This window comes from Argiope bruennichi, chromosome 10 (genome assembly GCF_947563725.1).
Source record: "Argiope bruennichi chromosome 10, qqArgBrue1.1, whole genome shotgun sequence".
Classification (NCBI taxonomy): domain Eukaryota; kingdom Metazoa; phylum Arthropoda; class Arachnida; order Araneae; family Araneidae; genus Argiope; species Argiope bruennichi.
The window spans coordinates 75,041,852-75,186,030 of record NC_079160.1 but is presented as its reverse complement, the minus strand read 5'-3'; positions in this window follow the sequence as shown (position 1 = coordinate 75,186,030).

The window sequence follows — 144,179 nt, the reverse complement described above, 5'->3', positions numbered from 1 at the left end:
CTTTTGGAAATTCGTACACTTTTTTTGCATGCAAAATTGGCCGAACTAGATTGCAAGATTTAGCCTTTCAGAAAGTAATCTCACTTAAATGCATTATAGATATTTGACTTTTAAAGGTACTTTTTGAATTTGGAAATAATTCTTTCAGGTTAGAATTAGATTTCAAGAGATAATCTTACGTAAATTCATTTCGGATGTTTGATTTTTAAAGATTATTTTTGAATTCTGAAATATTTTTTTTTTTTTTTTTTTTTCAGATTAGAATTAGATTGCAAGAATTTAGCCTTTCGAGAGATAATCTCATCTAATTTCATTACCGATATTTGGTTTTTAAAGATTATTGTTCTATTTTATGGTTATTGTAATGAGGGATCTATTATTATCTCATTTCAGATATTATCTGATATCGAACAATTATATTTTGTAATTCTTTAATGAGTCTTTCAAGTCAAAAATAGCCACTACTGAAGCTGTAAAGTTGATCCAGTAAGACATTTTCTTAGCGAGGAATCTGTCATAAAGTCACAACCTTTTATTTTTGAATTCTTCAGTCATTCTTTCCGATCAGAATTCGACAAACTTGGTATTTACAAAAATTTAATCTCGGCAAGCTGGAAGGCGAAGGTAGATTCCTTTACATCTAAGTTACAACCTGGCAACATAAATTGTTGATGTTAGAAACAGTCAAAATTTGGGTTTGAAAATCACTTTTCATCCCTTAACTTCTAAGATATTGCAATTATCGAAAAAATTTTAATACAAAAGCTGTTCTTCTTAATGAGGCACTGATTTGGCTAATTGCATTTACTTTTCTATCTTCAAGATTCTAAAGACCATGATTGGTAAAGAACTGAAGAATTTTTCTCGAAATCTTGTCATGAGAAGCATTGCAGTAGGTAGTCTTCCTATAGTAATCTATCTAATAATTGCTAATCTCCATGGCCTGACTTAGTCAGACCAAATCCAAAAATCCGTTGACAAGAAGAAAGTCAAAAACGAGGAAGGGAGAAGAATAAATTTCTCCCCAAAGAAGTCCTAAACTTTCTAGAATATGTTCAGCAGAGGCCCGATGTTGGCGGCATTTCTGGCAAAGAGGGTAAGATTTTTCACCCTGAGAAAAGAAAAGACATTTAAGGTGGCGGCCACTGCCAAGGCGCGATAGGCAAGTGTTGGTTTTTCTATCACAAGGAAGAATTAAGGTTTGGACCAGCTTATTGGCCCTAAACCAATCATGAGTGTGAGATACCATCCAATTCTTCTTATTTAGGAATTTCGCCTGTGAGTTCAGCAGAAGATGAAGTCGCGAGGCTGCTTCCATCTAAATAATAATAGATTAGAATAACTCTATTTATTCTGTTCACAAGATAACACTGGCAAAGCGCGTTGTACGTATATATATATATATATATGTGTGTGTGTGTGTGTGTGTGTGTGTGTGTGTATTTATGAGTCAATATTTTTCCATCGAATAACCAAGAGTAGCTGATATTTCGAATATAACCGTATTTTGGTGACTCTTTGTAGTCGAAACTCGGCATTCTTGATATCTACAACTACCAATGCCTTCTCGTTCTGCGATTATATTAAGACAACACTTAAAACTAGGAAAGAGATATTTTAATTGCTCGTAACTTTCGAAACCCTGGGACTAAATTCCGAGGCCACGTCATAAACCATTCGAACCTTCTCCCGTTTCGCATTCCCACTGCGAGACAATGAAGGCCGACGACAGCAAGACAGAGTGACGGACAAGCGACGTTCTTCACTTCCCCGGTCCCTTGTAGCACCCCTCTGACTGACTGGAATTTCGGCCGGGGGAAGACAGGATCTAGATCTCTGCAGACGATAAGGGAGATGAAGTCGGAGAATCAGGGTCCTCCAAAACAAAGAATGGGGGCCTCTTGGATGATGGCAGAAGAGATTGCGCGCTGCTACAGTTTGATGCATGGGAGGGCTTGGTGTCAACTGGAAGTGATCGTTTTTTGAATTTTTTTTTTTATAGCTTCAATTCCGGGTAACCTCTTTCTCCATTCGTTCTGTCTATATCGTTCCGAATGTGATTTTAATGTACAAGGTATCAGCGATAAAATTTTTAAATGTAATAGTTTTTAATGATTAAAATATTCATGATTAGTTAGTCATAAGTTTTGGTTGTATTTAAGAAAGCAAATCATCTACGGTTAGTTGAATTTGATATCGTTTTAGTCATCTTTACCAAACATAAGATAAGTTTGATTTTAGCCATCTTTACCAATTTTAGCCATCTTTTACAAATATAAATTAGGTTTGATTTTAGTCAACTTTACAAACATAAGGCAAGTTTGATTTTAGCCAACTTTACCAATCTTAGCCATCTTTAGCAAACATAAGACAAGCTGGATTTTAGCCAACTTTACCCAACTTAAAATAAGTTTGATTTGAACTATTTTTACTAATTTTAGCCATCTTTACCAAATATAAGGTACGTTTGATTTTAGCCAACCTTACCAATTCTAGCTATCTTTACCAAGCATGCGGTAAATCCTCAGATTTCAGTGCAGAAGTATTGGAGGGCAGTTAAGTGCATAGAGATGTCCACGTGCTAATTAACTTTTCACTTTTCAGGTACATCTATGGTATCAAGTACCTCAGGGATAATGTCTATAGCATTTGTGACGTTATTTAAATAACGTGCTTCCAACACCCTGGTGGATTTGGGCATTTTATATCACTGGGAAATGCTCATTTTGAAGCTATTCTTTTTATAAGGTGATCAATTTAGATCCACATTTTAGGATATTTTAATACATTTATTTATTAATTTTATTAACTTTTTGAGCATGTATATTTTATTTATCTATTATGATTACATACTATATGGCATCCATGTTTGTACACAATATTATTGAATCAGATGCTCGGCTTTATAAATTTCATAACTAAGTGAAAAAGATGAAATGCAAAATTACCTGACCAATTACACTTGATAAAGTATTAATACTATCCGAATATTTAATAGTTCATAGAATTTGTATTTTTTACAAACTCATTTGACAACTCGGAAAACAAATTTTTTTAAACAGCTGCTTGGTCTGCCTAGTGGGAAATCTGCCTTTGTTCAGATATGCATGTCTAACAGCATTTGTGGTGTGTAAATCAGTTGTTTAAAAAATGAGTGCCTGAGCATTGATAATAGCATATATGTGATGTTATTATCAGTGATATACTGTTTGATTTAATGAAATAATAAACTTTTTACTAGTGCACAATTATTGAACATTTTTGTCGCAAGCGAAAATGTTCATAAAAAGGTAGCAGGTATCGAAATGCATATCTATAAATGATATATATTCGTAGATGCAAATGCAAATTTCAAAGATCACCATTTGAATTAATAATATTGGCATCGCTTACTGCAATTCTTTGAATTATTCGATTATTCCAGCTTTAACTTCTTGATTAACGATCATTTTCTCTTAAAAATTTCTGCATAGCGTATAAGAAAATTGTTCGGCAGACATAAGATATCATATGACATTTGTCTTATTATATGACATTGACAGATATGACAATACAAATGTTGTAATCCCAGTTTAATTTAGTCGGATTAACTCTGAGTGCTGAAATATTATGTAAAAAATTTTGGGACATGGTCATGACTAGGAAGTTGCAAGAACTGGTGTTCCATTCTCCACACATTCGCTCCACCCCAATACGAGAACGCTTGAATGAGCAGAAATATAAACCATTTACTTTCGGAAAGTATAAGTTTTCTTTTAAAATGTTAACGTGATTGAAAGTGACTTTTTCTATTTATGGTAAGATACGGTTTTAACGGCGACCAAAAAGCACCAAGAAAAAAATTTAGCCAACTTATAAAAATATACTGAAGCGCACGGTACACGTTAGTTGTAATGGTGACCAAAAAGAAAAAAAAATTTCTCCAATTTTGCGATTTCAATCGTCAAACTATATAGCATGTCATATATATGCATTTGAGTATGCTTTTATAATTTGGCGAAATTTTTCTTTGTGCTTTTAGGTCACTGTAAAAATGTATCTATTTGTACTCTAAATGTGCTCTTTTTAACTCGTTTATTCCTGTATCTTGAACTTATTTTAACAAGTGACATAAAACTACAACATTTTCTTTCTTTTTTTCAATCTCATCTGAATTTCGAATTGCTTGTTAAAACGCACAGAAATCTTTAAACGCACAGAAGATAAAAAGAAACTAACTTTTCCACATTATTTTACCAAATGAGCTAAAATTGCAAAATTTTCTTTCACTTCACAAGAATTTCAGATCTTATTCAAACATATAGAAAATTTCTCTCTCTCTCTCTCTTTTTGTTTTTTGTTTTGACATCGCTAATCCGAAAAGCAGAAGCCGCTAAGACAAATCCAAGATCTATAGAACCCTATAAATATTATGGTTAAGATAAAAAGAAAACTATAAAGATAAGATGCTATAAATAATAAAAGCAATAAAGATAAGGCATGACTCACTTAGAGAGACCCATGGGCGAGGGCTTGTTCCTTATCAGGCTTCCGGCTGCGCCAGCTTGAGGAGCCATTTTTCATTTCTTCACGATGAGCTCTTTTTATTCATTAGAGAATTTTCGAACGTTATCCAGGTCAAATCAAGGTCAATATGTTCCAGGATAAGGCATTTTTCTCTTTCCACATGTCTTGTTCCTTCCAAATGGGGTCTTGTTTTATAGGGGAAGTAATGCTGCAGTTTTGGTATAAAGTTTGAAAAAATAAGGTCACGTTCTTTATTGAAAATGTATTGAAATTTGAAGTCACCGGACCCCATGCATTTCATTAATTCAGCCTGAATTTTTCATTCTTTGTTTAGGTTTGAAGATATATCCAAATTTTTCGTCAAATGTTCTGTTTTGTCTTGATTGGGTACACTTTTATTTAACATAATTTATTTCGTCATCAAATTTTGTTTCCTGATTTTTCATTCATTTACTATGTAAAAGTTTTCAATTTTTAAAATTTTTACAATTTCGACAATGCAATCCCTACTAATAATAAAGATGAATGTATATGTATATCTATCTTTGTGGGTGTGTTGGACAGGTTAGATCGTATGAATTATAGCTACCAAATGCGGCACACGTATATCTAGAATTAATTAATTACAGCCAATCACCCTCTTACCACAGAATTAGGAAGGATTATTGTGGCTAGCTGATAGGCTCATTAACATTCCAAATTTTTGCATAAGAAAACAACGGCCAACAAAAGTTCAAAGAATCTTTAAACTGTTGGTAAAAGGCTAGAAATCTTTTCCATCATTTCTTTAAATATTTTTAAATTTCCAGGGTATTGTAATATTGTGCTAAAATTACTATCCATAATGAGTCTTCCCCTACTTTCTTCGAGTTCAACACATTCTATTAAGTTGCGTTGAAGTGGAACTACTTCCCCACATATACAACCCCACGGGGGGCACCTCGAAATGAGGATGAGATGCTTCCGGCATGGTGGTTGGATCTCGCCACCCTGGAGGGTACACTAATAGGTGGGAGATCTGACTCCTCCCATCGATGACGGGACGTACTTCCTTCGGGGAGGGTTGTACCGTGGCCGGTGACGTCCCTTAGGACTCAACCACAGTTCCTGCCAGTGTTGCTGTTGCGGCGGTCCGGTCATTCAGTTTTTATGGTTTAAATCCGTGTGCCTTCGTGGCGGGTCGGAGAGTTAGATGGTTGACTCCCCATATATACATGTGTTGTCTTGTATCCTTCCGAATCTGTAGAAGTATTCAGGAAATATTCTATATACCGATATAATTGAATGGCGAAAATGTGCATCTCGGAAAAAGTTTTTTTTTTTTTTTTAAATTTTAATTTAAAAAAATCAAGTTGAATGCCGACCTTTCTCCTCCATAATTTTTGATAATATTATTACACAAAAATGAATTTTTCATCGTGTGAAAATTTAAAAAAATTGACTATGGAATGATGTAAACTTAATAGCAGAGCAAATTTATTCTAAATGTTGGCATTTTTAAAAATTTTTTTTGCCTATCTTCCAATGATACAGAGCACTGATGTAGTTGAATTTCATTCTTTCATTAATTATTAATTCACGTGACTTTTTCCATTGTCGAAAATTTAAAAAGAAGGATTCTGTTTAATATCTGCGAAATTTACGGGAAGTTTAGTTTAGTTATATTAACGTCCCGTTTTAAAGCAACACTAGGGCTATTTTGGGACGGACCTCATCATTTTGAACCGTGGTCAGATAACGACACCTGATCTGACACCCCCTCTCCAAACTTCCACACCACACAAGTGAGAGGACGTTTGGCCCCAATGTATTTAACGTGCACGAGACCCGCTTACACGGCGGTTTTTCGGTGGAATCGGGTTTCGAACATTAAGGTGTATATACACACTTGAAACTCCGAAAATCGTTCAAAGTAACGAATATTTTTTTTATTGCTTAATAATGTTCTCTGATCCTTTAGCTTTCAAACGATACCAAGATGTTGTCGATATTCGAAATATTTCTCGAGGTATAATTATTTTTCTTGAGGTGCTTTCATTAAAAACTCTAGTAACGGTGTTTTTAAAACTCATTTTATGAAGAATGATATTTTTCCACTATGTTGCTTCATTCAAACAATCATAACTCAACAAGAAATGAAACAAATACAGTTATTTCTATATCAAAATAATCTGTATGAAATAGCGGATGTTTTGTGCCTCAAACCAAGCTATATTTATAAAAATAAATTTTTAATAGCTGTTTAAATGTTAAAATTACAGAAAAAATCTTGCTTTTTCTATTCATCGTTGATGAAAAAATTGTTTAAAAAAAGCTATACATTTTTATAACTTTTTTGAGGCAGACAACATGAAGACTAATATTAGGCATCATTTCCAACTAGAGTTGTGTGTCTGTACAAATTAGAATTTAAGATATCATGTTTCAAAAAATAGGCTAATTAGCTCATTAAATATTATTTAAATAATTCATAATTAGTGTAATATGGTTTTTTCTCACTGAAATGAGTTTAAACATATATTAATAACCTACTGTGAAAAAACTGGATTTTTAAAGTTAAAATTAAAAAAAAAAAATCTAGTGTGTACGTACACCGTAAATCCTCCGGTTCCGAAGACGAGACCCTACCACCAGGCCACCGCACCCTAAAATTTATGAGAAAGGGATGAAATGAAGTTACAATACCATAAAAATTAGAAAATTATGAACCACATATTTACGTTTTTAATAGTGTTATGATGTAATGGGACTTATCTCCATTACAAAGGTTCATGAATACAATAAACAGAACAGAAGCCAGACAATTAAAATAAAGCGGTTTTAAGCCAGACAATTTGGCGGAACCTTAAACTTGCTCATAACTAAACGATCTCTCTGAAATCAAATATAACCAATATTTCTGGCGAACCAGTTGATCGCTTGAGGCGACTAATATTTTGATACTACAATTTAACTAACAAGAAATAGGTTTATTTTTATTTTTTATAGTTAAATGCCATTTGGTTGTTAAATTTGAGGGAAAAAAATTACTCCAAGATGGTTAGAGTAATGAATTGGGCAATGTACTTTACGAAAAAGCTAAAAATTATTATGAATAAGAACTTTTAAGAAAACAACCTTTTGCATATGTTTAAAAAAAGTTAAAAAACAACTTTTTAAAAAAATCAGGTGGTCCAATTAAAGTCGATAAAGCTGAAAACAACGTTATTAGGAAATTAAGCCACAGTGATTCTCATCAGAAAGGAAATTCCTAAACATTCATTAAAAACTAAAATATATTCTGTATATGATTAAAACTGCAATTTACTCTGAATATTTCTTTTTTCTTTTCCAGCGATCAAGATTAGAGTTAAGATTCGTATGAAAAACGAGTAAGTTATTTCTTATTCTGTGGATTTAATAAAAATAAATATTTCTGTTGTTTATTCTCTTTCTTCTGTTTCCACTGGAAATGGAACAACACATCATTAAAAAGTACGCACTGAACGAAAATGACTAATAGTGTCCTTTTAAGAAGTGTAATCGTTATTTAATCAGTAGTGGAACGTTCTGACCTGGGTGGTGATGTTTTCATTGGGGGAGGGAACACAGTGGTGAGAGTAAGGATTACAATACATTTTTCTTTTCATTTAAAATACATATTTATCTAGATATCGAAATCGTGAAATAGTAAATTGTTGATAATGAAACTGTGCAAATTTTGCGGTTATTATTTTAATTTTATTTTTGAATAATTATCTTTGGTGATTAACTGGCATGTCGGTAATATTTGCTATATATAATTCCAGTAAAGTCGTTAGCTATATTTTCATGTTTATGATTTAAATTGTCCGGCATTATAGCCGTGTTATTGTAATAGTTTTTCATATGTTTTTTTTTTTTATTGTGTATGTCAATCTTTCTAATGGGATCTAGCCTCATGACATCATAGCGCTATTAAAAAAGTAAATTCGGGGTTCTTCTATCTGCTAAATTTCGCGTTGTTGTACTTTTACTTGTTTTTATTTACCTTGTAACCTACACAAGTATTAAGCAAAACTCTTCTTACTTAGCTTTTTTTAATGGGATTTGAGCTGAAGTTATAACTGAAAGATATTCAATTTTCTAACCTCCATTTCATTTGAAGAGTCTTGGTAACTTTTGGTCAGTTGATTTGATTCTTCTAGAAGTATTCCGAATTTCGTTTGAATCTGTCAAAGGGTATGGAGTTGTTGTTGTTTCTTATGGCACTTGCCATGGACAAGTCCGCTGTTCGAAGACAGCCGATTTAAGCCCGAGGGGGGGAGCGCCTCTTGTTTCTATAGTAGCGCCATCTAGGGCCAAGAGAACGACTTAGCTACACAAACGTCACAACTCTTTTTACGGAGCGGACTTCATTCACGCAGTACATTCACTCAACCACAGATCGTAATTTAGACCTGAATCAGAGAACGATCACCCCTGATACAGTACCCCCAGTGGTATTACTCACGACATGGAGGACTTTGTGACCACGACAGATTTAACGCGCGTCAGCCACCAAGCACGCGGGGAATCTTCGGCCGGTGGGGTTCGAACTCGGAACCTAAGGGACTGAATCCGACGCTCTACCAACCAGGCTATCCTGGCCTATTGGAGTTGTATAAGGTTCAAACAAACAAATTAGCATTCGACTTTATATACCGTGTGTCCACCGTTATCTTGGACCAATAGCTATTTTTTTAAATCGTTAAAGATTTACGCATAGTTCCATCTGAAAAATATATTTCAAATAATGGTAAGAATTATATTTTATGTTGTTCGAGTGAATAAATGAATGTTTCAAAAAGTAAACGAAATTAATACTTAATAATTAATAGATTTTAAAAAACTGAAACAGATTACAAAAAAGAAAGGAAAAAAGATTAAAAGTTTCCCATTTCTATCAATTATATTTAATAAAATATTTTTGGCTACTGCAACATTAAAAAAAAAAAAAATTTTTTTCCACTCTTCTACGATTAAAATCGTTCGACTTTTAGGCGGATTTTATAGATAAATTTGATCCTTTATTTAGATTTTATGGAATCGTTTGCGAATTGAAACTATTCATTGCTGTGTTGTTTCTTAAAATAAAATTGCAGACGACTTCTACTTTGGTTAAACAGTTATAATTCGGTCAATTTTAGTCATAAAACTAAGCTACTACTACTAAGCTACTTACTACTACTACTACTTTCATCGCACATTTTAGTGTATCAACAATATTTCCTGAATACAACTGATAGGACTGAGAGATCGTAAAAAAAGTTAAAATTCGTAATTTTTTCAGAAATGTATTTATTGGCACACAACATAAAATATAAATCTTCCCTTCGTTTTAAACATCTCCCTAACAATAATTATATGCCTATTAGTTGTGATTTGGCCATGATAAGCGTGAAAATTCTAAATACAGAATTGTATGGATCCTCTTCTGTTAGGTTTTTCTGTATAATAGAAAGAAATGAATTTGTATTTTCGAGCAGCATGTCTCTCCATTGACCTATATGTAATAAAATCAATCATGTTTCGTTCCCCATCAACAGATAAGTAATCATTCCACAGAATTTTCTGACGATTACAATACCTAATTGTGTACACTTCGAATATGAGAAATTAAAAATGAAGAATATAGAGAAAGTAATATGTACTACAAACATAACGGGAAAATATCAAATATGATCTGTCAGAAAAATACAAGATATCAAGTCTTGCTTCAACAGCCTGCTTCCGAAACATGGAAATGAATGGCAAAATCTTGATTACTCTATCAAAAGGTAACGAAATAAAAGAAAAACTACGTCGAGCGGTACCGTTTGATTTTCTTCAACATCTTGCACCATTTCTTTTTGATTCTATCGCAGTTTTTTCCTCACATCCAAAAACATCTGACAGCACCATGTTCTGCGTCTGCGTATATCCAAGAAACGCCCCACTAACTGACGTTTTTGTGTTAAGAAATCTGTCGTCGATGATGTAGACATCCCCGTTAGACGAGAGGTGGAAATCATGAGCACGAAAAAAAATTTAATAAATAAATAAAGATTTTTTTCCAAAGAAATAGTCCGAAGAATTGTCAATCCAGGGGGAATAAGAGGGAAAAGGAATGACAACAGAAATTAGCCGGCGGAAATTTTGATTGACGCTTCTCTTGGGTGTTCTTCTTCCAGTAACATCTCAGTCAGAAAAGGTGAGAAATATCAGTCGGATCTTTTTAGTCAGCGACCAAAAAAGGGCGGCAATTTACATCTGAGTTACTATCTGGCAACATAAATTGTTGATGTTAGGAATAGTCAAAATTAGGGTGTGAAAATCACTTTTCAGCCCCTAACTTCTAAGATATTGCAGTAATCGATGAACTTGAAATACAAAAGTTGTTTGTCTTAATGGACCGTTCCTCTTAATTTGGCTAATTGGATTTATTTTTCTATCTTCAATATTAAGAAAGTTATAGCGAAATGAAAATTTCAACCCCCACATTTTCACCTCCTTTCTGCTAGATGGAACGAAGTCATCTGAGATTTTTACATTTAACTTTTTAAACTTTATTAGAACTTTTAAACGAAGGGTAGTTTTCATGATTGATGAAGAAATTTTCTGAAATCTTGTCATGAGAGCCATTGTAATAGGTAGTTTTCTTACAGGAATCTACCTAAAAAAAATCTTTCAGTCAGAAATTTCAATCGATATAGATTCTGAATTTGTAAATGTAAAATTTTGATGTACGATTTATTTTCCAACAGGAATTAAAACTGGGGTATGAACTATTTTGATTCTGTTATACTAGTTCTTTTTGATCTGCAAATGCTAGCTGATATTTATACGCCTTGTTTTCATAAATTTGCACCTAGTTTTCATAGCTGGAAAAAGAACGAGAAGAATAAAATGTGTAAATTCCATGAAAATCTGCTGAAATCATTATATGCTGAATTATTACGTCTAGACTTTGAAGACTTGCAGGTAGAATAAACTGGTAAATGCAACAAAGATTCTGTTGCGAAATTTGAAAATATGTTTACTACTAGCTGAAGTTTTTGCAACTGGTTTTCACAACTAGGTTCTGCAGCTGGATTGGAAACAGAAATTTTGAATGATTCTTCTCTCAGAGGACAAATATGAGAAAAACAGACCACTTTTCTTAGTCGATAAATTAGAATAGGTGGAAAATAAATTTAGAAAGGGGAGTTGAAGAAACCTTCAAAACTGATATACATTGGTGCTGAAACTGACAGTCGAAAAATTTTTGAGCAAGATACTTTATAAATCTAAAAACAACACCTGAAATTTTCGCAGCTGTTATTTATAAATTTATAGATGATTTTTTAATAGTTGATATAAAAAAAGATGTATAGAATTTAAATTCCGTTATAAAACACGTGAATGTGTAAATATTAACTGAAATTTTCATTTCTATGTATTGTATATATAGGCTGCAAAAATTTTTTTCTTGGCGTTTTTCTTCGATGTCCTTTTTTCAGAAACATTTTAATGTGGTAAAATAGCTTAAAAAGTTGAATACTATTATTCAGCAACAACAGATAAGGTAATCTTCATACTTGAGTAATTTACAAGATTTCTAGCAACTAGATTTTGTTAAGAATTTTTAAATATAGATAATTTTTTTTATCTCTTCATTATTCACTTTAAAATTATTATCAAATCAACACATCGTTTTTATTACTCCATTAAATTTAACAGAAATATATATATATATATATATATATATATATATATATATATATATATATATATATATATATATATATATATATATATATATATATATATATATATATATATATATATATATATATATATATATATATATATATATATATATATATATATATATATATATATATATATATATATATATATATATATATATATGATTTATATATATGTATATGTATATATATCAGTACAAATATAATAATTAAAATATATTTAAGAATCTGCTAAAAAAAAAGAACACGAGAGAGAAATTTTATAATTTTTTTCTCCTGTTTTCGAACTGTACATTAGGAAAGTATGGTATAGTTATAATAAATTTATTATATTATTCTGTCCTGAATTTATACCATTTTTGGCAGAGATTTGTTTGGAAAAAAAAAAAAAAAAAGAACCTTCAGCTGACATCTGTTTGCCTCAGAAAAAAAAAGAAGATTCACTCTTCTCAAAAGCTGGGGAGTAGAAATATGTCCCTAAATGTTCATGATAAAAAAAAAAAAAAAAAAAAAAAAAAAAAAAACTGACAACTGTGCATACTTGACCCCTTAAACAAAGGGGGGGGGGAGTCAATAGTTCCTCAATATTGCTCACAGTCCTGAGCTAATTAAGCTTTCTTATAACGCTTTCTTTTACACCCTCGAAACGACTAAAAAGAGTGACAGGGGGTCTTTCATTTTTTGCCAAAAGATTCTGCTACGCGCAGGTGGTATTGGTGTAGGGGTTAACGGGCCCACCCACAATGCAGCTCAAAGATCTCCTGGTGTCTCAACTCTTTGTCTGCACAAACAGAAAAAAAAAAAAAAAAAAAAAAAAACACAAAAAACTACAAGATATTTGTCGGTTACTATAATCATTTAGTTTTAGATCTTTACGATTGGAAGTGAATATTTGGCTGTCTCAGATAGTTACTATAGAATAATTTTTTGGATCGAAAAATATGGAAATAAATGTGAGTCATTTAATAGTGCATAACGTTTTAGTCATTAATATTATTATTTGTAACGGCAGTGCAATTTCTGCATATTTCTGCTCAAAATGTTACTAAAGACATATTCACCACTTTACATGCATAATAAATTCTGCTTATCTGTTATTTTAATAACAATATTTCTTTCGTGCTTTCTGAGTTATCAAGAAATGCAAGGTTTTTAATATGATAAAATTTATATTCTGGAACAATTAGGGCGTTTTATTCAATGCGCTAATGAGGCTATAATCCTGGCGCATCTTCGATCCGATAGTGTCTAATAATTTATTGCATCGATTTTATTTCACTTTTGCGTTAAAAAAAATCTTTAATTATAATGTTAAAAATCTTAAAATGTCTTTAATTATAATGTTAACAGTAATGACTCGGTAAGAGATTTAAATAGCCGGCCATCGATTTTATAACCAACATTTCATTAACAAGTATATTAGTTTTGCATGCTTTCTAGAAAATTACCCGTTTTCTTAAGCTTCAAACTATAGCTTGCAGAGCATCTTAAATTCTTAAAACTAAAATAATACTCCAAGTGTTTTAGAATTCCATCGGCTTGTTTATTCTTTCAACTTAACAGTGTATCTTACAAACATTGCCAGATTCCAGAAGGTTTACAATTGATCATCAGTTATTTTATAAAATACTAGCCGCCTTTGGCGACCAGCCGGTTCGCCAATCTTAATGTTCGTTAAAAGTGTAATAATTAAATATTTTATGCAATTCCAACTTTAATAGATTCTTCCGCAAAATATTTTAAAACTTCAAATTTTGATAGTCATATAATTCACTCATAATATTATAAAGGCCTTCAGTCATAACGTGATATGTATCTCTCTAATTTTCTGTAACCCCTCGTAGGATTTATGCTTTAAATTAAAGTGTAAAGGATTAATCTGCAATTAATATAATAATATTTTTTTACTGAAACAAAGCATTTTTTTTAATGATATGATTACTGATAATAGAGTCACTGAGCGTTTAAACTTTATGGGCACTAAAGAATATCTTTCTTAATTTATGTAATATCTCAAGAATTTGTCAACAAAATTTTCTCAGATTCATCATGAACGGATCGATTCATTAACAATGTTTCATTTTAAATGCATCAAACACTAAGAAAATAAAATGAATCGTTTAAAATAATCGGTCGAAAACAGTTTTAAAAAAACTACTTAAAAAACGATGTACTTAAAACTATAAGCATATATAAAAAAATATATAACTAACATAAATACAATTTAATTACAAAAGCATGCAACTAACCTAAAAATTATTTAAATCATTGAAAACAGGTTAAAAAAAACTACTTAAAAAACGATGTACTTAAAACTATAAGCATATACAAAAAATATATAACTAACATAAATACAATTTACTTACAAAAGCATGCAACTAACCTAAAAGTAATTTAAATCGTCCGTTGATAATGGTTGCCATGCCAACAATCAGAACACAGTGCGCATGCTTGAATTTTCTTCGCCTTTTACGGTAACGCAAATGCGTGAATTTTTCTAACCCAGTTGGGGTAACGCTATGCAGATTAGAAATTTTTAATTTCCTTTATTCTGTGTTATTTTAATTCAAAAGTACTTCAGAATGAATCTGAAACATGGATTAATTAACAATGTTTAATTTTAAATGCATAAAACATTAAGAAAATAAACAGAATCGTTTGAAATAATCCGCCGTAAAATGTTAACCCTAGCCTTATTACTGTTGGGAGAAAAAAAAAAAGTAAAGCCTTACTCATTTGGCGGTGGGGAAAATGGATGATTTTTTTGGCGGGAAAGTTAGTTTTTAATAATTAAAATTTCAAAAAAAGGGACCCCAGGTGCACATTCCCGACCTCTAAGTTATACATGTACCAAATTTGGTAGCTTTATGTCAAATGACCTGGCCTGTAGAGCGCCAACACACACACACACACACACACACACACACACACACACACACACACACACACACACACACACACACACACACACACACACACATTGAGCTTTATTATAAGTATATAGATAAACGAAATAATATTAACAAAATATGTTTATCAAAGAAAAAATCGTTTGCTTTTACTTTTTAATAATATTTTAACAAAATAAAAATGATAGCAGTTATAAAATGTCTGAAAAGGAATCGTCTGCCAAATGTCTATTAACAGTTTCAGATTATGATATTTACCGAACAATCAGTTTACAAATAATCATACGGGGATAATCAGTGAATCTACTTTATGGTCTACATTATCATCTACAAAGAAGTGTTATTGTGGTATTACAAAAAGGAATATTGTAATTAATGATTTTCACTGGTTTACAGACAAACAAATTTTTAGTTACAATTCTGATAGGGCAACCAAATTACTTTAGCCCAGGGCATTTAAATTTGTCAAGATGGCTCTGGCTGTGTTATCTATAAATACGTACATGCATAATATAACCAGTGGAAGTAGTTTCCCCAAAACTTTTTCGCATACTCTCTAATAAAGGTGTCCCAGAGAACGCCTTGAATGGCATTGGCGTTCTGCAGTTAGGAAATAACAACCTTAAGCGTGAATTTAGCATTTTTACTGAATCTGTCCTTGGCGAGTTATTGACCTCCATCGAGAGGCGAGTTAATGCCTGGCATGTCTTTAATAATATCAGAAAATTGAATTTGTGCTTTAGACACGTTTTTCACAAACAATTAAAACAAAAATTTGACTCAAAACTGCACTTGTAGTCAATCACAAAATCCCATAACAAATTTGATATACATAAGTCATTACATTTTTGAACTGTAGCGTTTACATGTTTCTGAAAGTACACACCGACAGACAATTAATCCTTTGTTGGATTTGGCTCAAAATTTGACCAGTATCTATGCTATAAATGTCAAATCTGTGTACCAAATCTTATCTATCTAGTTCCTTTTATTTTGTAGTTATCATGTTAGCTAATATTCGAACTGTCAAGCAGACAGAGTTCCTCCAAATGGATTTTGCGCAAAATTTTATTGAAATCTATAATTTTGATGTAAAGACCGTATACCAAATTTCATCTGTCTAGTTCAAAGTGTTTTTGAGTTATCTTTATCACAGACAGATAGATAGACATTTTTTTTAAAGGATTTTTTGGATTCAGTGAGGTCTAAAACGTGGAGATTCGTCAAAATCTCGAGTCGGAATTTTTTGACTATCACTACACTTTCTTTATACTACGTAAGCGAGAAAATAAAAATCGTTTAAAACATTTTATATGGCACGCCGCTGGACTTAGAGTTTTCCAAATTTGACAACTTGGCGACAAACTTCGCTAAGAAGCCAAAATACTTTCATTTCAAAGAATTTTCAACAGTATCTAAGTCCCATTTTTGATTTATATTGGCTCTATTGCCATTTTTGTTTTCCAGCTTGTAACGAAACGATAAGATATTTCTGAAGAAAATGACTTTACAAAACATTTTCGAGCTTTGAAGAAAATATAAGGGGTTGTAGTTTGGAGAGCTGTTAATAGATTTCACTTATTTCAATCATATTTCATTGAAATAAAAATTTTATTCAGTATTTTCAATAAATAAAATAAGAAATTTTCTATTGAATAGGGAAAATTTTCAGACGGAATTGCGGAGGATTTTGATTAATTCTATAATTAATTCAAATTTATTGGTAATTTGGATCTTTCTCTCTGATACCTTGTTTTTTCTATTAATATAATGTTAATTGTCAACAAGGCGAGTTTATTTTAATTTATTTGAAGCCAAGATAAAAAAATTATAAAAATTTGTTTTTATTTCTGAAAAACTGTTTTTGCTTGTTCAATGCATCAGCAATTTTTGTCCTTAGTGATATAGATGAATTACTTTTTAAGACCCTTGATTAAGTCAGAGATTTTTCTTTCAAGAAGTACTTTTCTTTCAAAAAAAAAGAGGTCCGTGATGGCCTGGTGGTAAGGTCTCGGTTTGTGAGCCGTAGGGTTTCAGGTTCGATACCCGATTCCACTGAAGAACCGTCGTGTAAGGGGGTCTGTTGCACGTTAAATCCGCCATACCAAACGTCCTCCCGCTGGTGTGGTGTGGATAGAGAGGTGCCAGCTCAGGTGTCGTCCTCCTCATCTGACTGTGGTTCAAAATTGTGAGATCCGTCCCAAAATAGTCCTAGTGTTGCTTTACAACGGGACGTTAATATAACTAAAATAAACTCAATCAAAAAAAATAATTTGCGAATTTTAGGGGGAAAAAACAAAGAAACACTGCGAACTTTTTAGATGTGAATTATTCAATAATATTTGTTTCAATACTTGATAACTGTTATATTACGTATACTAATAATTTTCAATGATATTTCATATAATCAAAGCTCTATATAATGTTTATTTATTGACACTAATTATTATTTAAATTATAAAATACAAAATTAGTAATAAATTTTAATTATTTTTATTTTTATTCTTAAAAAATTCTTATCGTTTACATAATAAATAAACATTGGCTTAAAATAATCTTTATAGCTATTTTTAGGTTTACAAGCATTTTTCTTTTACTTTACCCATTTTTAAAGCCAAATTTTCTTAATTTATAGGTTTCGATAAATAAAATTTTTGTTAAGATATGTCAACTTGGATTTAACTATTTCTACTGAATTATAATTTATTTTTGTTTTTCTTCAAGACTTTTTGTGATAGATATTAAAATTTATTTATACCGGAAGAAAAATTTGATAGAAAGATATTTACTATGTTTCAGCTCGTATGGATTTAGTTAAAGAACATTTATTCAAAATGAACGTGCTTGCTACCCCCTTTTTGTTTTTGAAATCTTTTTAACGAATAGCGAATGTAGTTTACCATACGTGCAATAAATAACTGTGCCTTGAAGCCTAAATGGAACTGGCAACCATACATTTGCCGACTTTGATGTGAAAATTTGCTATATTTGGCTAAGTTCTGCTTATTTTATCTCCCGATTTGCGAATGGAAAAGCCATATTTCTCGCCATCGTTTTAACTTGGCGACGACTACAACCATTCTGTCAGAAAAATGCCATTCTTAAGGAAGCTCTGTCTAATATTTTTTATAGTGAAATGAATATATCAGTATTCTTAATCAGGCTGAGATTCTACCGAAAGACGTTGCAATAACTATGCCTGAAATCTAAGTTGACGATCAGAGTAATTTATTTGCATGTTACCCATTACAGCTAAATTAGATCGTTTATTATAGAATTAAGAGATTTTAAGAGAAGTTAAAACTTATTTCTGAGGGAAATGAATGGGAGAGAGGAATCATTGTAATTATTTTTTCCTCTAAATCTTTTTACAATGTTCTATGTCCTCTACTAGCGACAAAGCTAATTTCACATGACTATTGCAGCATTTAAATGAAAAAAAATTGGCTATTCTATCAATTGAAGCAAGCTGTGCTTGGTTTCCCCCCCCCCCTCCTTTTTATTACATTGTTATGCTTGAACTGCTTAGGTTGTTATTTTGTAGTGAAAAATAATGTGTTTTAGAGTTAATATAATATTTATTTATATTGATATTGTTATTATTAAAATAAACAAATGCTATATTGCATTATATTTTGGACTAGAATATATTTTTTTGATAAATAATAGATATTTTCAAAATAGGTATAATTTTCTTCTGAATCTTTTTACTATGTTCTATGTCTTCTACAAGCCACAAGGCTAAGCTCTCTTGAGTACTGCAACATTTAAATGAAGAAAAATTGGCCATTTTTTTTTTTTTTTCATTATAAAAGCTGGGCTTTTTTTTTTCTTCTTTTCTGTTTGTTATTTTGTATGCCAGAACTGTTCTGGTTATTATTTTGTCATTTATTAAGATAGGTTTTATAATTAATGTTATGTAATAAATGTAAATATAAATAAATATATATAAAATAAATATGAATAAATATATATAAAAGAAATGTAAATAAATAATTATTAATGTTATTAAAATAAAAAAAATTCTATTGCGTTATATTTTTTTGATTAAATTAAATTTCTCTGATAAATAATACATAATTTCAAAATATTATGTATGTGAATGAAAAGACAATATAATAGATTCTATTTATAAAACGCTAAAAAAGTGACATATTGTACTAAATCAAATATAAAAATTAGAATTTTGATTAGAATTCAAACATGCACATTTGAATATTGTTGTATTTCAAAGCATATTGCAAACGATTTTTTTTCCCTTTGATTTTGTAGGAAATATATTTTTGTTACAAATAGTAAAGTTAAGATCTTAACAAAAATTGAAAAAAGAAAGAACTTAATGATATAACTTTCATTATGTTTAATAGAGCAAATAAAATTATACAACCCTTTTAAAACGTTACAGTTTGTATATATGGCTTTTCAGGTAAATATTAAATAGTAAGAATATATATTCATAATTATCTGAATGTGGGGATTCAATTTAAGAAAACATATGAAAATAATTTTGAAATAAAAAAATGAAACTTTTATTTTTGAAAAAATAAATTCTTAAATAAAGGAGGCTTCCAATTCTTCGTGCTCGATTAAACATTTGAAAAACCTAACCCATTAAGATAATATACGTAAGGAAAGAAAATGATTTAATAGATCTGTGGATATCTAAAAGTTCTATAAAAATATATCTTTGATGAATAATTTTCACCTACAAATGAAATACCGATGCCACAAAATTTTTTCTGAACATTTATATATACATATATATAGAAAATTGCCTTTGTTCGCTTTGTACTTGTAAATTCAGCCAATTATTGTTTTGCTGTTCCCTAATTACGAAAATACATTCGAAACGATATTGATCATTTTAACACTGAACGTATACTAATTAATAGTAAATGTAAAATAAATTTCGTAGGAAAACTAATATTTCGTATTAGTGTAGAATATATAATTTACTTCAGTTTCAATGTGGTCATTTTTATTTAAGATTTTCTAAATTTTTAAAAAAAAAACGGGTCTAAGTTTGTCAACTTGAATTTCTGAACTAGATAGTTTCACCCGTTATTGTAAATAAACTCTCATTGATTTAAGCAAAAAAAAAAAAAAAAAAAAAAAAAAATGCTATATTGATTTTATTTTTATTTTGAACTGAAAATAATTTATTTAGGATTTATTTTTTTAAAGTTTTAAAAATAAAAATATGATTAGCGCCTATAAACTAAGTAATCATTATTCTGAAATCTTAACCAAAAAATTAACATACTTAAAACGTAACCATAAAATTAATCATTTCTATGATTAGGAATGATGGGAACTCGCTTACAAAACCTTATTTTGAAATAAAAAAAAAAAAAAAGGCAGCTGGAGTGCTGTTCCCAAAACGCTTAGAAACTTTTCATGTCAGAGAACGTCTTACATGGCACTGGAGTACAATGTTACGAAATATTAACTTTTGGCGTGAATTTAGCATTTTTACTGAATCTGTCATGATATCCTTGGCGAGTTTTTTGGCGATTAATCCCTGCCATGCAGTTAATAATATCTGAAAATCGAATATGTGTTTTAGACACGTCCTTCTGAATCGATTGAAACAAAAAATTGTTAAAAAGCTACACTTGTAGTAGCAAAACACCATACCAAATTTGATATATTTAATTCATTGCGTTTTTCCGCTATCGCATTTACATGTTTCTGAAAATATAGACTAACAGACGGTGAAATGATCTCATTATTTGTGGCTCAAAATTTGATAAAAGTCTATTATACAGACATTAAATAAGTGTACCAAATTATTTTTGTCTAGTTTTATCCTTTTTGTAATTACTGTGCTAACTTATATTCGAACTGCAGTATGGATAGATTTCCTCTGAACAGATTTGACTCAAAATTTGATAGAAATCTACAAATTTGGTGTCAAGACCGTATAACAAATTTTTCATTAGTCTATCTCAAATTGTTGCTGAGTTATCTTTGTCACGCACAGACAAACGGACATTTTCGAAAAATGTGTTTTTCGAACTCAGGTAGGTCTATAACGGGGAAATTCGTCAAAATCTCGAGTTCGAATTTTTTGACGCTTACTATATATACGAGAAAGTTACAAGCTGATTTTGTTTGTTTGTTTTTATTTATTTTGCTCTTTATTTGTTTTATTAAGTAGATATTTCGTTCGATCTAAACTTTAGTTGATGATGTCGTGTCCACGTTAGTGCTGAAAGGGGGTGCAGTAACTTCTGGGGGTAAAGACCCCTGAGTACCCGACGGCAGAAGTCTGACTTCTAGCTCATATGAAGACGAAACTCACACATTCGCTTGCACAACCCCGTTTTACAGGGGGGCACATTCACACACCTCACAGATAGAACACAGATAAAGAACAGCCATGCCCGAACCGGGATTCGAACCCGGGACGCCCAGATCACGGGGAGAATGCGCTACCCCTATGCAAGGACATTGGCTAATTTTTAGTTACGATTTTTATTTACTTAGTCGAATTATTTTGATCCAAAGTGCTCATACTGTGGCATTGTCTATAATTGCACTAATATTCTTGTCCTATACTTTCTTGTTTTTTTAAAAAGAAATGTTAATGATTTCACCTTTAGAAGAAAATTATTTTTATACGAGTTTTAATAAACATCATCTATCTCTTAGGCAGCTTTAGAAGCTAAAAAAGTTTTTCAGAAAATAAAGTTCCTGACGGACAAAGGGGCTATTGAAATTATTCGAATGTTTCCAGTTCTTTCGGCAATTCTCTCTCACTTTTTAAAAAACTAAAAAATTTTTAAATATTGTTTTCAGGTATGATGACTAAATATCTATCTATAAAGGAAGAAATTTCCTGATTTAAACAGCTTTAGCACAATAATTTTCATTCTTAAGTCGATAGTAGAATGCCTTTAAATCTTTATTTAAAATACATTAAATAAGTAAATAAAAATAAAAAGCATTTAAAAAATGTCACCATCATTTAAAACTGTTTTTGTTATAATATTTCAATTGTAAATTCAAACTCTCTTGTACTGCTTTGTCAATAGATAATGGGCACTTAAGCAGATATGAACACATTTTAAATAATACATTGTTTTAGAAAAATTTTTCAAAATTTTTAATTTTTAATTACGTTGACTGTAATATCAATAATAATTAAATTGGAAATTTAGTCTACACAGCATGTATTCATGTTAAATAGAAATATTTCGTTTCACATTCAAAATATAATTTTCCTCAGGACATACATGTAATAAAATTTGGAACACTTACTCTTCAAGGCAAAACAATGTTCACTCTCAACATCTCAAAGCTAAGCAGTTAATTAAATTTAAAATTAAACAAATTTTTGTTATTTTATGGCTATAATTTTGTGATCAAAATGATTTTTAAACTATCTTAAAATTCGTTACGGTTTTAGTGGCACAATTTCATTTTTGCCCGTTTTTCGAATTTTAATAACTTTGTTAATTTGATGTACCGTCTGCAACAATGCTTTTTGTATAATAAAATTCAAACTAATTTCATTTTTCCATCAAAATTACCAATCGCGGGCTTCTGCCGGTGTTAAAATTAAGATTGAAAAAATTCCTTTCTTTAGTACTTTTACTTCGTATTGTATATACGTTTTTATTTTCACGCTAAGCAATTTGTAGGTGACTGTTAAAAAGTATATTTTTTTTAGAATTTTTTTTATTTAATATTCTTAATGTTTGAACAGGTTTCTTTATAAAATCGGTAGCAATTTTCTCAGATTCATGATGAACAGATCGATTCATTAACAATGTTCAGTTTTAAATGCATCAAACACTAAGAAAATAAACAGAATCGTTTGAAATAATCTGTCGAAAACATGTTAAGCCTTCAAAACGAAGTCCGTATCCGTTGAAAATAGTTGTCAACAATCAGAACACAATGCGCATGCCTGAATTTTCAACGTCAATTATAGTAACGCAAATACGCAAATTTTCTACGCCAGTTGGGGTAACTCTATACAGATTAGAAATATTTAATTTCCTTTATTCTGTTTTATTTTAATTCAAAAGTATTTCAGATTTATTATAAAAGTATTTAAAATTATTTTTTCAGAACTTACACTGATTCTTATATTTCCATTTACATATGTTTTAATGCTATTAAAATCTTTAGATGACATTTTCTCAAATTTTTGTCTTTGATAGAATTTTCTTACAAACAACCTCATAAATTAAAATCTTATAGATGTATTTTGTTCAAATTTGGTGAAATTGTTTCTCAATATGTTTTGCAGTTCCTGAACTAGAGAATAAGTTATAAATTCATGCTATTGAAAATTTCATGTTTTTCTATGTTCAAACTCCAATATTTAAAAAATGAATAGAAATACAACATATTTTTTAGTTCAGGAGCTAGATTCTATATTTCTTAATCTATCTGTAAAATGTTAAGCAAATCATTTGATAAACCTCTAAACTGGGAAATTTTTGCTTTATTTCTTGTTTTAGACAAAAACTATATATTTCTTTTTCAATTTTTAAAAACTTTCTGCCACTTAATTGGTATAATTTGCTTTCATAGATGTTTTTTCAATATTTTTTACGCGAATATTAAAAAATATAACTATTTTCGAAAGTTTTTCAAAAAATTCATCCAAAACGTTGTCACATACCTTAAATTCATACTTTTCAATCTTATTAAACTACATTGCGAAAATTTAAATTCATATTAAAAGCTTAACATTCCATTTTCATAGTTTAACAGGAAAAAAATATTCTGGATTAACAAGCTGGTTATCAAAGACGGCTAATCTACTATAAAACTAGAAATAAGCACTGTTTATAAAGACCATCGCAAGATATTTAGTATAATAGTGGCATACTTTGTGTTTAGGGAGAAAATGTATTTGGCTTGCAACTTTATCAATAACACCAGCAATAGTTCTATATTTGCCTAAAATATATCTTCCCTTCTTAACATGCGCGGCAAAGTAGTCGAAATTAATCGATGATGATGCCATTATCATTCATTGCTGCTAGATATGAATCGTTTGGTCATTACTCAGAAAGAAATGTTTCCCGATACCATATACTGTATATGAATCCAGATATAAATCGCTGAGTCATTATTTAGAATGAAATATATCCAAATATTGTATGTATTGTTGATTATTCCTATTAATAAAATAATGATGCAGTTGAATATTTCAGATTATGAAAATATATCGCAATACATTTAAATGATAACAGCTGTTGTAGTCATTCAATGTAGGCATTATAAAAGTATCCAAGAATTCCAGGAAAAGCAGCATGTAGTGCGCGATCTAGATTTAGCACGTCTAGCACGGGCCCAGATCCAGGAGTGTGCATCTTGTGTCACAACACAGAGAACAGAGCAGGTAATGGTATTTAATTCTGAATATTCCATAAATAATTATAACCCGTAAAAAGTAACATGAATTTCACCGATTATTTTACAATGAATTAGCAATCTTCATACCCCTATGATCTTATGAATTTAAATGACATGAAACAAAAGTATGCTACTACCATTTTCAATCTCCCATAAAATATTTTATCTTTTACTGCTTCTTAAGTAAACATTATATCGAAAAAATACTTGTGTGCTCCGAGCATTGAGAAATATGCGATATATACAAAAGAGGAGGTTAGCAACCGCAATAATTTTGCAAAAGGTGCCGAATACTCTAAAGCCGGCCCTGCTTCACCCAAATGCAGGGAATGTCGGAAAATGAATACATTCCGTCACAAACACATCAACGAACAATATCCGGCGAAACACGAAGGAGCACATTTTTCGGCGCTATTTAATATTCGAACTGGTAGTATTCTTGACTTCGCCAATTACCAATGGGACTGCATGCACAAAACATTGCTCTTAAAGTAACCTCAAAACAAATAAAACGTCCTACTGGAATCATTCGAAATGATAATTAAAAATTAAAATGCCTGGGGCCCATTTTAAAAGGTTCGCATTGCTTCAGATAACATAACTTCAAAAAAAAAAAAAAAATAACAATACTTTTAAACCTATCCTCACGAACAGAAATTCAACGAATACAAGAAAAGAAAAGAAGTCTTAACAAAAACACTAACAAATACTAGATAGATGTTCTAAAAGAGTTGTTTGAAATAAGAACAAGAAAGATCATACATGCACACAGTTACAGTTACAGTAGGGTATCATTGACGTGACGGATGATTATTTTTTAAATCATGAACAATGATTTTGTAATAATAATTTTTCATTTTTTTACAACTTAATCATGTTTAGTTTATATCAAAATGACCATTTACGAAATGATTAGAAAACAACATGTGTATCTAATAGTTGTACCTCAATTTACATAATAGAATACGATATGATAAATCGATTCTTACACATGTATCGATTTATCGTATCACAACATGGATTGTATGACTTTTGCGCAAAGAAACATCTGCTTACATGTTATAAACTACCAATCAACTGTCTTTTGACATCCACTTGTATGACTTATAGGAACAAGTTTTGGAAGAGGTTGCAACAATTTAAACATTGATTATAATCATGAAATTTGGTGAAATATTATTTCTTTTTAATAAAATTTGAATCGATTCGGATAATTTCCACATTGTGTTTTGGGAATATAAATTTTTCGTCAATGAATTTAGATAAAATGTATGAAATAAATCTAGAAGAAATGACAGTTCTTTTCATATAAATAATATACTAACATTAAAACAAATAAAAGAAATTCTATCTATAACTAGTTTTTGAACTGTTAGTTCATTATTTCACCGGAATTTGATGATTTGAATATTTTTATACTTATACATATTTTAATATATTTGTATGCGTAAAAAAAAATGCATATTTGTATTCATTTACTTGTATATATTTTTTTATATATTTAATAGTGTATCTTTAAAAGAAGATAGGACATTTACCAATTTTTGGAATAAGAGCAGTTACAGCAATTATTCATTAATGCACTATAATTAGCGAAATTTCAATTTGTTAACTTTAAAAAAAATTTTATTATAAGCAAAACTTTTGATGCATTTTCATTGTTTCATAAATATCAAACTTTATTTCTTATGAATTTTTTTTGACACTGAACAACTGTCAGTCACATTGAACTAATTTATTAATTTAGTACATTTTCACAAAAGTTAGTAAAAGTTATTCGTAATGAAAAGTTACCAATAACTTTATGCAATATTACTAATAATTTTAAGAGCATTTTCATTATGCATATCAAAATTTAGCTCAAATATCAATGCATTCTATCGTCAAATATTGTTGCCAACAATTGTTACATTTAACAAGCCTGCAGTGATCACTGACTTCTTTTGTTAATAAACTATGGATGATTGATTAGACGTCAATAATCTGTATGTTGCTTCTGTACGCAATAGACCTGATATCGCGATATGAAAAAATTGTTCTGTCGAATCGGTCACAATAGACATTTTGTCAAATCTTTACTAATGTGAACATGTGAAACAAAACCATATAAGGCAGCATTATCGAAAAGATTATCTTTTGAATTAAGGATTCTATTTCAAATAATGTTGCTGATATTGCCGTTAAGATATGATAGTCAGTTGCCGATACTGCCCCGAGGTAGAAGAACAATATTTATTATTTATAGTATACAATGCTTCATTAATTTTTGCTCTGATGTACAGTATAGTACTTTAGCGATAACAGGCAAAAGGAAATAAATATTTCAATGTTAGTTTAAGAGGTAAAAGGAGACAAAATACAGGGTGGTTATAATTAAAGTTCCACTTTGAAATGGTCATAAAAGGAAAACTACGGGATCAAATGTTATCAGACTTGGTAATAGTTTAAAGAAGGTCATGGCAATTTCTTTTCTGCCAAAAAAATAATAAAAAAAAAAAGGTTAAAAACTTACCACCAAGGGGGTTTGGCGCTGAATGCCATATTGTTAAGCAAAATAGGACAAAAAGTGTTTAATCGTTTCTGAAACGTGTTACAAAGCATCTTCAACGTGTGTTATCTCAAAAAGCACTGTTTATGGTGATAATATAAACAATTTGGCGGAACTGAAAGATGCTGTACACCGACATGTGTGTAACATTACTCTTGATATGCTAAGAGCTACTGTTGAGAATGCAGTAATGCGATTTAACTTGCTTTCAGAAAATGGTGGATGCCACATTGAACATGCTTTGTAACATGTTTCAGAAACGATTAAACACGTTTTGCCCTATTTTGCTTAACAATATTGCATTCAGCGCCAATCCCCCCTGGTGGTGAGTTTTTCAACTTTTTTTTTTAGTGGAAAAGAAATGCCTCGGACCTACTTTAAGCTATTACCAAATTTGATAGCATTTGGTCCAGTAGTTTTTCTTTTATGATCATTTCAAAGTGGAACTTTAATTATAACCACACGGTATTTAAGCTTTTATACTTCTCTTAAACATATTTGTGATTAAAGGTACGATGGACGTTGGAACCAAAATTTCTCAGTTAAGTTTGACAAGTTTGAGTTAAATGTTTGTAGTTTTCACGGTAATTTTGTTATATCAGTCTAATATTGCAAACAAATTGTCATTAAATTTCATTGGTATTTTTTTGATATTTCGGTAAAAAAGATGTATTAAAACACTTTATTTTTTCAAATTTTTTAGACAAATACCTTTATTCTACACAAAATTTTTCATACTTAACTTTATTGACAATACAATTTTTGCTTCAAAATCTGAATTATTTGACACGTTTTGTAATTTTTTTAAAAATATTACTGTAGTAATATTGCTTGAAGTCTTTAATAAAAAATTTTAATATTCGTAAATTGTCTGTTCATGCAAAATTACATCCTTATATGCTTATACAGCATAACGGAGAAGTTTCAGTATTATAAGTAAAACGTTGATGCGCTTGGAGTTTTTTAAAACTTTATTACTTGGAGAAAACGAAACTGTTTCATATTAGAGCTGTCTAAATGTAAAAAAGTGGAAAACTTATCCTAATATCAATAAAAAAAAAAAAATCCCTAATATTGAGGAAACGAATAAAGATATCAAAATTATTCTTTTTGAAAACGATTACTTGCAATTTAACTATTCATAAAAAATCAAAATGAAAAAAAAAATCGCAGTTTTAGTTGATTTTTCACTTTTTCATCGCCTTTTGTACTCTTAAAAATCGAAAAAAATAATAATAAGATCACAGTCCAGTATTATTTACCCTAATTAGGTTACTGTTGACGACTGGGGGTAGACAAGTCATTTTATGATTGGAATTTCTCATCTTTTAGTATAATCAAAAGGACAAGTTAATTTAATTATTTTTTTTAAACCTCTTGCCTTGTTTTTCTTCTTCTCTTTTTTACTTAATATGTGTAAACAACTTGACCACAACAGCATTCAAACAAAATTCGTAGGTCGTATTCTTTGATTTTTCGTTGTAATTTTTTTAATCGTTATTTATTCTTAATCAAATGTATAAATAATTATTTTTTGGAAAAGTTTGAGGATAATTTTTTGTCGGTTTCCCAAATTAGCTGTAAAATCGAACTCTTAATAAGATATTAGATCAAGAATATATAATAATCAAAGATTCTTAAATTTCAATTTAGATTGTTCGATTTTTTAAAAATTTAGTTCATTTTAATTCAAGTATTGTATAATTATTTTAAAGATAGGCTAAAAATGTCTGCCTTTCAGCTACTAAAAATCAGCATACATTCCAAATAATTTGTCAAATGCTTATATTTTAAAAAAGTAATTCAGTTAAGTGGACATGCGCAGTAATTCAGTCGTTTCTGTCTTGTCCTTTTTTCAAATAACTTCTTTTAAGTACTTAAATAAAAACTCATTAATGTCGTTTCCAAACCAATTAGAAAACGGAGGGCGTTACCACATCTGCTGACGTCACTCATAGCCAATGAGATGGAAGAATGGCGATTACAAATGGCGATCAACTGACTTCTGAAACAAGGAAAACGGAGCACAAAAACACGACGTAAATAAATTTCTGTCAGATTTTATAAGTAAATCAACGCTATATTTTTTCCAACGCATCGCACAAGTCAGATAAATAACGCCTCATGGAAAATATTAAGATTCCGCGGAAGTATTATCTGCCATTTTTTTTTTCCTTCTGTATTTCTTCTGTTATTTTTCTTTTATAAATTAAGAACGTGAGGTTTGTCTCTTAAGCTAATGAATGATTATTTTTTTTTCTTTGTTCTGTTAAAAAGGAAACCCTAATTGGCTGCTTCAATACTGAAACGAACCCCCCGCTGTTTGAAAAAGAATAAATATCTTTGGATGTGAGGTTTTTTTTTTCAGGTTCAGTGCCCACAATTCGGATTTAGCGTGGCGAAGGTCATCTTCGAAACGGCGACAAAACTGTGAGAAATACATTTCGTTAATTGTTGATGACAAATGATGGTAAAATGTTGTCGTTTCCCACCTCCATCCCCCTTTCTTTCAACTTTTGAATGCCATATTCAAAAGAACTTGATTAATAGTCAAATCGTACACTTGCTGTTGCGCTCATGGTAACACTTGACTGAAAAATGGAATTTAGATTCTGAAAATTGACTTTTTTCCCGCTTTTTTTTATTAATTTTTCCCCTTTCCTTTTGTACAGTTTCATTTGTGGAATGCATAACGTCATACCTTTCTCGCGAAGAGTTGACTAAACAGGTTCAAAGCTACTTTGAGGAAACAAGTTGCAAAAATGTAATATGTAAAAAGGAAAATGATTTATTATATTCTGGGGTGAAAAAAAGGATTTTTAAAAGAGCTTCTTTTTATTAAACGCTTTCTGGTACACTTTGAAAATTATTTAACCGCTTCACTTCCTTTTAGCGTAATTAATATATGATAGAAAAGTTTTCGTGACAAATTTCGCTAAGACGTGCATAAGTTTAAAAAAGAAGAAGAAGAAGGGAAAAAAAAAATCATGTATTTTTAGACTAAATCTACTTTGAAACTCCTTCTTGCTTATAGAAGGGAAATCAAATCAAAATTATATTACCATAAATTGTTTCTTTTAATAAAAACTACTGAAATTTCGTTTTGTAGGTTTCGAAATATTGAATGCTTCATTTTATTTCGAAACATTATCAAAAAAATATATATATATAAACAAATTTAAAAGTATATTCTTTAAAGAAAATGGAAAATATTTTTCAATTGAAAAGAAGGATATTTTTTTTTATTCAAAAATCTGGAAACCGAATCAAAATTTCAAAACTAGTGAGCCATTTTTAAATTGTAATTTTGATTTCATTTATAATTTAAAAAAATTTAATACATGTATATGAATTTTCCTTTTTTATTATTTTTACTATCGTTTTAATTCATTTAATTTCCATATAAATTTTAATTGTGATTTCATTTATAATACTTTTTAAAAAATTTAATGCATGTTTAGGAATTTTCTTTTTTAAGATTTTTACTGTTGTCTTATTTAATTTAATTTCCATAGAGTTGTTTTCAACTTTGTATTCCTTCATGGCTTTAACTTTGAATACCAGAATTATTTATAAAAATAATTTTAATTTCTAATGTACTAATGAAAGCATGTTTTTAAAATATTTGTACTAATAATTACTTTTAGGCTTTTTTTTTCCATCTGATAAATTTTATGGAGGAAAATTTATTGGGCGAATTAACTTTTCTTTTTCTCAAATTCATTATCAGATAACTGTTATTTATATGGAAGCAATATGGCAAAATTTTAAATCCTTTCGTCCTAAGAAAAAAGACACCTGAACATAGCCTGATTTTTCTCGCCTCTTTCGTTATATTCCATTAAAAAAGTATTCCAGTTTTGTCCATTTCGCCATGTTTGACTGTAGAAATGGAATCTAGCGTCCTAATGTATTTCGTCGTGGCATCCTACCATTTAAAATTAATACTTAGGATATCTACTTCACTTTATCGCAACATTTTGTAATACAATTCCATGAAGTGTCAAAACCAATGTTGTAAGAAATTACGTTCAGTACGCCACTGGATTCGATGTAAAGAACTAATGATATAGGAAGGATATATGACGTCCGGGAACAAGAAATCAGAGCCTTAATAAGGATAAATATTAAATAAGAAAACGATAGTGGGCTCACCGAAACTTTCTCGCATACATTCTAATAAAGGCTTTATTCCATATAATAGCTTGTTTAACATTGGCGTACAAGAGTGACGAAATATTAACAACTGACGTGAATTTAGCATTTTTAATGAATCTTTTGTGTGACCCTTGGCCAATTTTGTATAACATTGGCGTGCAAGAGTGACGAAATATTAACAATTGGCGTGAATTTAGCATTTTTAATGAATCTTTTGTGTGACCCTTGGCCAATTTTGTATAACATTGGCGAGCAAGAGTGACGAAATATTAACAATTGTCGTGAATTTAGCATTTTTAATGAATCTTTTGTGTGACCCTTGGCCAATTTTGTATAACATTGGCGTACAAAAGTGACGAAATATTAACAATTGGCGTGAATTTAGCATTTTTAATGAATCTTTTGTGTGACCCTTGGCCAATTTTGTATAACATTGGCGTGCAAGAGTGACGAAATATTAACAATTGGCGTGAATTTAGCATTTTTAATGAATCTTTTGTGTGACCCTTGGCCAATTTCGTATAACATTGGCGTGCAAGAGTGACGAAATATTAACAATTGTCGTGAATTTAGCATTTTTAATGAATCTTTTGTGTGACCCTTGGCCAATTTTTTCGCGATTAATCTCTGATATGCGATTAATAATATCCTAAAAAGAAATTTGTGTTTTTGGTGCATTTCTACCAAATGATTGAAACAAAAATTCGACGCAGAACTAAATTATAGACACAAAATCACATATTAAATTTGATTTACTTAATTCATGGCGCTTTTGAGTAATGACGTTTATATATTTCTGAAACTACAGACCGACAAACAGTCAACGACTGTTTGGATTTGACTAAAACTTTGACAGGTGTGTACACTGTAGATGCTATCTCACCTAATATCCGAATTTTAATTTAATTAATACGGTCAATTTAAAACAGAAGAGATTAATACACAAATTTGTTGATGAGTCGAAACATATTTTTTATTTTCTTATATACGTAGTATAAAGAGCGTAGAATAATCATAAAAAAATTCGAACTTGGAATTTTGTCGAATCGTTTCAGCTCTCCCTGAGTTGGATAAGCACATTTTTGGAAAATGTCTGTCTGTGACACAGATAACTCAAAAACGCTTTGAGATAAATGGTTGAAATTTGGTATACGGTCTTTACACCAGATTTACAGATTTTAATCAAATTTTGAACAAAATCAGTACAAAGGAAATCTGTTCGTCCGGCTGCTCGAATATAAGTCCGTTTGCTCGAATATAACACGTTAACTAATAAACGTGGGGAGCTGGTTGGATAAGATCTGGTGCACAGATTTTACACATACGATATACACACGTCGAAATTTCGAATACGAATTTTTTGACGATTACAATATTTTCTTTATATTACGTATACGAGAAAGTAAAAAATCTCTTGATGTAATAAAAATAAATGACGTCTGGGCAAAATGTAATATATTTAAGAATTTTGGAACACAAATTGGAACAAATGCTGTATAATACTTTTTCATGGCACTCCTCTTCCCCAGTTTGATATTCAGAATATCTGCCCCCCCCCGCCCCTCCTTGCATCTCAAAATTATTCCATAAATACCATAAAATCCCATTATCCATAATTTAAAAAATTATATTATATATGAAAGCAGTTTCTATCTAAAAAATCAGTACATCTAAGCAACGCAAATAAACAAACAAACAAACAAAATCCTAATGGCTTAGAAGAGATAAACAAATGACGAAAACTGCAACGTAACAAGGAGGAATTTCTTCTTAGCAGATTATTATATTTGCAACCGTTTTGCCACATTTGATAAACAAAATATACTAATATATTTTCCGTGGCATTTGATAAAAACTGGTGCACTATATATCTCTAATTCTCTTGTACTTCAAAACTTTACAATACTTTTAAGTGCCTTGCTTCACAGTTTAAGAAACTCGGTTCTGGTTAGGTCTTGAAAGACCCATTATTCCACTTCTAAGCCAGCAGCTGTTCGCACGGCAGAACCCCAGCGCTTTTGAATTGCTATACATTTTTGAATCATACGGTTAATCGAACAGCTCGTTGAAGCTCAATTCTTCGATTTCATCGGATTTCACACCAGTTGCTCCCTTCTGAATGAAACTACCCCGCCTGATAATATATGGGTGATTAAATTTTAACATAGAATATGCTTTATAGACGAGTGGAAAAACTGAAAACGAGAGGGGAAAAAATAGACTAACCGGATTTCTGAATTGTAGACCATATAGGAAAACTCGACTGAGTTGAGTGTGCTCGAAAGAGGAGGTATTTGACGACACCCAATAAATAAATTAAATAAAAAATATAAAAAGTAAAAAAAAAAAAAAACTATAAAGATCAAAATTATTTTTTAAAGTTTTAAAAGAATTACGGCATGTTTTGTGTCTGTTCCATTATTTTACTACAAGCCACTTCTGGCAAACAGTTGACTCCTTGAAATTAATCGTCTTTAAAATTTTCAAAAACCTATATTATGTAATTCAATGGCTTCTCAGCGAAAGTTTTTTTATTTATTGTTATTAATTTTTTTAAAGTTTCAAATTCTGATAGACATATAATACTCACTATTTTAGAAATCTCACGTCGTTTTGTTCGTTGCGTTATGCATCTTTCTAATTTTCTGATATCTCGCCTGATATCCCAGTTTTAATTTAATTAACCCAATTAATTTGAAATGGGAAAGATTAATACAAATATTTATTGATGAGCCGAAATATATTTATTATTTTCTCGTATACATAGTATAGAGAAAGTATAGTAATCAGCAAAAAATTCAAACACCAGATTTTGACGAATCTCCACATTTTAGACCTAGCTGAATTCGAAAAACACAATTTTAGGAAATGTCCGTCCGTCTGTCTGTGACAAAGATAATTCAAAAAAGGTTTGAGATAAACAGTTTGAATTTGATATACCGTCTTTACACCAAATTTGTAGATTTCGATCAAATTTCTAATAAAATCTGTTCAGAGGAAGTCCGTCTGTCTGGCTGTTCGAATATAAGTTGACGCGATAACTGCAAAACGAAGAGAGCTAGATTCAATACACAGATTTAATATCTATAGCGTAGATACCTGTCAAATTTTGAATCAAATACTACTACGAGTCCGGCTGATTATAAACAGCTTTTTAAACATTGAAATGAGGTCGGGAAGCCTGGTTGGTAGGGCGTTGGATTCGCGTCCCTTGGTATGCGCATACGAATATCGCTGGCCGCAGACTCTCCTTGTGTGTGGTGACTGGCGCACGTATAAATCTGTCGTGGTCACAAAGTCCTCCATGTTGAGAGTAATACCATTGGGGGTCCTGGATCAGGGGGGATCGTTCTCTGATTCAGGTCTAAATTACCATCTGTGGATGAGTGAAGGAAATCCATGAATGAAATCCGCCCCGTAAAAAAGGTTGTGATGTGTATGTAGCTAAGTCGTACTGTTGGACCTAGATGGCGCTACTGAAAAACAAGAAACGCATCCTTAGCTTAAAATCACTGACTTCTAAATTCTAAAGTCAATGACCTAGTCTATGACAAATGCCATTAGAAACAACAACAAACATTGAAATGAGTAGTCGCGCCTGTGCAAATTGATGCACTAATGAGCATCATATCTTCTAAGAAATATCTTCCCTTTCAGAAATTTTAGGCCTTACGAGATGTAACGAGTGTTCAGATTTTAATTTTTGAGTTCTGTAAATGAGCATTTTGTACTTCAAGTGTAAAAAAAAAAAAAAAAAAAAAAAAAACAAGTATGAAATTTTAACACTTATTTTTGACCGATTAAATTCAAAATTTGAGAAAGAACTACAGTTTAAGTAATAGGTTCACTTAGGAAATTCTATTTTTCTGTGAGGTTATGTATATTTTAGCTATCATGTTTACATCCATGCGAATATACAAACCGACAGATGATCAAACACATTAATGGATTCATTTTAAAATTTGATTTGTATGGAATTTGATGCTAAAAGTATTTATTGAATTTTATACTTCTAACTATTTATGTTTTGTAAATACCGTGCTCACTTGCATTCCCTCAGATCCACAAATCTGGAATAACTATAGAACACATTTCTTCCCTCCAGCTCAAAGCGTTTTTGAATTACCATGACACAGACAAACAGAATTTCAAAAATATATTTTTCGTACTTGATGAGGTCTGAAACGTGCAGATTGGTCCAAATCGCGGTTTAGAATTTGGTGACAATTACAAATGCCATACAAATGCCATTCTTTTTATACTTTGTACATAAGAAAATAATAAGTAAAAATTAAAAAAAAATTAAAATGAAATCTGCAGTCGCAAATTTCAAGTTATCATGTGAGAACATTATTATTTTTATGTCATTATTTGTCTTAATTAATTTGTCATTAACTAGTTTAATCCGGTTTGAATCAATCACGAGACTTCTCTATCGGTCTCTATCCCTCTCTCTCTCTATATATATATAAAGATAATTTTTTTAAACTTTCATTATCAATTTTTCTAGCTGGCAAGCAAAGTTTTGGACCTTTGAGATGAAATAACAGCTATGGTGTCATAGTTCTACGTCAACCATTTAAAAATACATCTGCTGTCAAAGAAGCATACATAATAATAATGTAATACTGGTAAAAGCAGGTAAAAAAATATATGCGATTAAAAGATGATGATGAAAATTGCCGTTTATGCTTTATTCATTACCTACGCGATTTCGAGCTTCGGTATTTATTGCCTATTCGATGTCGAGCTTCAAAACCCTTTAATCAAAACAGCATCATGTTCTCACATGATAATAATTAATCACAAAGAAAATATTCACCTATAACATAGCAAATTAAATATTCATATAGAAATAAAAGCGCAACCTAATTACTTATGAATTTAAAAAATGAAAACATATATTTTATTTTTACACTATTAAAAATGTATTGAAAATATAGAAACCTTCAAAGAATTTAATAAAAAGCTTAGAAAAAGAAATATTAACCAAAACAATTTTAAATAGTTTCTGTCTCCCGGAATCTTAACAGCGTACCACAAAAAGAATACAGTTGAGTTTAAGTTTTTTTTATGGCACAAAAGCCATCTTTGACTAAGCTGCACCACATTCATGAAATTAAAATATTTGTATCAACTTATAATATAATCAAAACATGGAATGTTTACAAAATCCAAATGTCTAAAAGTGTAAAAATGTGAGTCATGAAAGAGTGCAACAATGATGTAAAGTATAGTACTGCACTAAAAAGCGCGGCTAATATTAATATATGATTATAAAAACCAATATTCTGTAAGAAAACTATAAAGATTAACATACGGAGTTTTGGAAAAGCAACTCGCCCAAAACAGGGTAAAATTTCTGAAAAAAAAAAAAAAAAAAAGAAAGAAAGTAAAACGCTGTAAAGAAAAACGTGGTCATTCTACAAGAATGTGTAAAACAGACATAGGACTGTTACAATTATGAGCAAAATGATGTTGGGTCCCCTATCAACAAATGTCGGTGGGGGAATTGGAGAATACAGTTGAATTTTGAAGGCAATCAATCGCTTTATTAAAGATTTTATCGATACATATCACACCATAAATATCTTTGTGGTATTTCAAACTATAAATATTTTAAACTTTACAAAGGTAAGCAAAAGACATATCCTAAAAAAAAAAAAAAAAAAAAAAAAAACAAGTCCATTAAAATAAATGACGTTTAATTTTTAAAAAATTCTTGTTTAAGAATTTTATAACTATTTTTATATCAAAATCTCAAACAAGAGAACAACTTTCAAGATATGAGAGGACAATTCTAAAATGCAATATTTTAAAAGGTTTTCATAAAAAAGCTAATAATTTTACGGTTAAATAAATTGCTAATAAAATTTTTAAGATTAAAACAGAAGAATGGCAGACAAAAAAAAAAAAAAATGTAACATTGTGAGCTGATTAATCTATAAAAAAGCTATCTTATAGTGACCTTTCCACAACCTTTTTATTTAAAGAGAAAAAAAAAAAAAGCTTTTACATCCTGAGCAATCGTCTAAAAATTCCCACAATCTCTGAGTTAAGGAAGATTTTAATCCCTCTCTATAAGATCTTCCTGCTAGATAGGCAGATTCTATTTCGATTTCAGGGGAGGGATAAAGAAATAGTGGAGAGGGGTGGATGAGATACAAAGTAATAAAGAACATATTTCGGGATTGCCCCTGGATTTACTTCACTGGAAAAGCGCGGTGATGTTTCAGTCTTCTATGGTCCTTGTCACGTGAAGCGAACGAGTCCGTCTCAACGAATCTCTGTAACGGGTTCCATTGTTGGCGTAAATTGCTCTTTGGTGTGGTTAGAGGACCATTCCATTGTCACGGTTCTCCGAGAATAATGCGACACGGAGATTATGGCTTTGTGTGGGGTGAGAGATTAGGCCCGCTCAAAGGGCAAGGGCCTCTATCACTTTATTTTTTTACTTCAAGTGTGGAGGTGATTCCGATCAGTATTTGGAGTGTTTGTGGTGCTTCGGTTCTTCCCAATCCTGTTAGCACGCTAGAGAAGATCTTTAAGATTTGTGTTCTGCTTCAGTGTGCTTTTAAGTTTGTAGATTCAAATGTTGGATTGGGACTGAAAAAAAAAAGCCCCAGAAAGTTTGGTGTATAATGTTATTGATCCAGCTATGCATCTATCCTTTTATGAATGGCCGAGGAGGTATAGGTAAAGAAAGAACCGGAAAGTACAGGAAAGGTATCCAATATTTTAAAAAAAGGTTTTTTTTTTAAAATTTTTTTTATTTTTATTACTGATCTGTTTTGGTTTCTTAGTTAAAATAAATAAAAAAAATAAAAAAAAAAAAAACCGAAGGAACAGCAACATAAAAAATACTCACTTTGTAAATTTCAATGCAGTCTTTGGGGTCAAATTTGGAGAGAAAATAAATAAAATCCTGACTCAAAAATATTTTACTAGGGGTATAGCTGCCACTGGATCAGCCGGAGCAGTTCTCCAGGGCTGTAAGGGTAGGCAGGAATATTCGGAGGGAGGGAAAAAAAAGTGTAAATGGCTTCAATATATATATAAACCCTCTTGGTTTCAGTAAACATTTGGAGAGTTTAACAAAATTAATTCAGAATTGGAAAAGACAAAAAAATTTCACATTAGTAAAATCACATTTTATCACCTTAATAACTCTTCGAATTCTTTAGGTAAGCCCCTTTTAATGGGCTAAAGAAGTAATGTAGTCAAATTTTCTGGGAAAGTTCAGCAAAATTTCATTAAAAGCTTTCGAAAACTTTATATATATATAAGCATTTATGTGAAATGGCATGTTTGAGAAGAAAAAAGCTGTGCCTATTGTATTCCCATTATGTAGTCATCTCCACAAACACTAAAAGCGAACGTATGCATGTATCGCCTCTCTGTTTGTTGGTGATATTGTGGGGGGTAATTATTGTAATTACTGTGGGGGTTGTTATTGTAACTCTTCCATTTAAATATATTCAGAGACTTAATATATTCAAGAAACGCAACGACTATTTTAACAAGAACAAGAGTAGATTCATTTTATACAAAAAGAACAAAACATAAAAAGATTAACAGAAGAAGTTGAAGTAACTCTTTCGAGCTGTGAAAGAAATATTAAGTTCTTGCCAAACAGATTACATAGTGGGTAGTGAAACAGCAGTATCAACAATATAAAATAAACTATCTGACTTAAAAAAGTTACTGAATGGGAAATTTGGAATTTCTTTGGAAGATAGAAATGATTATTTCGAAGCTTTAATTAATTAAAAATTAAAATTCCGAAGAAATCATTTTTTCCCGAACTTCAGGTTATAATTATCGAAATTTCATTGGATCTTTCGTTGGTTGATAATTTCTGAAAATATTATCCCTCAAGAATAATTTTACATCAATATAAAATTCCAAAAGTTATCTTTTTAAAGATATAAATTCAATAGCTGTGTAATATTTCAGAGATTTGAACACATTTCAAAAATATTGATAAATATGATCTGCAATAATAATTCTTATTGTTGAGCTTTAAGTCAATATATTTCATCATTTCAGGAAATCCGTGAATCCTTGTTTTCGTTTTGTTGGGATCCCTTGGGGGGGGGGCATCTCGAAAAGAGGATAAGAAACTTCCGGCATAGTGGTTGGTTCTCACCACTCTGGAAGGTACACGAAAAGGTGGGAGTCTGGCTCCTCCCATCGATGACGGGACGTACTTTCTTAGGGAAGGGTTGTACTATCGCCGGTGATGGTCCTTAGGACTCAACCACAATTCCTGCCAGTGTTGCTGGAGCGGCGCACCCGTCATTCACTTATTTTATCCGTGTGCCTTCGGACGGGTTGGAGAGTCGATGATATGACTTTCCTTTTGTTGGAAAAATGACATTATATCTCAGATAACTTTTTAATTCGAGAATTTGACTTTACTTTTAAACTATAAAAACGTAGTAGTGATTTCATAAATTAAAAATAATATTATATTTTCTTTCTGCCTAATCTTTAAACATTTTTTTTCAGGTAATCGAATCGTGGATCTAGGCATTTTGCTGCCTGGGAAATATACCTTTATGAGGTTCCTCTTTTAACAATTGTTCAGTTTAACTTCATATTTTGCTATATTTTTAATAGAAGTTACATGTAAATAATTTATTTTAGTTTAATATTTTTAGCAGTTAGATAAAAATATGATTTTATTCATATATTGTTCATAAATTCCTTCCTTGACTTCTTCATTGCTTAGACAATAAAGCGTGTTCTGCGTTTTGCTGCAAAATATAATTTTGAAAAAATTAAGATTTCTTCCCTCGTATAATTCATTGCATAATTTGAGAGAATTTTGAAGATAATCGATAATTTATTTTGTATCCTTTATCTTTTGACGATTGATTCTAAAATTGGACACAGAGATACAATTTTGCATAACAAATTTCGTTTATAATATTTTGAATTATCTTGTTCACAAACTGTCATTCAAATAGACAAAGGATTGTTTTATTTTTTGGAAAGCCAAAAGTTTGATGAGAAATGAAATTCTAATGTAAAGACCTTATAACAATATTTCTTTATTCTGATATACCATATAGACATGAGTACTGATCAGCAGGTGAGCGGGAGGCATGAACAGACAACACGTGTTCGATTCTGTACAGAATCCGAGCTGCAAATATGCCACTCCTTTAAACCATTAATGGAACGGGTTAGGTTCATTTGTGGACAGCAGGAGAAAAGCAATGACCAGCTCACCGAAAGATAGAACACTTGTTTGTCCTGTTGAGTTATAACTGTCGATTCTTTGTTTTGATCGCATCGGTTAAATTGCCTGTTTTAAAGACATGCTGGTGATTGTTATGCGTGGGGCCAGACGCCTTAATTAAGTACAACGAGTAGCTATAAATATGAGAGTGCAGTTTGCTAATACCGATCCCGACAGATCTACGAATTTGATCTTTCCGAAATTGGAAGCGATTCAGCGAGTCAGCTTTGTTATTTTTTATACGATCAAGTGCAAATCGTTATTGTTCCGCCATGTGATTTTTAATATGATCCAGTGCAAATCGCTATTATTCAGCCGTGTGATTTTTAATTTGATCCAGCGATCATTAATGTTACCTTGCCCTGTGATTTTCCATTCGATCCAGCGAAAATCGCTGCTATTCACTCTTGAGTTTTTTATATTCGATTTAATGAAACTCATTGTCAATCAGCTTTGTGATTTTTGATAAAGGGCAAATCGCTTTTTCTCAGTTATGAGATTTTTAAGTAGATTCAGCGCAAATCACTGTTACTCAGCCATGAGATTTTTAATTCAACTGGGTGATAATTGTGATTTTTATTTCAATCTAGCAAAACTCATTGTTAATCAGTCTTTTGATATTTATTCCAATCTAGAAAACTCATTGTTACTCATCTTTGTGATTTTTGATCCGGGGTAAATTTCTTTTGATCAGCTATGAGATTTTTAAGTTGATTCAGCGAAAATAGCTGTTTTTAGCCAAGAAATTTTTAATTCGATCCAGTGATAATTAATATTACTCAGGCTTGTGAATTTCTATTCGATTGAGCGAAAATCGCTGTTACTCAGCCATGAAATTTTTTATTCGATCCAGTGATAATTAATATTACTGAGGCTTGTGAATTTCTATTCGATTGAGCGAAAATCGCTGTTACTCAGCCATGAAATTTTTTATTCGATCCAGTGATAATTAATATTACTGAGGCTTGTGAATTTCTATTCGATTGAGCGAAAATCGCTGTTACTCAGCCATGAAATTTTTTATTCGATCCAGTGATAATTAATGTTACTCAGGCTTGTGAATGTCTACTCGATTCAGTGAAAATTTCTCTATTAACTGCTGTGGTTTTTTTAATTCGATTTAATGAAATTCACTGTTGCGCAGCTTTGTGATTCTTGATCCAGGCAAATCACTTTTACTCAGCTATGTGATTTCTAATTCTATCTAGTGCAAATCACTGCTATTGAGCCATGTGATTTTTAACTCGATCCAGCAATAATTATTGTTGCTTAGCTTGTGATTTTCAATTTGATCCAGCGAAAATAGCTGTTATTCACTCTTGCAATTTTTAATTTAATTTTTTTGCGATTTTTTGTGAAACTGATTGTTAGCTATCTTTATGATTTTTTTTCTTTTTTATCCAGGGCAAATCGCTTTTACTCAGCTATGAGATGTTAATTCTTTCCAGCGCAAATTAGCATTACTCAGCCTTGCGATTTTTATTTCAATCTTGTAAAACTTATTGTTAATCAGCCTTGGGATTTTTGATCAAGAGCAAATCGCTTTTGCTAAGCTATGAGATTTTTAATTTGATACAGCACAAATCCCTGTTATTCTACCTTATGATTTTTAACTTGAACCGGCGATAATTGCTATTACTCAGTCGTGGGATTTTTAACTTGATTTTTAGATAGAGTCAACATCTTAATGAAAAGTGTATAAAACTTTTATGTATAAAATGTAAATAAAATATTTATTATAGATTTATTAGTAGTGGTATTTGCATAACGGATATCCCGCATTTAGTACCTCATTTTAGCTTTTTGCAATTCTGTGCTGTTGTATTCTCATAGATAATTTAATAAATTATGTATTTCTCTTTCATAAATAAGACATGAAAATTCATGAAAATGTTGTCGTCGATGGTGCAATAATTCCTTTTCATCTAATTTTTGTGCGACAAGGTAAAAGAACAAATTCTTAAGAACAGTATTTTTTTAAATGCTTTATCTCGCAGATCTAAAAACAGCAGGTAGTATCGAAAGAGTTTCTTACGATACACTCATAAATCCTCTTTACGAGAACGTTACTTTCGAAGAAATTAAACTTCTTACACACAATACCACAAATTCGATCTTGAGAAATAAAGTTTGGAATGTCGCCGGATCCATAATTTGTGTTCATTGCTCAAAAAAAAAAAAAAAAAGTCTTTATTCTTAAATATGTGCCATCGTATCCATTTATTCGCAGACAAAAGCATCGTCTGCTCTGGATTACTGTTGCCACAAAACCATTCCATAATCTCTGCCCATATCAACGCTCATTTCATATGACGTAATCCGAACCATTTCTTTCAGTGGAAAAAATCATCCTCAGCGGTACGTGATCTCGGATCTTAATATCAAAATCAGGCGACATCTGTATCACGCGGGGTGTCCCGTAACCTTGATTACACGAATTATGTCCAGATTAAGGTCTTTAAGAATGGAGTGAGTTACTGGACAGTCGTTGTCGTTTGTTACCACCGAAATCGGGCTTCTCTTCTGTTAAGTCGAATTGTAATGTCTAATTCAGTACTCTGGGAGCAAATCATCCGCTGAGTTAACAGTCCAGACACTAATGTTACTCAAGCAACGAAGAAGCATTCGTTTTCGTGCCATTAGTATCAAACGAAAAAGCCTTATGCAAATGCTCGTGTTGGTTTTGGGTTGTTTTTACAAGTTTCGATTGGGCATTCTTTCACAGAAAGGGCAGTTATGCAGACCATAAAGCAGTTAACTGTCGTGGAGTTTATTAAAAATGAATCCACGGAACAAATTATTTGTAATCCAAACATAGTAATTCTATGTTTTATTTTGATACTTTCATGTTCTAATGTTTTGAATTATTGTTGGATGATATATCTTTCTTGCAATTTTAAATAGAGTTATATTCTCATTAAGCATAAGATGATGTTTTTTTTTTTCTCATTCAGAAATTCGTTTTTGGTAGATATATTAAGTACATAAGTATCATTTTAATGTGAATCTTTTCTTTCTATTATACGAAATGTAGCGAAAGTATTACAAACGTCAACTCGAGGTTTTGATGTATCTCCACCATTTGGATCCCCCTGAGTTCGAAAAACACATTTTCGGAAAATTTCTATTTGTCTGTGACAAGGATAATTCAAAAACACTTTAAGCTAGATAGATGAAATTTGATATATGATCTTCATGCCAAATTTGTTGATTTCTATCAAATTTTCAGCAAACTCCGTCGAGAAGTCTGTCTGTTCGGCTGTTTGAATATAAGTTAACATGATAACTACAAAAAAAAAAAAAAGAAGAGGGCTAGATAGATGAAACTCGGTACACAGATTTAACAGCTATAGATTAAACATCTGTCAAATCTTGAGCCAAATCCAATGAGGGGTTGATTATTTATCGATTTGTATTTTCAGAAATATGTAAACGCGATAAATTAAAAACAAGAAAACTTAAAATATATCAAATTTGGTATGGAATTTTGTGACTACAAAACTCTGGTAAAGACTTGACTGCTCTATACCAAATTTTTTGTTTTAATCGAATAGGAAAAACGAGTCTAAAACAGAAATTCGATTTTCGGATACTATAGACGCATGCTAGGGATTAATCGCCAAAAAAATCGCCAAGAATCATACAGTAGATTAAGTAAAAATATTAAATTCACGTCAAAGGTTAATATTTCGTATCTGTTGTACACCCATGCCATACAAGTTGTTTTTTGGGATAATATCTTTATTAGAGAATAAGCTAGAAAGTTTTTGGGAGACCACTTCCACTACATAAAACAATAGCATAAAAACGCTAGAATACGTCTTTAAGGGGCTGCTCTAATGTAAAACCGTGAAGGAATGTGTGTTCATAAAATAATGGTTGGAATCTAAATTAATAATTGCATATAATATGAACATGTTGAATTTTGTCTCTATTGAGCAGATAAGTGGAAAAATAATTTATTTTTATTTTTTAAAAAGTGTTTCCTAAAATGAATAAGAGTAAACGCAAACGATATTTTTTTAACATCTGAAATCACCACTGGACATACTTCATTTGCAAAGGAATTCCATTCCTATCACGTCATAATAATAATAAAGAACTGTACATAAGGTGTTTCGATACTTTATATCAAATTCAGAATGTCAAGTTGAGATTCTTTTCAATCTATTGTATTTGTAGGAAGAATTAGAAGATCTCACACATTCGCTCTGAAGAACCACAAAACCACTGACATCCCTCCTCTGCCGCCTCCAACAAGTACAGCCACTTCCCATCCAGCTGTCATACTGTTCGATCTGCAGATGATTTGAAGACTTTTTTTTTTCTCCAAGGCACACACCTCTTCCATATATCCTCCTGTGTTGACACAAGGCGCTCAGTTTGCGTAACTCCCGCAAACAGACACGTCTTCAGTTCAGAAATTAGCCGCCATCTTTTCTCCAACATGTCAAAAAAGGAACGTTTTGATCTCTCCCTCCCTCCGTTCCTTTTGTTTGATCTCTCTCCTCCCAGGGTGTGCAACCACACCCGCAGTTAAACGCAGTCGTGTGATTCGTGCAGCAAAATAGTAATCATAAATTTGTTTTTTGTTGGAATAAAAAAGAAAAAGGAAATGGAAGATTCTGTGAGTAAGTTCTTCCTTTAGTCCACAAAAGCTCGTCCAAAAACTGCGTCCATGCCAAGGTTCCAATAACATTGCGTCTCTACGTCAACATTTTTTTTTCAAACCTTTGATTGATTGATTAATCAGATTTTACTGGTGGCTTAGTACATTGGTGATGGCTTGATTTAATACTGCGATGTGACTCTATTATTGATATAGCAAGAATACAAAGGAAATAAAAAGAAAGGTTATAAGAAGTTAAGCAATGTGTGGATAGGTCAACATAAAACAAGGCATTTGAGATTTAAATGTAAAAATAAGCGATTGGAAATGAAATTATTTCTATCAAACATTTTATTTAATCTATTTCTTTATGCTGATTCTATAGCTGCAGCAGTTATGGAATCATTACATACAGGGTGTCCCAAAAAAATGTATACACACTTTGAATAATTGTAAATTTGGGGTTTATTATAATTCGAATAATTTTCAACATGTAAAAGATTCTACAAATATCATTCTATTGTCTTGTTATCGCATGTTCTCAAACTGATGTCCGTTCTGCTCCAGACACTGCTGACAACGCGAAGCGATGGAAAACCACACATGATGGAACAATTCCCTTGGGATATTCGTACATTCATGTTCAATGGTTGCCCTCAATTGAACAACTGTTGCAGGTTTATGGACGTCCTGAACAGTTCCATCAGCTTCAAACTTATCTCTAATTCGAGTGATGGTAACTCGTGTAGGTGGTTCTTTGTTAAACTCCCACTTAAATTGTCTTTGCACTTCTACTGCATTTTCATACTTCCAGTAGCATTTTAGAATAAATTTCCTTTCTTCAAATTCAACTCTGTCTGCCATCACTCGGTTCAATGGGTCCAGTCAGTAAAGAAAGAAGAAATAACTTAGTTATCAGCTGCTAAAATGTGTATACATTTTTTTTGGGACACCCTGTAGTTAAAGTTGCTGAAGTTTTAACTCTTTATAGTTCTCTAATATATATTCCTATTACTTGCAAAAGATTTTTTATGAGGACTCAAAAAATATTATAAATTTATAAATAGGATAAACAGATACGTAAATTTCGACTGAGCTAGCTTAATAGCTCTAAAATGCATTAAGTCTATAGTTAAATAACATTTAAATTCAAAAGTGGTAAATATGGTTACCACCGCCCGTTTACGATGTAAGTGTTTTCGTAGCGACATTAAGTTCCAGCGTTTGTCATTAAATTTTAACTCCTGAAAACGTTTTCAGACATGAAACACCACTGTGTTGCTTTCCTTATGTCTAAGATGTTATTATATTTAACTATCATTATTTATTATTGAATTTATTTAGTTTAAATTCAACACTCATTTTTCAAAATGAATAAAAACTGTTCATACAATTAGAATTTCTTAAAATTCGGAATCTTCCTGTTCATGATTTTATGCATTGATTATTTGAATACAGTAGTTTACATCATTTTAGTTTATTTCTTAAAGCAAAACGCGACTAAGATGTTACTAACAAAATTGCATCAGATTGATACAGTTTTATTTTTATGCAATGTTGCAATCCGCGCAGCCAGCCTAATAAAAGCAAAATGAGCTTTCAACTTTAATGCAAGATATTACTGAATTTGAATTCCATGATTTCTAGCTAAAAAAACCCCTATATAATTTTGTTTTAACTTACCTGAAATTGAGTGGTAAGTATGCTTACCAATGAAGATTTGATGATATTTTCAATCTTAACACTCAGTGGTAAGTATGCTTATCACCTTCAGTTTTCCTTGAATGATCTCTGATAAGTATATTTACCACCCCTTATTTTATAAATTAAATGGAAAATCAACGAACTTTTCATGTATTTATATAATCAGTTTATCATAATATAACGTCGGCATCCTTTCGTGGGGGTAACGCATCTTCCCCGTGATTTGGGCTTCCCGGGTTCGAATCCCGGTTCGGACACGGTTATTCTTCATCTGTGTTCTTTCTGAGAGGTGTGTGAATGTACCTCCCTGTAAAAAGGGGTTGTGCAAGCGAATATGTGAGTTTCATCTTCATATGAGCTAGAAGTCAGACTTCTGCCCTCGGGTGCTTAGGGGTCTTCACCCTCAGAAGCTACTGCACCCCCTTTCCGTGGTAACGCGGACCCATCATCATCATGATATAACCCTAAAAAATTTTATTTGTCAATGCCCCCGAATTATGCCCTATAAAGTGTTAATATTCGAATAATTTGTTGAAACAATACACTAAAAGAAGTAAAGTAAGTTTTGAACGCTGAAGTAACACAGGTTAACTAGTATTCTAGATCTATTTTCGCACTTACACGTTATTAGCGATTTTATAAGTGGAAAGGTGACCAGATAATAACGTTTTCTCCCTATTGCAACAATGTTTTGTCCTTCCAGGTCTTATTATATAATTTAAAATCCATAGATCAACTCCCAGCCCTAGCTTAAATAGATGATGTAAGAATTGTTATTTACTATCTTTAAATGTGCAATAAAATTTGTAATAGAAATCCCCGAAATCGAATTTCTTTATTAAACAATTACACTTACAGATTTTCTTTCAAAAGTTTTACATATATTTGTTATTAATAATAAAAGCAAGCACAATTAAGGCAATAAATTTGATTTATTTAGATTCATCAAACTAACACGTTCAATGCCACGATTCACGCTTGATATTCGGGCCATCTATCTAATAAGATGACCCCTTCTTTGCTATCTTTTAACTGTAGTAGAGAAGATGTTATTTAATAATTTAATAACATAGAGGGTTTGGTACAATTACATATTATCTGTAACGCACAGATAATATGTAAGTCAATGTATTAAAGACTTTTTATTATTTATAGATTTTTATGAAATTTTGAGGGAAATCCACTAAGTGGAAATGTGCATGTCCAGCTGTTCAAATATAATTTAATACACAAAACTTAAAAAGTAACATTCAAACCTATAACACTAAACATAAAAAATTAAATGGACAAAATTAGGCACACAAGTTTAGAATCTATTATGTAAATATAGTATCAAATTTTAAATCAAATTTGACAAGTAGTTGACCGCCTGTCGGTCTGTTTTTTCCCAAGCTTGTAAACGCTATAGGTCAAAAACGCAAGGAATAAATATACAACATTCGATATGCAATCTTGTTACCACATTCGCAGTTCTATACCAAATTTTGATTTCCATTCATTTAAAAGAAAAGGTATCCAAAGTACATTAGATCTTTTTTATACTTGTTTATTAACCATAACCCTGCGATTTATCGTCGAAAATCGGGTACTAACAAGCTATTTTGTAACTGTTGCCAGTAGCCTGCGATTAATATTGCGCAAGTACTTTGTTAGAGCGTATGCGAGTAAGCTTCAGGGAAACCACACCTGCTCGTTTGCATTTTGTCTTTAATCAATAATCTACTATAAGTATAATAAATTCTCCTTTTTAAAAAAATTAAACCTTAATATTCAGCAGTTTTGAAAGAGCACCAGCTTGGACAAACCTCAGCACTGCAAATCCACCCACACCCCCTCTCATGCACAGCAAAGGTAGATTTCTTTATTATTTTGTTTCGTCTTGTGGGAGAACAAACTTTAAAATCTTTTTTATCCCCCATTTCTTTTCTTTTTCCATTCGAATTAACTATTATCAAGGACCATTTTAAGCATTTATAATCTAAACGCAAAACAAACAAATCCTTCTGTGTTCCAAAGGCGTAGGTGAACTCCACAAAGAACCGGAGAAAATGTAAGAGATATCATCTTCCAGACGGAATACAAAAGCCAGTTCTCGTGGAAAGGTCGTGTTGATTCGGATATGGAGATTCAGTCTGCTCTTGGACTACACCCCATTCAGTTTGCCAGTTTCCACCTTGAGTTAACAGTCTTCTTGGTTCTCATCCCCCCCCCCCCATCCATTTCGACCACCTGGTTCGTAATATTTGTGTACAGACGGTATGGCATAATTGCTGGCCACTACCAGAACAAAAATCATATCTTCCCTGCCTTCTTTTTTGCCACAAATGAATAAAATGGTAATCAGTGGTTCATAGTTATGGTTTGGAGCAAATTGTTGTTGAGTCATTCTGAATATTTGCGCCTTTGTATTAACTATTTCAAATATATCTTGCAACTCGAGTTTGTAATAATAAAATTTGTATTAAAGTATCAATTCACGAACTTAATTAATTCAAATATGAAGTTCCTTAACCCCCGATCGATTTATAAAAGAAGTATTTAAAATAAAACAGCTGTTTAATGTCTCTGAATATTTGGTCTTTAGGTTAAACTATTTCAAATACATTTTAAGCTCAATTTTTTAATTGAAAAAACAATTCACATAACCCTTTAGCTGACGCGTTATTCTATCATATTATTAATTTTGCTGAGTTTTGCTTATTATTATTTGCGTTTCTTTGGAAATGCAGGTAGTTGTTTAAGGACTCCGAATATTTGTCCTTACTCTTGACTATTGCAAATGCATTTTTCAATTTGTAAAGTCTAACTTTACTAATAATAAAGATTTTGTGTGTGTGCTGGCGCTCTATAGGACAGATTTGGCACATATATACTTTGGTGGGTTAAAATATGCTTCTTTTAAATATTTGTGCGACTTTTTAAAATTTTAATTAATTGGAAATTAATTAAGGTACTAATATTTTACTTCTAGGATTTGCTTCAAGGTACTACTTCGATAATTCTGTTCTTGAATGTTCGGAAATTCTATTCTTTTATATTCGAGAATTCTAAAGATAGAATTCTCGAATATATTTTAATTTTGTAATACCAATTTTTACACCATTTTAAAATTTGTTTTTGTAATGAAGTCACTTTAACTGCCGTACAAAATTTTCCTGGATTTTTATAATTTCTTTAAAATTATTTCATGCATAATTTCCATTAATAGATTACACTCTTGGCCTGAAATTCAAACCGCTTTCATTGAACCATCAGATATTTAATCGCATCGTTTTCTTCATTATTAAAATAATAATAAAAAAAAGATCCTGTTTAATAGTTGTGTAGTTTATAAGACGAATAAAACAATGGTTGATATCTCGAAAATCAGAAGATAAATGAATCAGACATTTACATTTTTAATAGCACTGTGATTTTATGGGACCTGAGTACTAAGTTGATTCGTATGTAAAATGAAAGGACCATATATAAGACTATTAAATGATAATAATGATATATTGTTCAAAAATTTTATCTTGTGGAAATTACGGACATCCAATTTTGCATAAGAGATATTATTAAAAATAAACTAACCAGCATTCTCGGCGATCCAGATGGTCGCTAAAGGCGGCTAGTAACAAAATATATTGAGACAAAATATACTTCCTTTGAATGGATTTTGTTCACAGTTTGGTAGAAATCTGCAAATTTGGTCGTAATACCATATACCATATTTTCTTTAAATGTTATTTAATGACGTAGTTAAATCTTGGGAGAAACTCAAAATCGAATTTATGAAGATTACGATAAATGAGCTAAACTGATTCACTAAAACATCATGCATACGTAAGATTGTCTTATTTTTATTTTATGGACTAATTATTAAAACAACTGTAGATATTATACAGGGTATCCATTTAATCCTGGCTTAATAGCTATTTTCTAAACTTTTAAAGATAGATAGATATTTTCATTTGAAATTTCTTCTTTTAAATAACTCGAGGAATATTATTATATTATTTGAATCAATACATCTGAAAATTTTATGATGTCAAAATCTTTATGAAATCTTCCAATTCTATGCATCAGATTGTAAAATATTCTCTATTCTATAAAATAATAATAATAATAATAATAAAGCATTTTTCAAGGACTAAAACTGATGAAGTTACTAAGCTTTACAAATTATTATTTTAATCCAATCATCGACACTTCGAGGAAGTGCAGCGCATTTTTTCACGAAGTGGCATTTGAGATGGTTTAAAAGAGTCTAAAATAGAGCTATTTAAAGTTTTATAATTCGGTTAGGATTTTCGCTGAAGAATAGAATTTTCATTTTACTTAAAATGTTATTGTCTCGAGAATATTAAATATGACCAGTATGACATGGATATACAAATTTGGACTTCGTTATTTTTTCAGACATTTTGAGTCAAACACTTTAAAACATAATACTTTACCTCGCTTAGACGATTTTTTCCAATATATCTATCTCTAATTGTTTATATCTGGAGGAATACGCCTATTTCTAATTCTGTATAAATTAGCTGACTGCCCATGATTAGATTAAACGAGCTTGTAAATACAAATTTTGTGGGATTCGTTAATATTAATTTTCCCCTTAGAAACACGACGTCAGTCTTTATTTTTATTGTTGTAACTGGGGGTGTAAAAGGGAAAGATTTTATAAAATGCCATTAACTTTGACATGTAGCCCTGCTAGCTCCTTAGTTCCGGCAATGGATCAATTTCTTTCCTTATCGCCAGTCATTCTAATGCCAGGGTCTATCAGAAGGATCTAACTACTCTGATCTCTCCATCTGACCTCTGCATGACTTCCAACATCCTCCAATATGTCACGGTAGGGAAGTCCCAGCCGATGCTTGAGGGATGAGCTGTGGGGTGGGTGGATGTCCCCTTTGACTGACCTTTAACAATGGAGCCTGACTTTTGGATGTTATCTTATCCGAAGCCCCATTACATTGGGACTTTTGTTCTGTTACAGTATTGCAAAATACAGGGCCAGGTATGAAATACTTGGTTGCTTTACGTACTTGAAATATTTTGGTACTCACGAATAAATTTAATTTAAAGTATAAACCATAAAATGAAATATTCGTATCGAAATCAAACGAAACTTAAAATAAGATGGAAAATAATGCTTATTTTTGCGCACTTCCACTTTATAAATGAAGTATTACCTCGCTTTTACGTTCTCGTCTTTAACGTTGACTCTTCCTTTATAACATTTTTTGTTGGTTCCTTCAGGTTTCTGTTATTGATAATGCATTAAAATCCTCAAGTTAACATTCATGAGATCTTATGCATCTCGCCAGTTACGTTATTCCTGGCAGTCATAGAGAGGATAAAAACTAACGACATTGGCGACATAACGAGTTTTTTTGGCGATTAATCAATGGCGTTCTTGATTATTAGTGTCAATATTATACGAAAATTATTGTTCATAGTTGGAAATAATTACCAATACTGCCTCTGAAATAACATTATAAAATTGAGTATGAGTGACAATTGTTTTTGCATTTATCGTTATACTGGATTTATAGCCCATATATGATTGAAACTGTTGAGCTGAAATTCGGTTTAAAATGTGATGTAACATTCCCTGTTTCCCAGTACTGGTAAGACATTTACAGCCAGTTGTGTCGATGCTGTTAAATACTAAACTCCTCGAGATAGCCAGATGATGGATCTTTTCACCTGGGTGGTCTCGCATCTGTTCATTAGCGACTACAATGAAAGACCACATGTGGAATTCCTCGTCCAAGAGGTATTGATCGTACCTTCAAAGAGAAAGGGGTGTCCAAACATCTGGATGCTTAATGTTTCTCTTTGTGAAAGGACCTTCCCACGACCCACTGGCGCCGCTGATAGAGCATATGGCTGAACCCCGATTGGCCGAAAGAGAGCTTAAATGACCAATGTAAATTAAGAGGCGGAGATTGTCGCCGAAATAAAGTGCGGAGATTTTTTTTAGGGAGGAGAGAAGAAACAAATTGCAGGCGGACTGTTGGACTACGCCCCTGAGTTCGGAGTCCGAGAACCAACTGAGTTTCAAGAAAGCCTTCGACTTTGACTGTTGTATCTCCTACTACAGGTGTAAATAACTATTTATTTAACCAAGATTAGAACAAGTTGTTCTTTGTATATATAGGGTTGTAAAATAAAGAATTGTCTGGAAATTCTGCTTCGTCATTTGATCAGTCTAGATCAAGACATTACAGTGATGTCTAAAATATTAGAGTAAACTCAAAGAAATTTTTTCCCCATATATCTCATTTTGTTTTTCAGTTATCATGTATACATCACATCGAAATATAATCCTCCTGTAAATTTGGTCAGAATTTGATGTAGAATTTAGAAGATTTAAGTAAGGACTACATGCTAGATTTTATAATTTAATCCATCTAACTTGCTGAATTATTAAGGTCACGATCTTAAAACAAGCAGACTTAGCTCTTATGCTTAATGCTGGTTCTAATGCTCTTCGCTAAAACTTAATTTTAATGCTCTAAGACAAAATGCTTATATGTTGGAATTCAGAAGCATTTCATAGTCAACAATCAAAATATTTTCTCTTTATATGAAATTTTGTTCTTGTTGTTGTTGTTTCTTATGGCACTTGCCATGGACAAGCCCGCTGTTACGAAGACAGCGATTTAAGCCGGTGGAGCAGCATCTCTTGTTTTTATAATAGCGCAACTAGGTCCAAGAGTACGACTTAGCTACTCACGCATCACTCATTCGCTTGCACAACCCTTTTTTACAGGAGGGCACATTCACACATCTCACAGATAGAACAACCATACCCAAACCGGGGCTCGAACCCAAGACGTCCAGATCACGGGGAAGACGCCTACCCCTATGCCAGGACGCCGGCTGAAAGTTTGCAAGTGTTTGAAACGTCGCAGACAATCAGAATTTGTCATGCAGCATTTGCTAGCTATAAGGGCTATTGAAAAACGACGCAAATAGTGGCGATATCTTTTGGTTTACTGGCGCAAGACCCTCAAATTCTTCCCCTGGGCACTTTGAGTCAAGGGATGCATTTAAGACCATGCATCTTGGAAGGATATCTGCATAGACCATCTTCTGTTGGTGTTCACGGCTTGTATATGTTACAAACAAACTGGAAAAGCCACCTCTTAATGTTATAAATAAAGATACCTCGTCACCAATTCTTAAAATTAATTATTAAAATATGTCAACTTGAACCATTAGGTCCTAAACTTTGTAGCTCGACCAGTTTTGAGTGCTTCTAAAAACATCTGAGGACCGCCTCTGCGATCAATGCTTTTAGTACCACCTTGCAAAAACTTTGTATTTGAAATACAATGTAGCAATTGTCTCGTAAATAGACAGGAGGTAAATCTTTTCTGTATTTGCCTTCTTCATTTGGGCAACTTTTATTAACTGCTCTTCTTTTCTCTGCACGGGCGAGAAGAATGGGCTTTCTTTGGATGGCAGAATTTACAGCCGAGATAACCCCAAAAGGGACAACTTACATAAAAGCTCAGAAGTATCAGAAGCACAGTATGTCACACATAGAATAACAATCAGATTGTTAGGGAACGACTATAAATTGCGTCAAATCTTCATTCCTCTGTTTTTACTTTTTTGTGTACTCATAATAGATTCTTATGGAAAATCCTTCGTTGAGTGAATATGCATTATAGAAAATCTCGTTGTATGGATGGTTAATCTATAGTTTTTTTTGAAGAGGATTGGGCAAGAGACAAGGGAAGTATGATCACTTGTATCAGACTAAATTGTAATAATGATATTAAGATAAAAGGTAATTTTGCAAATTGTAAAAATTGATGGAAAAGGCTCAGTTAAACTTGAATAATATTTTTATATATGAGAAAAAAATTATTATAAAAATGTAAAAGGATAAAAATTTGCTTTTTTTTCAAGTATTGTAGTCAGTATCGAAGTAATTTTGAAAAATTGCGAACGTTGGTAATTAACATGTGAACATTCTGGTAGAATATGGATGACACAATATGATTTCATTGTGTGGTCACTAATACTTTCTCGGGTTACTGGTACTTGCTCTGCGTGATATAAGTGATGGTAAATAGATCTTGTATGTCCTAATCGAACTGTAAGTGAATTAGCTATTCCGTTTTTCGCAGAAGTCGAAATTTATCCATATCCTGTACAGCACGATTTTCTAGGACAAGTATTTCCATAACATTGCAATATTTAATTTGTGATAATGATATGTATGTTGTATCTCCTGTATGAAAAGAAAAATATTGCAATCGTCAAAAAATGTAACCTCGACTTTGCTATGAATCTCCTGGTTTTATTCTTTCCTGAGTTCAGTAAAAGCATTTTTTTAAAACTATGTCTGCCTGTCTGCGAATACGAAAATCTGAAACGCAACGAATTAGATGGATTAGATGGAACGATTATACCAAATAAAGATGTATTTTCTACCTGATACATCTGATACTTGATCTTTATTATACCAAAATTATAGATATCAGTCAAAATTTAAACTAAATCCTTTAACGAAAATTTTTCTCCATGTATCCATCCGGGAGCACGATTTCATCTATGGTAATGAAATTTAATTTCATCATCAATTAGATGTTAACATAGATGTATAACAAATTTTCAATAACATGCATCGCTGAGATATCTGTCTGTCGGTCTATTTATTCATAGGTTTGAGAATGCGATAACTTAAAAAAACTCTACAAGATAGCTTAATGAAATTCTGCATATGGACTTACCATTAAAGTTTTAAATCTATAGCAAAGTCTGTACGTATTCAGCGTAAAAGGTTTTATGTTTTTTTTATTACTTTTGATATGGAATAAAAAAAACATAACATTTTAGTTTTGTGAATTGTTTAATAGTAGCTAAATATAAAAGAGGTTATAGACATGAGACACAATCAAAGCAATCTAAAAGCAATGACGTAAATGATATTTAGTTGAGCAATTTTATATATTCCAAGCAATATTTATTACCGCTGTATTTGTTACGTTAAAAAAAATATTTTTTTCATAAATTGTTAATTGTCTTTTGAAAACGATTCCTATACAAAAAATATTATAGGTGTTTATGAATATAAAGGTTTTAAATTATTATTTACGTATTCATATTTGTATATCTAGCTTTTCGCCCATTTCAATTAAGTTCGAAAAATGGAACTTGAATTTGAATAAATAATTTGTATTTTTTATTAATTAATAAATTTATTTCAATATTTTTGATTTACGGGAAAATTTTCCAGTGATGAAGTTTTAATTAATTAATTAATAGGTTTTAATTTATCATTCTAAATTAAATTAATCAGAATGAAATTTTAAAATCATTTTTCCCATCATTACTTACTTACATTTATATCAATTTTCAGCCTTTAATAAAAGTAATAACAGAAATAGGAAATATAGGATATTGTTCATTTAATTTCCCTTTTTTTTGTGAGAATTTATATTTTTTATTAGTACGAAACCAGCAGGAAAGTTCGACATTCTCATATAGAGGCACAGTTTGACAATTTTTATGTTAACTTCTTCCGCAGAAGGCCGATTATTTATTTTGGACCTCCGTCGACTTATTTGGTTTGAAATTTTTTAAAGTTCTAAAAGTTTGATGTGTATCGAATTTCAATTATCATGCTTGTTTATCAAAATGAAATACACCAGGACAGACAATCTAGCTTTGGCGGATTAAGTTTAATATTTGTCATTGCTCCAAAATTTTAATTCAAGAATCATATATTAAAATTACATAATTAGTTCGTTGCATTTCTGTATTATAGTCTTCACCTTTGCTCGAATAAACATATTGATAGACAGTCAAATCATCTCCCTAGTTTAGCTTGAAATAGTTTTGAAATGTCAATTTATTCCTTGGCTAACATAAGTTCAGATGACATAAAGCAGAATCATAACAGCAACACTCGCTCATGTTGGAACAAATCCAGAAGACGTGTGACAAAACGCTGTTGCCAAAGCACATATAAAATTAAAAATGTTATTGGATTGGACACAATAATAGCGACGACAGAATTAATAAATTCAATATGGAATTTCGGGAATAACAGCATATTCATTCGTGATGTTTTTAAATCAACTTTTTGGCATCTGTTGGCATCCACCAGGATACTGAAGCTGATCGAATCCATCCAAAATTTGGCCGAAATCTACAATTTTGGTGAAGAGACTTCTTATTAAATTTTACCATTTAGTTCAGAGATTTTGAGTTATTGTGTTCACAGAATGACTTTTCAAAAATAATACAGATTTATTCAAAAAGAAAGGAATGAGTTTAAAATATTTATATGTAATGGACGACAGTAAATAAATGTATACAATATAACATTGAATAGAGGAAAGTTCGAAGTTCTAGTTTATGCATTTAACATAAGTTCCATTTCTGAAGCTTTTTTTTTGCCACATGCGTAGTAGCTAGTCTTTGGTTATTGAATTCATTGCTGTAACAATTCAATTTTGCAGATCTTAAAGAGTACCAAGCATTAGTTTTAATCACATGCCATTGTGTTGAGTGCGAAATTCAAAATGTGCTCGTGGATTTACTGTGGTTGCGGTTGAATGAGTTCGGATATACTCAGCATTTTCATCTGATGTGTGAGGACGACCAATCATCACTTTTTCCCATGTGATATGCAACCATTTTCTGCAGAATTTCTTATATAAATGGCAATTTATGAGAAAGAAATTCTTTGTTAAGCTGGCAAAGAAGAACGTTGCAATGCAAGAATGGATTCATGTTGTTGCTGTTACTTATGGCAACTGACACAAGCCAGTGATTTAAGCCGAGTTCGTGCATTAGTTTTTGAGGCTAAAGGCCCCTGAACACATGAGGGCAGAAGTCTGACTTCTAGCTCATATGAAGATGGCACTCACATTTTCTGGCACAACCCTTTTTTATAGGAGGGCTTTTGCACACACCCTCATAAATAGAACAATGGAAAAAAGAAATATGGCAATTATACAAGCCCGCTCACGAAATCAGTAATTTAAGCCGAGTTCGTGCATTAGTTTTTGAGGCTAAAAGCCCCTGAACACATGAACATGAGGGCAGAAGTCTGACTTCTAGCTCATATGAAGATGACACTCACACTTGCGGGCACAACCCTTTTTTATAGGAGGGCTCTTGCACACACCTCATAAATAGAACAAGGGGAAAGAGCAATCATGCCCGAACCTGGGACGCCCAGATCACGCTACCCCTAGGCCAGGAAGCCGGCGAATGGTTTCATTCTTTGTATATTGCAGCGCACAAAACCTTTCCGGAAGAGGCATCATTTTTTTATAAACAAATCTGTACCTGTGAGACCAACCTTCGTTCGGAAGTTTTTCTTTCCTTTTCTTACTTTTTTTCTCGTAAAATCGCAAATAAAATCATATTTTATGGCTCGTTTAAAGTTATAAGTCAAATCTAATTGAAATGCAAATGCAGGATCGAACATGTGAAAAACGCATGTAAGTACGAAGCCCTAAACATTACTACATCCCTGACACGCTTATGGCATCTCATGTATAGGTAGGTATATGCCAATCTTTAGTTATAATTTCTTTTTAATGTAAAATCACGTTTTATCTGGAAAGACATCTATATAGATAAACTTGAAAGACGAAACCTTGTCTAAATATAAAATTTGATACAAATCGTTAAAGTCGTTTTCGAAATGCAAGAAATAAATTTATGTATATATACAAGAATTGTTTGTTTAAAGGTTATAAAATCAAGCCGTCTTTACCAGAATAATCTAAATATAGAATTTATCTCTATCTAGTATCGTTCTCTAGAAATTAATATTTTAAATCCGCTCCTTCTTTTTGTGTCACTCTGTATTATAAGACACATAGAAATCTAAAACCCAATATTCCATCAAAATTCCGTGGTCGAATTTTTCAACAATGCAATGCTTTCTCTTTTATGTTTCTTTTATTAGAAATAAAGAAAATAAAATAGAAATTAATATTTTAAATCTGCTTTCTAGAAATTAATATTTTAAATCTGCTCCTTCTTTTTGTGTCACTCTGTATTATAAGACACATAGAAGCCTAAAGTCCAATGTTCCATCAAAATTCCGTGGTCGAATTTTTCAACAATGCAATGCTTTCTCTTTTATGTTTATTTTATTAGAAATAAAGAAAAAATAAATGGAAATTAATATTTTAAATCTGCTCTCTAGAAATTAATATTTTAAATCTGCTCTCTAGAAATTAATATTTTAAATCTGCTCCTTCTTTTTGTGTAACTCTGTATTATAAGACACATATAAGTCTGATGTCCAATGTTCCATCAAAATTCCATGGTCGAATTTTTCAACAATGCAATGCTTTTTCTTTTATGTTTCTTTTATTAGAAATAAAGAAAAGAAAAAAATAGAAATTAATATTTTAAATCTGCTCTCTAGAAATTAATATTTTAAATCTGCTCCTTCTTTTTGTGTAACTCTGTATTATAAGACACATATAAGTCTGATGTCCAATGTTCCATCAAAATTCCATGGTCGAATTTTTCAACAATGCAATGCTTTTTCTTTTATGTTTCTTTTATTAGAAATAAAGAAAAGAAAAAAAAATAGAAATTAATATTTTAAATCTGCTCTCTAGAAATTAATATTTTAAATCTGCTCCTTCTTTTTGTGTAACTCTGTATTATAAGACACATATAAGTCTGATGTCCAATGTTCCATCAAAATTCCATGGTCGAATTTTTCAACAATGCAATGCTTTTTCTTTTATGTTTCTTTTATTAGAAATAAAGAAAAGAAAAAAATAGAAATTAATATTTTAAATCTGCTCTCTAGAAATTAATATTTTAAATCTGCTCCTTCTTTTTGTGTCACTCTGTATTATAAGACACATAGAAGCCTAAAGTCCAATGTTCCATCAAAATTCCGTGGTCGAATTTTTCAACAATGCAATGCTTTCTCTTTTATGTTTATTTTATTAGAAATAAAGAAAAAATAAATGGAAATTAATATTTTAAATCTGCTCTCTAGAAATTAATATTTTAAATCTGCTCCTTCTTTTTGTGTAACTCTGTATTATAAGACACATATAAGTCTGATGTCCAATGTTCCATCAAAATTCCATGGTCGAATTTTTCAACAATGCAATGCTTTTTCTTTTATGTTTCTTTTATTAGAAATAAAGAAAAGAAAAAAATAGAAATTAATATTTTAAATCTGCTCTCTAGAAATTAATATTTTAAATCTGCTCCTTCTTTTTGTGTAACTCTGTATTATAAGACACATATAAGTCTGATGTCCAATGTTCCATCAAAATTCCATGGTCGAATTTTTCAACAATGCAATGCTTTTTCTTTTATGTTTCTTTTATTAGAAATAAAGAAAAGAAAAAAATAGAAATTAATATTTTAAATCTGCTCTCTAGAAATTAATATTTTAAATCTGCTCTTTCTTTTTGTGTCACTCTGTATTATAAGACACATAGAAGCCTAAAGTCCAATGTTCCATCAAAATTCCGTGGAATTTTGATGGATTCCAAAAGTTCTTTCTCTTTTATGTTTCTTTTATTAGAAATAAAGAAAAAAAAAATATTTAATGCCACAATCTTTATTTTATTCTCGGGACCATCTCGTAAAATAAAAATCGTACGACCGAAGAATATTTTTGATGCTTATCCGTACATTTCTTTTCAATCTTTTAGTAATTACTTTCTAAAACAAATGTCTATCTGGACTGTCTATCTTTCGCCTGGGTGCAATCTTCCCGAATATCTTTCTCGGAAAACATCCTTCTCTATAGACATCTCCTCTTTTTTCATTACCACTTATCGCAGCGCCATCTCGTGAAAGTGACTTATTTTGACACTTGATATCTCTATTGTCTAGCTTCTAAGTTGCGAAATGAGGAGCTGGCAATAAAAACGAGCAAAACTGAAAGAGTAAACGGATGTTCTGAAGTGTTTCAGATTCTGGCACTAGTGGCTTCAAATATGGGGAAAAAAAATAAATCTAGATTTAGATATATTTAGAAAGATTCAGGTAAGAAGTGGCATCTTGTTGTCTGAAAAGTTGAATCCCTAAATTTGATTTATTTTCTGATAATCCAATTTGAAATAAAAGATTTTGACTTACACACAAAAAAAGATTTTTAAAAATGGTATTTTATCCATTGAAATACTGAAAGAAAAAAAAAATTTAATTTAATATAAATTCGCCAAAAAGTCTATTTTTGGCAAAAATAGTGAATATTTTTTTATTCAGTGTTTTTAATTTGTGAACATTTTTCTACATAAAACTGAAATACATTTCTGCTTTACTGTTGCTGTTTATTGGCGGAAAAGCCATATTTGGCTTGCAGCGCCAAAGAAATGTTAAAAGATACGTCTAAATATAAATAACTTCGCAAAAAGTTGATTTTTGGCGAAAAAAGCAAATATTTTTGTTATTCAGTGTTTTTATTTTTTGAACATTTTCTGCAGAAAACTGAAATACATTTCTGCTTTATTGTTGCTGTTTTTTGGCGGAAGAGCCATATTTGGCTTGCAACGCCAAAGAAATGGTAAAAGATACGTCTAAATATAAATAACTTCGCAAAAAGTTGATTTTTGGCGAAAAAAGCAAATATTTTTGTTATTCAGTGTTTTTATTTTTTGAACATTTTCTGCAGAAAACTGTTTGAAATACATTTCTACGTTGTTGTTGTTTATTGGCGCAAGAGCCTATTTGGCTTACTGCGCCAAACAAATGGTAAAATAAACCCTGCTGCTTTATTTTCTTTGGGAAATTATAATTATATTTTGTTATTTCGATAATCTATGTTAATTACTGTTTAACATCTTAAAATGCTGTTTTCTCAAAATTCTGAATTTTGTTGAAATATTCCAACGGAAACCCTCATAAATTAAAATCTAATGCATATTTTTAATTCAAATTTTGTGTCATAACTTTAAAAAATGTTTTATAGTTCTTCAACTGTAGATTAACTAATATTTTAAAAAAAACTTTGATGCTATTTTAATATTTCATAATACATAAAAATGGAAAATATCTTGTTACTTATCAATAAATATTTAAAGATGGGATACAAATGAAGTTTATTTCTTTGCTTTTGATTTTAGTTTAGTTTGTTGTTTCTAATAGCTCTTGTCTACGTTTCTTGTTTTTTTAGTAGCGCCAACTAGGACCAAGAGAACGACTTAGCTACACACACGTCACAACCCTTTTTACGGGGCGGACATCATTCACGCATTCCATTCACTTATCCACAGATCGTAATTTAGATCTGATTCAGAAAACGATAATCTCTGATCCAGTATCCCCAGTGCTATTACTCTCGACATAGAGGACTTCGTGACCACGACATATTTATACGCGCATCAGTCACCACGCACGCGGGGAGTCTTCGGCCGGCGAATTTTGAACTCGCAACCAAAGGGGCGCGAATCCAACGCCCTACCAACCAGGCTGTCCCGGCCCTGATTTTTAGTTTAGCGATACTAACGTCCTGTATTAAAGCAGCACTAGGGCAATTTTGGGACGGACCTCTTAATTTTGAACTGCGGTCAGATGATGATGATGACACCAGAGCTGGCACTCCCTCTTCAAACTTCCACAACACACCAGCGGGAGGACGTTTGGCCCGGCGGATTTAGCGCGCACCAGATCCGCTCACACGAATTGGGTCTCGAGCCTGAATGAGCCTCGAGATATTTAGTCTTTATCAGCGAAGGATTTATGTATTTTCCACTGATGGCATTAGGTATTCTTAGCTCCCTACAGTGCATATCGTTTCATCTGAGCTATCTGGGTTCGATTTTGTTTTGTAATTTTTATAAAAATTTGTTTAATTATTTACGTAATTGTTTATAATTTTATAAGATTATTGATGTAGAAAGAGTAGTCGTTTTACTACGAATGACATCGTTGCCAGTTTTGATATTCATAAATAATTGTAAATTTTTTGTTTGCGAATTTGAACCAGTTGTATTGGTTACTTATACTACTAATAAAAGTGGATATGTATCTGTATATGTCTGTTTGTTGGTTCTCTTAGGACTCGACATTGAGGCTAGCTACCAAATTTAATATAAGCATACTTTGGGGGGAGGGAGAAATATGCATCGCCCAGAGATTTGTTTGAAATTTTTATTAATTAAATATTAAGCGAATTTATGCTGTTACTTTTGGAAATAATATCGCCACAAAAATAATTTTCATACTGCCTTAAAGTTTAGAATAATATTTTTTTCAATTATAATAATTTATTCGTCTTTCGAATCTTTTCGTATTTTTAAAAAAATAATTAAAGATGTTCAAAATCTTGTGATTTTTTTCTTGATATTTAACTACAGTTTCTTTCATATTTAACCACAAAGTCATTTTATATTATTATATTTTGTGGAAATATCATAATATTTTACTTTGTTTTTTATTTAATCAGATTTAGAGAATTAATAAGATATTAAGTATATATATATCTCTACGAGTAATAAAGGGAAATGTATGTGTGTTTGTATTGGTGCTTAAGGTTAGAGAGTTTGATCAAGAATTATCGAATTTCGTACATATATAGTTTAAAGGGCTAAAATATACAGCTCCGCGGAATTTAAGAAAATTTTAATTATAATTTAAGCGAAATTTTGACATTTATCTGCGATACCTACCCAAATATTACAGCAAAAAATGATTTTTACAACATAAAATTCAAATAATTATCTCTTCAATCACTTTACTCTGGCCTTTTTCCATTATTGACGATCCGAATATAAAGATTTGTCTTATTATTCTATAATTTGTAGATTTTAGTATATATTTTAAATAAAAATTATGAAATTTTCTTTTGCTGGTGGAAAAGTGAGAAATTTTTAAAATATGCTCGTTTTCAAATACTGCTCCTTTTTTTTCTGTGAGATAATTGGATGTATAAAAACACAGAAAGAAAACTAGGAAAATTTTTAGCAAAATGAGCATAGCGAAATGAGGCTTCTAAAATATTTGAATTACATATCCATTAAAATTTGAAATTAAAAAATATATTATTGACGATAATAAAGACATAGTTATACAACATATTTAATTGAACCGGCGAACCAACTCGTTTGACTGGCTATATTGCTATAATTTTTAAAGAAATGTAGATTAGTTAAGAAAAGAACAAAATGAAAAATATTTTCTTTTTGATACCTGTCAAATCTTCTACTATTTTTTTTGTGGAGCAATTTTGTTCCGCGAAATCAATTTCAACACTTATCGCAAATAATGTCGGATCTTTCAATATACTACTTAATTTCTTAGTTATAAATAACTATTTTTATTATTAATACGGCTAAACAAACAAATAGTATCGCAGGCAACTTTTGAATATTTCATATTTTTCTGTCAAATGCAGTATAATTTTGTCAAATTAAACGTTTTTAATTTATTATTATTATTTTAATTATGATTATTTTTTAAAATTTAGTATCTTGCATTATCATAATCGTCTGTAGTTCGACTTCACTTTGGTTTTTTTCGAATTCAAGAAATAAATAAATAAAATAAAAATAAAAAAAGGATATTTTAAAAAATATTGTTTCTATTTCTGATTTGTTACGTTAGTTAAAATTATCACCAGTTTTATTAGTTACAATTATTATCACTTTATTTGCTAAAAAGGATAAAAATTTATCAAAATTTTAAATATTTATAAAATATTTATTAATTAATTATGTATTATTTATTAAATTGCTAAACAGTACAAATTATCCTCTATTCCCATTTTTGTTTTTAAAAAATGCCTTGCTGTATATTTTAGACTCGCTGGTCCTTAATTCCTATATACGAATAAATGGATCTTATATTGTTGTTCCCTTAGCTTCGAATAAACCAAATTTCACATTGTCAGTAAAGTGCAGGAACCTCAACTTGATTGAGCACTTAGTTCCAGATAGAAATCAAGATTCCATTTCCTTCATTTGCATGAGATAAAGCAAACGAGTTGCTATTAGCCGAGAAAAATCGAAGGGAAGCATTGTCATCAAAAGAAAAAAGACCGCCGTCTGCGAATTTACCATGCTTGGTTTACACAGCTTAGAGAAAATTGTCTTTTCTGTTCCGCCATAAAACTCCTTAAGGAGCGAAACCATCCATAACCTATTTGGTTTAAATCTTCCAAATATCTCTACGGGAACAATTCCTTTTTCAGAACATTATCTGATGAGAAATCTAGTCGGCCGTTCCGAAAGATACGCCACTGAGTTTTAGCAACCTTAGCACCCGAGTCACGTATGTTTCCTTCGCCTAAACGCCACCTCACCAATGGGTCAATGCTAATAAAAAACCCGCATCACAGAGACGGACTGTTATTTATTTTACCCCTTTACCCTCTCTTGTGTTTTTTAAGCTCCTCTCATCCAAGGTCTTGCGATTGTTTCTGTTCTTCGAAGCGAGGTCGGGATCAACTGCTTCGCTACAAATGAACCAAACCGATCTTCATAAATTCCCGAAAAAAGAACACTCCATGGAAAATCGTTTGCTGTGGAACACGTGTTCCGACGGAGAATCCCAGCAGAGAACGATTTACCGCCAATTTGGCTCCCGATTGAAAAAAAAGAAGAGGAAGAAAAAGTGAAAAGAGTGATGATCATTTGAATTTGCGAATAAAGCCAGGAGGCGTGGCCGGTCAATTTGGGAAGACCAATGGCGTGTGAGATTTTGTCCAAATACTACGCCCCGTTTGATTGAAAAGGAAATAACTGATTGAAATAATAACAACTGCTGATGCGGAAAAGTGATTGACTGGAGAAGGAGGTAAAGGGTTGAAGTGTTTCGCTAATAGTTTTTGAATATTCATTCCCATTCGCTGCTAAGGTCACCATATATCCCGGTTTGTCTTGAATTGTTTTAAAATTTTACTTGCTGTCCCAAATTGGATAAAACGACCCTATTTAATTCTTATAATGGTTCTTATTAATGGTTTAAATTTATCAAAGAATGGCTAAAATAATAAACTTTTAATAGAAGTAAAATAAAAGTAAATCCGCATTATTAATAATTTAGGAATAACCTTATTTATATACATTAAATAAATAAATCTTTATAATTAAACAAACGACATAAACTATATAAAAAAAATTAATAAATAGCATAACTCACTCTACAGCTCTAAAGTCTTGAAATAAACTAAGGTACTCAAAATTATTTACTGATAATCACTAAGATAACAAAAAGTATGCGTATTTTTAACTGATGAAAACAAGTCAGTATTTTTTTTCTTTTTCGAATCGACTTCAAATTAGCTAAAGTAAATATGAATTTTGACATTTTTTAATTAATTAATAATAATAACAATAGGAAATAATAGAGGTTATGGATAATTCAAACTATGGACTATTCAAAAATTCAAACTATCATCCAATATGAAACAATCGAAATAACCTAATTCCACAATAAATAAGATAGCTAGAAGTATAAACTGTTTTCCTTTTGCATGAAAGACCAAGGCCTTTTAAATAACTAAATTCTACAGAAAATGCACAATAATAATTGGAATTTTGAATTGTTTCCTTGTATAGGGGAACCAAGGACGTTTAAATAGACTCAAAACTTAAATAATAAGTAGGAAAGAAACCATTTTTATTCTGTATAAACAGTTAAGAGACTATTGAAAAATTTGTGCGAGTGTTGATTTTTAATACAAAGTAAAAAAAACTCGAATAATCCGTTTTTAAAATATTTCACTTATTATTGTTGATTTTGACATAAAAAAAATTCAGTTTATTTAAAAACTTTTCTCCTGACTTCAATTTGACATAAAATTCGTGTATATCAAACTTCATCTTCTAATTCGTTGCCATTTTTTGGCTTTGAGACATGGATGAACAGATATAACGATAAAAACAGCTTTTTTATTCTCTTAATATAAAATGTTTTCAATACTGATATGCAAACATGCTTTTTCAAGATTGACAAATCAACGGGAATCAATTTACACCACTGACACATTTCTTTTTGACGATTACAATATTATTTGGACATATAATTTCGATTTCGGGAAAAAATAAAAAAGAATGATTTTATGGAAACAAAAATCATTATCTTTAGGATCAAGTATTGCTACATTAATAGTGGCAACGGTTTGAGTCCGTAATAAAGATTATCATTAGAGTTGCTTATTACAAGCATGTAGTTATAACAAGTTCGGAAGTAAAATTAGTTTGTAAAATCTGGGAGCTGATTGAAGAATTAATTGCTTTACAAAAATATGATCAGAAATTGACATAATTTATTTTTCTTTAAGGGCACGGTGAACTCTATTAGGCACTTTTGCAAATTATTCAGTTAGAGTTATGAAGCTTTTTATGCATATTTATTAAAATATAAATATGTTAAACATCTTAAAACGCTTTTTAAAAGGAAATATAATATTAAAAAAAAAACTAAAAAACATGTGTATTTTTAAAATTTAAAAATATTGCAGACGACATAATTTATAAGTTTTTTTTTCTATTATTTTTTTTAATTACGTAATTTTATTACTTGAAACAAAACATTTCTTTTATTTTATATTTCCAATTAAATGCTAATTTTTTAGAAATATTTTTTGCTCATTTACTGAATTTTCATAAGAATTTTATTTTTTCCTGAATTAAAATTGACTTTTAACTATCTAAAAAAGCATTGAAATACATACATTATTTTCTTTTAATGTTTAACCGAAATCTTTATTATTAATTCTATTTAATTTGTTCAAAAATTAGTATACCTAGAAAAGTTCAAAGTTATTTATATCAAATTACCATATTATCTTCAAAAAAGTCATTAACTCTTTTCTGAAAAAAAAGAAACGCGTTAATGACTTTTGTTAGTGAACTTTGTTACTACAGTTTTATTTGTGACTTTTGTTAATGAAGTGTTATGGAAACAGAAAAGCCAATTGCACTTTTTTTTCCTCTCTCGTCTTTTCAAATATTCATTTTATTGAACTATTCTAGTTTATTGTAAACTTATATTTTGGTGATGGAACGAAAAAAGTTTAATTTTTTCGTCCACTTTTACTTATTTCTAAGTCACCTGTAACGAATATGATTTTATCCTGCATAGCTATCTGTAAATAAATGCTCTTACGCATCTTGAATTCGAACCTATCTTACTGCAGCTGTCTTGTAGAATACTTGACCTATGAACAGTTACAAATGTAGTAGAGTTCTTGTAGAACTTTTGTGAGTACAAGAAGAAATCTTGTACTCACAAAAAGTTAACGATGTGTGTTCTCAAACAAACTCCTTAAGTCTCCTTAAGACTCCTTAAGTCTTACTTTCTGTTATGTTTAACAACAAAGCGGCGCATTTCTAAAATATATAAAAAAATATTTGAAGAAATATTTCACGAGCTTTTTATGAAAAAAAATCAGTAATTTAAAGATTTATTTTGGCAAATTTTATGCTGAAATTTATTTCTGCATAATATTTCAGCTTTTCCTTAAACATTCATTTCTTTTAAAAAATAGATTTAAAAACTTCAAAATTTTTTTCACTCACTTTCTTAAGATGTAAAACTTTTCTTTAATTTTAAAAAAGTTATTTTTTACTCTTTACACTTTGTTTTCTTTAGTATTAATTTTTTTCCCTCTTTCGCCTTTGTTTTTATTCTGTAGTTTTCAAAATATGTATAGATAAAGTATGGGGATTGTTAAAAAAATTTGAGCACTAAATTTTGATTAATTTCCATATTTCAAATCTCCTTGAGCCCGAAAAACATATTTTTGGAATCTGTCTGTCTATATCTATGATAGATATGATTGACAGATTATCTATCTATAATATGATATATTCTATATAAATCTATGACAGATATAAATACCATAGATATCTATATTTATGTCTCTTTATATCTATCTGTTTGTCGCTCTATATGTGTGTGTGAAAAAAAAAAAAAAAAACGCTTTGAGCTAGTAGGAAGAAATTTGGTCTTCGGCCTCAACTCTAATTTTGTAAATTTCTATCAAAGTTTGAGCGCCATATTTTGGTAGGAATTTTGTATGTATGATTGTCCAAGTGCAGTGAATATGAAAGCTACGAAGCGCAAAGACCAAGATTAATAAAATTTGATACATAATTGTCCTTGCAAAATATAATTTTTCCTCAAATTTTGAAGAAAAAAAAAACTGCCATAAATTTGACCATTTTTTTAGTCTATTCTTTTGCATGCATGTAAAAGCGATCACTTAAAAATCCACAATTTATAAATGAAATTTAATATGCGTTTTTGTAACTAAAATTGTAAAATTTGAGCCGGAATGTCTGAATGCGTAATGTATAAATTATAGCACCCTACTCACATACAGGTGCAATACACGAACAGTTACTGACACTTTATCTCAACGGACCATGAATGAAAATTACAAGCTAGTGTTCAAAATAGACTTTGTGTAATTTCGGAAAGGGATAGTTGTATAGTTAAATAATCCAAACTGAAAAAAAGGAAAGAATTTCTTCTAAAAACCTAGTGTTTCTTTCAACTGTAAATTAACGTGCGCATTTTAACAGAATGCAAAAATATTATTCCACGATAAAGTTCATTTCAGCGCCATAAAACGGAAGACGCGATTACTATCTTCAACCCCATTGTTTTTCATAATTCATTTGCAAATGTTTACAATAGCAATTTATATTGCGTGCTTTGAACTCTCCACGGATTTAATTTGTTACAAAAAATCACATTCGAACAATAAAACGTTCATCCAAAATATATTTAACACAGCTTCCTGTTTAAGATTTTTTTTAAAAATACTCATACATCGGAACCAAAAAAGAAAATGACATTTTCGTGCATATATAATTCTTTTTCTACTGTCTTATAAACAATGGTATTAAAAAGAATACTTGTCTAGCCAGCTAAAAGGTTAAAGATCCGTCCCACTTACACTCTTTTTCTTATTATTCCCTTACTCATACTCTTTTTTTTTTTTTTTTAATATTTTCGTACATAATCTCACGCAACACATAAAATGTGTCACTCCGCGTTTAATACTTTAGATGCGCATGTGTGCGTAAAATTTTATACTTAAAAAAAAAAAAAGAAAAGAAAGGAAAACGAAGAAATATGCGGTTTGCCCATTATGTTGCAACAACAAAAAATGTTTATACCATTCCATAATTTTTAAATGATTTTATTGCTTTTTGGAGATACCTTAAGTCCTATTGTGAATAGAAATGCCTTGAAAGAAAATGTTGGCATTTTCAACCAACTGTAATACTTAGTTGCAGGTGTAAAAGTTTTTAGATTATCTTTACATCAATATTAAGGAGCTTATATGTTGACATTTCCACGAAGCAGCCTTAAGAATTCTAGACTGGCTTTTAAAATGCAATAAAAATTTTTAACGGATATAAATTCTTTTCAAATCAAACAACGTGTAGGTTTCTTTTTAAAGCAAATTTTTAAAGTCTGTAAATAAATATGTTGTATTATTCTGATACTTCAGGAAATTTTTTTAAAAAAATTAAACTTTGAAGCATGCAAAATTTAAATTGAAGTATAAAAAATGAAAAAAGCCCTAATGAAGCAAAATATTGATAATCAAGTATAAATCAAGGTAAATAATCAAGATAAATAAATTATAACTAATAATACTAATAAACAATTCGAATTAAATTAATTAAACACAATTTAAATTCAAAATCATCAAGAAAATCAAGAGAATTTAATTAGATTTATTTTAAAAATATTTGCTATTTTAATATCAACAGAAAACGATATTAAATGAATGAAATAAAAAATTAATAAAAACTATTCAAATAAACTTAATTAAACACATTATAAATTCAAAAATCATCAAGAGAATTTAGTCAGATTCATTGCAAAATTATTTGATATTCTGATATAAATAGAAAACAATATTAAATTAATGCTGTAAAAAATTTATCTAAACCATTCAAATAAAATTAATTAAACACATTATAAATTCTAAAATCATCAAGGGAATTTAGTAACATTTATTGTAAAAATATTTGTTATTCTAATATAAACAGAAAACGATATTAAATTAATGAAGTAAAAAATAAAATTACTCTAAACTAGTCAAATGGAATTAATTAAACACAATACAAATTCAAAAATCATTAAAGGAATTTAGTTACATTTATTGTAAAAATATTTGATATTCTAATATAAAACCAAAAACAATATTAATGAAGTAAAAAATGAAATTATTCTAAACTATTCAAATGAAATTAATTAAACAAATTATAAATTCAAAAATCACCAAGGGAATTTAGTTAGATTTATTGTAAAAATGCTTGATATTCTAATATAAGCAGAAACCGATAGTAATTAATGAAGTAAAAAATAAAATTAATCTAAACTGTTCAAGTAAAATTAATTAAGTACAATATAAATTCAAAAATCATCAAGGGAATTTAGTTAGATTTATTGTAAAAATATTTGCCCTTCTACGTATTATAAACAGAAAACGATATTGAATTAGTAAAGTAAAAAATAAAGTAAGCAAATTCCAAAAATTTTATTAAGTTCTTACTGCAAAAAAAAAAAAAAAAAAAAAAAAAAAAAGCAAATAACAAAGTTACTGTTCTGAATGTTAGGAGCAACAATTTCATGATTCGTAACGAATTTCAAACATGAATTTTCAAAGGTCATTTTTCATTTACCAATAGACCAAGAGATGATTTATCAGTTTAATTCTTTCTAACAGACTAAAACCTGATTATCCAAAGTCCAATTATATGATTTTCCATCGACTTTTAGAGAGAGAAAAAAAACGATATGTATATAGTAAATCATCAAGCATAACATAATTCGATTTTTTTTTCTTCGTATCTTACAGAATTTGCAATTTAATGTTTTTTTTTTATGTTTATTAAACTTAATTTCGTGGATTAAAATTAATTTTTTTCTTGTCTGACATTTTTTTTGATTAATTTAAATTATCAAAATTTCTGCACATTCGAACCGATCTGGTATCAATTCAGAGGCGGATTTAGAGTATTTGTGGCCTTAGGGAGTGCATATTATTAAGTACTTCTTTTAATAAATTGATCTATTTATTTTCATATTTCAATACATTTTAAACTTAATCAGCATGGTAATAATTTATTTAAGTAAATACTCTTTCATTTTAATTACTTTGCGAATATGTTTTTAAAAAATTTATTTATCATGTCTCATGACAGCGTCTTAAATCGAGACATCCATATTTATACAAAATAATGTTCAAGGAATTATTTAGTGGTTTTAAATTCTGTAATAACAAAATGAATCAAATGGAACAGATACGAACCTGATCAGTTATACTTGAAACCGGTGAGAGTAGCCCCGCTCCCCAGAACTTTCTCGCATTACTCCATAATAAAGTCGAAATCCCGTTCCCCGGATAGAACTTTGTAGCTTGAGCAAAGTCGTGAACGCCATTAAGTGCTCAGATTTTTATTTTCAGAGTCCCGCACAAAGGCATTCTGTGCTTTGTAGTATAATAAAGAAAACCAAGTGTACATTTCATATGCCATTTTTTAGGCCGAATGAAGCTTAAAGTTGATACACAATAATTTTAGTATCAAAATCACATATTTATCTAAGATGTTGGGGTTTTGAGTTAATGCGTTTACATGAATGAGAATGCACAGAGCAACAAACGACCAAGTTTTTGACAGATTTAATTCAGAATTTAATAGGAATGTACATTTTAGAGTTTAAAACTGTATTCAAATTTTATTTATATACGTTTTAAATTTGTGTTTTTGAATTATCGTGTTTACATGGGCGTGAAAGTATAGACCAACAGACGATTAATCCCTGATGAGATTGATTAAAAATTTGATATATATCTGCATTTTACATGCCAAATTCTAAAGACCACGTACCAAATTTCATCCATTTAGTTCAAAGCCTATTTCAGTCTTTGTGTTCGCAGACAGAGAAAGCGCTACATAAAGAGACATGGTTCCAAAAATACTCTTTTCTTACTCGGAGAGATTTAAAATGTGAAAATTTATCAAAATTTCGAGAGTTCGAATTATTTTGACTATTTCAGTGCTTTCTTTTTGTATACTTTGCACACGAGAAAAAAAATGTTCTTGTTGCCAATACAATTCTATCAATTTATAGAATTTGTATTTTTTAATAAAATTATCTGTTTGACAAACTAAGCTAATAACATTTTTTTAACCCTTTTATGTAGTTACCCACTCAATGCTTTAGGCATTTGGCTAAAGGGAAATACGCCGCTGCCCTAGTTTAATGTAAGTAATTGGTGTTCTACTGGGTATACTAAAAGCATCAAATACATCATTGCCAAGGCTCGAAAATATCTTCAAAAACGCTGGCAGAACGAAAATGTCAGCCCATATTTTATTCCTTGTTTGCTTGTAGTTGCCAAAGCAAACTCACTTCCAACTTCCAGCGGTCGACACCAAGAGGAAACTTTTCGAGGAATGTCACGTGTATTATAGTAGACTGTCAATATTTGTCCTTTCGGTCGTCTTTCTTGAAATACGGGAAGTCCAACTTTGAGGAACGGCCATCCAACCTGGACAGCTGAGTCAACAATCGTCAGAGTCATAAAGCCACAATGGAAATGGATGCGTCAGTGAATACGTTTGTCAGTTAGAGTCCGAAATGGCAGCAAAATCAACAGATTTCGACACATTTCTAGTCTTATGGTTCCAGCTAAGAATAGTAAAGGTATTTTGTGCATAAGGTCAATTCAAAAAAGAGCGGAAGTACTCTTTTTCTATTTTTCCTATATTGTGGAATTCTTAATTATCCGAACTTCAATTATAACTCTTTATTCACCGAATTTCAATTATAACTCTTAATTATTTGAACTTCAAACCGGCATATTTTGACGCATTTCTAGTCTTATGAGTCCAGGAAGAATAAGAAAAGCCTTTTGAGCATAAGATCAATTCAAAAATGAGTGGAAGCAATCTCTTTCTGTTTTCCCGTATATTGTGGAACTCTTAATTATCCGAACTTCAACTATTCGGGTAATTAGAATTTTAATAAAAAAAAAAATCGTAAATGAAATACAAGGAGCTCGAGAGAAACGAGAAAAGACGGTGAAAACAATTTATCATGATTAAAAGTTTAACACGTCATATTTTAAATTAAGTTATAGAAATATAAACAATGTAGTTTTTGTAGTCATTAAACTAAGACGTTAAAAGAAATTTTCGTTTTTCCCGCTAAAAAGTTATCCCTTTATTACCTTCTCATATTCATAGAAAGAGAAAGTATAGTAATCTTCAAAAAATTCGAATTCGAGATTTTGAGGAATTTTCAAGTTTTAGACCTCTCTGAGTTCAAAAAACATATTTTTGGAAAATGTCCGTCTGTCTGCAACAAAGATAACTAAAAAACAATTTGAGCTAAGCCATAATATAATCACTAGTCAATAAGTTTAAATTCAACTTTAATGGTGAATATATGTATGGCGTATAAAATGATATTTGCATGAAGATAATTTTCAGTCTCATGATCTTCTAAAGTAAATATCATTATTGTTTTTAAAATAAAAATATTACACTTAAATTGCTCAGGGACTAATCATATTCTCTAATACTGCATTTTTATTGTTTGATTAAGAACGAAATCTGATAAACTGCAAGGATACAAAATATAAGGTCATAGCTGCCATATTTATTATCGATAATTAACTATTCGTATAATAATAAATTTTATCACTGCTTGTTTTTATTTGAATACTCTGTGGCTGCTGTGGCTTGTGGTAAAGTCTCGACTTCGGAACCGAAGGGTTTCAGGTTCGAGACCCGATTCCACCGAAGAACCGTCGTGTAAGCGGGTCTGGTGCCCGTTAAACCGTCCGGGCCAAACGTTCTCCCGCTGATGTGGAGAGAGGGCTGCCAGTTCAGGTGTCGTCCTCGTCATCTGAGCAACGTTCAAAATTACGAGTTAAGTTGCAAAATAGCCCTGATGTTGCTTTAAAACGGGACATTAATATAACTAAACTTAACTTATTTGAATACTTCGAAATCGCTGTTTGTCCAATTACAAGTCTTAAAAATATTTTCACTATTAATGTATTTAAAATTATAATTAGATGATATTTTTTGATAAAAATTAAAATAAAATCAGGATAAAAAAACTTTTAAATCATACTTGGATTAATGGCATTTTTGGATTATTCACCATTTAATTCATTGGATAAAGACGGGCTTATATATATATATAAATGGGACCAAGATATATGCAAATGTTAAAAGAAGCACGAGAGTTCTTCACGATAAACAAATTAATCGTTATCGCAAAAAGAGGAAATTATTGATGTTTTATAGGCATCGGACGAGGATATATTTTTTTTAAAGTAAAAGTTGCCATGGAAAATGATGGAAATACTCTGATATAAGCCAGTTAAAAGTAAATAAATCATAAAAATATTATTATTGTCATAAATTCTTCATGTAAATTAATGTTTTTGATATACGTGGTGTAAATCAAGAATTGATTTCGTATGCTTAACAAATCGGATCATTAATTTTCCGAAGAGGGTAGTTTATTACGACTAAAGAAAAGTTGCTTCTACCAATGACTAAAACACGAAGCAACGCAAAATATGAGTAGAATTTCAGGATTATTTTTCTCTTAACTCTTTTACACACTTTCATTTATGCATAAATCTCTTACAATGTATGGCGAGGTCATGATGGAACTTCACATTTTCGATTAGCAACAATAAAAAGATACTTACAAGTAGGGCTGTGCAGATTTTCGATTTATCTAAAAAAAAAGTTATTTTTGAAAAATCGATTTTTTTTAACGCCAGTTTTTGAAAAATATCGATTTATCGAAATCATGGTCATGAATATAATTCACGATAAATCGCGATACAATAAATCGGTATTCACAAATAATTTGCGTTTTCGATTTCGTTTGGTTACCGGTTAGTGCTTATTTTTGTTGGTCTTCATTCTTATTGTTTTTTATACAAAATTTTAAAAAAATATTTCTATGAATACTGTCGTATTTTAATATATAAAAGTAGTTTTAAACGCAATGTTATAACATTATAACATGCAGATGTTGCTTTGGTCTTGACACACTTTATTAAAGGGGTTTTAACAAAATTATTTTCTAACTATTTTTATTCAAAAGAAAACAATTATTTTTATTACATAAATTGAAACTTCCTTTTATTTGGGAGTCGTTCTGATCAGTCAATATGTTAAGAGATGCTATTTATAACTTATAATAGCTATAAATAAATAATGATATCACGATATATCGAAAAATATCGATATGTGTTGGACGATATATCGCGATGATGAAGTTCTGTCATCGCCCAGCTCTACTTAATATATAATAAATATATACTACTTAATATATACTATTAATATAATATAAAATACTTAATATATACTACTTAATATATACAATTTATAACTTATAATAACTATAAATAATAATGATATCACGATATATCGAAAAATATCGACATATGTTGGACGATATATCACGATGTTGAAGTGCCATCATCGCCCAGCTCTACTTAAAATATTGATATGTTTGTTTCCTGTTTAAAGTAAAAGTTCCCTTTTTAAAGTATTGATATGTTTGTTTCAATTTTTTTAGCATTTTTTCCTCACTTACTCACTTTGAGAATTTCAGGTGATAACTTTATACCGTCCTAAACAAAGAAACACCTTATCTTTTACTATTAAATAAAAAAAAATGTTTTTCGATTAAGTCGGTTTGATTGCTGAAATATTTTCTATTCTCCACAAATATTAATTTAATTCTAAATAAATGCAAATACACAGGCTAATATGCTTAATATTTTTCAATGGGCCGATTGGAAAAGCGCATGAAATAAACTAAATATATAAATATATGATTAAAATTTTTTATTATTTTTTACGTCAATTTTAAATGGTAAAATTAAGATATTTTAATTCCCTCTATTTAATCCCATTCTCTAATATACCTTCACTATAGCAGAGAAAAAATAATATAGTTAGTAAGTAAATTTGAATATTAGACCAAAATCAAATGGCATTCGCAACATTTAGCGTGTAAATGAAAGAAGTAAAAATACAGAGAATATCAAATAAATAATAAAATATATAGCACTTATATACATATTTAATTTGTAAATATATTCTTTTTCCTGTGAAGAAAGCGAGTTTGAATACTGATAACAATAACTTTCTTTTGAATATCTACCGTTTTAGAGTAAAGAAAAAAATATCTACAGTTTTAGAGTAAAGATCAAAATCGCTGAATCACTGTTTGCATACGCATGAGTCAAACATAATTCTTTTTTCGGATTCATGAAGTTTTTTCAACATGAAATGTGTTGTAATCATTCGGTTTAACATTTTGATTATTGCCATATTTGCTTTATGCACCAGAATTTGCTAATTCGAGTATTATTTTTTTATTCAAATTGGTCTATAATTAAATTTTTCTCTCTTTTTTGATATTTTTTATTTATAAAGTAATAAAATATCAATGATAATTCAATTTTATTTTCGCCATTTGAAGCTGAAACTAAAAATACTAATAGCGTTATCTTTTTAATTTTGCATGTCAATGTATTCGATAAAAAAAGCAATAAAAGACTTCCGTAAAAAAGCATTGAACCTTTATATGTGAATTAAATTGTTTATTTTTTTGTACAATTGCTACATTCAAACGCCTTATTTATTCCAATTTCTTTAACTTAGGTTTTTAAATCAATAAAATTTTTTATGATTACAATTATTATTACGTTTCCATATTATTTACTGTTTATTCATTTATAACGTATTATTTTCAAAAAAAAAAAAAAAAAAAAATATGGAAAAAGTTCTTTATTTCAATTTTTAGTTTATAAAGTATTATTTTCTTCTGTATTTATATTCTCTCTTTGTATTCATCTTTGGAGCCCCATTTTCTTTTGGAGCAGACTTTTTAAAAAATAATTTAATGTTTTTAAAACTTCGGATTGGTCGTAGTCCAGAACACTTCATATTCGAAAAAAAAAAAAAAAAAAAAAAAAAAGAGGTAACGACAGACAAAATAGCGAACAACTTCTCTTAAAGAAGTTAAATAAAAAAAAATGAACAAATAAACATTTAAATTTTATTTGCTCAGTTTTTCTTCTCTTTTTTTAATGAACACATTCCTTAAAAAATTCCATTAGTAATAAATTCAGTTTTTGAATTCGTAAAACATTTATTATATTTCGACCAATTCTAGTATTTCGGAGTCGGCATTTAATTTTACGGTCAATCAAACATTCACCAAAATGCAGACCGCAAGCAACTGAACTTTTGAAATATTTGGAAATCTTCCCAGAAAGCTTCTTATTTCGAATGTTGTAGTGTGAAAATATAGACCGGAACTGGCATATGTTAGTAGAAGAATTATTTATGCCTTTGTTTTTAGAATTAAAAATAAAATAAATCTGAAATTTGTCTGATTACAAAAATATTTACCTGAGAAATTTTCTAAATGCATTATTTGTATATATTACATTATTTGTATTATAATTACAGAAAATATACATATTTGCTATGAATTTATTTAAATAAGGGACAGAACAATAGATTATTTTTCTTCATTCTTATGCTCCACTTTTGTGCATCTGTTCCCAATTTTAATAATAATAATAAATGCATATTAATAATAAAGAAGATATATATATATATATATATATATATATATATATTGAAAGATGGAAATGTGCACCTCGAAGTGATATTCGAAGTATGCTGAAAACTCAGAATATTTATTATTTCAAATGCTGCACTGTGAAAAACAGGCCGTAAGGAGCACATGTTAGTGAAACAGTTATTCATGCTATTGTTTTTAGAATTAGAGATTAAAAAAAATCTGTAATTTATTGTTAATGATTTGATTTTAAAAATATTTATTGAAGAAATTTTCATAAATGCATTATTTGTATATCATAATTAAAGAAAATATACATATTTGCTATGAATTTGTTTAAATAAGGGACAGAACAATAGATTATTTTTCTCAAGGAAAGGAAAGCTCAAGGAAAGGAAGAACGGAGGCGTTGCAAGTGCAAGTGAGTTCTTTCGTGAAATATGGCTAGAAGAAATCCCCTGGACGACTTCACACGCGGAAGAATGATTTGATAACTCGAGGAGGGGCGCTGTTTGACCAGTGTAGCTGAAGTGTTCGGAATCAACAAAAGTGTCATTTCGCGCGCTTGGAAAGCCTTCCAAACCATAGATACAATTGTTAGAAAGGTTGGTGGTGGTCACCTTAGGGAAACAACTGCAGTGGATGACAGATATATCATCCTGCAGACAAAAAGAGCCTGATAGCAGTCAGCAAGTGCCACTGCTCAGCAATTGCATACAGCAACAGGGCGACAAGTGTCGCGGTTTACTGTGGACAGACGTCTTTACAAAGGAGGCCTATTCACCGACCGTCCTGGACGCTGCATCCTTTTGAAAGTTGGCCATCTGTGGCATCATTTAGAGTGGTGTAAGGAGCACAAAAACAAGACATCTCATCAATGGAGTAGTGTCCTCTTTACGGATGAGAGTCGTTTCAGTGCCACAAGTGATTCTCAACGCCAGTTGATTTAGAAAAAACTCGGGGCATGGTTTTCATCTCCAGTAACATTTCGGAAAGAGACCGCTACGGTGGTCCTGGAATTGTCGTCCAGAAGGCATTATGCTGAACGGGCGCACTGGGCTCCACGTTTTCGACAGAGGTTCTATAACCGGATATTGCTATTGCAAGGAAGGAGGTGATCCTTCCCCATGTGCGTCTGTTTCGAAGTGCTATTGAACCAGACTTCGTTTTTATGGATGATAATACACTGCCACACCGGACTGTTGATGTTCAACAGTTACTTGAAAGTGAAGATATCACTCGAATGGATTGGCCAGCATTCTCTTCTGATTTAAATCCCATAGCACATGTGTAGGTGCTTTGGGGAGACGTCATGTGGCATGATTACAACCTCCGGGGAACACCCAACAACTGAAACAGATGTTGATTGAGGAATGGGTATTCTTACCTCAAGAACTGTTGAACAATTTGGTGCTGAGAATGGAGAGACGATGCGAAGCAACCATTATAGTAAGGGAAGGGTGTATCCCATACTAAAGAACATCTGCTTGCTGTTCTTTCTCTTAGACAGACAATCTATACTATATACAGCGATACTATAAGCTCAATAAAGCCTTTTTTTTGTTTTATTCCATACTATATGCATTGTATTATTCATTTTTGCGCAATTATGCTTTCGTCAACGTTTAAGTAAAAAATACTGTCTTTCAGATGATTTCTCGTGGAGTTATGACAAAAAAAAAAAAAAAAAAAAAAAAAAAACACCTGTTGTTTAAGTATTGCACACCAGTGTAAAATATTCCCGTGTGTGTGATTTCATCAATCTAATTTGCTGGTCTCCGAATTATAGTTTAAATTAAAATTTTTATTGTTAACTTAATCTCAAGAATTTAAAAAGCAAAATACTTTTAACTTCATATTTAGATAGACATATAACTCATATTATTAAATCTTTAGTCATGGAAGTTTTATATTGCTGTGTTCCTTGTGATATTAATTCTCTACATTTTTTGTACTTTCTCCAAAAATTTGAAATGCGATGCAATGAAACTCCGATTAATCCAATAACTATCTAAATGATCAGAAATATGTTTATAAAGTATTCAAATTTTTATTTTCAGAATGCCGCAATGAAAGTTATACGTTTCATGGTATTGTTGTGAAAAACGGTATTTGTTTATTATCAACCATATGCTATTAGTAAACAATAGTTACAAAAGAGCATATTAATATGCGATGCTTGGCAATTAATTGCTAGAATGCCGTTAGTTTACAAGTATCGGAAAACTTAATATATATTTTGGTTGCATTTATTCGAATGATTGGAAGCGAAATCCGATATAAAGCTACATTTGTAATCGCACTACATAAAATATTTCATTGATTTAAATCATTCTATTTTTTTAATTATCACATTTATATGCACGAGAAGAAAAAACCGACAAACAGTTAAACACTGGTCGGATTTGATTCCAAATTCGATGCAGATCTATACTTTAGAGACTAACTATAAGCATTAAATTTTATTCATCTGGCTCTTTTCATTTTGTTGTTATTGTGTTAACTTATATTCGTACTGTCCGATAGACAGGTTTTTTTTCTGAATGCTTTGTGCTCAAAATTTAATAGAAATCTTCAGTTCTTGTGAAAACGATGTATACCAAATTTCAACCGTCTAGCTCAAAACATGTTGAAGTTATTGTGTTCACAAACAGTCAGACATAATTCAAGAAATGTGTTTTTCGAACTCGGAGAGGTCTGAAATGTGGAATATCGCCAAAATCTCGAGTTCGATTTTTTTTTTTTTGACGATTACAATACTTTCTCTTTGTATGCTTCGTAATTGAGAAAGTAAAAATAAAAAAATCAAGAAAATGAAATCTACAATCGCAAATTTCAATTTATCATGTGAGAACATTATTATTTTTAAATCATTATTTGTCTTAATTAATTTAAATCATTAACCAGTTTAAACCGGTTTGAAACAATCACGACTCTCTCCCTCTCTAAATATATATGTATATAAAATAATTTTTAATTTTTTAAACTTTTATTTTTAATTATTCTAGCTGGCAAACAAAGTTTTGGAGCTCGACCGATTTTGAGATGGGGGGAAAAAACCAACACCCCCCCCCCCCATCATTTTTCTAAATATCGATGCATATGTAATCTGATAGTCTTGTGATTGTTTCAAACATATTTAAACTGGTAATGACTTAAAATAATTAAAACAATTCGTAAGAATTCAGACAATGAATAATTTGGAAATCAAGTTGTAACTTTAGTTGGCGATAAATTGCCAAATGTGACAACCTTCTGCATTATTTTCTAATAATCCTATATGCGAAAAATTGATGCTTCAAATGCGGTAAATCACCAATTTTTGCATACGCATTTTGAGGCTTCAAAAACCTTAAACCAAAACAACATCATGTTCTCACATGATTAAAGATAGAAAAGGCGACTCATACAGCATTGAAATTCAGAGTTTTCTATGCAATATGTTTCATAATTTTCATAATAACTCTGATGATTATTCAAGAAAAATGTTCTGATTCAACAAAAAATTCAGTGTACCCTACTAAGAAAGAAATATTTTAAGATAAAAGGGCGATGACGTATCTTTATATATCCAATTATGTTACAGAATTGAGCAGCAATATTTAAAAACTGCACTAACTATAAAAAATATTTTTTATTACTTATTAAAAAGGTTTTTAATGCAACAAAATTCTAAAAGCTTTATTAAAAGCATACCTTATGCAGGAATCTTACCATTATGAAAATATGAGCTCAATAACTGTACCTAGATCATTAATAAAGGAACAACAATCCAAGATGAAATATTTATAGTAGAAAACGATTTGGCAACAAAGAAATCTGTTACAAAATGTACAGAAAAATAATTTAAAAAATTAAGTCAAATTTCAAAAATATCAGTGCAGTTATTAAATTGATATTCACTGCCGAGGCGGTGGCTTTTAAATTTTGAGATGATATAAAAAATTATTTTTGTGGAAAAATGTTTTTGGAAATAATTTTAAAAGAAGTCAAAATTTAATTTTTATTTTCAATTAAAACATTAAAAAATCTCTTCGAGGTGCACATTTCTAACGTCCAAAATATATACGCACTTCATTCAGTTCTAAATTTAACATTCTTTTCTAAGAAATCCAAAACAATACTCACACAAACACAAATACATTCTGATTTACTGTTAGTTGAAATATAAATCCTTTATTCCATTTTTTAATTTAATTTTAACATATTAATCCCGTAACATAAAATACTGTCTGAATTTGCTGAACCGTGGAAAACAACTGAGCAAAATCATAAAAAAAAAATTAATAAAAAATTATTCATAAAATTATTTTCGAAATAATGTTTTTGAACGCTAAGCAATCATGTTGCATACGATTCCTAGACCAAAACAATTAAGCAGACTGGTGAAACAAAACATGAAGGTGTTAGATCTTGTTTACTCATAGTTCTGTTCCGTTAGCGGCACAGTAAAGAGTAAAATTTTATAGTATGAAATTGTTAAATTTAGGAACTTTAGTTTATTATATGATTTCATATTTTTATAAAAGAAATAGAGGTATTTATGTTAATAAACAACTATGAATCACCAGAAATGAATGGAATAATTTCTATTACGTTATCCTATAAAGAAGAGGATGGTTAATTCTAGATTTACATTGATGAATATGAGTTCCAATTTAGCAATATGAAAATTTTAATTGATATATAAGTATAATGGCTTCTTCAACTAAATATTTTTAAACATTAGATTTTTCATCGACTTATAACTCATATTATTTTAGAAGTCTTACACAATTATTTTCATAATAATTGAAAATTTCCAAACTTCTATTTATATCTGTATAAATTCAGTTTTATTAATGTATTTAAAAGTCGATCTTTAAAATGGTGAACTTTGAAAATTTCTCATCCTTGAGTTGATGTGAAATTTGGAACTAAAACTTAATTATAAGTACAATAAAATTAAAAAAAATATTAAAAGCAGATTATATACTGAAACCTATTCAACGAGGAAAAAACAAAGTAAATGTTTATATTTTGATCATTAACAATCGTAGGAAAAAAGCAGGAAATATTAGTTTCAAAAATGAAAATTCACTTCAGAAATGAAATATATTATTATAAAATAGGTTTAAAATACTTTTTAAAAATTGATTAAAAATAGGGAAAAAAATTATACAGCGAGAAATTTATACAATTGAAAAAATTAACCTTTTTAGTTTTAAGATTATGTAAAATTAAGTTTTTGTGCAGCAATATTTTTGAAAACTTTTGCGGAAAAACGAAAAAGATTCTGATAAATTTTTAATTTTTTCTAATTAAAAAACGTGTTTTTAATTGTACTTCCCCATTCTCCAAAATTTATATGTATCAACTTGGATAGCTCTAATCTAACAGCCTCTTCTATAGAACGTCAACACACCCGCACACGCAGTCATCTTTAATATTAATAGAAATGCAAACTATACAGATATTTAACAGATTAATTCTTCTTTGGCCTTCAAGAACGGAAAACAAGAGGGTTATATTTGATGAAACAATTTAAACTGTTTAAATTATGTTTGTTTGTTTGTTTGTTTCTTATGGCACTTGCCACTGACAAGCCCGCTGTCACGAAGACAGCGATTTAAGTCTGAGGAGGACGTCTCTTATTTTTTATAGCAGCGCCAACTAGGGCCAAGAGTACGACTTTGCCACTCACGCATCATTCATTCGCTTGCACAACCCCTTTTTACAGGAGGGCACATTCACACATCTCACAGATAGAACAACAGAAGAACAACCATGCCCAAACCGGGACTCGAACCCGGGACGCCCAGATCACGGGGAAGACGCGCTACCCCTATGCAGGACGCCGGCGTTTAAATTTTAATTTAGCAATAAAATACATTATTGAAAATTATGTAAAAAAAATAATAATAATTCTCAAAATTCAAAAGTCAGCTAAAATATGTGGAACAATTAAATTAATATCATAAAAAGACAAATTTTTAAATTTTAAAGTATAGCAAAAATCAGTCTGTAGTTTTTAATTTTCTGTGCGCGTAACCACAGGCACAGGCACAGGCACGTATATACACACTTTCTCTTTTATTAATAGTAGGGATCTTTATACTAACATTTATCTTGTTACATTGTTATATTCTTATGTATATGTAAATCTATGTTGTTATTTATTTCAAGAATTCCGTATTCTTAGGCTGGACGGATTTTCCATTTATGTTCTCTTTCAATTTATGGTTTCTAGCCCCCAATGTTTTGCCCCCAACCGGTCGACTTAATCTGCATGAAATCATGAAACCAGATCTGGCCTGAGTTATCGCAGCAGTGCTCAACAACTTTAATACCAAGCAGGAGAAATATGTAAACGTTTCTCGTGCCACCACTCCTTCACATTCAAAAACTCTGAACGAAAGAAAACAGCAGTCCCGCAAGCTTTAGCAAACAGAACACAAAAGAACTGAAAAGGATTAAAATCTCGCTCAGCTTTTGTTGGAAAGTTCTGACCAAAAAAAAGTAAATAATAATAAAAATAATAATAGAAAAAAATCTAAATTTTTTTTATTTACATAAATATAAATCTGTGTCTTAATAATAGGTGAGAAAATCCAGGCTCGCGTATACCTCTTCTCAGAAAAACTGCCGTGTGTTTGCCGAAGAATAACAAACAGGGGTGGCTTAAGGTTTTCTTTTTATTCTTTCTACCGAGCAGGTGGTCTTGAATTCGCAGATGGAATACGCTCGGTTTTTCACTTTTGTTATGGATGAGCCGAGTTTTAATTTGGAATCGTTGTTAGTAAAAATTTAGACAAATAAAACTTTATTTTATTGATTTTTTTTTAAAAGGATTGTTTGGAAATTTTAGGGTTAGCTTCGGGGAAAGGCAAGAATTCAACGAAAATGATGATTCTAGTTTGGTCTGGCCATATGGTTCTGACATTCAATGTGAGATCGTTAACTTTTCAAAAAGCCTGCTAAAGTCAAAATAAAGAATGAATTCCTCAGCTTCATAGAATAATTAGTTGTTCACTTGTTTTAAAAAATAATAGTAGTAATATTACAACAGAATACAAAAGAAATTCAAACAAAAACTGAAAAAAAATGGAACCTTTTGCATAGTAAGCAATAGAATAGTAACATCGATGGGATTTTTTAAATATATTAACCTACATGTATTTAAAATAGTAAGAAAAAAACAATGAATCAGTAGCCCAATCGCAACAACTAGTCCGATTTCGATAATTTTTGTTTCATATGAAATTTTATAATCCATACATATCTCATCAAAGGTCGACTGTCCTCTCCCTTCAATCAATTTCGAGAAAAATCGTTTTTTTTTTTTAATTTCACTTGTTACAAGCTTATAAAACTGCTAATTTATAATCCTGCTAATTGGTAATTTCATCTACATCCTAATGCGCTCGAGCTTTGAAATTAGAGCTTTCTAAAAGACAATCTGATGTTTTAATATTTTCATAGTGTAATGTCTCTTAATCATTGATTAAATTTAAATTTGATTAATTTAATTATTTATAAATTTAGTGACATCATCTGTCAGTGATTTGGTGAAACAATTGATATTTTTATTAATATAATATATTATTAGAATAAAAAAATCCTATAATTTTTTACTGTAATGAAAGTATGCTTTCCAAAATTGTTTTTTTTATTGAAATTTTTTTATGCAGTTTTACTTAAATTGACTTGCTTTACATTCAAAAGAAGTACATTTATAATCTATTTTTTCACTCATTTTCTAATGTGGCAGAGTTTAGAAATTTGGTCCACATTATATTCCTGTTGACAAAACATTTTTTAAATATTTCCACAGCTAAATTGTCAGTTAATCGATGAATTTAAAAAGAAATTTAATGCCATGACAATAATGCCACCTAATATTAATTTTGAAAAAAAAAATGATTTCCAGATTACACGCTATTTATACAAAGGAATTATAAATTAAACATTAAAACAAAGAAAATAATTCTTTAAAAACCTGCTTTTTAGTATACTAATAAAAATGAGTTTATAAAGTTATGTTTGTTTATTCTGTGAAAATGTATAGAAAGGAAGTTTATTTTTAGAAATGTAGAAGGTGGATAAGAAAATATATTACTTTCTGTTACATATGGCAATTTTTTTTTAATATTAAACATATTATTACTCAATTTTTTAATATTATAACGAATGTGAATGAATATAGTTATGCGAAACTATTTTTAAATTTCTAACAGTCCTAATTATTAAACAAAATAAATCATGTACACTCAAAAAGAAGGTTATAAACCTAAGTCATAAAGTGAAGTAGAAGTTCTGTAAGCTATAAAGTTCTACTTTAATACAGAAATATCTGTATATATTTATTAATTAACATATAAAAATATAAATTTAAATAAAACTTTCCAAATATTTGATTTAAAAAAAACACTTATGCTGTTTAGATTTGATTTACACCGATAATATTAACGAAAACAAAAAATCATAACGTTAGAATACAAAATTTGGATTTTGAATACTATTAACTGGTTGCTAGAAATTAATTGCCAAAAAAAAAAAAAAGGCGCCTAGGATCACACAATAGATGAATTAAAAATATTAAATTCACGCCAAAGATCCTTATTTTGTAACTGTTGTTCGCCAGTGCCATGCAAAGGATTTGTGACCTTGTCCAATGTTTACAGTTTTATACAGGAGAGAAAAATAACATTTTTATTGGAGATTTCTCTAAAGTTCCTGGGAGACACTCCCGGTGGTTGATATTATAATTTATTAGATTCTTTTTTTCCCCTTTTTATTTTTATTTATCAAAATTCGGAAATTACCTCCTTTCTCTAGAAACAAGAAATTACATTGTGCCTTATTTTACAAATCAATCTGTTCAACTTAAATAGTTTTGTTATTACCACCTATTAATTTGCTCAAAATTAAATTCCGATTTTCATAAAATCAATATATTCATTTTTTTTTATTTATTGCGTGACATATTTAAAAATACAAAAACTATCTCGTTGGCCTTATATTCCATATTATGCTTCATTGTTAACATTCTGGTGGTAATTTGCGCCTTTAACAAAAAGCAAAAATGATCAAATATTCCTTAAAAGATTAGTTAAGGAATATTAAAAGAACAGACCGACAGACAATGAACCCGTAGTTGGATTTGGTTCAAAATTTGGCAGGTGTCCACACTGAAGATGTTAAATCTGTGTACTGAATTTTATCTCTTTAGCTTTCTTGGTTTTGTAATTGTCGTGTTAACTTATATTTGGATAGCCCGGTAGAAGGAATTCTTTTGAACAGATTTTACTCAAACTTTGATAAAAATCTGAAAAATAAAGACCGTACACCAAATTTCAATCATCTAGTTCAAATCGTTTTTCAGTTATCTTTATCACAAGCAGACATACATTTTCTAAAAACTTTTGTTCTTTTTTCGAAGTCGGTGAGGTCTCAAACGTAGAGATTCGTCAAAATCCCGAGTTCAATTTTTTTAACGATTATTGTACTTTCTCTATACTAAGTAAACAGTAATAATTGCCTGATTAATTGGTCAGATTTTATTGCCTTATTTTTTCGTACATTTTTCATTATTTATGCGTGGCAATACAGAAGTTACAAAAGAGAACTGTAACTTCTGTATGAAAATAAATTTCGCTAATAAACTTCTGTATTTATTTGAAAAATTAGGATGCAAAATCCTGTATGAAAACCAATTTTACCATTTTCAATTAGGGAATGTGAGAAATAAACACGAACATTGAATAATATATATCCGTTTAAAAACCGTTTTTCAAATTTCACTCTGTCGTTTTTTGATTTAAAGGAAAAAAACAAAGTGAACAATTAAATTTGAATGAATTTTTATTCATTTATTTACCACCGTTCTGAGACATGTATTCACTTCAGTTGCTTTATCTGAAACTGCCCAAAACAAATTGAATGAAGAGAAAAATTATTTATTCGTTTTTGAGTAATTAATCCCTTTTGAATTTTTACTTAAACCTTTGATCATTGATGATGTTAAAACTTTTAAAATCATTAGAAGTAAAGCCAGACCGCAATATTTCACTGCAGTAAACATAAATACGTAAACTTTATTAGATTTTTAATAAAATTTCAAGGATTCATTGGGTTTGTAGCTGAAATTGGAATATTTATAGTAAGTTAAAATTTGTCCTGAGATTTTAAGATAAATATTTTTTTAAAAGGGTCTGCCATTTTATAAATATTTACTAAAAAAATTTTTTTCGGCTGAATTTTTATCAACTTATTTAATGCATACTATTTCTTTAAAAAAGGGTTTGAAATTTAATTTAAAATTGCAAGAACGATTTGAGGAATTACAATATTTTTATGCAAATGCTTTATTAATATTAAATTTTTGCAATCTAATAATGGTGCGGCGATATTGAGTAGAAGCATTCTTACCATTCTTTATTCCATTTATAAACTTATTTTGCATTCAAAACGATAAATAAATAATTGTTTAAAAAAAGGAACAGAAATTCAAACGATTTTCAGTGAGCAAAACAATGGAATTCATCAATTTAAAATTTATTATATTTGCATATTTGTTGGTTATTTTAAAATTATTTTGGATTTATCTGAAATTGCAAAAGTAAGTAATTAATATGGGTTTAAATAGGATTGAAAGCAACCGTCCATTTGGCGACTTTGGCGACGAGTAATGAAGTAAAATTTTCGGAGTACAATGATAATCTTGTATTTGTCACGCAAGAATTAATTCGTATTAAAATATAATTTGGTAAAAGTGAATTATATTGTGCACCCTTCTGCGTCAACAATGCCAAGTCGCCAATAAAGATGGCGGACAAAATAAACAAAGGCATCTGTAGAATTTTTTAACTTAAAAAAATATCATACGGCTTCGCTAGCAGTGGGAGCGGGAACCTAGTAGCTAGCACATTGAACATAAGGACTGTGTGGATAACAGAAACTGTACATAACCAAAAGAAAAGAAAGAACTGAGAAAGAAGCAATCTGAACATTCTCCATACAAAATTTCAAACAAACATCCTTTTCATAACTTCATCAACTCGTAAAAAATATATTCCACTCACCCTTCATCCATTCTGCCGGTTCGATATCAAACCATTCTCAATACAAAATTTCAAACAAGCATCCTTTCCTAACTTCATCAACTCGTAAATATATATATATATAACTCACTCTTCATCCATTCTACAGGTTCGAAATACTCCCGACATAACAAATTATGAAGGGAACCAACCGTTAGAACACCAAAAAAATTACTAGATCTGCGAAGAATTCCATTGCAGCTGTCTTTTTAAAGTGAGAATGCAGACGATTTTTTTAAAGCGCATACTGACAATTAAAAATTGCAAAAGAATAAATATTTTCTGTTCGTATTCACATTAAAAAAAAGAAAGAAGAAAACAACTTTTAATTATAAGCTTAACTTTCTTTATTTAATAAACTTTCAATTATAATAAAGAACAAAATTAAAATCTTTAATCGATATTTTTTTAATTTAACATTTTTCATAATATAGTTGTAGTTTATGTACAACTCAACCATTGCAAAAAGTAGTAAACAAAACAGCATTAGGGTTGCTAGAAGAGTGTTCCAATGGGTTGCAATATTGGCTACAAACTCGAGAGAACACTATTCTTCACTTTATCCTATAATTTTTATATTTATATTTAAAAAAGAATAAAAGGCTTTAATTTTTAATTAGGAACATTTCTTCATAAAAATTTTGCTGGGTACAATTCGGTTTTAATGGCGACCAAAAAATCTCCAAGAAAAAATTTCCTCCCATTATAAAAGTATACTCAAAAAGCAATTATTATTTATAATGAAAAATTTTGAACAAGCGAATCGCATGCTATATAATTTGACGATTGAAATAACCAAATTGGCGAAATGTTTTTCTTGGCGCTTTCTGGTTGTCATTAAAACCAATAAGTACCAAATTTTTTCTGGAAAAAATGAATTCACGAAATAAGAATATTGTGAAAGATTTAGTTGATGAAAGGTCTCCGACTTAAAAATATAATCCGGTGGCAGATGTTTAATTTTGTAGCGATTTTTTGCCAAATATGGTGATTTTAAACAATTTGTATTCAGCAACGTTGGCGAGTTTTTGAACTGTTGGTATAATTCTAGCTTGATCGGCAGGAAATGAGATACTAAACATAAGCGTTTTGAAAAATACCTGACCTTCGCACAAAGAAAAAAAAAAGCAAAAATTAAAAGTAAAAATGAATGGCAGTGTTTTACACTTGCTTCATTTTCGTCCGGCTTGATTGCATTTGCCTTTGCATTCTGCTCGTCACAATTTTTAAATCACATATTTTATAAAAATTCAATGAATACATTCATTTATTTTATAGGAAAGAAAAGCACTGTTCAAAACTAGACGAACTTAAATTTTTTTTGTCTTTGTTTATTTCTGTAGTTAACTTTCAGCTACAATTATCACAAAATTTTTAAAAAAAATTAGAAAGTTGTATTAAAAATGTGCTTCAAAAATGCTATTTAGAATGAGAAAATTAATCTTTTCTTCATATTTTGATTCACAATATTGAAAGAAAAATCAAGGATGAAATCATATCGATGAAACTAGTCTATTTTTCATTACAACCGTGAAATTACTTAATATACTTAAAATAAAAAAATAATAATAATTACTCATCAAACTAGCGAGAATTCACTGCCATCCATAGAAGTCTTACATGGCACTAGCGAACAATAGTTACGAAATATTAACCATTGGCATGAATTTAGCATTTTTTTCTGAATTTATCGTCACATTCTTGGCGAATTTTTTTAGCGATATAATCCGTGTATTGCAGTTAATAATATCCAAAAATTGAACATGTGCTTAAGACAAGTTTTTCTGAACCGATTGTAACAAAAAATTGATGCCAATCTTCATTTGTAGACAAAAAATCTCACACCAAATTTGATGTACAGTAGACTCCCGATTATCCGCGGGCGGGTTATCCGCGGTACGGATTATCCGCGCCTGCCGCACAAAGTTTTTTTTTTTTTTTTTGACTGATTTTTTCAAAAAGGTGCAGTTTTACAGTTATGCTTTTGTAATTACATAATACATTACAGTATTAAAACAGTACATATGTATTAATTCTTCTGTGTATCCTTGACGCCTCTCGTAAGTACAAAGCACTTTTCTGTTTTCATTAACAAAATGGATTTTAGGTTAGTTTTGAGTGATATAATAAAATATTAAGCGTTAGTTAAACATTTCCTGCTGTTTATTTTACGTTTTATTGTACATAAAACGATTTTTCAAAGTTGGAATGACTTTCTTTTTTGCTATACCCATTTTTAGCTTTTTTCGGATTATCCGCGAGTTTTGTTATCCGCGGCGGCCGCGCCACCCAATTCCGCGGATAATCGGGAGTGTACTGTATTTAATTCATTACGTTTATAAATCATTGCATTTATATATTTTTGAAAGAATAGACCGACAGACAGTCAACTCGTAGTTAGATTTGGCTACACTAAAGATGTTAAATCTATGTACCGAATTTTATTTACCTAGCTCTCTTCGTTTTGTAATTATTGTGTTCACTTATATAAGAAGAACCGTATAGATGGACTCCCTCTGAATAGATTTTACTCAAAATTCAACAGAAATCTGCAAATTTGGTATAAAGACCGAATACTGAATTTCAATTATCTAGCTCAAAGCTTTTTTATCTTTGTCACAGACTGAGAGACGGATATTTTCCAAAAATGTATTTTTCGAACTCAGGATGCTCTAAAATGTGAAAATCTAGAGTCCAAATGTTTTGACGATTACTATACTTTATTTATACTACGTATACGAGAGAGAAATGAATTAATATCATTAAAAAAACTATTTTATTAAATTTTAAAACTGCATAAAAGTGATTAGTGAGCTATAATTCACGATAATTATAAAATTCCTTATGTCTTCCACAGTGAACTCATGAAATTTGTTTTCTTCCCTTTGTTAGTTTTGAGTGTAAATGTTTCCAAACAAGGAAAGTGTGATTATTAGTGCCTGAATTATCCAATGCAATTTCATGAACTACGTAATTATGGACTAATTTGATGATTATGATTCTTCTTCTTTATGTTAATTTGGGAAATACACGATGAATATTTTAGAATGTACCTTAAAATTACGCGGGACTCGGAAGGGTGTTATAATTCCTTTCCATGTTGTAATTTCCTACACTTCACCACAGTGAGGATGGACTTAAACCAGAAGATATGCTTAATATGAACCAAATTCATGTTAAAGGCCAGAAGTCAATCCATACCGTGATTCTCCAATCGAAGTGCGTAATCCTTAGCACTAAGTACTGCAATAGGCAAATTTACTTAGAATAAAATAAATTTCATGAAGTTTTATAAACCTTTATACATGAGAAATACCTCAAAATAAAACCTTAATTTCCTTAGATTCAAAAAGTGAACTGATTTCGTCAACTTCTTTCGCCGTTCCTAATTGGTTATTTTGTAAGGATAAATAACCAATCAGAATGTTCCACATTTATTGTGAAAATTTAAAAGCGTTTGTTTCGTGTATTTATTTCTATTAATAATAACAAAGACGAATGTGTGTGTGTATTAGAACTTTGCCGTACAGATCTTTCGACCTACTACTAAAAATAACTTCCAAAAATAGTATTGCACGAAAATAAATTTTACACTGTATCAAAAGTTTAAAAAAAAAGAAAAAAAAAATTGTTTTTTTATTGATGAGTTTTAAGCAATTGAAGAATCGTGCAAATTTTTACTAACTTCGTCAATTCTTTAAAAATTATTAATTTTGCTTAATTCCCAAATAGAATAAACGTTACCTTCATATCCAAACCGCTTTCATGGTTTCATAAAAGTTTAAAATTACTGAAGAACGGTTCAGTTTAATATCTGTGTAGTTTACAAAACGAATATAAAACTGAAGTTATAATAGCTCGGAAGTTAGAAGATTTATGAACCGGGCAATCGTGTTTATAGTAGAGTTATGATATCATGGGATTAGTTTCCGTCATAAAATTCATACACACAATGAAAAGAAAACATATAAGACATTTAAAATAACGGGACTTTAATATTTGGAAATTTGTTGATGTGATAAACGTTTAGTTGTATCAAAATATTTAATTGAAATTAAGTACAATCAATATCTAAGACGAACCAGCTGGTCGCTAAAAGCGACTAGTATTATATTCATATATGCTATGTCTGAGATGATGGTGGACAGGAAGAAAGGTCGACTACTAATAGATTTAGATACAATTTATTATTATTATTATTTCTATTAATATTATCTAGATTGGCAATATTGATTTCTATTTCAAATTTTCGAAATTCTCCACACCTTCTATTTTCAGATGATTTCGGATTCAAAATTGGACGTTGAATTTCTTTGTGAAGTTTCAGAACACGAAATTCCTGAAGGTAAACATCCACCAATAAATTATCAAGAAGAAATTGGCTTTAAAACACTGGGACTAACCATAAAACCAGAGAAAAACAAACGAGTCCAAAAATCTTTGACTTCAAAATCAAAACTGGAACTTCTTGTCGATGTCTCAGTGGAACGCTCGTCATCGGATTATCTTTACAATATTGCTCACAGAACAATAGCTCGAACTGCAAAACCAATCAAAAGAGGGCGAATTCAGAAAGCTAAAACCGCCAAAGTCCAACCTTTGGCGAAAAAACTGAAAATGACTGAGCTAAAAAAAGCGACAAAAACCTCATCTCGCAAGTTAGGATCGAGATCCAAAGCCCAGGAAAAGTTGTCGCCAACCTTAAGTCAATATAGTGGCGAATCCGAATACGAGAACCCCGAACGTGAAAATCTTTCATATTTTTCATGATTGTTTGTCAAAAACTTCATTTTGATAAAGGAGATGATGAATAAAATAGGACAATAATAAATTTAAATTCACTCTTGGAATATGAACATTTCTTCAAAAGCGGGCAATAAATCATTTTTATTCTTTTTTAAAAGTATTTCGCGCAATGATGCATTAAATATTCCAAATGAATACTTTGGAATATTTGATGTTTCATTAACGGTTACGATTAAAGTTCACATAGGAAACCCCAGCCGCAGCTCATTTCTTTAGTCATAAAAACAGAATATCAATTCAATTGAAACAAAATGTTTAATTTCTAAGTTGTACACCAATGAAGATAGTTTTAATGAAATTTTCTGCAGTGGTACATTTATTTAAAATAATCCTATGTGTGTGTGTGTTTCCTATGTAAATATTATTCATATCCTTGTTCTCCATCTTCCCTCCAAGTTAGTACCATGAATTTGGAATCACCCTGTATAGCATAGTTAGTATCTAGAGAGTAAATCAATGTATTTACACTATTTACATATACTTTTAGTTCTGTTCCGAATTTGGGGTTCATGATGTTTAAAAATTAACTTTAGATTACAACACACACACACACATTTGAATTATAGCGAATTTCTCCCATCCAGTTCAGTTAAAAATTCTGAGGCTTTGCCGACCCTTTGTCTCAAAATTTCAAAGCCATATCACCAACATTCCCCAGGAGCTTTCCACATCCACATCCTGACTAAGTCCGGGGCATAAGGGGCAGTTGTCCCGGGCCCCCACATCAAATCGAATAGAAAGTTTATTTTTCGTTTCCTTCTTTAATGAACTCTTTTAAACAAAATATCAATACAGTGTAAAATCCGTCAGTTTTATGTATTCTTCAAGGAAAATTGTCTCAACTTTCTACGTTATGTTTAAATTCGATATAACAAAAAATATTGATTGTGATGATGTAATTGATAGTTTTCAGAAAATAAAATTAGAAAAAAAAAAACGCTGTAAAAGAAATAGGAAGAAATATATTATAATACAAATTAAGTATCAATTTATAAATAAGTAGTAAGTATTATAAGATCTAATTTTACATAATATTGATTTATCATGTGAAATTGTTTCATAACAATATTGTATGTAATTACAAAATTAAAGTTATATTACTGTACTATTTATAATCTCTCTCTGTTGTATTGGATTTCTAATTATGTATGTCTTTCTTTATTTATTGTAATTATTTTGAGAGAATAGTAAATCTTGGTAAAACTGAGTTAGTAATAAACATGTTAAAATCTTGTAGATTTAAAAATAAATATAATCATTCAAGGTCAATATAAATTTTATTATTCTAAGTCTTTCTTGCATAGTAATAATACAGCCTAGCATAATATTGTGTAATAACTTTAAAAGAAAACATTATTTAGTATTATGATATGAAAAAAATGATCAAAAGTACAAATACGTATTTACACAAATAATATTTTTTAATGTTATTTTTCATACAATATTCCACAACAGTAAAGAATACTTTATTTCATTATACATAAGATGCCAAGATTTCACCAAAATGGTTGCATTCCCAAGTTTACTTGGTAATTTTCAGATTACGTCAAGGTCACCAAGCTGCATTATATATATAAGCTTAGAACATGGTTTACATTTTTTTAGCGATTTATCGTGGGATCGTAAAAATAAACAAATATCTTAACATTCTGATCCGTGTATTGTTCTTTACACGCGATAGCTTAAACGTATGAAAGAATTAATGAATTTTATTACATTGTCTTTGCATGAAGACAAGGATTCTTGTTTAATTTTGAAATCAATCTATGAACGTGAAGACTGTCTATTCGTTGTCTATCCCTTTCTATAAAGTATGAAGTATCATTCGTATGTAGACGAACGCAATTACTAAATTTTGATAAATTGAATTTAGTATTGAATTTTGAATTCAATTTCTAGATGGGTAAAGAAATTTGGACGAAAGGAAAATCTTTGAAAATACACACTTTGCTTACTTCATTATACTACGAAATTAAATAATGAAATTCCCCATATTGTTAAACAATTACTACTTTTTTGGTTTACAGCAAGAAAATTTACTTTTACTTTTTCGGTTTATTACTTTTTATTATTATTAATTAGTGATTTTTTTTTTTTTTGGTTTACAGCTACAACATAACTGAAAATAAAAATATAGATAAATAATATATTTCAATTATTTTGATGATAGTATATCATAAATGTAGTAATTTCATGGCATGCGTTCTCTTTCGCATTTGTATTTGCTGCGTGTAGTGATTTCATTGCAAAAAAAAGAGAGATTTTTTTCCTATATTTCTAATAAAATACTTGCTCTTACTATACTTTTGTATAATGATAATAAAGTAATGATTTTGATAAGAAATGTCTTAACTTTGTGTATTCTGTGAAACTGCTTTGACATATTGTTATAATTTTAATTTTTTGGGTGATTTCAAAAATTTAATTACGACGAAAATAGTATAATATCACTGTTTCTTATATTATTAAATGGTATATTTCTTGTAATATTCTTACAATTCTACCAAAAATATGTCGTTGTAGCCGCTCTTGTAATACTAACCATAACTGAGTATGATGACGACAGAGACAGCGCCCTCTGAAGCCTTCTGGCGCTATGACTCAGTTCAGGTCAGGCGACAGCATGTTCTGCTTGCTTTAATCCATGCATTTTTTCCATGCATCCATGCAAAATTTTGCATGTAAATTGTATGTATGTAACGTACAATTTATTATAACAATTTATATATTAACAACAATTTCTTTAACTTACTCTAATTCCGACTTTTTACTGAACCCCTTAACGATCCCACATTGTAGCATTTATTTTTGAATGCCTATTTTATCTAACTTCGTTCAATTAATTATCTTATGTAACTTAGTCTTTATGACTTCTTTAACAAAGTATTTTTAATTTTCAAATTTTAGTAAACATGAAGATTTTCATGTTTACTAAAATTTTCTATTAACATTTCTATTCATTTTACTAAATAAGGGATAAAGTATTATCTCTAATTTTCGGCCATCGCATGTAAAATATGAGCATAAATACAAAATAGAATTTCGAATACTTCTGAAGTTAAACTCTGCTCGTAAGAACAACAAAATTGCAAAAATTTATTAAAAGCATGCCTTAAACAGAATTTGACCTAACGTGGTATCTTCAAATTTTCATTAAAAGAAAGATTCAAAGAAAGAAAGAAAAAAAATCCAGGAAAAAATATTGTTAGCAACAATGAAAACCGAATTCCATACCGATAATGAAATATATGGTTGTAAAATAAACGCACATCTTTAAAAGACGTTATAAAATATAGACAATAATTATATGGCACCAAAATTGACATCATTGAAATGATAATTTTTTTTGAATTTATAGGTAATATAAAAATTATTTTTGTGCTGTAATATTTTCAAAAATTATGGTGAAAAAATGTCAGATTGTTTAAAAAAATTTTTAATTAATGAAAATTCTAATAAAAACTTTCAATTTTTTTTCAAAGTGCACGTTTTTATTTTCCAAAGTATATCTGTGACAAATTTGACATTTATGGTTTTAACGGTTTGTCCTAAAGAGTGACAGCACACAAAAAAACACATTCATGTATATCAAGAATAGTGAGATCGATAAGAGATTTGTTTCATAGGTGCATTCGATTTTTCGTATAGATATTTCAGCTTTGCAATTTTTTTTTTTTTGAAAAAATGAAATAGAAAAAGAGAGCATAAAAAGTTTGCAATATTTTATACTAATGGTATCTCTTTGGGTTAGATACTTTTTATATTCTTTTCATAAAGTGAATTTTGCCAAGAAAAAAAAAACAGTATGGACCGGAAAAATAATAAATGGATATTTATGTTTGCACATTATAAGATTTCCATTTAATTTCGTTCAGTTTAAAACTATTTTTTTCATAAAAAATACAATTATATTTAAAAAAATCAAAAATTACCAAAACAAATCACTAGACATGATGTAATCTGCTCTTTCAAATCCTTTGAATTCAGTGTTATTTATAATCATTTTAATGGTCTGCTATCCTTTTAAAATTCCGGCCGCGAAAATCTATTTTCAATTATAGGTTAATAGAGAGAGATTATTATCAAAATATTGATTTTAATGGAACTAGACGATGTCAAAATCTTTCAACAGCAATATATATATTTTTTTCTCTCCCAAACCATTTCATGAACTCCGTCCACTAAAGAAATAAGAAGGTTAAAAAGATCTTTTAAAAGAGTAAATAAATCAAAATAAATCAAAGTATAATAGCCAGAAGCGATTTCCCATCAAGAAATTCATTAATATCGCAAAGAAAGATAATCGTAATCGATTAATCCAATGCGACGTCCAAAGCGCCATCTCACGCCAGAGACACAGAGCCATCATTTTTTAACATTTAGATTCAAGATAACGATCTTTTCTCCATCAAGTTTATCTTCTTTTATTGGCACCGACTGGCGATATCCAAGATTTTTACCTGGAATGATCTTTGTCTCTTGAAAAGCTTCCCGCTCAAAAACAAAGAACATAAAAAATAAAAAAAAGAACGAAAGACAACGAATGTTTTACCTACATTTTATTTATTTATTTTATTTCATTCTTTCGGGTATTTTCTTTCTGTCTTTATTTTTTTTATTTTTTTTCCCCTCCACCTGCTTGTTGTTTTGTTTTACTTTATTATGATTTTTTTCTCTTTTTATTTTAAGATTTTTATTCCGATGTTGTAAGATGGAATGCGACCTTGTCAAAAAAGGCGATACTCGAACTTCTAACCGATCACTTCTCATTATGGTTACATGTGCTTCCAGTGGCGCAATTGTGGACCTTCGAGTTGCGGCAGGATGTGTGTATATTTATATAAATATATATGTGTGTGATGGGTGAGCGCACATACACACACATGTCATGTGAAGGCTACAGAAAACCTATTTTGGAAAGTGGCAGACAGCTGAAATTTTTCAGCCGCTGGAACCCAGTCGTTTCCCTAATGCCGGTCAAGATCATGTGATAAAATCTGAAATTTATCTGGTGAAATATCTTCGCAGAATCCTAAACAGTCTAGGGTTCATGCATTCTTTGTTAAAGCAAATTTCCATTTCTCTCGTGTGCATTTGTGTTTTGCGTTTTCTCCTGTTTAAATGGCAGCGGCGAAATATGTTGTACGAAAAAATGTACAGTGAGAGGAGAGTGCGCTATAGTTTTGGATTAATTTCCGTTGGTTTTATGTGTAAGAATAATTATGCAAGAATAGTGATAGAGGATAATCGATAATTTAAGGCTCTTACTAAATCATTAATTTCTTACTAAATCATAAGATTTAATTTTTAAATATGCTACATATGTACCTAGATACATTATGGTCGTCAAAAAATTTTATCTCGAGATTTTGATGAATATTCACTTTTTGATAGTAAGGCCTCGGCTTCGGAACCGGAGGGTTTCAGGTTCGAGACCCGATTCTACCGAAGAAATGTCATGTAAGAGGGCTTGGTGCACGTTAAATCAGCCGGGGAAAAACGTCCTCCCAATGGTGTGGTGTGGAAACTTGAGGAGGGGAGTGACAGCTCAGGTGTCGTTCTCGTCATCTGACCGATGACGAAAAAGGTTTCAAAATTATGATGTCAATCCCAAAATAGCCCTAATGTTGTTTTAAAACGGGACGTTAATATATATAAACTAAATTAAACTCGCTTTTTAGACCCCTTCGAATCCCTTTTTTATTCCTTCCTTTTTATTTTCTCGTATACGTAGTATAGAGAAAATGTAGCAATAGTCAAAAAATTCGTACTCAAGATATTTTGATAAATCTCCATCCACTCTTTAGACCTCCATGAGTTCCTAGGACATAGTTTTGAAAAATGTCCATCTGTTTGTCTATGACAAAGATAACGAAAAAACGTTTTGAGCTGACGGATGAAATTTGGTATACGGTCTTTACACCAAATTTGTAGATTTCTATCAAATTTTGAGTTAAATTCGTTTAGTGAAAATCTGTCTGTTCGGCTGTTCGAATATAAGTTAACATAATAACTACAAAACGAAGAGCTAGCTAGAAAGATAAAAATTGTTACATATATTTAAAATCTATAGTGTGGCCATCTATCAATTTTTGAGCGAAATCCAAAGAAAGATTGATTGTCTGCCGGTCTGTACTCTTAAAAACATGTAAACGCGACCATTCAAAATCGCAATAACTTAAATATAAATATGGTATGAGATTTTGAGACTACAAGTATAATTTTGAGTCAAATTTCTGTTTCAATCGGTTGGGAAAAACGCATCTAAAGAAAAAATTCGATTTTCGGATATAATTAATAGCACGCCAAGTATTAATATTAATCGCCAAAGATGAAACAATAAATTTAATAAATACGCTAAATTCCCGCCCAAGGTAACTATTATACGCCAATGCTATACAAGGCGTAATCAGAGTAACACTTTTATTGCGAGAAAGTTTTAGGGAGACTACTCTCGCTTGTTTGATATAATGCCTATCCGACCATCTTACTTGCTGCCCATAGTTATAAATACGCTATTTCAAACCACTCTCGCTGGTTTCATATAATGTCTATCCGATCATCTTATTTGCTGCCCATAGATATAAATACGCTATTTCAAACCACTCTCGCTGGTTTGATACAATGTCTATCCGACCATCTTATTTGCTGCCCATAGTTATAAATACGCTATTTCAAACCACTCTCGCTGCTTTGATATAATGTCTATCCAACCATCTTATTTGCTGCCCATAGTTATAAATATGTTATTTCAAACCACTCTCGCTGGTTTGATATAATGTCTATCCGTCCATCTTATTTGCTGCCCATAGATATAAATACGCTATTTCAAACCACTCTCGCTGGTTTGATACAATGTCTATCCGACCATCTTATTTGCTGCCCATAGTTATAAATACGCTATTTCAAACCACTCTCGCTGCTTTGATATAATGTCTATCCAACCATCTTATTTGCTGCCCATTGTTATAAATACGTTATTTCAAACCACTCTCGCTGGTTTGATATAATGTCTATCCGTCCATCTTATTTGCTGCCCATAGATATAAATACGCTATTTCAAACCACTCTCGCTGGTTTGATACAATGTCTATCCGACCATCTTATTTGCTGCCCATAGTTATAAATACGCTATTTCAAACCACTCTCGCTGCTTTGATATAATGTCTATCCAACCATCTTATTTGCTGCCCATAGTTATGAATATGTTATTTCAAACCACTCTCACTGGTTTGATATAATGTCTATCCGACCATCTTATTTGCTGCCCATTGTTATAAATACGTTATTTCAAAAATCCCAACAAGCTAGAATGACAAAATTTAGGAAGTGATCTTTGCAATAAAACTACGCAACTATAAAGAAAATGTCACCAATTTATCAAAAGATGAAGGTATTTTAATCCGATCGAACTGTCATAAAATATATCAAAATGTTGCAAAAATACCTAATAGCAATTTCATTGATTTAATTTGTTGAATTGCCTATCCCAAACACTCTCCTAACTTAATACCGGATAGGAAACTGAAAACTGGTTTTTCGCTTTTAAATAAAAAGTTAGAGGAAAATTTTGAACCCAAAAATTGTAAGCTTTAAAAAGATATATAAATTGAAGGGTCATTTATAATGAAAGTTTAGTTGTCAAAAGTAAATTTTAAATAAGTGCAAATTTAGAACAATATTTTTCATTTTTTAACAATTTAAACAAAGTTTTTGAAATCTCCGTAAGTATGTGTTTCTCAGAGAGGGAAGTTTGGTAAAAGTTTTAGTTCGACTTTTGATTACTTCTTGAAAAATTCGACTGTATTGATAAAAACTGTCATTTTTCAAAGAAACTGTTTGGATAATACAAAAATCATTTAAGAGCAGTAGCATTTCAAAATGCTGTAAAAGAAAAACATCAAAGTCTCACTTAATTTTTATTAATTAAATTTCTACTTAAAATTTAAAAATATCACTCTGGCATTTTCGTTTTCGTAAGTTCGTTTGTGACAATTTTAGCAAGTCTAAGAAAAGTAAAAATTACACGCAAGCATACACGCATTTTTTTATAAGTTGTCGAGAAGATCTTATAAATAGTTGTATGACGGCCTCTTTACATGAGCAGGACCACCAAAGTGACAAACTATCCAAACTTCAACCTGTGGAATGCAAGCATTAGAAGTGGAGGAATAAAGCAGATAAAAAAAATTTAAAACACACATTGCCCTCCCTAAATCAGGACCTTTAATCACTTTCAAAGTAAAAAATGAAAAAAAAAGTGCTGTGTGTTTTTCTAAAGAGTGTAACAGAAATTATTAGCATTCAACAGAAATTATTAGTATGAATTGCAATCCTAACATTTTTCATTCAGATACAATAACCAAATTAAATGTGCAAGGTATCAGTAAATTATAGTTATATTTTTCAAAATTAATTAAATTCGATAAATATATTCCCTTCTGTTGCTTTCTCACAATAAGTAAAGCATTAATTTACATTTATTTGTTTTAACGTGATAATTTTAGAAGATGACAACTATTCGTAAATTGCTCAATGTGACAAATATGATACAAAAATCCTTCATTTATAATGTACGAGGCAAGATATTAATTAGATGCATGATTATTTCTTGTCACAAAGAAAAAGCGTTTTTCAAGGTTATAATTCGAATTTTAAAAATGCCACGGTTTTTCCTCAGTACTTCCGAACATGTTGTTAAATAAAGACTATTTTCACATTACTTTAAAATGCGAAAATATAAAAATATATCAATGATGCCAATTTTATTTCCGTACATAAATATATTTTTTCAATACAGTTTATTGTTTTAGTTGCTCGATTTTCGGTCGTAATATAATAATATTTTATTATATTAACTACATTTCTTGTATGCCCGTAATTACCGCCATGTAAATAAATGCCGCCTATTAGCGAGACTACTTAAGATTAATGTAAGGTCGCCAAAGTTAAATTACTTTGCAGTGATTTTTGGCCAAATGTAGTCCTCCAGCTGGTGTGGTGCTGTGTAGAGAGGGTAGGTGCCAGCTCAGGTGTCGTCCTCGTCATCTGATCTCATGTTCGAAATTACGAGGTCTGTCCCAAAATAGCCGTAGTGTTGTTTTAAAACGGGACGTTAATATAAGTGAACTAAACTAAATTGGCCAAATGTAATCGTGACAATTTTTATTGCAACCCTAAATCCGTTAGTTATCGTTTTTAGTTGCCGTCCAAAATGTCCGATTTTTGTCATTTTTGGACAAATGGTAAGATTTCAACCTGCTTGACTGGAAACCTTAAATTAATCTTATTTTCCTATCTAAAAGACCGACCTAAATGGCATAACACATAGCAGTTTTACGATTTTTATATATGTATTTAGGAAAAGACACAGATATTCCAGTGTTTCACAGAACCTATCTGCATAAGAGGTAAGATTGCTATACGGTTTCACGCCAAAATCATGAAAACCGTTTAAAAACGCATTAAAAATCCACTATCCTGAATATCAATCTGACAGTAATACTAAATATGCTGACAAATGGCTTTTAGAGTTGCAACGCAGAATTAACCAATTGCATTTGGCGAAAAATCCCCCCAAAGTAAATCCACTTTGACACTTTGATAACTGGACATTAAGTTTTTTAGCCCCTGATTGGAAATCTCAGTAGTTGTGCACTTTTACGGTCTTCAGATAAATCTGGCGATTTTCAGATTATGTCTAAATCACCAATTATACCTGAATGCATTCCAGGCCTTACTTGTTGATATACAAATTAGATGAATTGCTAAGATAATTAGTTTACTCGACGATTTTCAGTTTTCTCTAGGATCGTCCCTTTCCATTATACCTAAAATGCCAAAATTTCGACAAAATGGGTTCATTCCTAGGTTTGCTTGGTGATTTTCAGATTGTACTAAGATAATGGATTTACTTTGCGATTTTTAGATAACACCAAGATCGCCAAGCTCCATTATATTTACGATGCCAAGACGGCTTCATCCTGGCTTTATTTGGAGATTTTCCAATTATATTAAACTGCAATATACACAAAATTTTCGACATTTGCATTTTTTGTCGATTTACCGCAGAGGCCTCAAAAATAAACAAGTATATCAAAATGTCTTATCAAGTCGATGAGTTATGTGACTGTTGGTGGATACATTGAAATAGATTGAAAAATACAAAATAAATAAATAAATAAAATAAAATAAGAAATAAAAAACTGGAGAAACTGGAAAATATCAAAACTTACCAATTATCGAGAATAAATAAATGAATTAATCATTGCATTTTATTTGTATGAAAAATTCATAAATAAGAAATAAGTTAAAAGGTCGAAAAATTAAAATTGCTATTCGAACATTTTGCAGTTTTTATTTTGAAATACGATTTATTTTCCTATATGTGCTGAAATAAAATATTTTGCCTCATCTCAAACTGTCAGTAATTTCAATTAATAGCAAACCCAACTTTCGAAGTTATGACTCAGAAGTAATTTCTATTTATTTAGACAAAAATATACTTCTAAAAGCTATAATTTTTTCTTGAATTATGAAAATTGAAGCGCAGTATGCGGAGTCAAATAATTGTTCATAAGTAAACAATCGCTGTCTTTCATTTGAAAGTCAATCGCATACCGCCCTTTTAATTCCTTTATTTTTCTGCTCAAAGGAGAAGAAGAGTTCCATGGTAAATGAAATTATTTTTAATAGTGGATTTTTCTTCAAAGTAAACAAAGGAAAATATTCGAATAAATGAAATGAAATTATATTTTCCGCAATTTCATTTTAATAACAAAAATAAATAAGAAAAATTTAATAATAAATATTTTTTTTTCTTTTAAATTCATACACTTTTAATTTAGAAGTAAATCTGAATCTTTTAATCTTTAATCTGAAGTAAATGCATGGTTAAAATTATATTCAGCAATAAACTATTCGAGAAAATAACTATTCTAATATTTTTTTAAGTGATAGAAATATTTTAGATTTCTTTTGTCTGAAGTACATGCTTCTAAAAAAAAAATTGTAAAAGTTTCTCGTTTCGAAATAAATCACCTAATGAATTTTCCTTTCAGCATTTTTACATATTTTTACAGCACAGCTCGTTTTGCGTTAAGTTTCGTAGCATAGTAAAAAAAACCGTATATATATTTAGTATCTCTTCCTTTTAAATTGTTATTTCCAAAATCTCATACACATATATAATTTTTGCGTCAAAACAATATACAGAATTTCATGTATATAGCCTGTTTTATTTTTCTTTTACTGAATTCGCGCATACACAAATATATACGACTAATTGTCTAGTTGCTGAAAAAGAATTACACAAATATAGTTTTGAAATGAATTACCTGATGAAATTTTCGTTAAACATTTTTATATGTTTCCACAGTATAATCCGTTTTGAGTTATGTTTCGTAATTTAATAAAAAAGACTATATAGGCATTCAGTATTTCCTTCTTTTAAATTATTATTTTCAAAGTTTCATACATATATACAATTTTCGGAGCAAAACAATATACTGAATTTCATGTAGAAAGCCTGCTTTATTTTTAAGTTACTGTATTTGGACATACAAGAATGTATATGACTAGTTGCCTAGTACTAGTTACTGAAAAAGTGACAAAAGTTTGGTTTTGAAGTAAACCCTCTGATGAATTTTCTTTTCAACATTCTTATATATTTCCACAGTATAGGCCGCTTTGTGTTATGTTTCGTACCATAAAAAAAAAACACCGTATATGCATTTAGTATTTCTTCCTTTTCTATTATTATTTCCAAAGTCTCATACAATTTTGGTGTCAAAGCAATAAACAGAATTTAAAATATATAGCCTGTTTTTTATTTTCCAATTACTGCATTCGCACATACACGAATATATATGGCTAATTGTCTAGTACTTGTTGATGAAAAAGAATGATAAAAGTTTAATGTTGAAATAGATCACCCGGTGAATTTGAGTCACCATTCAACAATTTTATTTGTTTCCACAGTATAGTTGGTTTTGCGTTACGTTTCGTAATTTAATAAAAAAAGACTGTATAAGCATTTAGTAGCTCTTTCTTTTAAATTATTATTTCCAAAATTTCATACATAGTTACAATTTTCGGGACAAAACAGTATACAAAATTTCATATACAAAGCCTGCTTTATTTTTAAGTTATTGCATTTTCGCATGTAAGAATGTATATGACGTAGTTGCCTAGTACTAGTTACTAAAAAAGAATGATAAAAGTTTAGTTTTGAAGCAAACCATCTGATGAATTTTCTTTTCAACATTCTTATATATTTCCACGGTATAACTCGCTTTGTGTTATGTTTCGTACCATAAAAAAAACACCGTATATGCGTTTAGTATTTCTTCCTTTTATATTATTACTAGCCGCCTTTGGCGACCAGCTGGTTCGCCAATCATAATGTTCGTTTAAATTTTAATAATTAAATATTTTACGCAATTCCTACCTTAATAGATTCTTCAGCAAAATATTTTAAAACTTCAAATTTTGATAATCAAATAATTCACTCATAATATTATAAAGGCCTTCAGTCATAACGTAATATGTATCTCTCTCATTTTCTGTAAGCTCCCGTAGAATTTATGCCTTAAATTAAAGTGGAAAGAATTAATCTGCAATTAATATAATAATATTTTTTACTGAAACAAAGCATTTTTTTATAATATGATTACTGATAACAGAGTCACTGAGCGTTTAAACTTTATGGACACTAAAGAATATCTTTCTTAATTTATGTAATATCTCAAGAATTTGTCAACAAAATTTTCTCAGATTCATCATGAACAGATCGATTTATTAACAATGTTTCATTTTAAATGCATCAAACACTAAGAAAATAAAAGGAATCGTTTAAAATAATCGGTCGAAAACAGGTTAAAAAAAAAAACTACTTAGAAAACGATGTACTTAAAACTATAAGCATATACAAAAAATATATAACTAACATAAATATAATTTAATTACAAAAGCATGCAACTAACCTAAAAATAATTTAAATCAAGAATCGTCCGTTGATAATATTGTCAATAATCAGAACACAATGCGCATGCGTGAATTTTCTAAGCCAGTTAAGGTAACGCAAATGCGTGAATTTTTCTAAGCCAGTTGGGGTGCACTATGCAGATTAGACAATTTTAATTTCCTTTATTCTGTGTTATTTTAATTCAAAAGTACTTCATAATGAATCTGAAAGATAGATTAATTCAAAATGTTTAATTTTAATTGCATAAAACATTAAAAAATAAACAGAATCGCTTGAAATAATCAGCGGGAAAATGTTAACCCTACCTTTATTACTGTTGGGAAAAAAAGAAAAAAAACTGAAGCCTTACTCATTTTGCGGTGGGGAAAATCAAAGATTTTTTGGCGGGAAAGTTAATTTTTAATTAATAATTAAAAATTCAAAAAAAAAGGAACCCCAGGTGCACATTCCCAACCTCTAGTATATACAGGTACCAAATTTGGTAGCTGTAGGTCAAATGGACTGGCCTGTAGAGCGCCAACACACACACACACATTGAGATTTATATAAGTATAGATTTCCAAAGTCTCATACAGATATACAAACAGCATACAGAATTTCAGGTATGTAGCCTGTTTTATTTTTGAGTAACTGCATTTGCAAATACACGAATATAAATATGATATCCAACATGTGCCGGAATGAGGCAACAGAAATTGCTAGCCATTGCACTATATTATTTAAAACGGAACATTTTCCAGAGAAGAAGACATCTCCATAATAAGCTAATATTTTTCTACAACTGTAAGTACACATTTTGAACAGAACCTTAAAGACAGGTTTATGGAAAAAAATTACATTTTAGCAATTTTACTTTCTCGGATACGTAATATAGATACATTACAATAATGATAAAAAAAAAAAATCGAATTCGAGATTTTGACGTAACTCAACGTTTTAGATCTCCTTGAGTTCGAAAAACACATTTTTGGAAAATCTCCATCAGTCTGTCTGTGACATAAATAATTCAAAAACACTATGAACTAGACGGATGAAATTTGGTATATGATTTTTAATAGAAATCTCAAAATTTCTATCTCATTTTGAACAAAATCCGTACAGAGGAAGTTTATCTGTACAACTCTTCGAATGTAATTTTACAAGATAACTACAAAACGAAGAGAATTAGACAGAAAAAATTCTATTCACAGAATTAAAATATGTAGTCTAAATATCGATCAAATTTTGATCTAAATCTCCGTCTGTTTGACAGCATTTTTAGAAGAAACATGAAACCGCAATAACTTAATTATATCGAATTTGGTATGGGTTTTGAGTCACATTTTTGTTTCAATCGGTTAGTAAAAACGCATCTAAAACACAAATTCGATTTTCGGAAACTATTAATCACATATCAGAGATTAATATCGCCAAAACCCACGCCAAGGATAACACTATAGATTCAGTAAAAATGCTAAATTCACGCCAAAAATTAATATTTCGTATCTATTGTATGCTAATGCCATGTAAAGCTTTTTTTGGCATGAAAAGTTTATTAGACAGTAAGCGAGAAAGATATTACAACCGCTAGTTAAAAAAATATTTGATATTTAAAAATATTATTATAAATGCATTAAATAATGGATGGGAACACAAGCAGTATTGCACCCACCCTTCGATTCTCACATATAATAACATAACATAGTGCGTTTTGAGATTCGAATTATAATAAAGAGAACACACGTATGTGTTTTGGAAGTTTTTCTAAAGATCAGTTGGGTCCAAAATTTGATATAGATATATAATATTAATGCCATTTATTATACAAAATTTCATTTGTGTATGTCATTGCTATTTTATGTCATAGTATTTAAATATTGAAAAAATTCAGACCCACAGACTGCCAACTCTTGGACGAATTTGGTCCCAATCTGATACAAATCTATAATTCTGATACAAAAACCATATGTATAAAATACATTAAACGTATTACACTTTTGAATTTTCGTATTGACAAGCTCATTAAAAGACAAATAGATGGCGAGAAATTTGGTGATGAATTTTCACCAAAACTTGATAGACATGTAGAATTTTTATATAAAGACAAGCACCAAATTTCATTTGCCAAGCTTAGTGCGTTTGCGAATCGTCCTTTCACAGAGATTTTCAAACATACAGTTATAAATATTTAACTCAGTGGGATTTTGATTATAAAATCACAAGTTTGAATTATTTGACAGTTACTTTCTTTTTGTATTCCTCGAATATGTGAAAGCAAAAATGACTCATGAAATAATAAATAAATAATTCCTACAGATTTTTTTATAGAAATAATTTACTGAAAACGGTTAATTGATGGAAATTCCAGTTATGCCTTGAAATTCTTCAAAACTGCTTCAAGATTTTTCAGAAGTAAGAAGACAAGAACAAATTTCCACGAAATTTTTCTCCAAAAACAAGAAAAAATTTCATTTTTAAACAATTCAGAACAAAATAAAATTTTTGATTTTTGATAATTCCGAAAAAAAATTGTCTGTGATTTAATGGATTTTTTTACACCCATGAATGGCGACGAAAACTTATGAATAAATACAGGTTTAGATATGCAACAATCATTGATTCTGTGAAGAAATTCTGAGAATTACTGTTAAAAATTTGAACCGCGTTGTCATTAAGAAATACTCTTCGTACATTTTACAGTTTTAATTTTTCAGACCAATGATTCTCAGTTCTAAAGCATACAACCTTACACTAGGCGTCTGAGAACCTGTTCACTTGAACAGATAATCACTATTTCAATGTTGTGGAACGTTAATTGGAACACTTTAGATTCGAATTCTTTTTGCATAATTGGGATTTTTCCACTAGCCCTTTTGAATATAATAATAACATTGCCATGAATTCTAATGCATTTTTATTTTCCCATGTATGTTGTATAGAGGATATATTGTAGTAGCCAAAAAATTCGAATTCGAGATTTTGAGGAAGCTTCACCTTGTAGACCTACATGAGTTTGCAAACCACATTTTTGGAAAATGTCCGTTTGTCTGTCTGTGACAAAGATAACTCAAAAAGAATTTCAGCTAAACCATTGAAATTTGGTATCTGGTCTTTACACCAAATTTTCAGACTTCTATCAAATTTTGAGTAAAATCTGTTCAGAGGAAGTCCATCTATCCGGCTGTTCGAATATAAATTAACCCTTTAAAAGGCCATTTTTTTTCTAGTCATATTATGTTAAAAGATTTTTAGGCTTGAAATTAGACTAAGTAAAGGGATTCATTTAGCTTATTAGAAAAATTTAATTTGATTAATTAATTAATTTGTTAATAAATAATTAAGTAACAAATCAAGACACATCATTTTGTCTGATATAAAGAACTGAAGCATCTAAATTTCTGTCTTTCTAAAAAAATTTGTCAGAACTTATGCCAACCTACATAATTTCATACAAAGATTGATAAATTTGGTGGGAAGCATACTTCCCACAGCCCAAGAAAGGGTTAACACAATAATTACAAAACAAAGAGAGCTAAATTCAGTACGCAGATTTATATCAATAGTGAAGACACTTGTTAAATTGTGGAGCTAAATCCAACAAAGGTTTGATTGTCCGTCGGCCCTTATTTTCAGAAATAAGTAAACGCAATAATAAAAAAACGCAACAATTTAAATGCTTCAAATTTTGGAACGGAATTTTTAGATCATAAGTGCAGTTTTGTGTCAAATTTTGTTTCACTTGGTTGAGAAAAACGTGTCTAAAACAAATTCGACTTTAGGATACTATTAACTCGGTGGCAGGGATTAATCGCCAATTAACTCGCCAAGGATGGCACGAGAGATTCAGTTAAAGTGCTAAATTTATGCTAAAAGTTAATATGTCGTAACTAATGTATGCCAATACCATGTAAGAAGTTCTCTGGCACGACAAGTTTATTGGAGAGTATGCGAGAAAGTTTTGGGGAGACCACTTCCACTGATTCTAAATTGCTTTCGAGAAGTAATCGTGTCCACATACTTTGTATCTTCAGATTTTTAAGTGATTATGTCTAATTGATTTACAATGTATTTTTTAATAATGATAATAATAATAAATTTATCATCATTTTAAACAGTTTTGATCACTCTAAATATATAACATTTACTTTGAAGTTTTATTTTATGATTGCTGCATTCAAAATGCTGCGTGTGCTTTGTTTATCATTATTCTTTCTTATTTAAATTATTTATACTTAGTTATATTTTCAAATTATTATTTAAAATATAATTAATTTTCAATTTGTTTTTTGAAATAATTATTTCATAAATAAAAAAATTTTTTATTTACTATTATTAATTGTTAATGTTATTAATGTTTATTACAATTAATAATAATTAATGTATATTTACAATTATATTTATTTGCAAAATAATATCTATTACTTATACATTTTCAGAAATCTGTTAAATTTTTAAACCAACGAGAGTGGTCTCTTAAAAACATTTCGGCATACTCCTTAACAAAGCTGTTATTGCTGAGAACAAAACCGTGCATAGCATTGGCTTAGAATAATTAATCTGAGGCGTGAATTCAGCATTGTTCATGAATATATCGTGTCAATCTTGGCGAGTTTTTTTGGCGATTACTCTTTGGCATGCGGTTAATAGTATCCAAAAATTTAATTTGTGTTTTAGATGAGTTTTTCCCACAGGATTAAAACAAACATTTGACCCAAAATTGCACTCGTACTCACAAAATCTCATACCAAATATTATATATTTAAGTTACCATTTTGATTTACCATGTTTACATGTTTCTGAAAGTACAGATCTACAAATGCCCTTTGTTGGATTTGACTTTGAAATTTTTATATCTGTCAACACTATAGATATTAAATCTATGTATCAAGTTTTATCTTTCTAGTTCTCTTCATTTTGTACTTATCTTGTAGTTATATTCGAACAGCCGGACAAATTGCTACAAATTTGATAGAAATCTACAGATTTGGTATTAATATCAAAATTTCATCAGTCTAGTTCAAAGTGTTTTTGAATAATTTTTGTCACAGACAGAAGGACGGACATTTTCCAAATTTGTGTTTTTCGAATTCAGGAAGGTGGAAGATTCATCAAAATCTCGAATTCGAATTTTTTGACTCTATAATTTCTCTATACTATGTATACGAAAAAATAAAAATGAATCTTGTTTGAACATTTTGTTTACGAATTTTCGTTTTCTCAAACTGTATTTATTTTTAGAACCAGATTTTTCTGAATTCGAATTTTTGAAAAAAATATAATTGTCTTATCAGCCATTTTCATTGTATTCTTTAAAATCGAATATATTCTAGAGTATAAGACATCTATACATTATACTAATATTTCCTACAATTTTAAATACACATATTGAGCAGAGAACATACTTACAGATAGGTTTATGCATGAACAGTTTATATCTTTGCATTTTCAAAGAAATATTTGATGTTTAAAAAATAATATCGTTATAAATGCACTAAATGGATTTTATTTTTGTATTTAAATCCATTTAAATACGAATAAAATAGACAAGAACATTGATGTCATATTCATAAAATATAATCCCCCACCACCAATTTTTACCTGAGCTTAAAATTACTAAAGAAGGGAACATATCGCGAATTTGGCATTTCCATAATAGTCTAATAATCTGGAAAAATAAAAGCGAAAATTCATAAAAAGCTTGCTTGCAATTTTAATTATTTCTAAACTATTTTAAATGGCGTTTCCCCAAATTTTTCCCTGAAATATTATTAACAATAATATTGAGAAACAATGTTGATAAAATAGAGAAAAGCGTAAAAAATAGAATAGGTGTTTTTTAAAATCAAAAATTGTATTTTTACTTATACAAATATTTATTTTACTTTTAAAATTTCCTCGACAGTTGAATAAAAAAAATGTAGACATTTTAAGCCAAGTTTTTTTTATTCATTTACCTCGTAGTTGCATTTGCAATATTTAATGAAATTTTCCATGATATTTTGAGCCATAAAGCCATGTCAACAAGTCACTTACAATATAGATAAATTTTGAACCAAAGATTAGTCAATCATTTCCTTTATTGGCAGACACTCCCCATTTCCATTTAAACTACTAGACAAATAAATATTTCATTTTGTTCTGTTGTATGTAGCCAAAATCTGGGATTTACAGTAAAAAAATTTTTACAGAATATTATTCTGCATATCATGACGAAAGAGCAATGATACGTGATAAATAATATCATACATAAACCACCTGGAAATTGATACGATTGGGGGAATTTTACCAAATCATTTTATCCTAATCATCAGCTATCAAGTATTCTTTGTTCACAACTAAGGATAACATCCTTTTCCTTTAAGCCATCCTTAATGAGACAGCATGAGCTGAAATTATTTCTTTAAATCCTTTACTGCAGTGTTTGAAATTAGTCAAACCTTTCTTTCCTTTTTCCAAACATTTAACCAAATCAGCTATTATTCTATCCTAATCATCAGCTATCAAGTATTCTTTGTTCACAACTAAAGATAACATCCTTTTTCTTTAAGCCATCCTTAATGAGACAGCATGAGCTGAAATTATTTCTTTAAATCCTTTACTGCAGCGTTTGAAATTAGTCAAACTTTCCAGCCATTATCAAAAATTTAACCAAATCAGCTATTATTCCATCCTAATCATCAGCTATCAAGTATTCTTTGTTCACAACTAAAGATACCATTCTTTTTCTTTAAGCCATCCTTAATGAGACAGCATGAGCTGAAATTATTTCTTTAAATCCTTTACTGCAGTGTTTGAAATTAGTCAAACTTTCCAGCCATTATCAAAAATTTAACCAAATCAGCTATTATTCCATCCTAATCATCAGCTATCAAGTATTCTTTGTTCACAACTAAAGATACCATTCTTTTTCTTTAAGCCATCCTTAATGAGACAGCATGAGCTGAAATTATTTCTTTAAATCCTTTACTGCAGTGTTTGAAATTAGTCAAACTTTCCAGCCATTATCAAAAATTTAACCAAATCAGCTATTATTCCATCCTAATCATCAGCTATCAAGTATTCTTTGTTCACAACTAAAGATACCATTCTTTTTCTTTAAGCCATCCTTAATGAGACAGCATGAGCTGAAATTATTTCTTTAAATCCTTTACTGCAGTGTTTGAAATTAGTCAAACTTTTCTGTCCTTTTTCCAAAAATTTAACCAAATCAGCTATTATTCTATCCTAATCATCAGCTATCAAATATTCTTTGTTCACAACTAAAGATAACATCCTTTTCCTTTAAGCTATCCTTAATGAGACAGCATGAGCTGAAATTATTTCTTTAAATCCTTTACTGCAGCGTTTGAAATTAGTCAAACTTTCCAGCCATTATCAAAAATTTAACCAAATCAGCTATTATTCCATCCTAATCATCAGCTATCAAGTATTCTTTGTTCACAACTAAAGATACCATTCTTTTTCTTTAAGCCATCCTTAATGAGACAGCATGAGCTGAAATTATTTCTTTAAATCCTTTACTGCAGTGTTTGAAATTAGTCAAACTTTCCAGCCATTATCAAAAATTTAACCAAATCAGCTATTATTCCATCCTAATCATCAGCTATCAAGTATTCTTTGTTCACAACTAAAGATACCATTCTTTTTCTTTAAGCCATCCTTAATGAGACAGCATGAGCTGAAATTATTTCTTTAAATCCTTTACTGCAGTGTTTGAAATTAGTCAAACTTTCCAGCCATTATCAAAAATTTAACCAAATCAGCTATTATTCCATCCTAATCATCAGCTATCAAGTATTCTTTGTTCACAACTAAAGATACCATTCTTTTTCTTTAAGCCATCCTTAATGAGACAGCATGAGCTGAAATTATTTCTTTAAATCCTTTACTGCAGTGTTTGAAATTAGTCAAACTTTTCTGTCCTTTTTCCAAAAATTTAACCAAATCAGCTATTATTCTATCCTAATCATCAGCTATCAAATATTCTTTGTTCACAACTAAAGATAACATCCTTTTCCTTTAAGCTATCCTTAATGAGACAGCATGAGCTGAAATTATTTCTTTAAATCCTTTACTGAAGCGTTTGAAATTAGTCAAACTTTCCAGCCATTATCAAAAATTTAACCAAATCAGCTATTATTCCATCCTAATCATCAGCTATGAAGTATTCTTTGTTCACAACTAAAGATACCATTCTTTTTCTTTAAGCCATCCTTAATGAGACAGCATGAGCTGAAATTATTTCTTTAAATCCTTTACTGCAGTGTTTGAAATTAGTCAAACTTTTCTGTCCTTTTTCCAAAAATTTAACCAAATCAGCTATTATTCTATCCTAATCATCAGCTATCAAATATTCTTTGTTCACAACTAAAGATAACATCCTTTTCCTTTAAGCTATCCTTAATGAGACAGCATGAGCTGAAATTATTTCTTTAAATCCTTTACTGCAGTGTTTGAAATGAGTCAAACTTTCCAGCCATTATCAAAAATTTAATCAAATCAGCTATTATTCTATCCTAATCATCAGCTATCAAATATTCTTTGTTCACAACTAAAGATAACATCCTTTTCCTTTAAGCCATCCTTAAATGACACAACATGAGCTGAAATTCTTTCTTTGCAGTAATTTACTGCAGTGCTTGAAATTAGTCAAATTTTAATTTTACTTTTTCCAACCCGCTCCTAAATATAATTCTAAGCAGCTGTTTAAAACGCTTTTTAACTAAATTTTCGGAATTTTCACAAGATTCCGATTTTTACTAAGATTGAGACAAAAAAAATAAAGGCATTTGCAGTGGTACTTAAAGGTGTATTTTAACCAAACAGATGACAATTCATGTCTATTCCTTTCCATTTTGGTTCAAATTTTTTAAAGAAATTTTTAAGTGAACCGAAAATTTTTGCAATTTTAGTAATAAAAAACCCCAATCTTTTGTATTCAGAACACTCTCAGTATGGCCATGCAAGGAGTATTACAAAACAAGTATTCCTGTCAGAAAATTTACAAAACGACAAATAAATTTCAAATGTTCATTAAGACACAGAGATTTATTCAAACACTCCTCAAAAACGTATTTAAAAAAAAAAACAATATTAACTTCTTAACTCGAGAGAATCGACAGCAGGTTTGTTTTCCATTAAAAACAATTGAAGAGAAACGAAAGAAAAACAAAAAATAATGAAAGAAGCATGTAGCGAATTTTATTTAATTCCTATCAACAGTCCGCCAACCCAGTGGCATTCCGCAGGACAGAAAGAGAAGAAATCCAGTTGCAATGAAAGTGCCAATTCATCACTTAGCAGTGGGAGGACAAAGCCTTCTACCACTGACCACGCCCAGTGGCCGAAATTGAAAAATATTCATATCCATCGTTCTTGATAAGGGCGTGGCTCGCAACTAAAAAAAAACACCTACTTTTAATAGCACTTTCTCCATTTTGTCTCCGAAAGAATCTGTCAACACGTGTGACGAGACAAACTTCTGTCGGAGGTATCATTGGTTTATTTCCAATACTGATTGAATCCCTTAAAATAAAAAAAAACAAGGTCGCAGCCTTCCATGTAGATCTCAACTTCTCTAGTTTGGTAATTGACCAAGGTACGTTGGGAATGACAATAATTATTTGCTGTAGTATAACGTGTGACAACATCATTACATGATAATTATACCACAATCACATAAGCAAGGTTTGACTAAAGAGCATGTGAACTGGAAGGCACCTAACCTCTGGATAGAGTTAATGTGGTCTCCCTAAACTTTTTCATATACTCTCTAATAAAGGTGTTAATCCAGAGAATGCCTTGAATGGCATTGGGGTGCAATAATTACGAAATAGTAACTTTTGGTGTGAATTTAGTTCTTTTGCTGAATCTATCGTGCCATCCTTGGCGAATTATTTGGCGATTAATCCCTGGCATATGGTTTATAGTATCCAAAAATCGAATTTGGTCTCAGACCCGTTCTTCCCAACAGATTGAAAGAAAAAATTGACATAAAACTGCACTTGTAATCACAAAAATCACATAACTAATTTGATATGTTTATGTCATTAAAATTTTGAAATATCGCGTTTTCATGTTTCTGAAAGTACGGATCGACAGACGGTAACTCCTTGATGGATTTCGCACAAAATTTAATAGGCGTCTATGCTAAAGATGTTAAATCTGTGTACCGGCGTTTATCTATTTAGCTGCTTTCGTTTTGCAGGTATCTTGCTAACTTATATTCGGACAGACAGACTTGCTTTAAAAGAATTTTGCTCAAAATTTGATAGAAACCTGAAAATTTACTTTTAAGTTTGTATACTAAATTTCAACCGTCTAGCTCAAAGCCTTTTTAAGTTGTCTTTGTCACAGGCAAACAGACGGACATTTTCCAAAAATGTATTTTTTCGAACTCAAAGTGGTCTAAAATGTCGAGATTCTTCAAAATATGGCGTTCGAATGCTTTGACGATTATTACACTTTATCTATATTTCATATACGAGAAAGTAAAAAATGGTATTTCAAATATAGTTACTAATAATAAGTATTGAATCGGAATTGAGAAATTTACTTGAGCTATGACAAAAAAAAAAAAAAAAAAAAATGTCAACATATTTGAAGGAGAGATAAAAAAACACTGTTTAAGTTATCAACGGTTGGTTTCCAATCTTGATTAGATCATTTAAAACAAAGGTAAGGTTCTAGCTTTTGATTCCAACCTGAAGTATAGTTTTACATTATAGATGGTACAACATTGGTTGTGACATAACTTATTCGCTGGAACATGAGTATATGATAAAATCATTACATGATAACTGCAGAATAATCACATAAGCAACATTTCAAAACTTTGTTTACGAGAAATTCATTTTGAATTGCCTGAGGGATGAGGGAGTTAGGATATAAATAATTGTTGGAGCCATCAGTGGCTTGCTTTCAGTACAAGTCGGATTACTTAAAATCACATCTTTAGACGCCAAAGTGAATCATCTCCTTTATGTCAGTTTGTGCAGCGTTAGATCTCACTAATGCATTATATGCTCTTATATGAGTGGTTGATAGCATTACTATAAGATAAGAGCACATAATCACTTAGGCAATGTTTTCAACTTTGGTCAAGTTCAAAACTTTGTTGAATGAAATATTATATTGATGTAATATTTTATTAAGCATAAGATCAAGAATTAGATATGTTGCATGAAATATATGATGAAAATAAAAATATTTCTAAAAATTTCTCTATTACGTGACAGAATAAAGAACAAACGCCGAAATTCAGATACAGCATTTACAGACAAAATTAAATCAAAAATCGTATTATAATATCTGAAGCATCAATTGCTTGACAGAAAATTTTGAGCATGTAAAATAGAATATATTATGCATGGATGAAAAAAAATTCAAGACATAAAATACAGATTATTTTTTTTCATTTTGAAAAAATGTAAAATTTGAACATAATAAAAAACTTTTTTTTAAACAAAGAGAAGATTTTATTTTTCAACTGACAAACAGTACATAAAAGAATCAGTATAATTTTTGTTAAAGATATTAAAAAGAAATATCAGTAAGTGTAAAATAAGTTACAAAAATACCTCAATTCATTTCTAAATACTCATTCTAGTTTTTAAAGTTTTGACCCTCTAAACTTCTGCACATTGTTAAGACAGGAAGTCAGATCCTTGATGTCAAAACGTTGTTTGTTAAAAAGACAAAATAACGCATATTGTTTTGAGAAAAAAAAAAGGCTTTTTAGGATTAGAGTTGGCTCTCTCTCAACAATTTTATTTCATAACCTTTCAATATATTCAGAACCATAGCGAGGGCGGGAGGGGGGGGGGTAGAAAGGAGCGAGAATGGCTATCACTTAGGGCGCAGGTAGAGTAATGGAAAACAAAAAATGATCATTTATAAAGTTTAAGAAATAGATTGGTATGGTCTGTGGTATCAATAAAAATGGATTTGAAAATAAGATTTTAACGGTTGATTAAAATATTAGAAACAAATAAAAAATGAGTATATTTTACAATTTCTTTACTGTAGTTATTTCTGAAAATTGCGACCTGCAATATTTTTTATTAATACAATTCATAAAGTTAATATATTTCAAGAACATATCCTTTTATTAAAATTGCTTACAAAATTATAAAATATATGTAATTTTATACAAACAAAAATTAAGAAGATGATTTTTCAGGGAAGGGGGATGGTGAAAATGAGTAAGAATATAATATGTACGAAGAGGTGTTGCTTTGGCAGTTTCGCCAAAGGCGCGAAATCACTTCGGTCTGCCATAAGTACACAATATAGCTCAATTATTTAAATCTTTATAATACGGGGGCGTGGTGGCAAGGTCTCGGCTTGTGAGCCGCAAGGTTTCAGGTTCGAGACCCCCTTCCACCAAAGATCCGCCGTGTAAAGGGGTCTGTTGCACGCTAAATCCGTCAGGGCCAAATGTCCTACCATTGGTGTGGAGAGGGGGTGCCAGCTCAGGTGTCGTCCTTGACATCTGACCGTGGTTCAAAATGACGAGGTCCATCCCAAAATAGCCCTAGTATTGCTTTAAACTTGACGTTAATGTAACTAAACTAAACTTTATAATACGGAGAAGAGAGCATAGTATGCATTTTGATCTTTTTCCTTTGATTTATTAGATCTAAAATTTGATTTAGAATTATAATTTTGATATAAAAATCACTATAAAATTTCATTTGGATTTTTTTTTTTTTTACTTTTTTATATATATGAATTAGGGCCTTCACATCCCCATGGATAGACAGATTGACTGACGGACAATCATAGAATGAATTTAGTTCAAAATTTAATGCACATCTTTAATTCTGATGATAAAACTATGCCAAATTTCATACATTTAAATTTTTGCACTTTTTAATAACTGTTTACTGAATTTAAATTATTGCAGACATACTGACATCTCTTTAAATAGCATTATCTTAAAATAGTATTTTAGTAACTAAATGTACCTTTTTCTCTAAATCTATTTCATACATGCTCTTGAAATTTTATTCAGGTATTTCATGCATATAAATGTACATACTGATGTGAAAGTTTTCTGATATTCCTAAAATTTTTCTTAATAGTGTTGATCAAGTGTTAAAAAATGTCACTTTTTTTTTCAAAACTTATCAGTGATGTTCAGTTAAATTTTTAAAAAAATACTAAGCAATATATAATTAACATTTCACAACAGTAAAGAAAAAAATGTCTACTTAAACTGTGTGTCGATGTCTATGGCGCCAGAGCAAAATAATTCTAAGTGCAGTCGCGCCATTTATGTGGTACACTGGTTTTACTTATCTATGATCTAATATTTTAAATCCATTTTCTAACTCTCAAGAATCAAAGATATTATTGAACACAGAATGTCATTGATTGACGAACACGAAAACTTACACAAACACAAAGATATTCACCGTTACATCTCTAATTATACATTACAAATCTGAGTAGCTAGGAATAAAAAAAGTATCAAAGTTCTAGAAAAACTGAACATGCGCTGGTTTCCATGGCAACCACAGTTGGAAAGGAGAAAAAGGCATCTCTAAGATGGAACATTGTGGAAAAAATTTTATACTTGCATCTTTAATAATTTCTGAGTAAAAGGTACATAAGGTTATGTAGTTTAACATTGTCGCTATAGGGGGTACCAACTTCCCTTTAGGAATTTCATTTAGAACTTGTTAAAAATTGTAGATTTTGGTGCTAAGAGCTTATACGAAATTCATTTTTCTCACTCGTTTTCCGTTCTCGAGCAACAAAGTTCCACTAAATATTACTCAAATCCAAGCAAGTTAAAGATACGCAGATTCTTCAAATTATAGGGCTTAAATTTTCAGACCATTACAAAGCTTCTTCTAAAAAATAAATTTTTAAAAAATAAAGCAACCTTTCGTCTTTTTTTCCTCTGAAGACAAATGAAGCAAGATAGGCATCAATGATTAAATAAAAAGGCCCTGGTCAAGCAGGATTGAAATCATTATTCACAACAGTCACATGAATTACTATTTGACAGCAATCATGCAGTCATCGTCATTCATTTTCCCGAATGCATGCATCATTCATTTCGCAAAGTAAGAAGTTTATGTAACAGGGTAAGTACCTGAGATTAAGTAGCGAGGTCTTGATCATCCATGACTATGACTATTAAGCGTTGAGTACAGCAGTCATTATTCATCACGTCGTCGTAGTTATGTGACAAGGTGACATATTACACTGTCATACTACGATGTGATTTCTAGTTAACAACTAACTTAGCGATTCTCTTTTTACATTCTAAAATGAAGTATGTATAGAGAGAATGTGCTGAAATCATCAAAAAGTTCAATTTCGAGATTTTTGATGAATTTTTATGTTTCTAAGACCCCTCCCCTGAGGTCAGAGGATGGGAGTTTTTAGAATTGTGAATTTTGAGTTATGTGAATTTTCACTCAATCTGCTTATCTGTGAACATGAGAATTCCAAAACGTTTTAAGCTGTAGCGATGAAATGTGGTGTGTAGCTTTAATACTAAATTTATATATTTTCATCAAAATTTGGATAAAATCCATCAAAGGACAGTTTGTCTGTCTGCTCGTATGCCTGCGAAAACTTTAACTCAAAAAAATACAAGGAGCTGTATTGATATAATTTGGTGTATACATATTTATCACCAGAACTGCAGATGTATATTAAATTTTGGAGCAAAAGTCGAAGGCAAATCATTCGTTGGCCTCATGTATGCGTAAATAATATCTCAAAATTTCAAAAACTCCAAATAAAATTTATTATGTAGTTTTAAGGGCCAAAGATCTGAATCAAATTTTCTTTTCAATCCAGGGGAAAAGAAGGCATCCAAAATGCTGCATCAATTTTTTTCATCACATTACGAAATATTAAACTCACCATTTTGTGACACTATAGCCTGAAATTTTGGAGAAGCACTCATACTTTCGAACTGCCCAGATCGAGGGTTTGCCGATATTCTTCATACACTATCCTAATTCCGCTATAAATTCGGACCGCGGTGGTCTGGTGTTAAGGTCTCGGCTCGTGAGCCGAAGGGTTTCAGGTTCGAGACCCGATTCCACCTAAGAACCGGCGTGTAAGGGTGTCTGTTGCAGGTTAAATCCGTCAAGGCCAAACGCCCTCCCGTTGGTGTGGCGTGGTGTGGAGAGGGGGTGCCAGTTCAGGTGTCGTCCTCGTGATCTGACCGCGATTCAAAATTATGAGGTCCGTCCCAAACTAGCTCTAGTGTCGCTTAAAATGGGACGTCAATATAACTAAAACTGAACTAAAATCCGCTATAAATTCAGGGGAAGCAGACGATGATAAAAAGAGAACAGAGAAGGATCATAGAAGTCGTAGGGAAAACGCTTGTTACTTGCTTCTATTTGAAAAATGTGCAATTGTCAGAAGATTTTGAGGTTTATTGATTTTAATAAATTTCTGCATTTTTTTTACCTCTCTGATTGTCTATGAAGACTGTTTTCACTTTCTCGTATATGAAGTGTACAAGAAAAAGTAATGCAACCATAAAAAATATTTCAACTCGAGGTTTTGACGAATTTTTACGTTTTAGACATCTCTGAATTTAAAAAAACTCATCTTTGGAATTATTTCTGCATGTAAAAACAATAACTTAAAAATGCTTCAACCTATATGGATGGAATCTCATATATAATCTTTACATCAAATTTGTAGATTCCTATCAGGTTTTTGAGCAAAAAATATAAGGAGTTTACCCAGTAGTTCTAATATAAATTAACACAGTCTTACTGCAACCTTTTATTTTTCGGTGATATTTATCTGCCATGGAAGTGGAGGTTCCTCGAATCGGCAGTTTTAATACAATTACATGCTAAATGAGATTCAATCACCAGACCCAGAGTTTTTCATCCCCATGTCTGAAGCGGCCCCCTAAAGGATATACGATTTTTGCTACTGCATCATACTATCATTAGGTACCTATATCTCTTATAGGATAAAGAATCCACTATTCTTATATTTTCATAACTATGCGAACATTTCCCTGATTTTTGACAACTCTTTCAAAATATTTTTGTACTTAATTTCCAACAATAGATTACATTGGTGGCATGAAATTTAAACCGTTTTAATAGTTTTATAATATATATGATTTGTTTTTTTGCATTGCTGAAAGCTAAAGAAAAAGAATTCTATTTAATATCTGTGCGGTTTAGAAGACAAATAAAAAATGAATTTGCAATAAAGCAGAATTCAGAGAATAGATGACCATACATTTATTTTTGCAATATCGCGATAACGTTATGGAAATAGTATACATTTCATGAAAGTTCCACATTGTTCCATCCAATGAAAAACATTCATATAAGACAATTAAAACAACATGGCTTTAATGCTTGACAATCATATACATAAATCACACATTAACTACTTCGATCCGCCCTGTGGGACACGGATAAAATCTGAATGACCGGACTGCCGTGACAGCATTGATGGGAACTAAGGTTGAGTCTTAAGAGTCATCACCGGTCACAGTACAACCCTTCCCCTGGGAAGCACGTTCCGTCATCGGTAGAGGGTAGTCAACTCCTCATCATTTCTGTACCCACTCAAGTGGTGAAATCCAATCATCATGCCAGACGCTTCTCACCTTCAAATCTGAGGTGCCTCCCCCCCTCGATGTGATAATCATATACATAAAAGCATATCCAAACGACTAAACAGGAATTGAATATAACCAATATCCCTGGAAAATCAGCTGATCGCCAAAGGCAACTAATTATCGCACAAACGAAAATAAATCTATGTGAATATAATATAATGATAAAATTAAATTCCTAATATCCTGAAATCCGCACTTTCTCTGAAATGTGTTGTATCCGATACTGTTCTAAAACATAACATAGCGGACGATTTTAATTTTACTGGTTGTTTTCATTTAATCATATCTTTTCTCATTAATGTGCATTACTTTAGAATATCAAAACACTGAGAAAATTATAAACCATTGAAATTAAGTTTAAGGTAAACAAAGTTCGATTTAAGCGTTTGTTTTCTGAAGTATGCGCATAATAAGAAAAATGTTTAATCTGTCTTGCCTCTCTCAGGGTTTTGTTTTCTCCCACCCGATTTATAGAAGAGTTCTCCCTCGCATCAATCATATATGATGCACATCAAGCCCAACCCCAAACATTGAATCGTTATTCTTTATGGAAAGAAAAATAGATCGCGCCATTTCGGCGTTTTATTATTGTTTAAACGTTGGCATCACCGAAGAGAACTTTCCACCCCCTCCTCCAGTTTTTCATAGAAAGATACCGAAAAGTGAGCTCATTCATCCGCAACCAAATTCATTTTCATAAAGAAAATTTTAAACGATATTCGAAAAATAAAATTAAGAAAGAATAAAGAATATTCAGTAATTCACACAATAGACAATTTGGTGAAAAATTTCGCATTTTGTTTTGATGGTATCTGTGGATGCGGTTTTGCAGGGTGTAGAATTCTCCGAATTCAAAGATTTTTCATTTTTCAAATTCATTTTTTTGGGGGGGGGGATCTTTGTTATTATTTATTTGTTTAGAATAGGCACTGCTCCAGAAAAGCAGATAAGTTCAAAGAAAATAAAATTAACGATCGGATCTTTTGTGTCCAAGCTTCGAGTGGCATTACAGACTCGATGAGAAAGGGGAGTTGATATCATTGCTGTCTACATGGGGGGGGGGGGAGTATATTTTAAAGAAGATTCGCCGGTAAAAAAACCTAACTAAATCGCTTAACATTACAATTTTGAAGAGTAAGACAGTTATTTTATTATACAATATCTAACATTGAACTACTAAGGAAACTTTGAAAGGAAACAGAAAATTTCACAGAATAAAAATACACAGTTGAAGACGCGTTCTGGAAAAAGAATGTAGTGGCAAATGCCGCTTTTGAATTTCATTACAATATAAAACCAATCACAGTGGTCTCCTAAAAACGTTATCGCATACTCTCTAATAAAGGTGTTATCCCAGAAAACGCCTTCCATGAAATTTCTGCTATTATTTATTATTATAGATACGAAATATCAACCATTGGCATGGATTTCACGTTTTTACTGAATCTGTTGTGTTATCTTTGGAGTTATCTTTTAGAGATTAATCCCTGCCATGACGTTAACAGAATTCGAAAATGGAATTTGTGATTTAGACGTGTTTTATCCAACAGACTAAAACTAAAATTCGACATAAAATTACACTTGCAGTCACACAATCACATATCATATTTGATATATTTAAGTCAGCTCGACTTTGTTTTATCGTGTTTATATGTTTCTAAAAGTACAGACAGACAGACGAACAGTTCCTTGCTGGATTCGATAAAAAATTGATAGATGTCTACATTATAGATGGTAAATCTATGTATCGAATTTTATATATGTAGCTCTCTTCGTTTTGTAATTATTGTGTTACCTATTATTCGAACAACAGGGCAGACGGACTTCCTCTAAGCTGATTTTGCACAAAATTTGATAGAAATCTACAAATTTGGTATGAAGACAGCAAACCAAAAATTAACCCTTCCAGCTCAAAGCGTTATTGAGTTATCTTTGTCACAGACATACCCCCGATGAGCACTTCAAAAAGAGGATGAGATGCTTCTGGTATGTTGGTTGGATATCACCACTCTGGAGGGTACATAAAAAGGTGTGGGATCTTCTCCTCCCATCGATGACAGGACGTTTTTCCTTCGGGAAGGGTTGTACCGTGGCCGGTGATGTCCCTTATGACTCAACCACAATTCCCGCCAGTGTTGCTGTTGCATCGGTCCGGTCATTTAGTTTTCTTTATCCGTGTGCCTTTGGGTTGGTCGGAGAGTCAGTGATATAACTTTGTCAGAGACAGACTTTTCCAAAAATGTTGTTTTTCGAATTGAGGGAAGTCCAAAGCATTGAGATTCGTCAAAATCTCGAGTTCGAATTTTTTGATACTTGCAAAACTTTCTCTCTTCTGCGAATATGAAAAAGTAAAAAACATCGATCATTAATGAATACTTATTTAAATATTCAAAATCAATATAGTTGCTAAACAAATTGAAAGTGGAAATAGAAATCTTTCAGAGAATCAAACCCCACTTCTGAAAGCTCTAAATTTTCTTGAAATAATATTTTATAAAAGAATTTACACTTATAAGATTAGCAATCACCTTTCTTTTATTTTGCTGAATCATCAATACCAATTTGTAAAAGTTATAAAGACTTTGGTAGAGTTATATAACATGGATAATGATTGCAGTCTAAGTGAAACTGGATATAGAACTGATTAACATTAATAAGCACTGATTTAAGTGTACGAAATAAATATAATTGAATATTTTGCATGAAAATAGAATCTTCCACAGAATAGAAACCTACTTTTTAATTCTTGAATTTTCATGAACTAATATTCAATTAAAAAAAATGCGATGAGTAAGATTTGAAATTACCGTTCATGTTATTTTTACCACTCTGGTTATTTCTTGTTACTGAGGCGGATTGAATTGTACGATGATAGAACCTGGGAGCTTGTGGTTCGCAGCCGAGTAACATGACCACGATAGAAAAGCAATTGCTCATGTAGCATAGCTGTTAATTGGCTTATAAGCTTTCACCACAGACTCCAACGTGGCAGATTGAACTGAGCGAGGATAGAACCTGGGACCTTGTGGTTCGCAGCCGAGTAACATGACCACGATAAAAAAAAGCAATGGCTCGTGTAGCTTAGCTGTTAACTGGCTTATAAGCTTTCACCACATTACTAATAAAAGTCGCTACTATCTTGGTTTCTTATGAACCATGGAACTTAGCGATCTGGACATAATCTTAAAATCTCCAAGAAAACAAGGGGATATAATCTTGGGGTAGTCTGAAAATAGCCAAGGTGCTAGGAGAAATGATATTCTTGCATAAAATATATCCAATAAGGTTTTGGAGAAACAATTAATATTAAGAATTGTTTTATTATGTTCTTTTCCGGCTTGGTATGGTACAAAAGCAACTATAAAAAAGTACACGAGGAAAAGAAATAAAGATTATGTGCTCTCTTCCCATAAACTATAGTTCTTCAATGTAGTATAAGAAAATTTACGAGAAGGGGGGAAAAATGAGTACCAGGAAATAATAAAATTTGCGGAAGTTCGGAAAAACAGAAGGGTGAGAAGGAAACGATTTCTACTTGCTAAGGTACCTACCGTGTTTGAATTTAAGATAAATATAATCATTCAGTGTCAGAATCTTATAAACGCAGATTTAAATTTTGTGGTTAATCCTCCGGGAAGCCATGGTTCAACTTTGAACAATCCACTTATTTCTACAGTAAGGGTCGTGGAGGCTGATAAGGTTCTCAGTATCGAAATGGGCGTGCACCAGGCTGAAAATTACATTATTAATACTAATTATTAATATATTATTAAATTATTATTCATTAATATTTCACCGAAGATCGGCAATGTTTGCGTACAAAGTTCAAGGTAAATCTAATATCGAAGATCATAAGTTCTCGCTTTTATCGGTAAAGGAAATTTTTTTAAATGTGTGCGGGCTTTCATTTTCCAGCATTTTTTAGTGAATTATTCGCTAATAAAAAGAATCGGATCTAATCAGAAGTCTAAATTTTATATATAATTTGAAAAGTATATTCTACGTTTTTTCCCAACTTGCATTTTTTTCGAAAAATAATTGCATTTTTGTCCAAGCTGAGACAGAAAATTATGAATCTATATATTGTTCATATTAATAACTGATTTGGCATTAAAATTTTTCGTGCATCATAAAGTGAATAATATTTTGACAAAGAATGATAACAGTGAAATCATTGATACCTTATAAATATGATGAAAATACAGGTTGATTCAAAATTTGGCTTAAAATCTAGTAATGAATGAAAAATTCTTAAATTCTTATTTGATACATACAAGTCAACAGTTTTAAGTTCTTAACAAAAACAATTATGCTCTCTTCATATGAGTGGAGTGCAGTGTAATGATTTCTAGGCTACAATAAAAACCCTTAAAAAGAGAAAATATAGCCCACACCTTCCCAATACGATAGGGGATTCAGCCTGTCTGGATAAAACCATGGTCGTTTGGATATGGAATCAGTAAATAATCGGTAACATTAATCTTATACTTATAAATAAACCTCAATGTGTGTGTGTCTTGGCGCTCTACAGGCCAGGTCATTTGACATACAGCTACCAAATATGGTACATGTATACCTTAGAGGTCGGGAATGTGCACCTGGGGTCCCTTTTTTTGAAATTTTTAATTAGAATTTTAATTAGTAATTAAAAACTAACTTTCCGCCAAAAAATCTTCCATTTTCCCCACCGCCAACTTTCCCGCCAAAAAAATCTTCCATTTTCCCCACCGCCAAATGAGTAAGGCTTCAGTTTTATTGTTTTTTTTCTCCCAACAGTAATGAGGTTAGGGTTAACATTTTTCGGCCGATTATTTCAAACGATTCTGTTTATTTTCTTAATGTTTTATGCATTTAAAATTAAACATTGTTAATTAATCCATGTTTCAGATTCATTCTGAAGTACTTTTGAATTAAAATAACACAGAATAAAAGAAATTAAAAATGTCTAATCTGCATAGCGTTACCCCAACTGGCGTAGAAAAATTCACGCATTTGCGTTACCGTAACTGGCGAAGAAAATTCAAGCATGCGCATTGTGTTCTGATTGTTGACATGACAACCATTATCAACGGTTGATTTAAATTATTTTTAGGCTAGTATAAAAATAAATATGAAATTATAAATATTTTGTGTTTGGATACTTTTATACATTGAATCCATGTTGGTAAAATGTGTGCGATATAATAAATAATTAAAATGCGAAAAGATTGATTATTAGGAATTAGAAATGTGTATTTGATACCAACGAATTAGCGAAGCGTTTCGAAAATATCCAGCTTGCTTCTGTATTAATAGTAATAAAGAAGATTTGATCATTCTTTTTGATTACAAGGTAAAGAAGAAACATGACTGAAAAACCGAAACAAATGATAAAATGATCCAAATAAATTTTACGTTCACAACCAGTGTAATAATGATTTCCTTTCGAAATAAATAAATAAAAACAGACATTGTCGCTTCATTACTATAATTTCTCCTTTTCCTCTATGATTGGCATTACGAAATTGATTCTCTATTTACTGATAGAAAATAGATCTTCATTTAAAAGGTAAAAAAGATACAAGAAAAAAAAAGTCAAAGCAATTGTAAATGAGTTCAAATAAATAAAAAGTAACAAAAAAGAGAGCAAAACAAATCTTTTGACTACGTATGTGACTACGTTCGGGATGAACTGTTTAAAAAATGTTCAAAAATATTTATATTTTCAAATATTTGACGACTGAAAAAACATCTATGAAACCAATATATGCCAGCTAAGTGGCAATAATAAAATAAAAAAAAAATTGAAAAAAGGGCGTTTTTTTTTTGTTTTTTTTTTGGTTGAAAAAAGGTTTAAGGTAAAACTCTTCTAGTTTAGAGGTTTATTAAATGACTTGTTAAAATTTTGCAGATAAGTTAATAAATATATAATCTAGTTACTGAATTAAAAAATAAGCTATATATCTATTCATATGATAAAATGTTATTTATCAAATGACAAATAACACAAAATTCCCTATTTTTTTTCCATTTCGAAGCACAAAAACAACTATAAAATATTTCTAAATGAATAGATTACTTATTCTCTAGATCAGGAACAACAGAACATATAGGAGAATTATTATACCAAATTTTACAAATATGCATTATATTTTAAAATGTGCATTATGCATTTTTAAAAAATATGCATTAGATTTTAATTTATGAGGTTTTTCGTAATGAAATTCTATCAGAGATTAGAATTTTAGGAAATGGCATCTAAAGATGCAAAAAGCTTTAAAATGTATGTAAAGGTAAATATAAAAATCAGTGTAATTTCCCGAAAAAAAGATCTAGAAACAAAATTCTAACGGTTTCATAAAGAAATCTAGAAGAATAAAGACTATATTTATTAGAGTATTATAATGAATACAACATAATAAGAATAAATTCAACAGTCGAAGCCTTAGTACTAAATATTATGTTTTAAAAAAATGACATGTGCGCTAATATTTAAATTCTATAATTTTTCTACTTTTGGCTTTAAAAATAATCTTTTACCTACTGTTAGCAACACTAATACAAAAAAAAAAATCCCTTGATGAAAAGGCAAAGAAGAAACACCATTGAAAATTCTAAACCGAGGGTAAATAAATCCAAATAAATTTACCAGCCAAAACCAACCTAATAAAGAATATATTTATTAGAACGTAATAATGAATACAACGTAATAAGAATAAATTCAAAAGTCGAAGCCTTAGCACTAAATATTATGTTTAAAAAAAATAACATGTGCGCTAATATTTAACTAATATTTAAATTCTATAATTTTTCTACTTTTGGCTTTAAAAATGATCTTTTACCTATTGTTAGCAACACTAATACAAAAAAAGAAGAAAAAAAATCCCTTGATGAAAATTCAAAGAAGAAACACCATAATGCCATTGAAAAATCTAAATGGGTCCAAATAAATTTACCAGTCAAAACCAACGTAATAAAGAATATATTTATTAGAAAGTAATAATGAATACAATGTCATAAGAATAAATTCAACAGTCGAAGCCTTAGTACTAAATATTATGTTTTTAAAAAATGACATGTACGCTAATATTTCAATTCTATAATTTTTCTACTTTTGGCTTTAAAAATAATATTTTATACTGTTAGCAACACTAATACAAAAAAAAAAATCCCTTGATGAAAAGGCTAAGAAGAAACACCACTGAAAAATCTAAACAGAGGGTAAAAGAGTCCAAATAAATTTACCAATCAAAACCAACGTAATAAAGAATATTTTTTAAAACAAAGGGCGAGCAATCATGATCATACATCTTTGATGAAGTTAAAATTAATAAAACTCATGGAACTAAAAAAAAAAAAAAAAAAAAAAAATGAAGTCTAGAAACAAAACATTCTCAAAACAAAACGATGTGCTCGTTTTAAGAACAATCTGTTTTGAATAACTGGTTTCTTTCCTACTGCGCTTGACTGATTTGACTTAAGAAGAGTGTTATTGCATCCCCCCCTCCTACCTTTCATTTTTTATTGTTTCTGCTGATCCATCCCCTTTTACGCAGACTGGTGTCTGGGGTCATCAGGGATTTAAGAAACGAGATTTCCCCTCTCTCAGAAGATTAACATAAAACAAATAGATGATGCCTTCGTGAGAAATTGTCCATGGCAACCTGACTGTCACTTTTAAAAGAAAAGTCTCGCAATTTTTTTCTTTTATTTTTTAGTACCATTTATTTATTTTTAAACCTTTTCTTGTACTCATCTGAACGAAGCAGAAGTCTTGCAGCTGCAGAATCCGTTTTGAAAGTTATACATGTCACCTGTCAAACCACGTATTTGTGGTGTGATAGATATTGCCAATTTCGGATTGAAAAACTTTCCATATTTCTGTTCTTTTTTATTCTGAATCTGTTGATTCTAGTTGGAGGCAAATAAAGGATTATTGTTTATAACATTCAACTGATGCGGATTCATAAATTATGTATCACACGCTAGAGCTTGCTGTAGTTTTCGAACATAACTTTTCAAAATGCTCGCCTCTGCAGATATAACAAATGACACAGAGTTTCTTTTTCCATAAATTACCGTCTGCAGTTGTCAAAACAGGATGTACACTATTGAAGGGGATTAAAAACTAGATGTAACAGCTTTCTTAAATATTCTTAATAACAAATTTTCACGTCTACCTACGCTAAATCATTAACTTTCCAATACATTCTTATTTTAGGCGGAATAATACTTTATAAAGGAGAAATGCTTATATCAATGGCGCCAAGACAATATTTCCACATCAGACTAACCGTCGGATAAATAAATTATCTGTCATATTAATCTGACAGGTTGTTCAACAAAAATAAGTTTTTTTTTAACGTATTAACCACCGTTGGTGACCAGTTTGATCTCCCGGAATATTGGCTACCCCGGCAAATAAACTATTTATATAAAATGCAATTATTTAAAATGTTATCTTGTTATTTAATAAGATTGAAACATATAAATTTAAATGATTTACTCTCTGTTGCAAATTACTAAGCGAGCAAATTAAAAACATATAGCGCAAAACAAAAGGAGATTAGAAAATCCACATTTGTCAACAGAACGCAATGTTTTATTTTAGTTTTAACAAAAGCAAAAGCATATATTGAATAGTTTGATGCAATTTGATTAACTATTTTAACTACTTTAAGCTACTACTACTACTTTAACTACTTTAAGCTACTACTACTACTTTAACTACTTTAAACTACTACTACTTTAGCTACTTTTGACTACTATGAATATTTTAATTTCTTTAAGCTATTACTACTATTTTTACAACTTTAAACTACTGCTACTACTTTAAATACAATACTATTACTATTTAAATCATTACTATTAATTTAAATACAGTACTACTACTACTTTAAACTACTGCTACTACTTAACTATTTTAAACTATTGCTACTTTAAATACAGTACTACTGCTATTTAAACTACTATTCCTTTAACTACTTTAAACTGCTTCAACTACTTTAAATACAGCACTACTACTATTTAAACTACTACTCCTTTAACTACTTTAAACTGCTACAACTACTTTAAATACAGTACTAATACTACTTTAACTACTTTAAATACAGTACTAATACTACTTTAACTACTTTAAATACAGTACTAATACTACTTTAACTACTTTAAATACAGTACTAATACTACTTTAACTACTTTAAATACAGTACTAATACTACTTTAACTACTTTAAATACAGTACTAATACTACTTTAACTACTTTAAATACAGTACTAATACTACTTTAACTACTTTAAATACAGTACTAATACTACTTTAAACCCCTACTATTGCTTTAAATACAGTACTACTGCAAATTTAAATATTACTAGTAGTTTGAATTTCATCATTCTTAAATATAAAAAAGTTTTTTATAGATTGAGTATCATATCTAATTTTTAAAAATTATTAAAATTAAAGAAAAAATAGAGCGCACATGTAATTTGTATTATTAGAAAAGTAATATTTTGAGTTTCTAGTTAATGAAAAGTCATTTTTGAGGAAATAATATTTCCGGAAGAAACCACCAAAAACTTACTTAATTCTTTTTTTAACTTTTGGACTTTGAAAAATCGACAGTGGTTTTGCTTTTATCTTCAAAAATGCGTGCCAAAGGGGCCTAATTTTATCAAAATGGGTCAAAGGCTATAGAATTTGTATTAAAGTTGTACAAACATTCGTACACAAATAAATGCATGCATATATAGATTAGAGGCTTTATTTATCAAAATATATCAGTATTAATCCTCTATTTTATGATGGAAAAGTTCTTCAAAGAATTTATTTTTAACAATATTTTTTCCCTCCTTTTTTTTTCTTTTTTCTTTTTTTTTTCTATAAGACCATAACGTTGCCTACATTTAAATAATAATTATATCTTATAACACTTGAGTGAAAAATTTGTGTCTGAATTTAGAAAAGCCCAATACATCCAGAAATTCTCTCTGATTCGGATTAAAAAGAATTTGAGCATGTAACATCCATTGAAGCAGAAAGCCAAAACATAGTACGTCAGAAATGCCAACGAGTCTGCAAGTTACTTTTTATTATCTATTTTAGTGTTATGGAAAGCCACTGTTAAACTACAGCCACGAACATCTAAAGGCCCACTTTCTTTTATGTGTTTAGAAGCATTTAAAGCTCGAAGTTTATTTTATGACTTTTGGCAACATTTGCCCTCTCATCTGCTGCGATGACCAAAACTTTATTATAGCCATTAAGATAACGTGTAAGCATGCATCTGGGTTAAATAGTGGATGGGAAAATAGGAACTGCCGCCCAGTTGCTGATAAAGACCCGTTAAAACTGTTAAAAATTATGGCGTCACAAAACTTTGATATACATCAATGAGATTGCCTACGATGTGATTCTTCAGCAATCTGCTGATTGCCCAAGAAAATCTCGGAAATTTCAAACTCGAATGGCATTGATATTAAGCGCATATTGAGTGGAAAATACAAAGATAAAAAATGCAAGAAAGATAAAGGAAGGGAAATAGCAAAAACAAATGATAAATCAAGTAGATTTGTTACGGTTACAGCAGATACTGAATGTAGTGGCCACTTTCTGGAATAAAGTCTGAGAGAGCTATTGCATTAAAAGGCGAACAGTATTCTGGTAAATGTCTCTAGCAGTTTCAAAGACGTTGGCAGATAAAATAGTAAAAGTGATATACATCAATGAGAATGCCTATGATGTGATTCTTCAGCAATCTGCTGATTGCCCCAGAAAATCTCGGAAATTTCAAACTCGAATGGCATTGATATTAAGCGCATATTGAGTGGAAAATACAAGGATAAAAAATGCCCGAAAGATAAAGAAAGGGAAATAGCAAAAACAAATGATAAATCAAGTAGATTTGTTACGGTTACAGCAGATACTGAATGTAGTGGCCACTTTCTGGAATAAAGTCTGAGAGAGCTATTGCATTAACAGGCGAACAGTATTCTGGTAAATGTCTCTAGCAGTTTCAAAGACGTTGGCAGATAAAATAGTAAAAGTGATATACATCAATGAGAATGCCTATGATGTGATTCTTCAGCAATCTGCTGATTGCCCAAGAAAATCTCGGAAATTTCAAACTCGAATGGCATTGATATTAAGCGCATATTGAGTGGAAAATACAAGGATAAAAAATGCCCGAAAGATAAATTAAGGGAAATAGCAAAAACAAATGATAAATCAAGTAGATTTGTTACTAAGACACGGTTACAGTAGATACTGAATGTAGTGGCCACTTTCTGGAATAAAGTCTGAGAGAGCCATTGCATTAACAGGCGAACAGTATTCTGATAAATGTCTCTAGCAGTTTCAAGGACGTTAGCAGATAAAATAGTAAAAGTAAGTAATAGTTAAATAAGATTCACGCCTTCATTATTATTACACTGTTGCAGCAGATGCTGAAAATAACGACAATTTGCTTGAATAAATTATTACTGTAACTACATTTCATTACTCTTATCATAGTTTCTTAGTTCTTTATAAAGCCAACACATTCACTATTTGAATACTACGATGCCGAAGAGTACTCTAATCAAATCCTATTTCACTCTTACGGCGCGATCTGAAGACAACATGATCAACATAAAATAAAAAATAATAAAAAATAAAGCGTAATTTTTTAAAGCATCGATGAATTCCAGTTGTGGCCTCATCACAATAATACATTAAAATTCTGAAAAAGCCTGACTTTTCACAAATATTGCTAGGGAAAACAGATATCACTAAGTTTTTCATACCTCTCTCCCATACATACAATACAAAAAAGTCGATGGGAGATAAACCTGGAGAATACACTGAATACTGCAATGGTTGTAAGTGACGTTCTTATTTTGAAAGTTCCCCATGGCTCATGATGCGAAGGATTTAGTCATAAGTGCGCCATCGTAAGAACTCAAAAGATCCGTCCGTCATAGAGTCGTCATCTGAGATGGTGCGATATTTCTTGCGAAATGTCAGTAAATGCTTGGACATCAAAAATCCAACAAGTAAACGGATGATAGAACAAGCATTATGTTGACAGCATCAGTGGCCGAATTTCAACGGCCAGAAGTGTACAACTATACCAAGTTATAGCAATTGAAAAGATATCGATTTCTTTTTCCTGCTGCACTTTACATTGAATAAATATCAGTCAATTTATCAAAAATATATCAATACATGATACTTCCATAAAATCAGTTTGCCGATTGATGGCCAACAGCAACAATTGGACTAATTTATTTGTGAACAGAAGCTGTGAACATATAAAGAGGATGCAACGTCAAGTCTGTGTTAGGGCTGAACCTATCAATTTTTTCATCCTTTCGTATTCTTTCACTTCCATCAAAACCACATTGGATTTGAGAGGATAATTCAGAATCATCCTGTAGGTACGCTTGACGCCAGTTTTACAGACAATCATATATAAAAAAACCTTAGTGCGCTTATGCCATTTTTTTAAAAACATAAATTCGGTAAATGAATAACGGAAATATGGTTTGGGAACATTTACATTTGCTAAACCACTGATGACAGTTTGGGTCAAACAAAACAAATCATACCCTGAGAGCCACTTGCTCTTGCTACGTTAGTGAAATACTAGAAATTTTTAGCAATACTAAAAAGCTTACATAGTATTATATGCTTTTGATGATATGCTTGTCCGTCCATAATATTGACTTTCTTGTATGTTATACTCCATTAAATGCACTCCATTCTATACTATACTTGTATGTTATACTCCATTAAATGCAGTCCATTCTATACTATACTTGTATGTTATACTCCATTAAATGCACTCCATTCTACACTATACTTGTATGTTATACTCCATTAAATGCATTCCATTCTACACTATACTTGTATGTTATACTCCATTAAATGCACTCCATTCTATACTATACTTGTATATGTTATACTCCAATAAATGCACTCAATTCTATACTATACTTGTATGTTATACTCCAATAAATGCAGTCCATTCTATACTATACTTGTATGTTATACTCCATTAAATGCACTCCATTCTATACTATACTTGTATGTTATACTCCAATAAATGCAGTCCATTCTATACTATACTTGCATGTTATACTCCATTAAATGCACTCCATTCTATACTATACTTGTATGTTATACTCCATTAAATGCACTCCATTCTATACTATACTTGTATGTTATGCTCTATTAAATGCACTCCATTCTATACTATATTTGTATGTTATACTCCATTAAATGCACTCCATTCTATACTATACTTGTATGTTATACTCCATTAAATGCACTCCATTCTGATAAACTAAAATTCGACTTGTTATTTGATAAGACTAAAAAATATCAGTTGAATGGAATCAGTTTTTCAAAAATTACTCCGTGTACAAATTTTAAAAATGTATATTCAACGAAATAAAAGCAGAAATGAAATCTTTCTTCGTAGTTAACGGTCTAAAGATGCATTTTTTATGTTTAATTTTAAATTTGACATTGGAAAAAACACGCGATGAAATGGTTTGATGGAGCAGTGAAATCAGTTTAAATTTCCTCACACTATTTCAAATATTGTTTCAAATTGAATATCAAATTAAATGTTGAAAAATTCATTCAATTTAGACGAGGGGGGGATTGTACTTTAAGCAAATTTGATAGTTAAAAAAAAATTTCTTACCTTAAGACAGAGTTATAATCCTATTTGCGAAATAATGCTTTCAGGAGATATAGCTGAAATGCATAAAAAAAGTCTGGATTAATTTTTAATTAAGTTCTGGATTTTGAAAAATTGATGATGAATCTTTCTCACTTGTCTTGAAATGCAATGGGGTCAATTCATGTGACGTAAAAGTCACATGTCATGAGCTATTCGCGCATGGCATTTAAGTTTCATCCGCATCGCTTTCGTCGATTAGTCTGCCATTAACGTTCTCCACCGAGTATGAAGCGGATTTTTTTGTTTACATTTGAAGTTATAATTTTTGAGTCATTTTCTTTCCTCTTATTATGTGTTAACAGAAGAAATACTGGTGTGCTGATGGATGCTTCAATGCGAAACACAAGAGTGACTGTCATGATAAAATGTTTTCTTATTTTCCTTTCAACAATCCTGACTTGGGTTGATAGCTTTGGTATAGATTTTTTTTTAAGCCTTCGAAGTCGGTGATATGCTCCGATCATTTTGAAGAATTCATTCAGTGTGTGTCCATTTATTAAATATAGCTGTTCCGGTAATTTGGTAGAAAAACTATTCGAAGAAAAAGAAATCGGTAAGCGATTTGCCATCAAAAACAATCAAACAAAAATATGAGTGCATTTATAATTTACTTTATTCACATTTGATGAAATTTCTGATAATTTTGAATATGCATAGAAGATTTTAAAATGTTTACATGAATATTACATTGCATTTTTCTACAAAATTTTATCTAAATTTAATTAATGTAAGTAAACAAATTCCTGTTGCAAAAATAACAACTGCTATAATGCTAAACTTAGGTGGAAGTGAATAAATTTCTTAAAGATTTATTTAGTAAGTGAATCCTTTACTAACTACTAAAAATCCAATTTTCTTATTGACTGTTATAATATATATATATATAATTGATGTATTTTATTAAAAGTGCTCTTAATTTGATAAATTGAATGCTATATATAGGAAATATATATATATATTTAAGTTTTGAAAACACATTTCATTTAGTTAAGTATATAAATGCAAGAGAATTGATTACTAAGCAAAATTATATGAATTCTGATTTCAGTGAAATGTACTCTGCTTCTTCCCAGACTATTACTTTTTCTGAAATAATCGACAGGATCAGCAATTTGCAAAATGAGCTTTAAGAACTTTAGGATTCTGTAAGAAAGAAAGAAATTCATTTCAAAAAATATTGGACTCTTTTTTTTTTTTTTTTTTTTCTTCTTCTTTTTTTTTTCTATTTCTTTAACATATCAATCTTGAATTATAAAATTCTGTAAAAGCATAAAAGTGTTTCTTTCAACTACTCTTTACATCCTATTTTAATTCTCTCTCTCTCTATATATATATGTTTATCATGACCTTATTCTTGTTTATTAAATTTACTGTATTATATGTTTTTGTTTTATTTTATGATATTCATTCAATGTAATTTTTATCAATGTAACTTTAGCATTAAAAAAATTCATAAATGTTCTGCTTTAAAAGTATATTGGTGATAAAAAAAATGTTGTTTAATATCTAGGATGTTTCTGTTGAATAAAACTGATTTTATCCTTTACATTGACATTCTTGTAATACTGTGTTTATATTATTTCTAAGTGTCTAGAAAAATAGATGTTGATAAATAGTAAATAGTTTTTTTGAATTAGTGAGTGTATTAAAACATCCATTTGATCCTATTTTTCCAAATAATTATCATATATATTTTATCTATATTTTTTTTGTAATGTGTAAATAAAAATTATGAAAATTTGATACAGTTTGTTTTCCTTTAATGATTTCTATAAATTAAAATGAAATAACTGATTCATTAAGTTGCATAGATTTAAAAAAAGGTATCTATGCCTTTTATATTTTATAATTTGAAATTGTAAACATAATTTTTTCAGTATATACTAATTTGAGTTTCATGTTCTTTTCTCTGAGCAAACATAAAACATCAAAGTCTCAATATTAATAAAAATAATTACATAAGAAAAAAAAATGTAATAATTTTATTAGTAAGCTTTAAAATATTAACTTAACTAAGAGTAATAATTATTTTTTAAAAGAACTATATTCATAAGATTCAACATTCAATAATATTTAAATAATATGTAAAAACGAACATATGTAATTTTTCAAAAACACTGCCATAGTCGTTTGTCAAAATGTATCCTTTGGATAAAAAAGGAAGGGATATGGAAAGGAAAAAATAAAGTGGCCCCAAACGAATTAAAAAGCGATGGTAATTAATTATGCAAAAACAATAATTTCATTGAAAATACTAATTAAAATTTTAATATAAAAAATAAAATTATATAACTACGAAAATTTGGATTAAATAATTCAAAATAATATCTTCTTTTTAAAAAATCAGAAGTTTTTCATAATTGATCGGCTAGCGTAATATTTACAAAACGATGGTTTCATCAACGTTATCGACAGACATCACGACATGCGCAGAACGATTGAAAATTGAACAGAAGCGGTTTGTTTGGTACATGACACGTGACCGTGAATTGACCCCATTTGCAATAATGCCAAATTTCATCAAGCTGTGATAAAAACTGCTAGATTATTTCAGATTTCAGATTCAGATTTTCTTAAAATTTTTTGATTAGTAAATGAGCAGCCTGTTTTTAGAAGATAATATAGTTGATTTGCGTGGATCAAAATCACATGAAAGTATAAATGCTCATGACAACAAAATATATATTTGATGATTTATTAGAAAATTATTATATTATAAATTTTTTTTCCATAGACATAAAAATTTTCAAACATTCAATTCAGTTTAATTACGTTAACATTCTGTCCTGGTATCTTTGAAGTACCTCGTAACTCTGAAGCGTGCTGAGCTGACGAGAACGATACCTGAGCTGGTGTCCTCGGTTCAGACCATCAGTGGGGAAGTATTTGATCCACAGAACCAGTGCTGACACAAGTCAAGCCCAAACACACAAGCTATATTTTGTGGATTCAGATTTCGAACATTCCGGCACCAAAGTCAGACCTTGCGATTAGGCCACTTCAACTCCCGCATACACTAATAGTAATTACACATATTTTAGAGAATAAATAATATTTCTGAATGCCGTATAAATAACTTCCCAAAAATCGGTCTTAAATTCGATTTAACTGATTTTCTGAAAAATCAAAACTTGCAGCGCACTGTCAGTAATGAAATACTCAATTAAAATGTGCATATTTATGAAAAAAAAAATATTCGAAAATAACATAAAAAGTCTTTTTAAAGCCCTAAATCTGAATTTGAACGCAAATGATACCTATGATAATTAATAATCATACTTTTGTATGTACCAATAGCAGACAATAAGATATCACAACGAACGTTTATAGAGTATTTTGAAATAGCATTTAATATCAGGGGGGAGGAAATATACATAAAAATAATAATTATTGCTTAGCTCGTCCAAAACGAGTAATAAATAATTAAATACGAGTAATATATAATTTGTCCAGAATATTTCATTCTGAGTCTTTCTTGTATTATTATGGATTAAATGCAAAAATGTAGTTTCTTTTTTTAATTGCACCCAATTTCAAATTGTCAACTCTTCTAACGCTCGATTCTGACTTTGCAAACATACAACGATTCCAAGTATGAAAGCTTTGAATATTTATTAATTTTCATTTCTATCAATAGTTAAATATTGAGCCCAACATCAATAATTAAAAGCTTGAATTTGAATCTAAATAACTTAGGTAAAATGCATGTTTAGAATACAATCGTTTTGTTCTTGAAAAAGTAATTAAACGACTAATTATACGTTAAAAACAAGGCTTATTGCTTTGAGAAATTAAAAGTATAATTTTATAAAATAATTTTTTCCCTAAAAATTTTTTTCAGACTCTTTATAACTCTGAATATATATATATATATATAAAAGATTCTTGATATATCAAAATGATGCTCTATCTAGATTGATGCCTAAGAGGAAGTCCACAAGTACAAAATACTAAACAAGAAGGTATCAATAGTAAATGAGTTGAAAACAAGGAAAACCTTCCAAAAGTTTGATTCCAAACTTGAACCCAAACAATTATGGATAAATCCGGACACTGAGTGAGTGCAATACCCTGCATTTTTCTTTTATTCTTTTAGGCCTCACGCATCCTCTGTTTGTTTTTCTTCGATCCACGCTTTTAAAATCTTTGTTCTTTAACAATAGAAAGGAGACGTTTATTTCCTAAAATAATAAATCGTTTGTATCACATTGTGCCCACTTGTATGAATAGACGTTGGTGGCGACCATTAAATCAATTAGGCGAAGACGGAACGTAGGCCATGGCTATAAAACTTCTTCTGCTAGACCCCATGTTTTCTTTAGATATCTGGAATGATATTTAATGTCTTTGCCGTCCATGGCGACGATTAGGAGTAAGGCAACCACCAGACCACACCGATGATTTGGATATGGGTGTAACTAAACTGAAATGAATCCTCGTTTTCTTTGCTGTACTTCTTTTGTCACGATAATGCAGGCGTGACAACTGCCATAGATGTTGCATAAATTAATAAGTTTTCTGTTAAGTTAAAGTGTCTAGAATTTCCGGTCCAGGCGCTATTTGGAGCAAGCAGGTATTGGAAGAAATTCAAGAAAAAAACATACATAAATAAATAATTTAAATAAAAAAATAACTGCATTCAAAAACAGTGAATAGTTGATCATTCAACAGGTTCCAAAATAATAATAAAAACAATAATATGGAAATAATATTATTTTTATGGAATATATTATTTAATATAATAATAATAATATGGAAATAATATTATTTTTTTATTAATATCCAAAATATTAATTAAAAAATAATAGGGAAAAAAGAACAAAAGACAGCTATTTTATATTGCAATGTATAAAAATTGGACAATTCGAAGGTTTTTAACTAATCTGTTTGAATTCTCTATTCAGATAATATTAAAATATTTTCTGATAATATAAATTATTTTAGTAAATTCAAAATAAAATCTTAATTTTTTTTCATTTATGAATTGATTTCGCTGTTTAAGTACATCTGTTCAATCGTAATTAAATATTATTGATTGATTATTTTACAATATTTAAAGCCCTTAGTTAAAAGGATTTTATGTTGTATAACATATTCAATAAATAAAATCAATAATGTATTTCTTGCTTTTTTTAAACAAAGTTTTGAATATTACTTTCAAATTGTATTATTTCTTTGAATTTTTTAAAAATCAATTTTGGTATACGGAGCGGAATATTCTTTATTTAAATAATTTATTTATGGATTTAATTTTTAAAATCCTTAAAATTGGGAAATTTGGCATTTTAAGATATTAAATACTTTATAAAAAATGGTTTTTGAAAATTTTATTTAATTAAAAATTGATCCATAATTTAATCAATAAATTATAAAACTATTTTTACACCGCATTAAAAATAAAAATATAGTGTTTCAATTAACCACTTTCAAGGCCGTAATAAGTATATTAACCACTATATTCCTCAGTTTTTATATGCAAATATGTAGATTTCCCTATGTTCTCATCAAATGTTTTGATGAAAAATAATTCTGGAGAATTGATTTTCATAACTTGTATCTCAATAAAATATCTTAATTTGTTAACTAACCAAATCTTTTAAGAAATCATATTAATTATATTTAATAAGTTTGATGAATGTCTTTTTTTTTTTAAATACAGAACCCTCTAGAGTATCCAGTTTGCGACTATCCGGCTTCTGTACTATCTGGTCTAGGTTTCTTTTATTGTAATTAAGTTATGCATCACAGAATTTATGTTAAAATGTGAACAGTTTATATCTTTTAACTTACTTTTTCTCTTATAAATTCTTGAAACTCCAGTGCAGTATATAAACATATATAAGTACAGAGCCTTCTATTGTAACTGGGTATGTTACCGGCAACTACTTCTATGGTTCACCGGGCCGCGTTCACATTCTACGTGGCTTGATATAAATGGAGGACTTATTACTCAATAAGAAGTGAGAAAATAAGTAATATAACAGTGAGTTTTTGATATAAAATCTTTGGTTGATAAAGAGATGAGTTCACAGAATTCCGGCCTATCTGGATTTTTGTTATCCGGCCTGTCCTTCCACCACATTAGGCCGGTTACTCGGAAGGGTAGCGTACCTAAATCTCAAAAGTATTTTATTATACAACAAGAAGAAAAAAAAGGCCATTTAGAGAATTAAAGCAAATTTATATCCATGCAATTTTTTCCTTAATATTGTAGCGGATTTGGATGAGCGAGGATAGAAAGTAGGACCTTGTAGTTCGCAGCCCAGTAACATGATCACAATACAAAACCAATTTCACGTGTAGCGTTGCTGTTCACTGGCTTCTAAGCTCTCGCCACAGACTCTCCCTCCAGTGAGTCGAAGGTGAGACGAACGATATGACTGTTGAGTGGTGATGGTTTTATTGTTCATTATCTGTTGATTCTAAAGTGCCTGTACCCATTTGAGTAGCGCCAAGCGTTATGATGAGCGAGGATAGAACGTGGGACCTTGTGGTTCGCAGCCCAGTAATATGACCACAATACAAAACCAATTTCGCGTGTAGCGTTGCTGTTCACTGGCTTCTAAGCTGTCACCACAGACTCCCCCTCCAGTGAGTCGAAGGTGAGACGAACGATATGACTGTTGAGTGGTGATGGT